The sequence below is a fragment of the Astyanax mexicanus genome, chromosome 3, assembly GCF_023375975.1.
Source record: "Astyanax mexicanus isolate ESR-SI-001 chromosome 3, AstMex3_surface, whole genome shotgun sequence".
NCBI classification, from domain to species: domain Eukaryota; kingdom Metazoa; phylum Chordata; class Actinopteri; order Characiformes; family Acestrorhamphidae; genus Astyanax; species Astyanax mexicanus.
Window position 1 is genome coordinate 20,363,558 of NC_064410.1, and position 120,016 is coordinate 20,483,573.

Below are 120,016 nucleotides of genomic sequence, written 5' to 3' on the forward strand. Positions count from 1 at the left end.
CTCTGGTGAAACTGTGGGGTGAGTAATAAGTCTTTGATTTGTAGTGGAAACACACTGTTTAGTGTTAGTGTCAGGTTATGGGGCATTCTGGGAAAAGCAGGACCGGACTAACAAATTCAGAACTTTGGCGTGAGACAGATCATAATACCACATGCATGGAGAAGCAAGGAAGTAAGAAGAAGCTAGAAAAGTATAAATGTCTTAGTACGCCTCATAAGATATTTAAACAATCTCAAAAGAAAGAGTTCAGTTTCAGAGAAAGTACTTGTTAAGTACTGTACTTAAAGCAGCACTAGGTAGGATTTCCTTGATTTTTGATCTTTTTAAAGAAGTGAAATTACAGCTTGAAACTCACTGCAGCGCTGCATTGAGGTGTAATAGGAGGAATAGCGGTGCTCTTGTGTCTGTGCCGGAGCTCCTCTGAGCTCAAACCAGACTCTGTAAGTTTTCCGAGGCGGCCGCGACCAACGCTCACCAGAACTGCGACCTGCTTTCCGACCTTTAGTTCTAACAGTTCTACAAGGACTACTGGTTCATTCTTTACAATCTAACATACAGACACTCTGGCAGAAGCTGGAAAGAGACCGAATATGTCTGTGAAAGCCAGAAAACGAGAAAGAGAAACTAATCCGCCTGAAACATTTATTACACTCTACAACTGTAGGGGGAGCCCACGAGCACAAAATCTCAATCCTACCTAGTGGAGCTTTAAGTACTGAAATGCTGTGTCTGTCTAATTTTACTCCACCACATATTACCATGAGTTTAATACTTTTACTGCCATACATTTTTAATGTGATGCATCATTACTTCTTACAATTATAAAAATGTTAGGAATCATTCCAAACCCACGCTATTACTGCAGTATCTGAGCAATAGATGCTCTGCACTGTCACTGGGTTTGATGAAGCTTCTCATCACTGAGTGAATCAACCGATCAAGCTAATCTTATAAAAAAATCTTATAATCTTGCCACTGCTTTCTGTAATAACTGTATAAAACAGTACTGTACTTTTACATTCAGTACTTGAGTAATACATTTTAGAAAACACTACTTGCAGTACTTAAGTACAAACAATGTTAAATACTTTAGCACTTCTTAAGTGTGGAGCATAAAGAACACTTTAAAAAGTCACTTTTTTGATAGAGTACTTTATACATGTCTGCTCAGTTGAAAAATACAAGGCTGTGTACTGCAGCTTTTAGACTGGCAAGCTTTTAGACTTTTTTGTAAGTTTTTTTTTTTTTTGCTGGTGTACAAGAAGCTGTCAGTTGCAACTGTTATGCTCCTGGGCTCCTGGGCAGGCTTTTAATGCACTGTGATTTGTGTTAAACAGTGTGAGAGTGAGTATCTGGGTAGAATATCTTGTGTAATGCTTTGTCCAATCAAATTGCTTGGTCAGAACTATAATGTGGTATTAGAAAACACATTACAAAGATGTGCCATGGTCCACATACCCGAGATTACACTGCTAGACACCAGTTTCTTTATATTTTCCACATTGTGTCAGCATGTATTAGGCATCTCTATTTGTATAAATTGCACAGCTTTGGGTCTAATTAGGGGTGGGTATCAAAGGGCATCCCATGATATGATATTTTCACAATGCCCATGATAAAGATGATATCATGATACTGTGTTACTGAAGAGGATAAATATTACTAAATAAGCAAATACCAGGAATTACTTCTTTATTGGTGTTGGTTTTACAGAATTTGACAACCTATATTCTTCACCCCAGGTGTACCCTATTAATTTGATTAGCACCACCATGTTTATGCTACAATAAACATATATATACAGCCCTGGAAAAAATAAGAGACCACTTCAGTTTCTGAATCAGTTTCTTTGATTTTGCTATTTATAGGTATATGTTTGAGTAAAATAAACATTGTTGTTTTATTATATTTTATTTACAGAAAAGGAGAAATGGCTGACATAACAGAAAAAGATGCAGAGCTTTCAGACCTCAAATAATGCAAAGAAGACAGGTTCATATTCAAGATTTAAGAAATCAGAAATCAATATTTGGTGGAATAACCCTGGTTTTATTCACAGTTTTCATGCGTCTTGGCATGTTCTCCTCCACCAGTCTTACACACTGCTTTTGGATAACTTTATGCCTTTACTCCTGGTGCAAAAATGAAAGCAGTTCAGCTTGGTTTGATGGCTTGTGATCATCCATCTTCCTCTTGATTATATTCCAGAGGTTTTCAATTTGGTAAAATCAAAGAAACTCATCATTTTTAAATGGTCTCTTATTTTTTTCCAGTGCTGTATATATAATTTAAAACAGGTTAAAAATACATGCATGGTGTAATGGTGGTTGATTTAAGTTATGTCATTTTAATTTACTGTTGTGTTTTACTGAAAATCAGCATCAAATTGATTTGGTCATATGCACAAGGCCTCATGCTGCAGCTTTCAGACTGGCAAGGCAATTTTTCTTCTATTTTTTCATGGCAGTATACCAGAAGCTGTCGGTTGCAGCTGTTACCCTGCTAGGCTGCAAATAAAGGGCTTTTACACCAAGCAGAATTTTCCTCAGGAATGTTTTGAGAGAGGCTACAGGGCAGAGAGGATTTCCACACTTCTCAAACAGAGCACCTCTTTGATTTTCTCTGTCTCTCTCCAGTTCTTCAAAAAATCTTATGTATTGTCTGCATCAAGGACTGTAGAAAACTGTAGGAAGATGTGGTTGCAATTCCCTTATGTTCTGTAGGAAGGAATCCAAAAAATGTCTGACATGTTGTTAAGGTCAGAGGTGGAATTAGACATGTCTACTCATTTGGTAGGCCCGTCCCTGTTCCTTGAATACAAGCATCTCTGTCTGCCTTTATTGAGTTTACAATACAGAATATAGGACCAGTGAAGTGGAATTTTCCATTGGATACAGACAGACAGACAGACAGACAGACAGACAGATACAGTCATGGCTGAAAGTGTTGGCACCCCTGAAAAAAATGAAAAATGTATTGGAACAACACAAAAAACAGAGGGAAAAAAAAGGCACATTTAACATAATTTTACACAAAACTCCAAAAACTGGTCAGACAAAATGATTGGCACCATTTCAAAACTGAGGGTAAATAACTTTGTTTCAAGCATGTGATGCTCATTCAGACTCACCTGTGATAAGTAACAGGTGTGGGCAACTTAAAAATCACACCTGAAACCAGAAAAAAAGGAGAGAAGTTGACTCAATCTTTCCTCTGTTTTTTTGTGTTGCTCCAATTCACACAAAGGAAATAAACATGTGCATAACAAAACATGTGTAATTGCAATAATTTTCTGGGAGAAATACTTCATTTTCTGGAAAAAAATCAGGGGTGCCAACACTTTCGGCCATGACTGTATATAGATAGATAGATACTTTGATCCCAGAGGGAAATTCTAGACACCCAGCAGATAGCAGGTATACATGGCACACAGCAGTTACAAAAGAAGAATAAGATATAGAATGATACAGATAAAAATACAATAAAAACAAAGTATAAAAGTAGAGTCTTTTTTAGTGCGTGTAATGTAGGTAGTGCAGTTAAACACAGTAAACAACAATGATCACCAGTTGCTGTGCATGTTGAGAAGATAACTGATGTCAGCCATACAGACAATTATATAATAATTTAGCAATGCAAATTTGTAAAGATAAATACTGGACAATAAATAAACTAGTAGTGCAGAATATCATAAACCATAACAAATATTATAATAGGGCATCTCGGAGGGTGTGTCCATGGAGTGACCAGAGTTGCTGGAATGAAAAAATGTCACAGAGTCTGCTGTGTTTGCTTTGCTAAGAGGAGTTGAACAGTCTTACTGCCTTAAATAAAGTTGTGTAATTTATTCCGAAATATTTTACATTTCCATCAATTTAAAGTACTGATGAAGTACAAATCCTACAGAAAGCTTCTGCAGAAAAGGCTGTCAATCACTTTATTCCCAAGTTAACCTCATCTTCTTATGATACACTCTTTTTTTTTGTTTTACTGAATAAAAAAGTTTCTTACATAAGCTAAATGTGTTGTGAGTTTCTTTGTAGAGTGTCTCTTGGAATGCCTTATCCAATCAAATTTTTTGTTCAAAATTGTTGTATAAAAAAATGCAAAATTTCAAAGATGTACCATTGTTAAAATAACTTTGTGTACTTAAACTCTGCTAGACACCAGTTTCTTTATATTCTCCACTACATTAAGCATCTCTCATGGCAGTTACTGCAGAGCATTTGATCCATTTCAGCCAGATGGATAAGCACGCTCCAACTGTTTCCGATGCTGAGATTTTGACCTTGACGTTGCTACTTAACACATCTGTCTAATTTCTGTGGTAATCTTCTCCAGTGGAAATCAGACACGCCTGCCAGACCCCCTCCAGTCTCTCTCTGAGCCACTGCTATGAATAATGTCTACAAGGGCTTCTGCTCTCAGACTGTCTTTGCCGTGACCTTGATGTCTGTACACTGTAAACTGTAGTTTAAAAACCTAGTAACCCAGCTTCCATCAAGAAAATACTTCAGCCAAGAATGAAATCGATATAATTTCTCACACCAAATGCAGTTAATCAGCCGAGATATGAGTACGGCATCTGATGTATACTTTTATATTTTACAATGAAATGCTAAAGTAATGTTGCTAATTAACAATGAACTCAGTTTTAAACAGTTTAGCTAAAGTAGAACTCTATTAATAAGCACTGGGTATTAGAATTAGAAACAAACTTTACAACATTTGCCCAACAGTACAACTGATTTCGGTAACCTGTTGGCAATAATACACTCGACATTCGTGCTATAATGTGTAATATTGGCACTGCTGTGCTGCGGACATTATAGTTATAGCACAAACCTCGAGTTTATTGTTGCAATTATACCAAAGTTCCATTACAGCTGTTTATTAAAAGAGTTTGAGTTAAAAAGGGAGAAAATATGATTTGTCTGGTTATTAAAACTCCGCAAGTTAAAATAGTTCCATTGCTACTCTGTTTGTAGCTGCGCTGTTTGGCTTGTATGCGCTGTCTCGTTGCTTACAAGCAATGTGGCGGAGTAATACACGAAGAGCTTTGGTTACAGTGCATTACCAGCTGATAATGACACTCATAGTATGCCTCTCAGGTAATCACATTGTAGGGTCAGAGCTAACTGTGGTATAATATGGCATTAATCATGGTTACTATTTGGTTGCCATGATTGAACAATATCATCTTTATAGAACCAAGAGATAACTTTGGCAAACCTACTGTATGTCATGTACATACATTTACAAATGTATCTTAAAACTTTCCTGTGCAAAACAGAAGTGTTATGTTAACCATGTCCAGAAATGGCTTAAACTTCTTGGAATCTTCACCTAACGTTTAATAAAATAGCTATTTGTCCACTGCCACACAGCACGTTTACACTGTAGGCACAGGTTTCCAGGGAGATCCCCGTAAACACAACAGTGAGTGGAAATGGAGGAGCTACTGATCGTGATGTCATGTGACCGAGAAAGCCAAAAAACTCACTGGTCCTCCTGTTTTTTAAATTGCAGTTCGGATGCAAGAGTTTTATCACTGAGTAGTAGTGTGAAATATTTTTCACAGATCCTGAGAAACGAATCCCGTCTGGATAAGGCTTAGTTCTTGTTGCGATCACAAGCCTGAGCTATGGTGGCCACAAGTGGTCAAAAAAACAAAATGCCCAAGACAACGACTCACAAAAAATCTCATTCTGGGGGCCGTAATCGGTCCACATGCTGCGAGTTTGAGACTCCTGTGTCAGAGTGAGTAAGGGAGGAAAAATAGAAAAAAAAAACAAAACAACTGAAATACTTTACTGCTTAGAATCCTGAAGCCAAATCTTATTTTTATTGTTGTGAAAAGGAATGTCAACAATACAAATTGTGAATGCTCGTTATTTATTTGTTTTTCAAATGCAGTTTTCAAGAGTGTTTCAGTCTGAGTATTTTTTTTAAACTACTAAACAATATGGACTACGGGCCCTTTAAATGGGCACTCCAATCTGTCTCTCCACACCCTGTTTACTAATCCTGTATTTTTAGTAGGACATGTTTTCTGAAACATTACATCTATTTCATAATTTATCCTCTTCTGCACACAAAGCTATTTCAAGCAACAAACAGTTTGTTGTCTTGATTCATGTTTTAGTAATCAAGAATATAAGCCAACTTTCCTTGTCTCCCTCCCTTAATGGATTCACCCGAAAAGAGCTGCTGTTCGGCTTAAACATGGACTAATTGATAATTAATGAGACTCTAACAATGTGTTTAAATCTTTATGCTGCAGCTTTTTTCCTGAATAAGTTAAAGCAGGACCCTCATGCATTTTAAAGTGGTGGCACTTCCTTGGCCATTATAAATGTTAGTAAGGTAAAATACTAATTTAGGCATTCTGTGATTTATTAGACCTGTATAAATTGTGATGTGCTATCAGATGGATGGTGTGTTTTATATTCTAAAGTTACAGTGCGGGCATTTGACATTCCCCAATCCACAGTGTCACATGTTCTCCAAGAATACATTATAAAAGGCACTGAAGAGTAACCATTTATTATACCTTGGGTGTATTGACAAATATCTTTCAATTATGATTACTTAACTGTAGCATCTATAATTACATAATCATTGTGTGAAACATTGTATTTTATATGCCTTTATATAAAAGATTACATTGTATTTTATATGCATTTATGTAGAAGATTAACCAATACTCACATTGTATTTTATACGCATTTATATAGAAGATTAACCAATAATCACAATATATATTCTTTACACATATAGTTAAACATTGCTTGATCAGGCATGTAACTAACACAGACTCTATTATATGACAAGCTAACCCACACGATACATAAGGCATGTAACTAACACACAGGATCTATTTTATGGCGTACTAACCACGTGTTATTGACATATTAGCATATAACATATGGAATCTATTGTGTGACTTGTTTAGCTCACGCTTAAGGCATCTCGGTCGCTGCATGACCCTAACTAACGGCCATCAATCATCGGCTGGTACACTCTGTATGAATTAAATTGCTACAGAGGAGGCTCTTGGACAGAGCGGACACACACAGATGAGGCCGCAATGTCCAATTCTGGAAGAACACAGTCAAGGCCAAACACTAGTGGTCCGGTCAGACACGTGAAACGGATTACTAACACGTGAAATTATGCATACTAACATGAGATGATTTTAGCAACGCCTCATCAGGAGGTTTCACGTCATTTGGGGTATAAACATGGAGTCAGATCAGAGGGGGGTCAGAACTTTTACTATTTGATGGCTGTTAACTGTCTTGTATGTATTGGTTCTCCTGAATTCAGTATTTTGTAATAAAATGCTTGGTTTGCTTTCAACTCCACTCCACCTGTCTGCGACTCTCTCCATCAAAACGAACACGCAGGGGAATTGTACCCCGGATGGTGGATGGGGGTAACCCATCTTTCATTTTCTTTTTACAACAGCACCAACCACAGCGAACAATACAGCGGGTGCTAATGATTGTGCTAATGACAGACAGCATCTGGCAGATTCTGTGACTTTGGCAGGAATCACACCATCACCACTTTTTTACGTAAAAAGAATACACCATATCCCTACATACACTAGCTCTATAGTTAAGTTCTGACTATATATGTACAGCTCTGGCAAAAAAATAAGAGACCACTTAAAAATTATAAATTTAACCAAATTAAAACTCTGGAATATAATCAAGAGGAAGATGGATGATCTGAAGCTGAATTGCTTGATTAGATTTTTTGCACCAGGAGTGGCATAAAGTTATCCAAAAGCAGTGTGTAAGACTGGTGGAGGAGAACATGCCAAGATGCATGACAACTGTGATTATAAAAACAGGCTTATTTCACCAAATATGGATTTCTGAACTCTTAAAAGTATATATATATATATATATATACTTTTATTTCTTCTTTTATAAAAAGTAAAACTCCTGAATATTTTGTACAGTGTGCATTAAACATGGTAAGTCTTTTTAAAGCAGGGGTGTCCTAACTACGGCCTGCGGACCATTTGCGCAGAAAAACAGGCCAAAGAGTCTAAAAGTGGAGAGAGTGCTCAGTTGTAGCGCAGAAAAGGGGGCCAAAGAGTCTAAAAACAGAGAGAGTGCGCAGTTCTAGCGCAGAAAAACGGACCAAAGAGTCTAAAAGTGGAGAGGGTGCTCAGTTGTAGCGCAGAAAAACAGGACAAAGAGTCTAAAAGCGGAGAGGGTGTTCAGTTGTAGCGCAGAAAAACGGCCCAAAGAGTCTAAAAGCGGAGAGAGTGCGCAGTTGTAGCGCAGAAAAACAGGACAAAGAGTCTAAAAGCAGAGAGAGTGTTCAGTTGTAGCGCAGAAAAATGTGCCAAAGAGTCTAAAAGCAGAGAGAGTGCTCAGTTGTAGCGCAGAAAAAGGGGCCAAAGAGTCTAAAAACAGAGAGAGTGCTCAGTTCTAGCGCAGAAAAACAGACCAAAGAGTCTAAAAGTGGAGAGGGTGCTCAGTTGTAGCGCAGAAAAACAGGACAAAGAGTCTAAAAGCGGAGAGGGTGTTCAGTTGTAGCACAGAAAAACGGCCCAAAGAGTCTAAAAGCGGAGAGATTGCGCAGTTGTAGCGCAGAAAAACAGGACAAAGAGTCTAAAAGCAGAGAGTGCTCAGTTGTAGCGCAGAAAAATGTGCCAAAGAGTCTAAAAGCAGAGAGAGTGTTCAGTTGTAGCTCAGAAAAATGGACCAAAAAGTCCAAAAGCGGAGAGGGTGCACAGTTCTAGCGCAGAAAAACGGGCCAAAGAGTCTAAAAGCGGAGAGAGTGCTCAGTTGTAGCGCAGAAAAAGGGGCCAAAGAGTCTAAAAACGGAGAGAGTGCGCAGTTCTAGCGCAGAAAAACGGACCAAAGAGTCTAAAAGTGGAGAGGGTGCTCAGTTGTAGCGCAGAAAAACAGGACAAAGAGTCTAAAAGCGGAGAGGGTGTTCAGTTGTAGCTCGGAAAAACGGCCCAAAGAGTCTAAAAGCGGAGAGAGTGCGCAGTTGTAGCGCAGAAAAACAGGACAAAGAGTCTAAAAGCAGAGAGAGTGTTCAGTTGTAGCGCAGAAAAATGTGCCAAAGAGTCTAAAAGCAGAGAGAGTGTTCAGTTGTAGCTCAGAAAAATGGACCAAAAAGTCTAAAAGCGGAGAGGGTGCACAGTTCTAGCACAGAAAAACGGGCCAAAGAGTCTAAAAGCGGAGAGAGTGCTCAGTTGTAGCGCAGAAAAAGGGGCCAAAGAGTCTAAAAAGGTAGAGAGTGCGCAGTTCTAGCGCAGAAAAACGGACCAAAGAGTCTAAAAGTGGAGAGGGTGCTCAGTTGTAGCGCAGAAAAACAGGACAAAGAGTCTAAAAGCGGAGAGGGTGTTCAGTTGTAGCGCAGAAAAACGGCCCAAAGAGTCTAAAAGCGGAGAGAGTGCGCAGTTGTAGCGCAGAAAAACAGGACAAAGAGTCTAAAAGCAGAGAGAGTGTTCAGTTGTAGCGCAGAAAAATGTGCCAAAGAGTCTAAAAGCAGAGAGAGTGCTCAGTTGTAGCGCAGAAAAAGGGGCCAAAGAGTCTAAAAACAGAGAGAGTGCTCAGTTCTAGCGCAGAAAAACAGACCAAAGAGTCTAAAAGTGGAGAGGGTGCTCAGTTGTAGCGCAGAAAAACAGGACAAAGAGTCTAAAAGCGGAGAGGGTGTTCAGTTGTAGCACAGAAAAACGGCCCAAAGAGTCTAAAAGCGGAGAGATTGCGCAGTTGTAGCGCAGAAAAACAGGACAAAGAGTCTAAAAGCAGAGAGTGTGTTCAGTTGTAGCGCAGAAAAATGTGCCAAAGAGTCTAAAAGCAGAGAGAGTGTTCAGTTGTAGCTCAGAAAAATGGACCAAAAAGTCTAAAAGCGGAGAGGGTGCACAGTTCTAGCGCAGAAAAACAGACCAAAGAGTCTAAAAGTGGAGAGGGTGCTCAGTTGTAGCGCAGAAAAATGTGCCAAAGAGTCTAAAAGCAGAGAGAGTGCTCAGTTGTAGCGCAGAAAAAGGGGCCAAAGAGTCTAAAAACAGAGAGAGTGCTCAGTTCTAGCGCAGAAAAACAGACCAAAGAGTCTAAAAGTGGAGAGGGTGCTCAGTTGTAGCGCAGAAAAACAGGACAAAGAGTCTAAAAGCGGAGAGGGTGTTCAGTTGTAGCACAGAAAAACGGCCCAAAGAGTCTAAAAGCGGAGAGATTGCGCAGTTGTAGCGCAGAAAAACAGGACAAAGAGTCTAAAAGCAGAGAGTGTGTTCAGTTGTAGCGCAGAAAAATGTGCCAAAGAGTCTAAAAGCAGAGAGAGTGTTCAGTTGTAGCTCAGAAAAATGGACCAAAAAGTCTAAAAGCGGAGAGGGTGCACAGTTCTAGCGCAGAAAAACAGACCAAAGAGTCTAAAAGTGGAGAGGGTGCTCAGTTGTAGCGCAGAAAAACAGGACAAAGAGTCTAAAAGCGGAGAGGGTGTTCAGTTGTAGCACAGAAAAACGGCCCAAAGAGTCTAAAAGCGGAGAGATTGCGCAGTTGTAGCGCAGAAAAACAGGACAAAGAGTCTAAAAGCAGAGAGTGTGTTCAGTTGTAGCGCAGAAAAATGTGCCAAAGAGTCTAAAAGCAGAGAGAGTGTTCAGTTGTAGCTCAGAAAAATGGACCAAAAAGTCCAAAAGCGGAGAGGGTGCACAGTTCTAGCGCAGAAAAACGGGCCAAAGAGTCTAAAAGCGGAGAGAGTGCTCAGTTGTAGCGCAGAAAAAGGGGCCAAAGAGTCTAAAAACGGAGAGAGTGCGCAGTTCTAGCGCAGAAAAACGGACCAAAGAGTCTAAAAGTGGAGAGGGTGCTCAGTTGTAGCGCAGAAAAACAGGACAAAGAGTCTAAAAGCGGAGAGGGTGTTCAGTTGTAGCTCGGAAAAACGGCCCAAAGAGTCTAAAAGCGGAGAGAGTGCGCAGTTGTAGCGCAGAAAAACAGGACAAAGAGTCTAAAAGCAGAGAGAGTGTTCAGTTGTAGCGCAGAAAAATGTGCCAAAGAGTCTAAAAGCAGAGAGAGTGTTCAGTTGTAGCTCAGAAAAATGGACCAAAAAGTCTAAAAGCGGAGAGGGTGCACAGTTCTAGCACAGAAAAACGGGCCAAAGAGTCTAAAAGCGGAGAGAGTGCTCAGTTGTAGCGCAGAAAAAGGGGCCAAAGAGTCTAAAAAGGTAGAGAGTGCGCAGTTCTAGCGCAGAAAAACGGACCAAAGAGTCTAAAAGTGGAGAGGGTGCTCAGTTGTAGCGCAGAAAAACAGGACAAAGAGTCTAAAAGCGGAGAGGGTGTTCAGTTGTAGCGCAGAAAAACGGCCCAAAGAGTCTAAAAGCGGAGAGAGTGCGCAGTTGTAGCGCAGAAAAACAGGACAAAGAGTCTAAAAGCAGAGAGAGTGTTCAGTTGTAGCGCAGAAAAATGTGCCAAAGAGTCTAAAAGCAGAGAGAGTGTTCAGTTGTAGCTCAGAAAAATGGACCAAAAAGTCCAAAAGCGGAGAGGGTGCACAGTTCTAGCGCAGAAAAACGGGCCAAAGAGTCTAAAAGCGGAGAGAGTGCTCAGTTGTAGCGCAGAAAAAGGGGCCAAAGAGTCTAAAAACGGAGAGAGTGCGCAGTTCTAGCGCAGAAAAACGGACCAAAGAGTCTAAAAGTGGAGAGGGTGCTCAGTTGTAGCGCAGAAAAACAGGACAAAGAGTCTAAAAGCGGAGAGAGTGTTCAGTGGTAGCGCAGAAAAACGGGCCAAAGAGTCTAAAAGCGGAGAGAGTGCTCAGTTGTAGCACAGAAAAAGGGGCCAAAGAGTCTAAAAGCGGAGAGAGTGCGCAGTTCTAGCGCAGAAAAACGGACCAAAGAGTCTAAAACTGGAGAGGGTGCTCAGTTGTAGCGCAGAAAAACAGGACAAAGAGTCTAAAAGCGGAGAGGGTGTTCAGTTGTAGCTCGGAAAAACGGCCCAAAGAGTCTAAAAGCGGAGAGAGTGCGCAGTTGTAGCGCAGAAAAACAGGACAAAGAGTCTAAAAGCAGAGAGAGTGTTCAGTTGTAGCGCAGAAAAATGTGCCAAAGAGTCTAAAAGCAGAGAGAGTGTTCAGTTGTAGCTCAGAAAAATGGACCAAAAAGTCTAAAAGCGGAGAGGGTGCACAGTTCTAGCACAGAAAAACGGGCCAAAGAGTCTAAAAGCGGAGAGAGTGCTCAGTTGTAGCGCAGAAAAAGGGGCCAAAGAGTCTAAAAAGGTAGAGAGTGCGCAGTTCTAGCGCAGAAAAACGGACCAAAGAGTCTAAAAGTGGAGAGGGTGCTCAGTTGTAGCGCAGAAAAACAGGACAAAGAGTCTAAAAGCGGAGAGGGTGTTCAGTTGTAGCGCAGAAAAACGGCCCAAAGAGTCTAAAAGCGGAGAGAGTGCGCAGTTGTAGCGCAGAAAAACAGGACAAAGAGTCTAAAAGCAGAGAGAGTGTTCAGTTGTAGCGCAGAAAAATGTGCCAAAGAGTCTAAAAGCAGAGAGAGTGTTCAGTTGTAGCTCAGAAAAATGGACCAAAAAGTCCAAAAGCGGAGAGGGTGCACAGTTCTAGCACAGAAAAACGGGCCAAAGAGTCTAAAAGCGGAGAGAGTGCTCAGTTGTAGCGCAGAAAAAGGGGCCAAAGAGTCTAAAAACGGAGAGAGTGCGCAGTTCTAGCGCAGAAAAACGGACCAAAGAGTCTAAAAGTGGAGAGGGTGCTCAGTTGTAGCGCAGAAAAACAGGACAAAGAGTCTAAAAGCGGAGAGAGTGTTCAGTGGTAGCGCAGAAAAACGGGCCAAAGAGTCTAAAAGCGGAGAGAGTGCTCAGTTGTAGCACAGAAAAAGGGGCCAAAGAGTCTAAAAGCGGAGAGAGTGCGCAGTTCTAGCGCAGAAAAACGGACCAAAGAGTCTAAAACTGGAGAGGGTGCTCAGTTGTAGCGCAGAAAAACAGGACAAAGAGTCTAAAAGCGGAGAGGGTGTTCAGTTGTAGCTCGGAAAAATGTGCCAAAGAGTCTAAAAGCAGAGAGAGTGTTCAGTTGTAGCTCAGAAAAATGGACCAAAAAGTCTAAAAGCGGAGAGGGTGCACAGTTCTAGCACAGAAAAACGGGCCAAAGAGTCTAAAAGCGGAGAGAGTGCTCAGTTGTAGCGCAGAAAAAGGGGCCAAAGAGTCTAAAAAGGTAGAGAGTGCGCAGTTCTAGCGCAGAAAAACGGACCAAAGAGTCTAAAAGTGGAGAGGGTGCTCAGTTGTAGCGCAGAAAAACAGGACAAAGAGTCTAAAAGCGGAGAGGGTGTTCAGTTGTAGCGCAGAAAAACGGCCCAAAGAGTCTAAAAGCGGAGAGAGTGCGCAGTTGTAGCGCAGAAAAACAGGACAAAGAGTCTAAAAGCAGAGAGAGTGTTCAGTTGTAGCGCAGAAAAATGTGCCAAAGAGTCTAAAAGCAGAGAGAGTGTTCAGTTGTAGCTCAGAAAAATGGACCAAAAAGTCCAAAAGCGGAGAGGGTGCACAGTTCTAGCGCAGAAAAACGGGCCAAAGAGTCTAAAAGCGGAGAGAGTGCTCAGTTGTAGCGCAGAAAAAGGGGCCAAAGAGTCTAAAAACGGAGAGAGTGCGCAGTTCTAGCGCAGAAAAACGGACCAAAGAGTCTAAAAGTGGAGAGGGTGCTCAGTTGTAGCGCAGAAAAACAGGACAAAGAGTCTAAAAGCGGAGAGAGTGTTCAGTGGTAGCGCAGAAAAACGGGCCAAAGAGTCTAAAAGCGGAGAGAGTGCTCAGTTGTAGCACAGAAAAAGGGGCCAAAGAGTCTAAAAGCGGAGAGTTTGCGCAGTTGTAGCGCAGAAAAACGGGCCAAAGAGTCTAAAAGTGGTGAGTGTTCAGTTGTAGCGCAGAAAAACGGGCCAAAGATTCTAAAGTTGCCGTAATTGAGGAGTTTATTATCAATACTAAGAGACATCATGAAATACATCAATTTGAAAAATCTTACTTTACACAACACTGTCAAAGATAGATAAAGACAGTAAGTCAAGTAAAATGTTGTGTAAATGAAATTAATCAGGAAAATGTATTATTTAAAGTGGTATATTTCATTATTTGTTTTATTGCAGAGTCTGTGGCCTGTGATTTCAAATATATTTCTCCTTCTGGCCCCCAACAAAAAAAGTTTGGACACCCCTGTTTTAAAGTATCAGTATTGGTATTGTTTTGTTTTTACTGGTTAAGAAAATCACTGGTATCGCTTCTCCAGTAAAACTTTGATTTCTGAGTACACGCCTTTAGCAGCGATGTAGTGAAACAGCATCTGATTGGTCCATCAGTACCGCGCTGAGGAGGCCTGACCAATCCGCGTCGAGCTGCTGAGTTTCGGTTGTGATCGCTCCTGAGTGGAGAGCAGTTTCCGTGTTGTGACTTTCTGCTGGAGTTTTGGGGGTTTGAGTCTAGAGCTCTGAGTGAAGATGGGGGCCTGTATGGCTTTGTGTTCTCTGGCGAGCTGCGTGAGTAGCGTGTTAAACTTTATACACTGTTTGTCTTTGTGTTTACTCGAGTTTTTTTTTTTGTCTGTTTCTGAGTGTAGTAGAGGAGCGGGTATAATGTGAGTTAACTCACCCGCCCCTGTTATTCCGGTTCTGTGTGCTGAAGCTCGTGTGACTGTGCTGCTATTTTATATTATCAGACCCTCTGTTAAGAACTGGACCCACTAAAAAAACTCTAAAAACAGCATTAAATGTTTCAAACCAAGGTTATCAAGCTAGCTAATGTACTGTAGCACTGTAGTTAAGCGCTGTACTGCTTCTGAATTCAGCTCCAGCTTAGTTAACCTAAGTCATGTGACGCAGCAGCAACTTTTACATTTGTAGTTAGCGTTAGCTACCTAGCTAAGAGTTGTAAATAGCACTTTAACACAATAACAAACAAACAAAAACATTTGAGAATGTTATGAAGTAACCAATAAAGTACTATTGGAAATGTTACACAACAATAGGTCATTCAAGTTCAAATATTTTACTGCCTTGTTCCACACTTCATAGAATAATTTATATTTTGGGTTAAAAGACAGACGCTTGTTTTTACGTGCGTTTTAAGAAGGTAGTAAAATAGTTTTCTTGGCTATTAAGGCAGAAAATAAAATAATTTTAGCTGCTACTTTGCTAAATGACTTGTGCAATAGAACATTTGAGAAATATCTCTTTAAATACTTTGTAATTATTTTAGGTCCATTTATATTGTTTATGGAATAGTTATAGTTGTTGGCCTATCTCTTTTTAAGGTCTATTATTTACATTCTTCGGCGAAATAAGTCGGATTTTCTCATATATTGTATAGTTTTGTGGGACAAAACCCTATAACAAACCCTATTCTAGCCAAAGCCTTAATTTAAAGCCTTAATGTTTGATAATATACAGCTCTGGAAAAAAATAAGAGACCACTTCAGTTTCTGAATTAGTTTCTCTGATTTTGCTATTTATATGTATATGTTTGAGTAAAATGAGCATTGTTGTTTTACTCTATAAACTCCAGTCAACATTTCTACCAAAAAGTATTGTCATTTAGAGCATTTATTTGCTGAAAATGAGAAATGCCTGAAATAAAGTTCAGAGTCCAGAAATCAATATCTGGTTTAATAACCCTTGTTTTTAATCATAGTTTTCATGCACTTGGCATATTCTCCACAATTCTTTCACACCGCTTTTGGATAACTTTATGCCACTCCTGGTGCAAACATTTAAGCAGTTCAGCTTGGTTTGATGGCTTGTGATCACCCATGTTCTTCTTGATTATATTCCAGAGGTTTTCAATTTGGTAAAATCAAAGAACCTTTTTTTTTAAGTGGTCTCTTTTTTAGTACTCCCGTGTATGTACTCCTAACAGTACTGTAAATCACAAACCTATATTAAAGCCCAGTCATACAAACATTTGAAATAAAATAATTAAATACTGTTATGTACCATGAAACCGTCAGAATCTTGAAAAAAATACTGTGATATATATATTTTTTGCCACACTGCCCAGCACTACAATACATACAAAATGAGATGTATATAAAATCTGTTATGCTAGGTTATACAATTTACTTGTTGTAACTGGACTGTTATTGTGTGTTGGTCTTGTAGGCATCGTGTCTGTGCGGCTCTGCCCCATGCCTGCTGTCAGGGTGTTGCCCTTCCACCTACAATTCCACTGTAACCCGCCTGGCCTTCTCCTTCTTAATGCTGCTCGGCACTCTGGTGTCCATCATCATGATTATGCCTGGCATGGAGACACAACTGGAGAAGGTACAGTCAGTTTCAAATGTATTTAGTCAAATATGTATTTAATCTTGGTGGGTTTTTTTTCTCATGTATATTACCTTAGTGCGTTTAAGTTGAAACTGTCAAGAAGTGACTGAAATATAAACTTTCAACTGTGTTTCAAATGGTGTAACAAACTTACACTTAAAGGAAGTGACATGCAGGGGATCAAAGAATACATTTCCTCAACATACCCTCCCTATTTTTACAACCGAAAATAATTATAGACATAATTTTTTTAATAATGTATGTATGGGGCTCACTGGCCATCTCTTCTGTGGAGCACTATTCCATCGTAACATTTGACTGAATCTGAGCCGAAAGCGTAACTCTATCTCTGTTTACTTCATAATCCATTCGGCTACATTTATCAGCAATCATAAACAAACAGCAGTGACCCAGTTTCAATGGAAGCTGTACATGCCCATTCCATAACTTAATTTTCTTCTCACTTAATTATTCACAGCAACGGAATGTTTACAAGCAGCTGTTAGTTTTTAGTGTTTTAGTGTTTTTTAGAAAAAAACATGATGCAGTCTACAATTGCAACTAGTATTACAACAACTTCAGATACAAAAATACAAATATGTGTAATATACATAACTGGTTCTCATTATACAAACGATAAACCTTTCCCATGTTATTTACGCTGTAAAAACAAGGAAACAAAAACTGTTTTAATCCAAGTAAGTAAAACTGTCTTTAAAAATCTAGTTAATAAACATCAAATAATATGTAATATATACACATATTGTATACTTTTACCTTTTGCAGAATTAAAACACTCACATGTTAGACCTTCTTTAGGAAGCCTCTTTTTTTTTGGGTTAAGACTCCAAATATATATTTTGTATCAATGCCACATTTAAATTTGATAGACAGTTTAAATGCAGATCATGAACACAACCTTCACTTCAGTATAAAAGAATCTTGTTTCAAAACTGTTTTTTTTTATGTTTATGTTTGACTAATAAAAAAATGTGATCTTTTATTCCATATGTCTTTAGAAGATACAATAAATATTCATTGCAGTATTTAAGCAAATGCTCAATTAAATATCAATTTATCTTTATCTCATGCTTGTGTTTAATTACTCTTGCTATTTATATTTTTCAGATTCCTGGGTTCTGTGAGAAGGGCATGTCCATACCCGGTTTTCAGGGCAAGGTCAACTGTGAGGTCATCGTGGGATATAAGTCAGTGTACAGGATGTGCTTCGCCATGACCTGCTTCTTTTTCCTCTTCTCCCTCATCATGATTCGAGTGCGCAGCAGCAAGGATCCACGAGGCGCCATTCAGAACGGGTATGATTGTGTGGATAGCAGTATTACATTTCTCACCCCTATTGTGGGAAACAGGAAGTTTAATTGTGTTGTATGTAAACATTGTTAAAGTACCTGTTCAGTTCATGTATCAAAACGTTACATGTGTTACGAAAACCATTGTGTTCCATATATTTATTCAGTATTTTAGCTCAACCCATTACTCCTATAGATAAAAGAAGTGTTTGAGGGAGCCCCAGTTATTGACATTGTCAGATAAAGACGTATGGGCATACGCCCATCAAAAATGAGTTTTGTTCTAAACAACACATTACCACATTAAATAGTGTGGTAAAAATAGCAAACCAACATCAGATGTGTTCATTACTGCACAATGTGAAGAATAGTAGGGCTGCGTTACTGACTATTTTATTAGTCGACTAATCTTCTTTTCACTTTTTCAATTGTTTAATTGGTCAAGATTGTCTTTGTCATGCCCTCCATTTGTGCTTCCTATTAATCCAATGCATTGGCCCTAGACAGATTTTGCAGGGCATTTTGATAGTTTGACGTGCCTACACTGACCTAAAAATTACAAAGCAAAATGTAGCTGCAAGCAGCAATTGTCGGGGTCCGAGAACTTTTAAGAAGTCTTAAACAATTTAGATAAACATTGACGTACATACATAGAGGAGTTTCACATTGACAGAGTTGCCAGAGGTTAGGATTAAACCCATGATCTTACAGTTCATAGACAAGTGTTTTATTATTGCTTTTATCAGGATTTTGTGTCATGATGACATTGTGTAAATAGTTTGTCACCTTATACAACTTGCTCTGCCTATTTAATTAATTTGTTATTAAATAGTTGTATTTATGGTTTGTAGATTTTGCTAAATATGGTAGTGGTGATTGTGGGCGGAGCTAAAAACTTCCAATGAGCAATTGATGCAGAAAACTTGCTGAAGGAAGATTCAAAAAAGAATTTTCACTCCAGATATAGTGCCAACATTAGGCCAACTGAGGTAAGTTTTTTGTGACTGAGTAGTGGGTACATTACTGTACCTATATTCAAAATTTTGGATGACTTAAGCCCAATTTATACTTCTGCATCGTCGTACTCAAGCCGTAGCCTACGCGCCACCTTTAACCCTACACCGTAGCTTGATGCACACCTCTCTGTATATGTAACTATGTGTTGTGCGATGCGGACAGCAATCATTTTAGTATTTGTTATTCATTTATTTGTTAGTATTTACTTAGTTTGTAATTTATTAGAAATATTATTTTTGTAATATGTGTTTATCTGCCTCCTAAAAAGCTTTTTTGCAAACTACTCAAAATAAAAATGTACTGTGTGAAAAGGTACTCTCAGTGAACTCTCTCTCTGGTGGAGCTTTTCTCTATCGCTCCAGAGACAGTAGAAGCCACTTAATGTCTGATTTAAACACAACTAAGGAATATGTTTAAATGTATAATAAGCTGATATACAGTGAGTATGGCTGGTGTCTTGTCCCTTATCTGCTCTGTCTATTTTTGGAGACACGGACATCGAGCTGAATGAGTAAGCCAATTACCTTTTTACCGTTTTTCCACATGAGGATACTCACCTTCACACACTTAAGACGTTTTGACAGTGAAAATAAACAAATTTGTATAGTCCACATTGCTGAATATGTTAACTAATCATTGCAGCCACACGCGCCAAGATAATTGAGCTATTAATGTTTGTGGATAGCAGCCATCTACACTTTGCAGTGCAGCCACCGGTGATGCTTCATATTCATTCATTCACTCCATGTTTAAAGTGATGCAAGATTGAAGATTCAAGATTTTTATTGTCACGCCACAGAGTACAGGTGTACATCTGAGTGAAAAACTTGGGTGCAGATTCCCACCAATGTGCAGAGTACAATATTTACAATAAGAATAATAAAATATACTATAAAATAGACATACAGATACATTTACAGTATAAACAATATACACAGTGTACTCAATAACAATACACATAGTTATCTCCCCTTTGCTGATATTCTTACTGTAATCAAAGCCTGTAAATCTTTTAGATTATTTTAATTCTACTACACTGATGCACAGGTGCCTGCAGTGATTATACTTACTACTAGACCAGCTCTCCTTCACACACCATGTGACCTAAGTTGCTCAATCCTTCTGCTTCGCACTGAATAAAATCAGAAAATTTGACCATTTTAAAGCAACAGGCCACCCAACTCTTGATACAAGCAGTGGTCATCTCATGCCTTGATTACTGCAATGCCATACTAACTGGCCTCCCGGCCTGTGTAGTAAAACCACTCCAGATGATCCAGAATGCAGCAGCACGCCTGATCTTCAACCAGCTAAAACGGGCACATGTCACCCCACTGCTCATTGAGCTCCATTGGCTACCAGTTGATGTTCGTATCAAATTTAAAGCTCTTACAATCGCCTACAAGGTGATGACAGAACAGCTCCTTCCTACCTGCACTCACTCTTGAAGGCTTACGCTACCTCCCGGCCGCTGCGCTCCTCCGATGAACGTCGCCTCGCTTTACCAAACAAACATTCACACAAAGCACAAATCCAGACTGATCTCATACAGAGTTCCCCAATGGTGGAACAAACTACCTTCCACTACCAGATCAGGAGAATCTCTCACTATCTTTAATAAACTCCTGAAGACAGAGCTCTTCAAAGAGCGCTTACTCTCCTAACACCTCTAACACACTAACTACTTCTAACCTCATTTCCTTCTTTCCCTCTTTTCCTCCTCTATTCCTCTATTTTTTTTTCTATGTCTTCTGTTAATAAATGTACTTACAATCATTATTGTAAGTCGCTAAAAGCTAAGTTAAGTGTTAAGTCTAGTATTGAAGTAAAAATATTTCTACCGATACTCCATTTCAGGTAAGGGCTTGTTATGACATTAAACAGAGGTTATTTTTTTAAAACAACAAGGTATGTGTTGGTTCAGAATAATTCCCTGGATATCATTTTTATTATTATGTGAAAAAAAATAATTTAATTGAGTGCACACACAAATAGGCCCTTCAGTATAATTGCAAAGCTATTTGTTAGATTAATTGACTAAAAATAATTGTTTTTCTAGTTCGATACATGCCATCAGTTTGTGACTGATTGGGAAGAGAAAATGAGAGGGAGGAGATAGTTAGACAACATTGGGGAGTTCGGGAGCTTCTTTTTGTCTTTAGGAAGCCAGTCAGGAGGGAGAGATAATAGAGTTAATGGATGGATATGTGGTAGTAGATGGTTGTGAAAACTTCACTTACTTTATGATAAGTAAGTAAAGTGTTGGTTATTCATAATAATGTTAGATTGGAAGAGGGAGATGCTTCAGATGTGTTCCTCCAACAAAAACAGTGTTATTTTATAACAATGTTAATCAAGAAAAACAAAAATGTGAAGAGAAGCCCTAATTTCAGGATACGTTTTTAATAGTTTGTTTTTTTTTCCCAATAAGAACATTACATGATATTCAGTAATAACAGTGATCATGTGATATGCCTGGCACAGAGTTCTTGGTCTTCTTGGTTTGAGAAACACTGCTGCTCTCTAGTGGTTAAGTAATGGAAATTGTAGTTTGGGTTTGAATAATGAGGCGGTCACAACCAACACACATGCACACACACTCAGTTTGCTTAGTTTTGGTCACTAAAGATAAATGTATTCATCTGGTCTATTTGTTTAAATGCATCATAACCATCTTTCTGAATATGTGTTTGTTCTCCAGATTCTGGTTCTTCAAGTTCCTGATACTGGTTGGGATAACTGTTGGAGCTTTTTTCATTCCAGATGGGACATTTAACACAGGTACATACTTTCACTGTTCAAACATGATATGGACTTATATTATATGTATATATATTTATTTATTTATTTTTTAACTGAAATCTCTCTCCATCTGTTCTGACTAACAGAACTGAGCAGTGAGATCAGTTTATACAGCAGTCTACTATGTAGAAATTAGATTTGATTCTTTACCTGATCAGATTAGACAAGCTCTTGTCTGCGCTCGGTTATTTCCTGAAGTCTGTGTCTGCATATAAACATTGTTCAGTATTTTTGAAGAATTGTTCATAATTCCCTGCTGTTTTTATCACTGCTGGATCATGTAATCATCTGATCTCAAAGTACAGTTTCGACACAGCCCTATAGGAAATAATGGTTCCAAAATAATTATTTGTGATTATTTGTAAGCAAAGCTATAGAGCAGTGTATTAAATAAAAAAAAATCAGTAATAATGTTTCAGTGCCATATGTATATTTAAGTAGTCTAGTAGTTATAACAACATTTTATGTAGTTTTCATAGTGAGATTGTAACTCAGCAATGTTGGTGCTGTGATGACACAACATTGTCCTAGAAATAATTGTGATAAACATTATTATTGTCATTTTATTCCTTTGGTATAATGGTATTACAATATAGTCAGAGTAAAGCATTTCCAAATCTAGACGGGGATTAAGATTAGTTTCAGTTCCTTTCAGTAGAACATCTCTATTCAAAATGTTTTAGAATATGCACACATTTATGTTGGAATATAAACATTGTGAAATAACCTAAGTAAATACACTGCCTGGCCAAAAAAAAGGTCATACACTGTAATATTTGGTAGGACCGCCTTTAGCTTTGATTGCAGCACACATTCACTGTGGCATTGTTTCAATAAGCTTCTGCAATGTCACAAGATTTATTTCAATCCAGTGTTGCATTAATGTTTCCATTAAGATCTTGCAGCAACATTGATGATGGTAGAGTCTGACCGCTGCACAAAGCCTTCTCCAGCACATCCCAAAGATTCTCAATGGGGTTAAGGTCTGGACTGTGTGGTGAACTCTCTCAATCCATGTGTGAAAATGATGATCTCATGCTCCCTGAATCACTTTTTCACAGTTCCAGCCCCATAAATCCTGGTGTTGTCCTCTTGAAATATGCGCGTATCATCAGAGAATAAAAAATCCATTGATGGAATAATCTGGTCTATATTCAGTATATTCAGGTAGTCAGCTGACCTTGTTCTTTCAGCACATACTGTTGGTGAACCTGAACCTGCAGACCAACTGCAGCATCAACCCCACATCATTTACTTACTTAAAACCAGGTGGACTTTTTTTTGCCAGGCAGTATACAAAATCATAATCAGTGTACAAGTCATATCTATTCATTCATGTTGATAGTATCTTTTAGGTAGGTAAACATAACAGATAATATTAACACCAGGAAACGATTACGTTTACGTTCTTACCTTTTTGTTTTTTAACCTTCTTCCTTAATGAACCAAAACTGATAATAAAAAACCTGCTCCTGTGAACTCTGTACATGTCCTACATTGTGCTGAAGTTTATATCTGGTACTGTTTCAGTATGGTACTACTTTGGCGTGGTGGGCTCCTTCATCTTTATCCTGATTCAGCTGATCCTGCTGGTGGATTTTGCTCACAACTGGAACCAGCGATGGGTGGAGAATGCTGAGAATGGGAGCAGGTGCTGGTATGGAGGTATGATCAGCTGTGGTTATAGATAGAATGATTATTTGATCTATTGAGGTCATGTATCACTTGGCTAATAGAAATGTATTAACATAGTGAAGCAGTTAAAAGTTTTTTTTTTTACTTCAGTGATTTCAGTCTAAAGAAGAAAATGTGACTATTAGGAAACTGTATTAGACATTAGGATGATCTTTTCTCAATAAGTAATCAATGTATGTTTTCTGCAGCCCTGCTGTCCTTCACTATTCTGCACTATGCATGTGCCTTTACTGCGATGGTGCTGTTCTACGTGTACTACACTCAGCCGGATGGCTGCACTGAACACAAAGTCTTCATCAGCCTGAACCTCATCTTCTGCATCATTGTGTCTATTGTCTCTATTCTCCCTAAAGTACAAGTAAGTGTCCCTCTCTCTCTCTCTCTCTCTCTCTCTCTCTCTCTTTCTCTCTTTGTCTTTTAAGCACTGTGGTTGTTACTAGTTACTGATTTAGCTCCTTTTCACAGAAACTGTCCCTGAGTGGAAAAGTGTTCTACTCATTGTATGTATGAGCTTTTCAAAGAACACATTATTAATGTACCAGGTTGTGTGCATTTTCATGTTATAGGAAGCCCAGCCGAGCTCTGGCCTGCTGCAGTCTTCTCTCATCTCCCTCTACACCATGTACCTCACCTGGTCCGCCATGTCCAACAACCCCAGTAAGTCACAAATTGACTCCACAATGAATCGGAGTCCATGTTGTTCTGTTACTATATTATAGTTCTAGTGTCTCATCTCTGTATATACAGTACCAGTCAAAATGTTTACACACCTTCTCATTTATTTTATTTATTTATTTATTTTATGTATTTTTTTGCTATGTTCTCAATTATTACTAAAGTCATCAGGAACACTATGAAGGAACATAAGGAATTATGTAGTAATTTAGTCTTAAACAAACCAAAAATACTCTGGGAAGCATTTAGATGGGGAGCTGTTAACTTGAGGTTTCTGAGGTTAGTGACTCTGATGAACTTTTAATTTGCAACAGAGGTAACTCTTGGTCTTTCTTTCCTGGGAAGGTCCTGATGATAGCCAGTTTCATCATTATGTTTTTGATGGTCTTTAAAACTTAACTTGAGGATAATTTCAAAGTTGTTTAATTTTTTTGGATTGACTGACCTAGTTTTCTCTTCTTTTTTTTCTTCTTCATAGTTTGGATGAGTTTAGTGTTAATCTACAATGCACATAATCAACGTTTTAAATCATTTTAAAATAATAAAATGTAGTGTGAAGCCAAGATATTTAAAATGTGTCAGAAAACTAAATTTTATCTTTTAATATGCATCCGTTTTTTGCATTAAAAAAAGTAAGAAACGAAACAATTTAGGGCAAGTAATGAAATAAAAAAAGGCCAATACAATGCAATGAAATAAAAGGTAAAGGAAGCATTATCATCATGCAAACATTCCAAGCACTTACTCCCTGTCCATTAAAAAGTTACATTTAAATGAGTAGTGTTTAATGAGTTTAATTCAATAAATCGTGACTGCAGAAAAGAGCTTTGAGCTGGAGCACATTGCAGCACCATGTTTAGCTGTGTACCGAGAGCCTGGATCCACTCTGCTGGAGTACTCTGCGCTTGAAAATTGGTTTCGCACTTGGAGTACATGAAATGAAAAGCACACAAAAAAATAACATTCTCTGCCCTCAAAATAGAAGCAAGTACTCTTAATGCAGAGTCTAGCATCCGTTACTAAGCAGGCAATAATGGTTGCTAAGGTCAGAACTGTCTCGGATGTACTGCAACTAGACAGGGAACAAGATGTCTTTTGTTCCATGCAATGGAAAAACAAGCATATATATAGCACGTATACATAATATATATATATATATTATAAAATAAGAAAATACTTAAAAATGATGAGATTCTTTGATTTTAACAAACTAAAAACCTCTGGAATATAATCAAGAGGAAGATGGATGATCACAAGCCATCAAACCAAACTGAACTGCATGAATTTTTGCACCAGGAGTGAGAAGCATAAAGTTATCCAAAAGCAGTGTGTAAGACTGGTGGAGGAGAACATGCCGAGATGCATGAAAACTGTGATTAAAAATCAGGGTTATTCCACCAAATATTGGTTTCTGTTTTCTAAAATGGTGGTGCTCCATCCAGTACTTTTGAGATGAGAAAGGATAAGATGCTTCAGTGTTTTGTAGAATGGTTGTTGTTGTTCCCTAGGGGATTTCCCTAGATGTTTTACTACAATCATATAAAAAACAAATGTTAAGACCATAATTAAAAACAAAATCTGTAAAATAAAACACTTTTATGCTATCAAATAGAGCTATATATATATATATATATTAGGGGTGTGCCATATCGCATCGTACGCGATAATATCGCCAACATTTTTGAATATCGTGAACGATATTATACCCTGAAATATCGTTCCATATCCCCACCCCTGATTATCACATCACACTGTTCTCATTTCCTATTAAATATCTACTGGAGATTATATCTGTCCAGCATCATTTATTTTACTTTAATCCTGGATATATGGAGATATTTGGAGTGCATTATTATTAGTAGTATTATGACAATTCTTGTTTTTTTTAAGTATCTTAGTTAGAGGTGTGCAATATCATAGTGTATTTTTTAATTTTTTTTGTCATATCACCAAAAGTATCGTTATCGTGATAATACCATGAAATATCGTGATATTATTTTATGGCCATATCGCCCACCCCTAAATATCTATATATATATCTATATTTTATCCTTATCATGATATTTATTTCTTCAATATGATTATCGAAGATATTGACACTGGTTAAAGAACACTTACCCAATATACATTTCATTAGAGAGAGTGTAAAAATGTGCTGCAAAAAATCTGTATAAATCACTGCACTATATGCATGAATGTGTATTTGAATAGGATTTTTTAAAAAGAATCTGCCACTGCTGATGCATTTTGGGTCCTAGTCAGAACATGATAAAAATATTGTTTATCATAAGAGTATCTTTATACTGAAATATATTTTGCCATGTTGCCCAACTCTACACCAAAATATTTTCAGCCATATTGTCCAGCACTATCATTATAAAATCTTTGCATTTAGACATTTTAAGTATAAAAACTAATAAACAGAAAATATATACAGTATTGCAAAAAAAATCACAATACTTTAATAAAATACCAATATTTATACACCATTAGTAACTGTTGGAATCCTCTACCATGCTTATATCAGTTACCTAAATGACTATTTTATATTAATTTACATTAAAATATTTTTAGCCATTGGTAGTGGTGGCGGTGATGATGATGATTTATAATAGTGATGATGATGGTTGCACTTTCTCAGTGTTTTCTTGTTCTGTTGTTTTCAGACCGTAAGTGTAACCCGAGCCTGCTGCAACTGGTAAGCAATACCCCCTCTTCCAGTGAACCCAGCCCCACCATTGCCCCAGGACAAGTGCAGTGGTGGGATGCCCAGGGCATTGTGGGTCTTGTCATCTTCCTCTTTTGCACTCTGTATGCCAGGTAAGCATTTAAACATGTGCAATGTTTTATATTTGCACATGTGATTTTTTTTTATGTGTTTGTTTGTTTTGAGTAACAAAAATGCTTTAAATGTATTGTTTCTATTAAGTGATTATCAGTTATTATCCATTAAGAAGTGCAGGCTAGTACAATATAAAGCTTATACGAACACATTTTGTCTTCCATCTTAGCTTGTAAACTAATAATTATAGTAGTTATAATAAGGGGTGTCAATCGATTAAAAAATGTAATCCAATTAATCACAACAAAATTCTGTGATTAACTGCAATTAATCGCATTTGGGTTTTTTTTTCAGACGTAAAGTATTATAGTGAATATTTAAATGTAGATAAAAGAATTAATGTAAAAAATGTAAAATGCAGTTATATGTATATTAGTGGTTTCAATTAAAATAATATATATAAAAATATATATATAAATATATACATTTCTATATATATATATATATATATATATATATATATATATATATATATATATATATATATATATAAATATATAAAATAGTATATACTTGTATGTTTGAGGGGAGATAAAATCAACATAAGGTACTGGAATGACGAATGCATGATAAATTGGATTGTAAAATTGGTTGTGAGGATTTCTAAATTCAAACTTACTTTGATGAGTAAAAAATATCAAAGATGAGGAGCAGTACAGTACTTACGGCAGAAGTAGGGGTCAAACTTAATTAACGCGTTACTGATTCTAAATGAACAGCACGCATTACTGCTTTAACATTGACAGCCCTAGTTATAATATTATATTATTTATAACTAATAAATTAGTATTGTGTTTTGAAAATCGCTGCAATATTGCAAAACGTATTGTGATATTTTGATTTATTGATATATTTTAACACCCCTACTATTGATGTGGCTATTTTTTAAGTTCTCATTATCTAGTGTGTTTTTTTTACTACAGTGCTATCAGTACTGATATATTTAATTGTGAATTTATTTTTGATTGCTCCACTCTACCCAAGCCTATTTAATCCTATGGATTCGATAATTGCTAAACAGTTGTTTCTAGGTTACAGCAGGTTAAACACTTGGCCAGTGTTGGTGCTATGTGCCTCCCAGATTTCTATATCTATTTCATGCTCATTTTTTAGTAACTGTTTTCCACACAGTCACAATTTGTTTGTTTTTTCCTCCCTGCCCAATCTGTATCTGGCAGCATCCGCTCATCCAATAACTCTCAAGTGAATAAGCTGATGCAGACAGAGGAGAGCCAGGGGCTGGCAGCAGACACAGAGGCAATGGCTGGAGAGGATGGAGTGCATCGCGCTGTAGATAACGAGGAGGATGGAGTGACCTACAGCTACTCTTTCTTCCACTTCTGTCTGGTCCTGGCCTCTCTCTACATTATGATGACTCTCACCAACTGGTATCAGTGAGTATCCAGCTGAGGACCACACGGCTTCAGTGAATTATAATTCCAAAGTAAAAACAAAAAAAAGCAATAGTTTAGGAGAACTGTAAAATGCCAATATAATTCAAGGATCACTGGTTTGAATCCAGGATCATGCTGCTAACCATCAGCAGCCAGAGTCTGAGAGAGCACAATTGGCCTTGCTCTCTCTGGCTGGGTAGATAGCGCTCTTTAGTGTATTAATGGTCAGCACAGGCGTCTATTAACTGCTCGGTCGGAGCTGGGGATTTATCGATTTCCTCTAAGCATGTTTGCTGCTTAGCACTGTTGCATAAGTGGCAATTCAAAAAAGGCAGAGTCTGTCTTTACAAGTGTCGCAGGGTGCATGTGCTAGTCTTCACCTACTTTTAGGGGCATTACTAGTGTTTTAGTGTAGTTGATAGAAATTGTAGTTCATAAAGTTGAGTCTAAAATCATCTACTTGGGAGTACTTATGGGTAAGTACATGGGGCTGAAATTTCCTGATAAATTGTTGCTCACTCAAAGACCATACTCCTTATTTATCAGACTGAAATCTGATTGCATAACAATTTCATAAGGCTATCAAAAGAGATCTCGTTTTCTATTGTATATACAGTGTTATGAAAAAGTTTGGGCACCCCTGATATTTTTTATAAATTATAAATCATTGGTCGTTCAGATAAGTAATTTCAGGTAAATATATCATATAGCAGATGGACACAGTGATATTTGAGAAGTGAAATGAAGTTCTTTAAGCAAAACCTGGAAATCTTGTTAAAGTTGAGGGTCTCATGGATTTCAGTCAATATCAGCAGATTCTTGAGAACAGTGTTCAAGAATCAGTGAGAAAGTTGAAGTCGAGACGGGGCTGGATACTTCAACAAGACAACGACCCTAAACACTAAACACTGATTAAAATCTACTAAAGCATTCGTACAGAGGAACAAGTACAACGTTCTGGAATGATCATCTCAGATCATCTCAGTCCCCAGACCTGAATATTATTGTAAATTTGTGGTGTGATTTAAAGCAGGCTGTTCATGATCAGAAACCGTCAAATCTGACTAAACTGGAGATGTTTTATAAAGAAGAATGATCCAAAATACCTTCAACCAGAAGCCAGACTCTCATTGGAAGCTGGAGGAAGAGTTTAGAGGCTGTTATTTCTGCAAAAAGAGGATCTACTAAATATTGATGTATTTTTTCTGTTGAGGTGCCCAAATTGATGCACCTGCTTAAAGAATTATTGCACATTTTCCGTAAAGCCTATGAACTTCATTTCACTTCTCATGTATGCTTTAGAAAATGTATGAGGTCAAGTATTACAATATAGACTATGTAAACTAATCTCTCTCTCTGTCCCTCTCTCTCCCTCCCCTTTCTCTCTTTCTCTTTCTTCATCCATTTGTCTTCTGTTCTTCCATATAAAAGGCCTGATACAGACTACCAGGCCATGCAGAGCACCATGCCAGCCGTGTGGGTGAAGATCAGCTCGAGTTGGCTGGTCTTGGCGTTGTACCTCTGGACTCTTGTGGCTCCTCTGATCCTCTCTAACCGTGACTTTAACTAAACACCCAAAATATCACTCCACTCAGGTTTCAGTCATTTAGCCCCAATCTCTATGTTGGGTTTCTATTCCTAAATATGTTTTAAAAAGCATATCTTCTTAAACCAAATCTATACTTTATATTCTAAACGTGACTTTAGATTCAGCTAAAACATTACGCTGCAGCACAGTTATCAGTGCAGTCCACGCTCTGCTCACAAATGTGTTCTGCTGAGCTACTAATAAACCAAATAAATGCTGGAAAAATTCATCCCCACAAACCCCTCCAACATATTAAGGTTGGAGCTTTAATTCACCTTATTATGTCAGAGTTTCTAGTTTCTTTTGTACGAGGTAGAAAATTTTATATATCAACACGGTAGATTTTAAAATTAAGCAATCAAAATGTGATTGAAGAATAATCCTTCCATTTTCACAGGCAGTGCATGTCCAGGGACTATAGAAATATATAAAAAGTATAAAAATACATATAAAAGTGAAACATTATATAACCAAAAAGCCAAGCATTTGCTTGCTACTCAAGGTTTTTTCCTTTAATTTTGTCTGCACCATGTTTTATAGATGCTGTGGTATTACCCTGTCGTTCTTTAATACTCACGTTTATCTTAGTTTCAGTTGGTTATAGACTTTTATACAATTATTGATTATTGAAAGAAAAAAAATCTGCACTCATCTACTTTACTTACTAAAATGTTTATTGTTACTTACCAATATTGCTGTTATAGCTCCTAAAGTTACTGTCTTAAACTTTTATGTCTTAAAGGGCTGCACAATATATTGTTTCAGCATCGCCATCGCAGTGCACATATGCACCATAGTCAAATTGCAGGACATGTAATATCTGGTAAAATGTCAAATTATATTATGCAATCCTACAACTCCCTATGTTGCTTGATACAAGAGGAAAATAGATACTGTCCTCATTCTCCTTTAGACATTTATCAGTGGCAGATATTATATGTCCAATATTATCATGCTACTCTTATATTGGAAACACAGAGTGCATAAATAATATCATGGCATGTTGGATAATTGATTTTTGGTGAAATTTGGTAGAAAAAAAAAATAAATAAATAAAATAAAAGTCCTGTAATGTTTTTTACATTTCACATTATAAAATGCAGAATGTCACTTTGTCGCAATATATATTTTTTTCTTATTTTGTCCCATAAAGTTACTGTCATAAAGTTACTGTCATAAAGTTACTTTTAAGCCTCCTTAAATTACTATCCTAAAGTTAGGGCTGCCCAATATAGCGTTACCTCTGCAGGATGTGCAATATCTAGGGCAATTTCAAATTATATCATGTTATCCTACATATTTTTAAGCTGCTTGATACAAAAGGAAAATTTACACTATTTTTAACCTCCAATTACGCAATTAGGCAATTGTGTCCATTGACCTTTATTTTAATCCAAGAAAAAGATACACAGATACACAGAGTGGATAATTATTAGCATGGCAATGTTGATATGGTGAATATCCTAAATATCCCATGCCTCTTTTTTTTTTTTTTAACTTGTGCAGCCCTACCTGATGTTACTGCTAAGTTACTGTGCTGAAGTTACTGTCAAGGCTCAATTATACTTCCTTCGTATTGAAAAATGAATGTATCTGTTTGAAATGTTGTTAATGTCACTGCTCACATAGTTTGATGCATCATTTACATTGTCACATAAGGAATACATCCAGTAGAAACATGGTGAAGGAGGTTGCGATAATGTACATAACATTAACAATAATGTACATTATTATCATCCGTAGTTATACTTAACCATGAGTGTAAGCAAGTTATTCCAGCCTCTTAAATTGCATATTAAAAGTTCCAGTAGACCCTAAATATCAATAAACACACTCTGAATCCACAAAAAAACTGGATTCCATATTTCCATAATATGTTTTGCAGTAGTTATGGATCAGGTCACACCTTGTCCGTTGTCCGTCTGGATAGTTTACTTTTAAGCCTGTGAAAATGGGAGGACCATGAAAAAAATATATAGCTGTAGTTTCTAAACGGATAATACAGTTGCAACAAATTTGTAACTCCTGCATTGTATTTTTATATACCCCAAATCTATTTTCCTGTCTTTTCTCTCTTCAACACAAATCAAAAAGAATTTTAGAGCGTATCTAAACACTATATATTCATGTATCGGAGACTCTGTGACAAAGAATTTTATGCAAAAGCTGCAAAATCAAACCTAGCTTGATCATGCAAAATGTACATTTATATTTGCACTACACTCAACAATATAGAGGTGACACATATACCAAGATTATCTTTTTTTATATACATTTTTGTACAAATATAGGACCTATATTACACATGGACCAAAACAAGGTGTCTTTGCATTGTATTGGTTTGAAGGAAAATATATATTTTTTTAATTTCTTTGTACTTTTTTCACACTTTTTTTTCACACTTTCTCTTAAAGACCAATTCGGGCCACTAAAATAAATAAAAAAAAAAAAAAAACATTATTTGGGCTTGTGTGTTTGTGATATGGTTAAGCTGGTTAAATTGTACACTTTGTGTTGGACTAGTGCTCTCTGTTCAGTGTTGCACTGTATAATAATATAAAGTGGAACACACCAAGTTGACAAGTTACACTAATGGCTTGTGATTTTCTTCCGTTCCTAAACATTCTTAGAGTTGTCACATGACCAGCACAGAGTGATGCTGTCACAGGGGACCCTAGCTCACTCATTCACACACACATTCAGACACACACATACACACTTGGCCTGAGCTGTTTTGGGGAATGTGATTTTCTCCCTCACAAGACTGGCATGAGGTGGGGTGAACACAAGACCCACATTCATACTGCTCCTCTGCTACACAGAGAGAGAGAGAGAGAGAGAGAGAGAGGGAGGAGAAACACTGCTGATCTGAGATCAACACGCTCTTATGCACTTGATTCAAGCAGTGGCAGTGAACTGCCAGGCTTTTCAGATACGGTAGCTGTGTAGGAAGCCCAGTTAGTATATACTAATTTTCCAGTACAGCAGTGTGTTTAACAGGGTTAAGTTAGGATCTAACCTTTAGGAAAGTTTATTTCATTCAGATACTTGCGTAAAAAGCTTTGGGGAAAAAAAGATGAACCTAAAAAGCTCTGGAATATAATCAAGAGAAAGATGAATGATCACAAGCCATTAAAACCAAGCTGAACTGCTTGAATTTTTGCACCAGGAGTGGCATAAAGTTATCAAAAAGCAGTGTGTAAGACTGGTGGAGGAGAACATGCCAAGATGCATGAAAACTGCTATTGAAAACCAGGGTTATTTCACCAAATATTGAGGATATTGAGATATTTTGAGGTCTGAAAGCTCTGCATTTTTTTGTTATTTCAGCCATTTCTGCAAATAAATGCTCTAAATGACAATATTTTTATTTGGAATTTGGGAGAAACGTCTGTAGTTTATAGAATGAAAAAAAAAACAATGTTCATTTTACTCAAACATATACCTATAAATAGCAAAATCAGAGAAATCGATTCAAAAACTGAAGTGGTCTAAATGAAACTAAACTAGAAAAAATAAAGATTTTTTAGTTTTGTTTTTTTTTAACAATAAAAGTTAAAACACATTTACTACTGTTCTACTTAAAAAGGCTTAAATAAAAATCAGGTGCAGCACATAATCAACAGATGATTCAAACATCATTAGAGAGGATTTTGGAGGAGACCGTCTTATATAAATCTTAGACATCAGTTTGGTTTGCTCTTGACTGACTTTAAACAAACTTAGTGTGCAAAACAAGCCCAGGAAAAAAGTGTCTCCAATCTGTGATTAATTATTTGGGGTGGTTAATAAGTACTGACTCGGCAGGTCTTTTTAATTTGCACAGGCCCTCTGCTGTAGATGATCAGAACATGTTTGAAAGGATTCATGAGGAGTTTGTCTTATTTGAAGTTTAGACATTGGTTTGATTTAATTGTTGAAGTGAGTAAACCATCATGGCCAGATCCAAAGGGCTCTGAGGCTTTCAGAAAGATGGAACAAGAGTCTGGGAAGGGATGGTTAAACAATTGGGTCAAAGTTTCAGCTGATTAACATTTTGGTGGCAGAGACAACATCACTCCTTCCGAGTTCAATTCCGAGTGAAGTGAATTTTTAGGGGAGCTTTGTGAATGTAATATACACATATCTTATAAAGTGATAACATTAAAGCAGAAGTACAGGGGTTGGACAATGAAAATGAAACACCTGTCATTTTAGTGTGGGAGGTTTCATGGCTAAATTAGCCTGTTGGCCAATCTTCATTAATTGCACATTGCACCAGTAAGAGCAGAGTGTGAAGGTTCAATTAGCAGAGTAAGAGCACAGTTCTGCTCAAAGTATTGCAATGCACACAACATTATGGGTGACATACCAGAGTTGGTGCACGTCTTGCTGGCGCATCTGTGACCAAGACAGCAAGTCTTTGTGATGTATCAAGAGCCACGGTATCCAGGGTAATGTCAGCATACCACCAAGAAGGACCAACCACATCCAACAGGATTAACTGTGGACGCAAGAGGAAGCTGTCTGAAAGGGATGTTCGGGTGCTAACCCGGATTGTATTTAAAAACCATAAAACCACAGCTGCCCAAATCACGGCAGAATTCAATGTGCAACTCAACTCTCCTGTTTCCACCAGAACTTTCTGTCGAGACAATAAATTATTGTGGTCTAAAACCAGGTGTTTCAGTTTCATTGTCCAACCCCTGTATATTGTTGGGGACAACTGTACGGTTAGACAAAGCCTCTAGTACTATTTTAAGCTACCTCTAGCCTGTATACAATATGTAAAATGGCAGCCCAAGGAAATATTGCGAAGTGTCTGGTGGAGACAACCCTTGCTGTGTGTGGTATTATCCTGCTGAAAAATGCCATTTGGACCCCTGCCTTAAGAAGCAACACACGTGGCTGCAGGATCTTCTGAACATAATGCTGAGCTGTTGGAGTTCCTTGTATCACTACTTGGTGTGACTGAGTTTCATATGCAATGGCTCCACAGATCACAGCAGCAGCCAGGTCACTGTGCTTCCATACGCAAACCTGACTGTCGTCGGATCTCAAGCAGAACCTGGATTTGCCTGGATTTACTTGTTCACACCACTGCAAACAAAGATGCAAGTGGCTGGATGATGGATGGCTTAGATAGTGGAAGGTTTGTCGAAACTACCACCCTATGTCTCTCAGGGCGTTTTTTCACACCAGCACGGATGGTCGGGTTAAAGCCTTATCCGGAGGGGATTCGTTTGTCAGTGGGTCCTGGGGTAATATTCTTTTTTATGGGGGGTCCTCTGCGATTTTATTCTCGTCCTGATCGACCATACGTGTGTCTTTCTCAGACGCTCTTTGACAAAATTGCAGGCTGAATTACCTACTATTTTTTTTGCTGAAGTCCTTTTTCCTTTTGTCACCTTGCGTTTAATAAAATAGCTATTTGTCCACTGCCACACACCATTATTACACTTTAGACGTAAATAGAGATCCATGTAAAAACAACAGCGAATGGAAATGGGGGGGTTGCTTAATGTGATGTCATGTGACAGAGAAAGCCAAAGAACTTAAAGTTTAATCATTGAGTAGAAGTGTGAAATATTTTTTCACAGACGTGCGGTTCATTATAAGTGCGGTTCAATTAAGCAGGTGTGAAAACAGCAGTCACACTCGCATGTGGATAAAAAAAAAAAAAAACTGACCAAGACCTGCTAAAGGAGTTGGTCTTGGTCTGGTCCCAAACAAAGTCTGGAACAGTTTGTTTGTGGTTAGAACAGGATCTGGTCTTGAACGACCGCGCTATCAAATATACTCCTTTTTAATTGGGCTAAACTGCTGAGAAGGCGCAGTTTAATCTGATATATAAGCCAGATCATGCTAATTACCACAGCTATTACTACTCGAAGCTGCACAACTCCATTTACCTCCATCTTGAAAACACTGTGAAAGTGCAGTGTTTTAGCATTCCGTGTTAAAGCAGCTAATCTGCACGGATAAATGTGTTTAGGTTTATGCCTGTGTGAAACGCTCCAAGTAAACAAACTCAACTGATTTGGACCATAGAAATGAACTACCCTCAGTTGAATGATATGCCTTTATTATGATATGCATTAAAGTCTGTTAAATGTCCAAACCGTCTTTGAGTGCGTTGGAGAGGCATGTCTATCCACCAACAATCTCTCACCAAGAGGTACACTACCCAAATGTATTCCTTTAAGAGCTTTTTTATAAGGCAGCGGGGGAAACACTTTTATGCCCTCTTGTGGCAGGAGTTTAATCAGTGTTTAATCAGACCACACCTGTAATCATTTACGAATCTGCCTAAGACACAACTGCATTCTAAATTCTGCAGCAATCTAGTGTACTATACATCCCTGCTCCACTACATTGGTGCCTCTGGAAATGTAATCTGATGTTGAAACAAAATGAACCTGTGCTGACAGCTTTTGAGGCTCTGTAAAACACAGGCTAGTGTCGGTAACATTTAGTGGAAACAGATAGTAGTGGCATTGTCCTTTTTCACTCCCCAGATTAAATATCACTGGTCTCTGTGTGCCAGCAGCGCAGACAGGATTCCCCCGATCTGTGGAACTCCCTTGTCTTTCCCCCACACATCACCACGTGGTGGGGATTCACTCATTTCTCTCTCTCTCTCTCTCTCTGTCTCTCTCTCTCTCTCTCTCTCTCTCATATATCACTCTTGATGAGTATGTGTCTGTCGATAGCAGACTCTCCCACCCCCCTACACACACACACAGCAGGAAGCATCAGGCAAATCTAATTCTGTTATATAACCATCGACTGCGCCACAGCCCAGGCCACAGAGTGAGAGGGTGACTTAATGCTTGCATAAGGCTGCCATCATTTCTGTGTTGGGACACTGCGGGATTTTGCAGTATACGGGTACATTCAAACCAGAGGCTTAAAGTGCTCAACTGTGCTTTACTGCTCAAATCTGAATAGGAATGTATTGTGTATCTGACATAATGTAGGCTAATGAACATTATTTATTGTTACTTGTTAATGTAGCATATATCAGACAGTAGCCTGAACAGGCCACTCTCATAAGCTTTCATCCAGATTATGCAGTAAACAAACACAATGCAGACAACACTCACAATCGGTGACCTTAAGCAAATGCTCATGTTTATGTCAGTAGAAGTGTCAGACTAAATGTTTCTGAGCAAAAGTTAAAAACCTATCTTTTCCCCACACAGCTGTCTAAGATTAATATGAGAAATCATGAATTCTGATTTGACTCTTCAGATGTAATTTTACCACATGTTGGGTATGTACAGATTTGACTAGGAATGCATGATATTGGAATCATTTTGATATTGGCATGTAAATGTTTTAATTTAAAATGTACTTCTGTTGAACATATGTTAATATTTCCTATCCCTACAGAAATACCAGTCATATTCTATGTCTTTTGCCATGTCTCATAAGAATTAAAGAACTTCATATGCATGGACAACTCAAACCAGATGTCGGTGGTCACAATCATTAACTCCCACTTTCTACGCTTTCTCCCATAGGTAGAAGCAATCCCATTCATGTGCCACCCACGATCAGATCATGCTCAAATGTGTGGATGTTTTTAAGCCATCCATGAGGTTACACTTTATGATCAATTTAAATTCTGCTCTCCCATGACTTTTGGCATGTCAGTGTAGATATCTTTACTCTATGTAATTTGGCAAGTGCACACTACCCAGAAAAATCTAAAGTGCCTGTAGTGTGAACAAGCACATTTACAGTATATCTAGTCATTGAATTGTGTGAAATCATGCTGATATGTTTTCCTGACAACCTCAGAGGTTTTTAAATATTTGTTTTTTCAGTGAATGTGTCTAGTGTTTACTCACTGGTTTAGTCTGACAGAAAGGTTGCAGCAGGAAGTCTGTAGTGAGAAGAAAATAGTTTTACACAATACATTGAGCATCAGACTATAAAAGAAGAAGACCACATTGGTTCCACTTCTGTTATCCAACAAAAGAAAGTTGAACAGATTATAGGGTCATATTGTATCAGTCAGCACTTAAATGCCATATTTTTATTTAGTTCTTTTTTTTTTTTTGCTGAACATGTGCATCCCTGCATGGCCACAATTTCCCATCTTCTATTGGCAACCATAGCATTATCAAGCTCCATGATGTAGCAAAGGAAAGGTAATCTTAGAAAAAAATCATGAACATCATAATGAGTTCAGTGTCAGAGTTTATTCACTTTTCCAGTCACTGAATCTGAATCCAGTGCAACTCATTAGGGATGTGGGAGAACAGGAAAAGTCGCAGCATGAAAATTCATCTAAAAAAGCCACAGGAATTGCATGACATAATAATATCAACATGGGCCAGAATCGCAAAGTAATTTTTTCCAACATGCTGTTGTCAGAGCAACAGAAGGCCCTACCCACTATGTGTATGGTACATATGCCTTAGTAAAGTGTCTGGCATCATGAGAAAAGCTTCTGCAAACTCAAAAGAAGAATCCAGGCCCAACCTCCTCCACAAACAGTACACTGATTATTATATAGACTCAATCTTCCCTTACTTTAACGCTCAGGAATGGGTTCATGGCAATGCAGGTGGAAAAACACCCATGCAGAAATAACTCGTCTCAGAGGTGTTCATTATGCCTTTTCGTCATTCACTGGAAACCATTTGAGGAGCAACAGAAATGGTTGGCACACTAGGGAGAGAGCCTGAAGGGCCCTCGCCATAAAAAATAGGCTCATCCTAAAAATAGCTTAGCTGGCCAGTTTTAATTTGGCCATTACCAATGGATCATCCTTTGACTGGGAACATACCACAACCCCCAAAGGTCATGCGGCTGAACATGTGGGCCAACAATCTCTTAGAAATGATTGAGTTTGTACATCTGTGTCCAAATGATTGTTTGAAACCTGCTCATCCAACCTTCTGTCTAAAACTGAGAATATTAACAGGGTAACAAGCTCTACTTTCCTGAGAAGGCTTCACACTTGCTGTGAGGATCTGATTGCATTCAGATACACCAGCTTTAGTAAGGCCATGTGCTGACTGATCTTGGATCATAAGTTCTGACTCTCCAACTAATCCCAAAGGTAAAAAATCCAGCTGCATCATTTCAGAGAACACAGTTGCACCTGTTGATGTTATTTACATCCTATTTTATCCACATGGGCCTTTCTATAGAAATTATACAGTAAAATGCCAGAAGTCATGGGATATCATTATGCCATTTGTTTGTGAAGTGTTTTCTCGGGGGATGGCCTGGGAACACCCACACCTGGGAACTGATTTTGTAGAGAGGTAACACAGAGGATAACATGGTAAACATAGCAGAAATTTGACATTATATTATCACTGTCCACTGAAAAACAAGCATCTCCATTTTTGTTGATTTTTAGTTTACTGCACAATCTGATCACACAAACTGTTTCTTACTCTGTGTCAACATTATTGGACCAATAGAAATCCTCCAGAATTATCTGAAATAAACTGTTTTTACATTGATGTCTATTGAAACTTTTAAAATATTAATTTAAGATAGGCTACGTTCACATTACAAGCCACATTGCTCTGAGAGAGAAGCATGTAGCACATGCGTAAAAGCGCATGAATTTTCAATTTCACATTTATGTCAAATGTCCATGGATCGGATACGTATCCGATTTCGAACCACATATGAAAGTGACTCAAATTTGATTTGAAAAAAAATTATGAAAAAATCAGATCTGAGCCACATTGAGCAAAAAATCAGATTTTAGTCACTTCAGCCTGGTAATATGAACATAACCATAATTGCAACATAATTAACAAGCACCTAAACGTGTTTATTTATGTGTTACTTTTGCAAAACTAACAAAAGCTTTATCTTGGAGACGTAAAAATATATTAAACTTCACATAAAACGACTCTGAATGACTTTATTTACATCTCAACCACCAAATGAGGTGGTATTTACTGTCAAAGTGATACTTTCTTCCCGCACACAGTGTAGCCTGAGGGTCAAGTTGTGTTTGTTTGCTAATAGATGGGAGGAGGATGCTAGGTTAGGTAGCTAGTTATGTTGTTTTGAGTCTTCCAGGCCACCCTGTGTGCAGTTTTTCCCGCTCAGCGGCTCAAAACAACACGGCCGGCCCCGGACAGACCACTTTTACCTCAGTGCTCGACCGGCCTGACTGTACATTTCGGGGAAAACCTAAAAGCTTATCGTGAGAGAACAAAGGGCCGCCTATAGTTTATTGGGCTGACTGGAAGCTGGGAAGCGAGGGGGTGGGGGCGTGGCTACCTCGGTCTCGTGCGGGCTGGTGTGGCGTGCGGCGCTCGTGTTCGTGGCGCGGGCAGCTGCGCGAGAACTGCAGCTCCGGCGCGCGCGCCTTTGGAGGGTGGAAGGAGCAGGGGGGCGGGAAGGCAATGTGGACGCCGGTGTGGTCTGCGCGCGGCGTGTGACCTAAGCCAAACACACGGAGAGTAACGTTACGCTGCGGGTGTAGAGGAGGAGAGTCGCGCCGTCAAGGTAACGTTACGTTACGCTACGCTTTAGTCTTCCTTTTAACACGTTACCCCCCCTTATCTGTCTTTTTGGCTGGTCTGCTCTGTCAGCGTCCTTACAGCTAGCGTCCGCGCGCGCGACTCAATAAGGGCCCACAGTAGCCTACCTATTGCAGCAGATAGGCTGCGGGAGCTCGTGAAGCTCGTGCAGGATCGCACGCATGCATGCATCCATCTATCCATCTATCTATACACGCATGCACGAGACTATCTACTCACGCTGCCACCCATGCGTTGACATGCATGGAGCAACAGTGATTGGTGCTAAACCGGTGTAGAACATGAACGATGCGAGCTTGAACATGGCCAGTGTGAGGGAGCGCGAGACTTGAGTTTATCCTTATTGGTTGCACATTTAGGGAGCACAGTGCATCCATCTGACGTTCACCCTGGCTTGGTGAATAAAATGAATGGAGGTGAGCTTATTATAGTGCATTTTGGGGAGAAAAAAATCATGGTTGTACACAAACATGCAGATGAAGTGAATGCATATGCAATTAATTTATTTTAAATTAATTTAATTTATTTTTGAAAGCAGCATTATTTAGTTTTATATGCAATGCAATGTGGACTAGCATTACATCACAGTGAACAGACGTTTAGGGCATTGGGAAAAAAGTGCTTAATTGTACAGTGCATTGGGAAAATAAGGCAGTGATGCAAATGCAATGCTTGTACATGAAGAAGCAGGTGCAGTGAATGTATATGCAATTCATCTGCATGATGCAAATTAGTAAATGCAGCATTTCACCACCCAGTGCAGTGTTTTGTTTTACGGTCCACGAGCGTCAGCTTCTCGACTCACATTTTAGCACTGTGTTATTGACGGTCAGTCAGGCTAAGTGCATGGAAGTATGCTTATAATAAATGCACAGTGCATTGGAAACAAATAAGACAATGATGCAAATTGCAAGGATGTTTATAAAGATGCATTGAATGCAGATACAGTGAATGCATATGTAATGCATCTGAAACATGCAAATAATTCTGTTAGTTCTGCTCTATGCAATGCATCTGGACTACTTACAGTACAGTATGAGCAGGGAGGATGCATAGCATAGCGCCTAGTGAAAAATGGAGGCCAGACTGCTACTTGTTTTGTGCTTGTTTTATAAATAGCCTAAAAAAGCTTGCCAATGCTAGATTTTGCATGCATTTGCATGGTCAGGCTTTAGCTTGCCTCCGCTGCAGGTGTGTGCCTGACTGTGCTGTTCTAACGGGGTTAAGCGTTAGCAGTCGCTCCGGCATTGTTCGCAGCGGGGCTGAAACCATCAATAACATTACATAATCGCGCGCGCCGCACCAGACCGGGTTCAACAAGGGTCGATACGGGAAAAGATGTGCATGGCACCGCATGTGGAAAACATTACATAGTCAGTGCTCGGATGCGCGCGGCTGTTTCTTCGCCTTTGTTTCACTGTGGCAATGCCCTTTCAGCGATAAAACCTGCCTAAAGCAGGGAGGGATGCACACGAGCCGGTGCCTTTTTCCTGCTTTAAGCGTTTGTAGGGCACAGTGTGTTCTCATAGTGTCCAAAATAATCCAATTAGGTGTCTTTTTTTATTGTGGTCGCAATCTTCTCACGTCCCTAGTTTATACAGCTATTTAAGATACCATTTCAGTTTCTGAATCAGTTTCTCTGATTTAGCTATTTATAGGTATAGGTTTGAGTAAAATGAACATTGTTTTTTTAATCTATAAACTATGGACAACATTTCTCCCAAATTACAAATACAAATCTTTTTATTTAGAGCATTTATTTGTAGAAAATAAGTACATATTCCTAAAGTTTTAAGTGTTCCGAAATCAATATTTGTTGGAATATCCCTGGTTTTTAATCACAGTTTTTATGCATCTTGGCATGTTCTCCTCCATCAGTCTTAGACAATGCTTTTGGATTACTTAATGCCACTCCTGGTGCAAAAATTCAACCAGTTCAGCTTGGTTTGATGGCTTCTGATCATCCATCTTCCTTTTTTATTATATTCCAAAGGTTTTCAATTTGGTAAAATCAAAGAAACTCATCATTTTAAGTGGTCTCTTATTTTTTTTTCAGAGCTGTATATTAGAATATATTCATAGTTCATAGCACACACTGTGTAGTGAGTGCATTACTATAATGTATAGGGTATATTCTAAATGCACTAGGTACTGTATTGACTTTATGTATTGTTTATACTGTATGTATTGTATATACATGTTGACACTGATATATGTCCAGGTAGGTGCATCAATAACTCCAGAGTACTTCGATTTTCAATAGCCAGGCTCCTCATCCAGAATGTAACAGAGACGCCATGGCTCAGAGAGGGCGCTTCAGGACAAATACAGCTTATTTCCGAAACCCAACCACAGGTTAATAGTGGGGTTGAATATAGTTGGAATTTCTAGGCGGAACTGTTGCCTATAGCAGGATGTATCATGTTCAGGTGCTTTGGGGAATGTGGCTGCCTAACATGCTGACTTTTTGCTATAATATATTGTACAGAGAAAAATATACCGCTTAAAAATGATCCCAAATTTAAACCTGCTTGAATTTTTTCACCAGGAGTGGAATAAAGTAAAAAAAAAAGTATGCACATAGTGTCAATATTTTGTGTGACAACCAAAATTTCCTGATATAGGCTGCTTCATATCCTGATAACAGTATATCATGATATAGCAAGTGTTTTAAAGATGTGGTAATTTAATTATAAACTAACCACATCACATGAAAGACCTATTTCTCATTGCATATTTAATGACACTCATTTTCTTACTTGATTAACTCTCATTTTATTAAGAAATTATGTCCAAATTGTTAATTAAACATAAAATGAAAAGTAGGAACATACTTTTTACTTTTACTTTTGAACTGAAATTAAATTGTGCACAAACTTTGAGTCCAACAACTTATTACTTATATGTTCAGTCACTTTTTTTGGGCTGTTGTCCAGGCAACAAAACCACTGCTGTATTTTGCTGTGATATAGATGATAAAGAATAACACAAACGATAGATGTTTTTCTATTATCATAACAGATACTTTGTCATATTGTCCACCTCTAGTAGCATCCATTATTTTCAAACACTGCCTTAACTCTCTTGTGCATGGCATTCACTAGAGATTCACAGGTTGCCACTGAAATCCTCTTCCATGACTACATCAGGGAGCAGGTAGATGTTAAGAGACGTTGCGACCCCAAGCCTGTATGAAAAAAAGGCACGCTTGTCTTTGTACTCCTCACCTGGTTGCCACAACACATATGCTTGACACAATCTGAACCAAATAAGTTTATCTTGGTCTCATCAGACCAGAGAACATTGTTCCAGTAATTCATGTCCTTTATCTGCTTGTCTTCTGCAAACTGTTTGTGGGCTTTCTTGTGCATCATCTTTAGAAGAGGCTTTATTCTGGGACATGTGGTGTATGATATGAGCTTTAACATCTGCAACAATGCTAACATCACTCATACGTCTATTTTAAAAAGCCAACCTCTGGATTGAAGCTGATCATGTGCACTTAACTTTTTTGGCCGAGGACTGTTCAACCGAAGTGGAACCTGGCCACTGTGCCAAACTGTGCAATATGTGTGTGGTGCCTCTTGAATTGATTGTGAATAGTTGTATGTTTGCATGAACATTTCTAACCAGATGGCAGCTGGGGTGAATGGCATGGAAAGAACAGTTCAAAGGCAGAACTTAAGCTAGAAAAAGGACATTCTTCAATGAGAAGCAAAGAGAAGCCAGGCTGAAGTTTGCAAAAGATCAAAAGAATTTGACTGTAGAGGACTGGACTAATAACATTTTATCTGAGTCAAATTTTCAGCTTTGCTCAAAACCTGGCCATCAAATATTTAGGTGGAGACCTGGAGAGATCAAGACAGTGTCAGGGTCAGCCAAATCTCCCCATTGAAAACCTACGGAATGTAATCAAGTGGAAGATAAATGGGCAAAAGCCACCAAGCAATTCTGAACTGCTTGAATTTTTTGTGCCAGAAGTGGCATAAGGTCACCCAAAAGCAGTGTGAAAGACTGGTGGAGAGCATGCCAAGATGCATGAAAGCTGTGATAAAAAAATCTGGGTTATTCTGCCAATTTGAGGTTTGAAGCACTGCATCTTTTTTTTTTTGTTATTTTGACAATTTTTCATTTTCTGCAAATAAATGCTCTAAATGACAATATTTTTATTTGGAATTTAGGAGTAATGTCATCAGTAGTTTATAGAACACAACCACAATGTTCATTTTACTTAAACATATACTTATAGACAGTTAAATCAGAGAACCTGTTTATTTTGAAGTGCACTCTTAATTTTTTCTAGAGCTGTATATGTGGATTCTATTGCTTAAAAACGTAAGGGCTTTCATGGAAATGTTTAAGCATAAAAAAATGTGGCATTGATTGGTATGCAAGATTTCAATATTGATATTAGAATAGTCATGCTGTGTCAGTAGTACCTAATACTGTGGACATCATCTGTGGATTGTCTGTGTTTGCAGAAGTGACTCAATACAATGCATCATTTTTGTGAGTGCATTGTGCATCTACATGGGAGCAGACGGACTGCATTGTGGAGATATATGCCCTGCTGGTGTGTGTATATTTTGAAAGTGACACCATTTCCACAGGAGTATGTCACCACAGATGTGCTTTTCAGCTTACTCACTTTTGGCAACAGTTGTGTTAATGTTATTGATTTTCTGATCATTTTACACGACTTTATTGCATCAAGTGCTTTATAGGGTGCTTAGGGCACTATTGAGAATCCCTTAGCATTTGTAACATTAAACATGGCAACTATCATTGGTAATGCCGGTAATATTCAGCTAAAATACAGCCTGAAAGGCACTGGCCAATCAGCGAGCTCCCTGTGCCACCCACAGGGGAGATTCTGTTTTCAGCAGCTCTCAGACCCATTTGATACTGTTATCCAATCCACATGCTCTCACATAAGCACATGCACTTATGAGGTAATTCTCATAAGACAATACAAGACATTCCAGCTTTTATATATAGCTAGCATGTCTGTACACTCTTGCATATAAAGGGGTGTCAAATGGTTCTTTCAGAGGTGCTATAAAAGAACCACTTTTTCTTCAGCGTTTCAAATCAAATAATACAGAGTCTGATCTGATATTAATATTATTGCAAGTAATGCATGATATGATTGCATTGATCTTGTATAAAAGGACGTTACAATATGTATTTTCTGCAATATGTATTGTAATATTATAACGTGCAGGATATTTCACAAGATTTACCCAGAAGTCACAGGAAGTCAATGGTTCAGTATATGACAACATGAATAATGCATTTTGTGTATCCAAGATTGGAGTACAGAAAAAAATGATATTCGTCAGATATAATCTACCTCTGGTAGATATATAATGAAGATTAAGAACAGTTGCATGATGTTATTGATGTAATTTGGCATTGCACCTGACATCCACATCCTCCTCATGTGATCATAGCACATGCATGCATTGTGATGGCAATATCAAACGATGATTGATTGATGATTGATTGAATGATTAATTCGATTAATTCCAATTGCAGTTTTAATGCAATTTTCAAAATGGAATAAGTATATACAGACATACAGAAATTTTATCCTTTTAATCTAAAATATCCGAAAGCGCTACTCATTTCTGAAGTGTTTATCCATCTTACCTTGGTTACCGGCACTTCCCAGAGACCTGCACGTGCATATTTTCTAACTATTCCTCTCAGTCCGAAGACTGAGCTTGTACCAAAAAAGTTCCAGCACTTTTGACACAAACAGCTGGTGGGATAAAGCATATGTTTAGCTAGAAATAAATTCTTCTGCTTTTAAAAACTGCAGTGTCATTGCTCTTCGGTGAGGAATCGTGATTAATTGTGGAACACAATATTAATTTCTCCTTCAGAGTTTCTTTTGTGACTCGTTTAGTGCGTTATTTCTCTTATTTTTCTGCGGCTGTGTGTACATGAGGTCAGTGCTTGATAGTAATGCAAGGGGTTGTAAACATTGTTTTGTATCATTGATTCACTCAATTAATCGACTCAACCGAAAGCGTCTAAAGAATCATTTGCTGCCCTTTTGAGCCCTTGTGTTTGGTATTGTTTAAAAAAGTGAAAGCATTTAGGAACCACAGCAACTCTAGCTACTAAAGATAGCTACATATTTGTAAAATTGTTGTAAAATTGCCAATACTGATTATTATTTTTATTTTTTTTGCATAAATTGTAAAAGCTTAAAAATATGTTGATGCTCCACTGACCTGTAATAGTTAGAATATTGCTTGTATTGTAGCTACCCTGAGCTCACCACAGCAGAAGCTGCACTCTGTAACTTTGGTAAAGCAAGCAGAATAGTGCTCATGAGGACTGCAAATGTCCAGGTAACCCGGCTAATACTCAAGTAAAATTTGTATAATACTATATTAAACTATAGTGTAAACATAATTTACTTCAGATTCTGCTTCTGTGTCTCTCAGTTTACAAAATGCATGTGAGAATTGTACCCTTTAGGCTTTATTCACATTACCAGGCTGAAGTGATTCAAATCTGTTTTTTTGGCTCAATGTGGCTTAGGTCTGATTTTTTCACGGCTGTATGAACGTGCCAAATCCATTTTTTTTCAAATCAGATTTGAGTCTTTTTCATATGTGGTCCTAAAACGGATACGTATCCAATCCATGGACATGCGACATGAATGTAAACGGTTAAGATGGAATTCATGCGTCTTTTTGCTTTTGCTTTTGCGCTACGTGCTTCTTTCTCGTACCCACACTGCATCTCTTGGTGCAGCTGTGCAGCTATAGCTGCAAAAACAGCAAAAGCAAACTGCCTGACCTTTTTTCATCTCCTCGACCTGAGCATGTACTTGAGACCAGCTGTTTGCTGTTTCTCCACTCCAGAAAAAGATGCTCCACATATGAGCTGTTAACACATCCATTTCCCTTTATAAAGCTACGAGTCATCTGTCAAATATGATGTTTTTTGTTGTTGGTGAAGAAGAAGATGTTTATACACGTATCAATGTGGGCACGTGAGGCGTTTCAGGGACAGATACGTTCACATTACACACAGATACAGATCACTTACATTTGTGAATATGAGCTGTTAAGATCCGAACTGAGAAAATGTGGCTTGTACTTTGATTGTAGCCTTAGTTGTGACTCAAAGCACAAATTCTACTTGTAGACTGTAGGAGGAGCTCAGAAGCAACAACTATGTATTTTCGCACACTGCTGCTTTAAACTCACAGCTTATTTTGTATGTACCAGCTTTAAAAAGCCTTGTCACTCATATATTATGTGCTGCTAGTTTAACTGCCTCATACTCTTTCATTTTAAATACTACAGTAAAGTGGCTGTTGGGCTCTTTCCACTTTCCACTGTAAAATGTTCCACACTGCAGACATTCAAACAATTTGGTAATCTCCAAAAATGAACTTCACTGCTGCAGGTTGCTGATTTATAACACTAGAATGGAAACTTCCACTGTTCTGAGACCACCCCTGACTGCCATTAATCTTAATGAGTGGATCATTTGTTTTAAGATCATTCCCCTGGCTGCCATTTGTCCTAATAACTGCACCATTTGTTCTGAGACTAACTTCCCTAACCGCCACTGGTCCTAATAACTGGATCATTTAGTTTGAGACCACACTCTAAGTGCTACTGGTCCTAATAACTGGACTATTTAATCTGAGACTAACTTCCCTGATTAACAATGGTCTTGAAAACTGCACCATTTGTTCTACGACTAACTTTCATGACTGCCACTGGTCCTAATCACTGGATTTGTTTTGAGACCACACCTGACTGTCATTGGTCCTAATCACTGGATCATTTAGTTTAAGACCACCCTGTGATTGCTACTGGTCTTGAAAACCTCACCAATTGTTATATATATATATATATATATATATATATATATATATATATATATATATATATATATATATATATATATATATATATATATATATATATATATATATATATATATATATATAGAAACAATCAAATGAATACAGTAAACCTGCGGTAAAAAATATTGGTTGAATGAATCCCCAGAGGAACCAATACGACTTTAGAAAACATAGGAAACTATGAAACACTAGAAAACCCAGATAGGGACTTGAACCCAGGACCTCAGTGCTGTGAGACGAATGTGCTAAACAATAAGTGAAATTGACTCAAATAAATCCATAACTCCTGGTATTTTATTAGATTGTATGTATTTTATCCTCTTCAGTAACACAGAGGCACTGACGTATCGTAGATAATTTCCTTGTGATATATCGTATGTCGCAGAGTCACAGTGACATTATATCTTTATCATTGGCAAAGCATCATAAGAATATAGTTTTGTGATTCCCACCATTAAGTCCTAATCATCAGGTCTTAGATTTGTCTTGAAACTAACCCCCCTACAGGCATTAGATCTCAGGACCACTGGTTGTTCTGGGATTTAACCCCCTCCAGCCATTGGTCCTTATCTGTGGATCATTTGTTTTGAGACCACTCCCTAACTGCCAGTGGTCCTAACTGTGGGATCATTTGTTTTGGGACTAAGCCCCCCTACTGCCATTGGTCCTAATCTATGGATCATTTGTTCTGAGACCACTCCCTAACTGCCAATGGTCCTAACTGTGGTATTATTTGTTCTGAGACTAATCCCTCTTCTGCCATGGGTCCTAATATGTGGATAATTTGTTCTGAGACCGCTTTCTGACCCCACTGGTCCTAACTATGTGATCATTCCTTAACAGCCAATGGTCCTCCCTATGAGATCATTTGTTCTGGGACTAAGCCCACTAATGCAAATGGTCCCAGTCTGTGGATCATTTGTTCTGAGACCACTCCCTATCTGCCAATGGTTCTAACTGTGGGATCATTTGTTCTGGGACTAAGCCCACTACTGCCATTGGTCTTAATCTGTGGATCATTTGTTCTGAGACCACTCCCTAACTGCCAATGGCCCTAACTGTGGGATCATTTGTTCAGAGACCACTCTCTGACTGCCACTATTGAATCAATGTTCTGGGACTAGGCTCCATCCTGGCATTGGTCCTAATCTGTGGACCATTTGTTCTGAGACCACTGCCTAAGTGCTATCAGTCTTAATCATTAGAACATTTGTTTTCAGAACTAACCCTCCTACTGGCACTCTTTGGTTCTGATCACTGGATCTTTTGCTCTGTGATCACCCACTGACCCCTATTGTTCCACCTGATTTGCTGCATCTCTGCAGGGAACAAGCCTCCAGCTGTGCTAAGTGAGATGTGTTAGTACTTTTTTAACAGTGTGTTCAGCAGAAGATACATTTTATTAGGTCATTTGTTGTTTAAAGTACACTACTCTCTTGTAGAGATAATACTGAGAAATAAAAGTATCTCATATAAATACCCGGGACATCACTATTTACAAAGCCAACCCTTGCCCTTGTTTAGCACTGCAGAGAGAAGGCCCGCATCCCCTCCTCCCTCAACACAGTGCAGTGAGCAGTGGGACTTTTCCAGAATCACTGCATCTGTTTGATGGGCCTTGTCTGCACAGGGAATCTCCCCAGTGGCTCCCAGGACAGCCAATGGCCATATTTGTCTGGGGCTGTTTTGTCAGAGACATCCCCAGAGAACTTCAGTGTACTTGCATTGCTCAAGGATGACCAGAATCTTGCCTCATCCAGCCTACTTTCCTGCTTAAGGCAGTATCTTTGCTTTGTGTTCACTTTAGTATTCATGCTATATGTAGGACTGTGTTAAAGATAATAATAAAAAAAAACCTACACAGCAATATATTGTGAATAAACTCTTCTAAGTGCATACAGCTCTGTAAGTGCAGTTTAAACATTTGGAATCTGTAGATTTAAGAATAGAAATCAAGTTTGTTTTTGAAGATGGCCTGGCCTTCACTCACACACCGTTTAAACAATTCGTGCCCGAGCACACTTGGGTCATTTCTCACTGCTCAGTGGGCTTGCCTGTATTGTGCCGAATTCAGCACCCCCTCCATACAAAGCACCCTCTCTCGGGAGCACATCTTGTTAAAAGCGGAGATAATCCGCTTTCACTTGCCTAGAAATACACACCAAAAGTCACAGTTATCTCAGTCACAGTTACATACATAGCGACATAGTGTGCGCTCCCGAGAGGCACAAAACGCCATGTTGGTTAATAACAGGAACGTCGCATCGCTAACGTCATCTTGTCCAAGTGAACCATTCACACAACTGTTTGGAGCATTCACACTAGTCAATCGAGCGGTGCTTTGGGAGGTAACCATGCCCTGGCATGCCCAGGATTGCCTAGTGTCAGTACACCCTTAGTGTCATATAATTATTACAAAATGTAGAATGCAGGATGTAATTTGATCATGAAGTGTTAGTTCATGAATTAGTTCACTGCCTAGGAACAACCTTACCTGTATATGTTGTGAGGTGTTATCTTGTGAGTGAGTCTGATGACTAGCAGACATGACCATGGCAAAGCAATGCGAACGCCAGATGGGTGGGAGCTTCAATGTCTGCAGTTGGGAGAGTATATTAAATGTCTCGATTCACAGTATCAGGTGTGTTTTAGGTATTTGTCATAAAAGGCATAACCACCCACAGTGGACAGCACACTAATTTAGTTCCTGTTCCCTTAAATTTGGTATGCCAGTTTGAAATATAGAATTAAACATAAAGCAGTAGTGTTTAGTGTCCAATCGATGCATTTATAGACTTGCAGGGCCTATATATGACACTTTTCTTGTATCTTCCTATGTAAGATTATATGCAAATGATAAAAGGTTCTATGATCTACATTATTTGTGTTGAATGGTGCACTTTTGTCTGCAAGCAATTGTAGAGTATATAGGTATGCACCTTCTTTTTAATCCTATTTCTGATTCAATTCTGAGATTTCTGATGTCATACAATTAAGTTAGGTAAGAAGAGCTGCCTATAAATAAAGAAGTAAAATAATCTTTATCATTATATAAATGTTAAATCTGGATCAAATGGGATCCTTTTTTTTAAATGATCATTTTGTAATGTGTTTAATATCTTGTAATATGAATATCCTCTCTTTTAGTTCATCTCATTTAGTTAAACCTTTTGTCATATTGTCACATCACTCCCAAAACAGTATCAATATCTGTCTGCATCTTCAGAACAGTACAGAATGAGTATAGAAGAACAATGGCATATATCCAAGTCTTCATCATGATCACAATTGAACTGTCTTTCATTATATAACCCAAAACCAGCACTGCACTGTTTAAAAGCACTGACTAATCATCCCAAATATTACCTTAAACCCAAGCCTGATTCTTAACTAGCTTTCCCGTAACTCTTAGTGAAACTGAACGCTACTCTTTGTTAAGAGTGTTCTGCCAGGATAAGATTTAACTTACAGTGCCTCCTCGCTCTGTGGTTACTTAAGACAATCCATCTGTAATCACCCTTAAAGTCTTTGCCGTTAGTCCAGGGGAATAAAGCCTCGATTGTGAAACTGATAGGCCCAGAGCCCAAATGGCACTCTGAGCGAGTGTCATCAGAGCCAAAATGGAGTTTGATTTCTCTGCATTTGATACGAGTACAATTCAGAAGGAATTAAACCCATTCCACACCGATAAATAAGAGTGTTTTAACTTTCAAGAGCAGATTTGCAGGTTCCTTTAGCACATTTTAGAATGGTACGTGAGCTCTGAGATCATGACACATCACGAAAGCACCTTGGTGAATCACCCATGACTGTGCACAAGCTTAGAACTTTCTTTCCAAATTTCACAGCTGCTTGGTTTTTGATTTCCAATCCCGCTTTAATGCACTTCAAGAGAGGTTAACCAGAGGCTCAGCTGATAACAGTAACTGAATAGTAGTGAAATAAAAGTTGTTGAATTGAACTGTTGTAATAACAACAGCTTATTTATAAATGTCAAAACTTCTATAATTGACATTCATTTTATGAAAGGCTTAATGAACACTTGTAGGACTGGTATCACCACTGATTTACAGAATCGATTTGATTCCAATTCACAAGGTCCCAAATTCAATTCAGTTATAAATATTTCATTTATAATTACAAGTTCATATTTGTTCAGATATAAAAGACAACTAATGTTGACAGCTTCAGACAAGTACTGTTCTAATTGTACAGGGAACACTTAACCTACCATTATTAAAAATATTACTGTTTACGTGTAGAATAAACCTAAGACTATACTAACTTAAACTAATGTTTTTATATTAAATATTGTTTAATATGTCCATAAAACAGAAACAGAGTACATGTAATGTAACCATACACTTGGCTGTAATTCTTACACAAAAGAAAAACGCTTAAAAATGTATTGTAAAAAATGTTTGGATTGATTTTCTTTTACTGTGTATGTAATTGCAGCTGCATTTAAGGTGAAATAGAAACTTGGGGAAACTTGTTGAACTACTTTAGCAGACTTTAGTAACACTGAGTGAGAGAAGCAGTTTTTTCGCTAATGTTAGCTTCTCTAGCTACAGAAACTCAGAGAAATGTTGATGCTAAGATGTAAAGTTACGAAAAATGAGACTCATCTTGTTTAACTATCCCAACAGGTTTTAGTAACATTAAGCAACAATATCACAAAATAATACTTACCAGAAATAAAAATCATTTATTTTACTCTAATCTTAGATACACTAGATACACAAAGTGTGTTATTAATATCATTACCTGCTGTATCAGTGACTTCAGGTCGTTGGTTTGTATTGTCTTCAGGCATGTAGTGTTCTGGCATCCAGTGAACCCAGATTTGTACTTCAGACAGCCAGGCAGTGCCAGTGTTTAGTGGTCCCGTTCTGTAAGCTTGTGCCCAGTGCTGCCCACTGACCCACTGCTTCACATCTCAGCTGCTGTCTTAAATATTTCCATACACAATGATGTACAGTTGACTATGGCAGCTTAAGCATGACAGAAATTCAGTAAACTCACATGTTGAAAGTGTGTCATGCTTCCACAACCGTTCTACTGCCAGTGTTTTTATTGAGATTGCTTGTTCTTATGTGTTATACACTAAAATGCAAGTGTTATGTCCCATGAGTTTTGCCATGTCCCATGGAGGCTAAAGAACACTGTACTGATCTGTGGGATATGTGTGTGGTCTCTGGCATTGAGTGTGGATGTAATTTCTTCCAATCATTCAGAAATCAGATGATGTATATGATGTATATCCAGAACATATGTGACACTGAATTGAGGTATGTTAAATACCCCCACAACTTTAGAAAAAAAACATGTAATATCTTATCTAGAGTTGAGCAAGATAACAGTAATACAATATACCAACTTAATGTTATGCAGTTATCTTGCTAACTAAGAATTTATGGTCTCAGAATGGTCTCAGAATTTATGGTCTCGAGTTTTTATCATCAGTTACCATATTTTACGAACTATAAGGCACACTGGATTATAAGGTGCATTTTACAATAGTAAGAAACAAGGATCTTGCCGTTTTCCCTTCTGATTCAGCAGATCTCGCCGCTGGGGCCCCTAAGTAAATAAAACTGTAATTCTCAAAAAAACAAAAACAAAAAAAAAATGTTTATCTACACAGATTTCTCTCCTGAAAACTTTTATTTGGTGAGTAAAGTGCTTCCATTTATTTACACTAGGCTTAGATTTCCAGTATTTTTCCGTGGTTAGTAGCAGGGCCTGCCACAGTTAGCAGCATTGCTCGCCGTGGTTAGCAGAAGCGCTAGTCGTGGTTAGCAGCACTTAGCGCTAATAAATGCTGCGCGACAGCCCTACACTGAGGAACACTGAGTGTTCCAGTAATCTACCAGCTATCAGCTAGCGGTACGTCCCATGTAGTTCTACATTTTGTCCGTCCAGCAACTCTATTTTTCTCATCTAAACATTTAGAAGTGGAGTTTTAGTCAGACTTGAGACTTTAGTCAGATTTGAGTGTGTTCTGTGGTTTACAGAATGTTAGCTCTTATGCTAAGTTAGATGAGTGAAGTCCTCTGATTAGCTGTGCTAAACATTTTTTAATTGTCAGACTGATGGTTGAACATTTCCTGTATTACTTTCTCAAATATGTGTGCAGTGTTCACCTAGTCTGTAAACAAACTGAACTTTGTATTTGATAATTTGAGTTTAAAATAACTGAGAATTTGATGGTATTGTAGGCTAATACCACCCAACATTAGTCCATCCGTCTGGCACCTTCTATCAGGCTGAGTTTGGACTTCATCTTACCAATAAATGAATGGATGATAATCCTTAGTCTTTGTGACTTAAAGCATGACAGATGTTAAAAATATTTAATACTGCATTATTTAAAAACCCTTCAAAGAGCAGCTAGATCTACAAGTCTTTCATGAACAATATGCTGCTTTCAGGTGCATTATGTAGAGATTTTTTTTTTACTTTGTATGTACTTTGATCTGTCATAAATGTTCAGGTTCAGCCAAGATATTCAAGCTTCACTCACTTATGGATGTTCTGTCAGTAACCTCGTACCTTAGCTGTCAGTCAGGGCGGTGTCCTTCAGTGCAAGTGACATTGGCGCACCTGAGTATAGGGGCATAGTGGTGCAGCAGGGCTGAAACAGTGTCTGATAATAAAGGCAGTTCAATACTGAACTCCAGGAGAACGTTAATATCTCATGTATTATTCTTCACAGCTAATAATATAGCTCCACTCAGGGCCGTAATGCAGAGAACAAGCTACAGGAAATGGCAAATGATAATGGATCAGTGTATCAAGAAGGAAATTATCTTCCAGGCTCATTAATCTACAGGAGGACCAAATCCTATGCTTCCGTTTTTCAGTGTGTAGGCTGCGCTCTTTGTAAGAATCTGTTGTACAGACTCTAGATTTTTTTGTTTGTATTTTGGCAAAATCAAATAATCATAAATCTAGTTAAAATAGTTCAGAATAACTAGGGCTGTGGATATGTACCATAAAATAAGAAAAAATAAGAGACCCCTTAAAAATAATGAGTTTCTTTGAATTTACCAAATTGAAAACCTCTGGAATATAATCAAGAGGAAGATGGATTACCACAAGCCATCAAACCAAGCTGAACTGCTTGAATTTTTGCACCAGGAGTGAGATAAAGTTATCCAAAAGCAGTGTGTAAGACTGGTGGAGCAGAACATGCCAAGATGCATGAAAACTGTGATTAAAAACCAGGGTTATTTCACAAAATATTTATTTCTGAACTCTTAAAACTTTATGAATATGAACTTGTATTCTTTGCATTATTTAAAGTCTGAAGGTCTGCATCTTTTTTTTTTTATTATTTCAGCCTTTTCTCATTTTCTGCAAATAAATGTTCTAAACGACAATATTTTTATTTGGAATATAAGAGAACTGTTGTCCGTAGTTTGTAGAATAAAACAACAATGTTCAATATTACTCAAACATATACCTATAATTAGCAAAATCAGTAAAACTGATTCAGAAACTGAAGTGGTCTGTTATTTTTTTCCAGAGCTGTATATACATAGTGGTACTGTGAGCAAGGTAAAGTATTATGATTGTTTAAATCAAATTTTAGAAACACTTGCACAATTATATTGATAAAATCTCAATAGAATTGTGATTAGGTTATAAACACGTTAAAAAATATTAATAAAAAAGATGCTATGTTTTTAAATATTGAAAGCCCTATTTGGACGGGATTCATTTTACATGTAAACCTTTAAGAAGATGGGGTTTGTAATGTAAATTCTATATTGAAGATTCAAGAGTTTATTGTCCCCTTGTGCACAGTAAACAGGCAGTACAATTGTACAATTCTCAGTTTTCTAATCCTCTGTTAACAGTAGAAAAACTATATAGAAAAAAGGACATTAGAAAAACTGTATAGCATAAGTTGCTAAATACATGGCTGTATAAGCAGGGTATCTGCAAAGTCTTTAAAAAAAGTCTTAAATTCATTAATCTAAAAAGGTCCTAAAAGTGCAGCAATCAACTGTTGGTTTTGTTTCACACATAGCCTTTCCTAGTTTCCTAATGTGACCGGCAAGTTAGCTTACTGATTAATCGACAGACTAAACTAAGCAGAACCAGTTGCTTTATTTATGGGTTGAAGGAGTACTACTTTTATGCTCATTTCTAAACTAAATGCAGGTGATGTGATCATACAGTACCACCGTTTTATTCACATGAATGGGATTTTTCTGTTTAACACTGGTTCAGCCTCTTACCAGAAGCTATGAAGGAATGCATTAGTGGGTGCAGTGTGGATAAATCAGCTGATCATGAATGAAAGGGACTTTCCTTTGACAGAGCGGTGGCATCATAAATGTCAAACTGCCCCCCCACAACGTGAACAGATTTCATCACCCACTGGCTTAAGATGGCATGAACGGATATAGGCTCTTTTTTTTATTAATGAGAAAGGGAAGAGGTGTGAGTGAGTGAGTGTGGTGGCTTTCTGACCTCAACGTATGGACACGGCAAGCTCTCTCTCTCTCTCCCTCTCTCTCTTTCTCTCTCTCTCTCTCCCCCCCCACTCCCCCTTTCCCGTGGAGAGAGCAGCCTGTTAGACAGAAGGAAGGACAGCAGAAGGGCTCTTTCTGTAGTCACCTGCAGACTCACACACACACATACTCACACAAGGTCTTGTTGTCCAAGTCTCCTTCCAGTAATGGTATGTGTGTTTGTTCTTCATTTCATGGTGTAGGTTATCTTGCTTAATATGCATATCGATTACATTTAAAGTTAAATTAAATATTGATTTATTTAGGCTCAGCTTACAGTCTTTTACAATGTGGTACATAAAAAAAAAACTTTGAATTCATGCCTACAGGCAAACTCTTGTAGAAACTAACCCCATCGTACGGCGGCTGTTCTTTAGCCTAACTAGCTCTCACTGTCACCTTCTGGTGGCCAGCTGCAGTATAACTTTTGGCCCTCGTCCAATTCAATGCAGTTATCAAATAAAAAGAATATAGTACTGCAATAGTTAAATGAGCCTTAAACCAGTCACATAATGTGTCAAATAAAACAAAAAAAGCCAGTCACATGATTGATCTATCAGTTCTTATTTCAATGAATGTTCCAATTACAATGTTTTGTTTCTGTTATATGGCTAAGTGGCAATGTACTTCAAATTGAATCAAATTAAATGTATTTATATAGTGATTATACAGTGAAATCTGGTGCTAGACAGAGAATCAGACACAACATCTAGCATAGAACATAGAACTCCCAGTGAGAGACAGTGGCAAGAACAAAACTCCCTCAGTGATTGGGAGGAAACAATGCTCATATGTAAGAGGGGACCCATCCTTCTCTGGTCAGACTACTTAAAAATTAATGCTCAAAAGTCACTTTACATCCATGTCTATTGTATTCAGTCGAATAGCCACAACAACAGTGGATGCAATTAGAAAATTGCTAATTAGAGTTCATAAAATTTATATGTAGGTAGTGAAGGGTGGGCAACTAATCCAAGGTGAGCAGCTGATCTGTTTGGGGTAACGGGGAAACCTGACCTCTGAAAACTTCCATCAGTGTCTGGCTGGACTGGTGGGCAGTCAATAATTTGGAGGAATGAAGAGAGATAGAACATACAGTACAGGCCTAAGGTTTGGACACACCTTTTCTTTTTCAATGCATTTTCTTTATTTTCATGACTATTTACATTATAGATTCTCACTGAAAGCATCTACACTATGAATGAACATGTGGAGTTATGTACTTAACAAAAAATGTGAAATAATTGAAAACATGTTTTATATTCTAGTTTCTTCAAAATAGCCACCCTTTGCTCTGATTACTGCTTTGCACACTCTTGGCATTCTCTCAATGAGCTTCAAGAAGTGGTCACCTGAAATGGTTTTCCAGTAGTCTTGAAGGAGTTCCCAGAGGTGTTTAGCACTTGTTGGCCCCTTTGCCTTTATTCTGCGTTCCAGCTCACCCCCAAACTGTCTGGATTGGGTTCCATTCTGGTGACTGTGGAGGCCAGGTCACTTTTTGTTAAAATACATAAAACTCCACATGTGTTCATTCACAGTTTTGATGCCTTCAGTGAGAATCTACAATATATATAGTCATAAAAATAAAGAAAACACATTGAATGAGAAGGTGTGTCCAAACTATTGGCCTGTACTGTATATTTTAAGTAGTCAAAATTAGGGCTGCACAATATATTGCTTCAGCATCGCCACCACAATATGAGTGTGTGCAGTGTCCTGTAAGCTGAATTATATCAAACATATCACACTACAACCTGATACAGAAGGAAGATTCAAGATGTCCTTATTTTACATGACATATCCACCAAAGGCAAACTATGTATCCACAATATTATTTATTATTCTCCAGTCTTTGATATACTGAGTGCATTAATAACATCATGCTGGTTCTGGAAAAATGCAGTGAAAATTCCTGTTCCATTTTTGTTTTATATCATAATATGTGTCGCAGAACAACAAAAAAATTGCAATGAATTGCACCCCCTCCTCTTCACACCTCTCATCTAGGAGCTGGGAGTGCTCCAGATTTCAGGGCTGGAGGTTTCTGGCAGAGCGCCCTATCCTATCGGTTGATTCAGTGTGGGTGAAATAAGAGAACGTATGTCTGGTCCCCCTCTGCATTACATCACCTCGCTATCAGAGCAACTTGTCTGCTATTACAGTGGTCTTGGAAAAGGCCCAGAAAAACCTCTTCGATTCCAGAAGCTCTCACTGGACATCAATTTTGCTCTGGCTCAGAGCGAGAACAGTAGTTGTTCTTCTGCTGTAGTGCCTACAGAGTTCTACTGTGACCCAAATAATGCTGATAGGGCTGATAGGAGAGTCCTGGACATTTGAAATAGTCCAAAAGTGCCCAACCTTTGTGATTGTTTGAATGGAAAAGATGATTAAAATCAATGTTCTAATCCTGAATTGCACAGAGCACAGAAAACACTACATCATGCTTAGCCTTAGCTTAGAGCTAATGTATCCTACTTAACACTGTTAGCATCGATCCAGTCAACGATTTGGTTACATCACATCTGCAGGGCTCTGTAGTGAGTGCCTATCGTGCTCTATTGATGGCTATTGGCTTATAGGCTCAGTGTTCAGGGAGTGTACTTTTGTGCTTAGGTCAAAGGTTTTCAGACTGTTCCTGGTAGCCCGTTGCTTCTTACGATCATGTCAGTACTGACCTCCCATCAAAGCCCAGCACTTTAAATAGATATCCATGTTTGTAGCTCATCAATACATACCAGGTGTGGGACATATCAGTTGACAGTTAAGATCATTAGATCTGCGTAGGGTGGTTTGGGCCTGTGGGATGTATACCTCACCAGTCCTATCGCTTGTATGAGTACGGGACCAAACCCAGAAGAAAATAGCCTGAAATATGACAGATTTGCTATGATGTGTTTTTTTTTTTTTAGAAATGACACTTTGTGCATACTATAAATGTATCTATAATTTCCTTTAATTATTTGTTTTGCTTGAAAGCTTTGTTTCATAGAGCTTTGTTTTCACATATTTCACATAATTCCCTCTTGGAGAGAAAATGTATAAAATTACATAAAGAAGACAATACTAATATATATATATATATATACATTATAATATATAATAATATAATAATATATACAATACAAAAATAATAAATTTATAAAATATAGTTGAAGAAAAGGCTTTATAACAGATGCAAAAGAGTACCACTTTGCTTATAAGGACCGTTTACAGGTAAACCCTTGAGTTACATAGTATTGCATAGTGCTTCGTTTATTATATCCTATATATTTGTAGGTATTTCAAGGTGCTAGTTTCACCAATAGGGAAGGTTAATATTTCCATTTACCACAATCACTTTTTTAAAACACCCATGCTTAATTGCATACACAAACGTACATCTTTCCATTGCATACATTTCATAGTTTTTTTTTTTTTTTTTTTGGAGGGTCGGTTCTGATGAGAATCAGTTTTATCATAATATTTTTGATGGTCTTTGTGACTGCACTTGAGGATACCCTAGTTCTTTAAATTCTTCAGATTGACTGACTTAGTCATTTATTAGTCATTTTTTTCTTTACTTAGTTGAGCAGTTCCTGCCATAATACAGATTAGAACATAAATCAAATAGAGCTATTCACTGTATATCAACTCTACCTCTTCACAACTTTACAACTGATGCTTTCAAACACTTTCAACTAATTAACTCTTAACAAGGGACAGCTGTTAACTAAAAGCCATTCCAGGTGTTTCTACCTCATAAATGTCAAGTTGTGCAAAGCTGTTATCTAAGGAAGGGGTGCCTAGTTTAAAAAACATAAAAACACTTTTTGTTTTCTACGTTCCATATGTTTCTTCATAGCTTAAATAATGAAAAACCACTCAATTTAAGGTGTGTCCGAACGTTTGACTGGTGTAGTATTTCATTGGAATATTGTTTTGATTAATATTTAATAGCACAAACAACTAGCCTGTTGCTAATGTAAGTAAATGCTCTAAACTAAAAAAAATGTATTTAAAACAAACAGGTTGACGATGAGTGCTCTAATTTTCATGTCCTTAAAGCACTCACTCACTATGAAAGGATGTATCTTCTTAAGTTGTTTAAGTAAAATGTTTAACTCTCCACAAATAGCAATAAAGTAGTTTACAAATACACTCCTTGTGTGAGATAACTTTGTTATTTGGAGGTGCTTTGGATTTTAGGTAGCTGTTGCAAAGCTTAGTAAAATCAGCTAGCTGAGCTAACTTAGCTTTAGCTGTGTTTGTTTGCCAAAAGACTGTGACAGTTTTAAGTGAGCTAACCTAGTTATCTACATTGGACTATAGCAGTCCTGCTGTGGTAAATTTATGATTAAAACATACTGCTGAGGTAAATTTTATAACGTAAATAGCATTGTTGAAGAAATTACATGAAATGTGTGACTAATAGAATCACCGTTTTACCCTTTTTGCTATAGCTATTGTAACTACCATTGACAGACTAAACAGACTAAAGACTGTTTATTACTGTTTTACTAAAACGATTAAAGTATCAATTTAAAGTCTAAAATATAGATTTAAAAATGTATCCATCAGTATCATTGTTGCAAAGCTACGTAATAAGGCTAACTTAGCCTTAGCTAGCATGTTTGTTTACCAAATGACTGACTGCATTTCTCTATGACTTAGTTAGCTACAATTTATTAGAGCAGTAGGGCTGTGGTAACTGAATGATTAGAATATACTGCTGGGGTAAATTTCAAATATCACTGTTTAAACATTTTGTGAAATGCGTGCCTAGAATATAACCCCCCTATTAAACTCTGTTAGCTATAGCTATTTTTTCTACCATTGAAAATAGACTAAAGGCTATTTATTTATTTATTTCACTAATACTAATAAAGTATCAATTTAAAGTCTAAAATATTCATCAGTGTTGTTGCAAGGATAAGTAATTCCAGTTAACTGAGCTAACTTAGCTTTCGCTAGCATGTGTTTGTTTACCAAAAGACTGACTGCGTTTCTCTATGATAGTTTTAAGTCAGTTAACCTAGTTAGCTACATTGGACTAGAGTAGTACTGCTGTGGTAAATTTATGATTAGAATATACTGCTGAGGTAAAGTCTGACCGAAATAGTACTGTTGAAGAAAGTACGTGAAAGGTTATAATTGCTTTGTTACGCTTTTCTATTACCAATATGTCAGTGGCATTTACTGGTCTTAAAAAGACAATAATATTGTTTTTTTTTTGCAATCATTTCTGGGATGATATATCATCCACAAAACAATCTTATTGTGTCAAGCCGATATAGGAGTTTTCAGTCTGCTAAAATCAGTAATAAAAACATATGTTTTACAGTAGTTAAGATGTACTTCTTAGGTGTAATTTTTCCACACAATAGCCTCTCCAGCACAGTAGTGAGGAGTGTTCCTTATTCACTGTCTCTGATCCAGAATGAAAACATGTACTCTTTTCCCCTCTTTACTTTGCTTTAAACCGCCTCCGGTTCTTACTCCACTGGTGCTTACTCATTTCCGCGACGGTCAAAATGGATGTCTCATTTGTCGTTCAGAGCTTGATTTTAAAACACTAACACAAACATATGAAGAACTTTCTGGTAAGATAATCAGGGTTTTTCCTGTAAGCTCAGTGCGCACGCAGTAAGCTTGTGCGCGGTCATTAACAGAGAAACAAGATCGTCAGCCTTCTCCTCTACTTTTACTGGAAAGAAAATGACTCACACATTATGAAAGCTCGTTAAGAACCCGGTTCAAGTTTTCTTTAACGACGGGTTCCATGTGCTCGGCTCCTCGGCTCCTCCACTTTGTGAGTGGTGGAATTTTGGTCAGAGCCAGACACACGGGCCCGCTTGTGGTCACCTCCAGCGAGAAGTGTCACAATAATAACAGACCCGGCCTGCTGCTTTTTAGACCTGAAGATAGAAACTAACGTAATATTTTGTTACTACTGAACAAACACTGCCTGTATTATTTACTGCGTAAATATGATCTTGTTTGAGCAGTTAATAACAGGTTTACCAGAAAAACCCTCCCCACAGGGTCTGTGTGTGTCAGGGACCCTTTACTCACCCCTATTCACACGCCCAGATGGGAGTTTCTCAGAACAGAGTTTTATTTGGAGGAGTGGTCAAGTTGGTTTTCCTGTTGCAATACATAGGGTCAATATGGTCATCTTTATGGCTGTGCTTTTTGGGTGTACTGTGTTTGTTTTTAGGTAAAACATATATAAACCAGAAAAAAACATGGCTAACGCACAATATAAAATATAAAGAGTCTATACGGCTGTGAAATGCTTTTTTCCAGTATGTCTGTGTTTCTTTTTTGGAAGTAAAATGGTAAAACCATTTATTTTAGTTTTCTTTCATGCACAAAAATTGCCCAGTTGGGTTGTTTGACTTATACAGAGTGAAAATACAGACTGTACACAAAATACAGAACTAAAAAGCATGTACTGATGATACTGTGTAAAAATAGACTTGAGCTTGTATGAAATGAAGAGCCTTGTTTTAGAACCTTTCCCATTCGTAAATTGGAAATTTGAAAAGTTTGGCACAATTCCGCCAAAGAAACTGATGTATGATCGGTTCCACTAACACAGAACAGAGGTTCTATTAAGCCTGAATAGAACCAGTTTAAGATCCAGAGATATTTTAATCAAAAAACAGTAAGGACCCTATTTTAGCCCGCTATAGGTGAGCCAACAACTGTGCAGCATGCAGCTTGATTTAGGTTTATTAGGTGTCATTGTGTCTTTGCTATCATAACGACAGGAAAAGTACTCCTTGCGCAGTTCGATATGTGCAAAAGTCATGTACTAAGTCTTGTAATTCTTGTAATCATGTGGGTTTTGGGCGTAACGTGAAGTAAACCAATTAGCCTGTCACTTGCCATTCCTTTTAAGAGCCTCTCTGCAGAGAAAACTGACCTGCTCGTTCACGCTGTGAAGGTGCCTATGTGTATGCCTTGAGCACAATGCATACGCCTGAAGATTTACTCTTGCCTTGTCAGTCAGTGGTGCACCTGTGTTTTCTATTGCCAAGATAGCAATACGCCAAATTTTCCATAATTTTCCTCATTTCCAGACTACCATGCCCATCGGTGTAGAAATATTAAGAAAGCATCTTTGCTATTTAAACAATGCAGGAGGACGGTTTGACAATAGAGTGTTGGTGCTGTTTAAGATAGCAATGAACATCACGACATGCCTTGCGCAGGGTGTAAAATAGGGCCCTAACAGTCTCTTACATAAATAATCTTTAATAATCAAAGTTTGATTCTAGTCACGAAATTCTTAAATGATTAACAGCTGTTGTTAAAAACATTTTACAAAAAAAAAAAAAAAAACATTTAATTAGATGTTTTAGTTTGCCAGTGGTGTCAGTAGATAAAAAAATTAATTGGCTTAATCACAGCAACATTCTGTGATTGATCATGATTAATCACCCTTTCCTACTTGTTAAGACTTATGTTTTTAATAGTGGATGTTTAAATGTCAATAAAATAATGAATGTAAGACTGGTATGATTGAATCATATTTGTTATATATTTTAGTGGTCATGTTCAGACAGTCTGCATGGTGTTATAATGCTGTTAGATGTGCTGCTGATGTGCATTTGCTCTGTGCTGTACTGTCTCTGAGACTGACTGTCTCTCTCTCTCTCTCTCTTTTCAGGCAGAAAGCGTCATCCTTTAGCACAGAGAACAGCGGGACGTCCCAGGAGAGCTCTCTGGAGGACACGGGGTAAGAGCTGTGTATCCAGTGTGTGACGTCTGAGTGGAAAATGACGCAGTAAACAGAGATGGTTTAATGTGCTGTGTGGCAAGGACAACCAGAGGGTTTCTAGGATATTGACTGATAGTGGCTGTGTGTGTGTGTGTGTGTGTTTATGTGTGTGTTTGTGTGTGTGTGTGTGTGTGTGTGTGTGTGTGTGTGTGTGTGTGTGTGTGTGTGTGTGTGTGTGTGTGTGTGTGTGTGTGTGTGTTTACCATCTGTGAAAGGATTGTGTTCTCCAAGGACACTTGTATCACCTAAGAATGTTTTGTACCTCCATTCACACTGAAGCTGCATCTATTGCTGCAAAAACACTTTGTAACACTCCAGCGCTCAAGGTGGAAAACCACTGTTTGGGAACATACTAACAACACTAATAATAGATATAATAGCAGATTTTTAAAAAAGACAACTGTACATTAATATTTTACTATTTTACACTTTTACACAATACCATTATTAGCTTCAATCTAATAAAATTCAGCCTAATCTACATTTGCTTGTACCTCAGGAATGACAAAGACAGATTTAATATAATGGTGATCACCAATTTAAAAAAATATATTAAAACCAACCCCCTGTATATTGCCTTATCGATGCACCAGCATATTACTTAAATGTCTCATTACACTGTTTTTTCATTCATTTTAAAATAGTCTAGTTGTGGTCTCTAGTATGAATGAATGCCATGTGAGCCTTTTTTGTACTCTTTTGAGTATTTTTCTTTTCTGTACTGCAGACAATAGAGGTTGAAGAACAGTTTCATATGCAGCATGCATAAACAACTCACAGAGACCTATTGTATTTCAAAAACATCAAGAAAAAGTTAATTTTTAAATATTAAAATAATGTATAGTACTACTGAAATTCAGTATTTTCCGAATCTGAGTGAATAACAATTTTCTGAATCAGAGGTTCCTATTAAAATAGCGTGATATCACACCAACATGTATTAAAAATGATCAAATATGCCCAGCCAGAACCTTTTGACTAATTTCTATACGATAATAAAAAACTAACAAAATCCTTTAAGAATTCTAGGAGGTTTTTGTTTGGACAATATATTCTTCCACAATTAGTTACGATAAACAATATGATCGTCATTTTAAGATTGATAGGATAATAGCATAACAATGCAATTGCTTTGTCTATAAAATTCTTCTTAAAAACAATTACCTTTTAAATTGAATTAGAATACACTAATAAAATAAATCCACAGTTTTAAACAAAGTTAACATTCATGTTAGTGTGCTCTTCTTGCAAAGAAAACACAATTGGTAGTACTGAAGTCAGCAAAAATGGTTAAAGTTATGTCCATATTTTGTATGAGAAATCAATAATAGAAGTGTTGTGATAGGCCTGCCTCTAATTTACATTATTGATACGATTTCTTTTTTTTTCTGCTGACATTTATTCAAATGACAATTACATATATTTGACCATTCACGGCTACTTTTTCCATCTTGTTACAGTTAAATTTCAAAAAAATGTATTTAAATAATTTTTGTGTATTTGGCACGATGATATTTGAGATGCAGATGAAAGAGATTTAAACATTGCTGCACATAGCTGTTCAGTTGCACACAGACACACACACACACACACACACACACAGAATTGCTCCCCCTTGAAAAGAACTGGCAAGAATAGGATTCTCTGGAGCAGCTGTACATGAGCCTAAGGACACTGTGTCCAATGCCAAGCATTAGCTCTAAGGGTATATCACTCCTATATTAACTGCATTCTCTGGAGTGATGGGGCTTCATTGAATAAAAATGTTGATTACATTTTTTTTTTTTTTAAATAACAAACATCCAGCCGATCTTGTTTCAGACTTCAGATGTTGAGAAAAAATTTGAGGTTTTATTCACACATTCACTGGATAATTGCTGTATCTAGAACCACACACTTCTGTATGTTACTTAAATTAATACATTAATGATCGCACTTCCGATGGTGATGCACTGTTAAAAGTGAACATATTGTACCTAATTTTACGCTTTTAGGTTAGAATAGGTGTATGTAATGAAGTTCTTTGCACAAAATCACTCTCACATGAAGAAATCTCGCCAGCTCTCTCCCTGCCAGTTTCTGTCAGTTTCAGAATGAGCCATTTAAGGGCTTTGTCACTTTTATGCAAATAAGCAGTGCTAACATGTTAGTGTTAGCTTGTGCTAAATGGCAAAACACAAACAAGCTAGTTCATACTGCGATAGAAAACATAAAACTCGTTATTTGAAATAACGCACATCTCCATCATCTGCTGACTTGCCACAGACCCATCATGACTTGTCACAGATCCCTCCCTCAAATAAAGTCTGCTGGCTAATTCATCTATGTGCTATCTGATGTTCTTAATGAGTATGCAAAAAGTGAATTTTGCATAATATGTCACTATTTAATGTGGTAATGTGTGGTTTGGGTGACAGCTCCTGTTTTTAGTTTTTATAATCAGTGACGTCAACAATAGTCAGCAGTTACAATAAAATGAGGAGAAATCCTGCTCGGTCTTGAGTTTTTAAACAAAGTATTAATCTGTAGCCAGGTAAGATTTAATATATTTAGTATATTAAGTGTTTTAGTATATTTGTGTTTTATGTTTTATTAATTTCTGTGTATTTAACAATAAACCATGAGCAAAATAAGTATTTGAATACCCTGTAACTTTGCAAGTTCTCCCACTTAGAAATCATGGAGGGGTCTGAAATTTTTTATCTTTGGTGCATGTCCACTGTGAGAGACATAATCTAAAAAAAAAAAATCTGGAAATCACAATGTATGATTTTTTAAATAATTTAGTATGTGTGTGTTACTGCTGCAAAAAAGTATTTGAACACCTGTGAAAAACAATATTTATATATTTAATAAATTGGCCTTTGTTTGCAGTTACAGAGGTCAACTGTTTCCTGTAGTTTTTCACCAGGATTGCACCCAAAACAGCAGGGATTTTGGCCCATTCATCCACACAGATCTTCTCTAGATCAGCCAGGTTTCTGTGCTGTTTTTTTTATAGGGTTTAGGTCTGGAGATTGGGCTAGGCCACTCTAGAACCTTGATATTCTTCTTACGGATCCACTCTTTGGTTATTCTAGCTGTGTACTTTGGGTCATTGTCATGTTGGAAGACCCAGCTACGACCCATCTTCAGTGCTTTAACTGAGAGAAGGAGGTTGTTCCCTAAAATCTCACAATACATGGCTCCGGTCATCCTCTCCTTAATACAGTGATTGACAGGATTCAAATACTTATTAGCAGCATTAACACACAAATACATTCTTTAAAATATCATACATTGTGAGTTCCAGATCTGTTTTTTTAGACTATGTCTCTTACCGTGTACATGCACCAAAGATAAAAATTTCAGACCCCTCCATGATTTCTAAGTGGGAGAACTTGCAAAGTCGCAGAGTGTTCAAATACTTATTTTGCTCACTTACATGTTTACTATGATACAGTTACTTTTGGTCACTAGTAGGAAACTGCTATTCAGTTCTAAGTTTAGTTGTATATAGTACATATGTAACTCCTCCTATCTGTCCTGATTTGTCCCATTTTGATAAAAAACAAACTGAAGAGAAAGATAGACTACTGCACTTCTGCTAACTCAGTATCCTACCAAACATCACCCGTTCATTTCCTTCTGTAATGAACATTTAGAAGCTTTTGCTTTGCATCTGTTACATAGTGCATATTAGGGGTGTGACATATCATATTGTACGTAATAATATCGCCAACATTTTTGAATATCGTGAATAATATTATACCCTGAAATATCGTTCCATATCACCCACCCCTAATCATCACATCGAATACTACTTTTTTTTTTGGCTGTTTTTAGCAAAAAAAAAAAAAAATACACTGTTCTCATTTCCCATTATACTGTATATCTACTAGAGACTATAGAGATTATATCTGTCCAGTATTATCATTTATTTTACTTTAATCCTGGATATAGATAGATAGATAGATAGATAGATACTTTATTGATCCCGAAGGAAATTTAGCAGCCAGTAGCAATTACACAACACAGTAGAAACAAACAATAAGTATTATAAAATAAAATAAAAGAGCACAGTGAGGAATATAAGACTCTAAACTATAAAATTATAAACTGAGACTTAAAAATATATACATAAATATATAAATACAAAAAAACTATACAAAGTGTGAAAGTAATCAGTCATAGATATGAGGTAGTGCAGTAAAATAATAATTTAAGTATAGAAGGTATCAGCAGATATGACAATATTAAACATAAACCTGTGCAAGTATTGTATTTAAGTAAGGTGCGTAGTGTAGTGTCCAGGAGTGCAAAAGTACAGGATGTACAGTAAAGTGACAAAGTGTCCAGGGGTGCAAATGTACAAGATGTACAGTAAAGTGTGGAGATATTTGGAGCGCATTATTAATATTATTAGTATCATAACATTCTGTATCATTGACTTCTGTTACAAAACTGATACAATTCTTGTATATATATATATTTTTTTTATCTCAGTTAGGGGTATGCCGTATCACATTGTATGCAATAATAAAATTAAATTACCGTTTAAGTCAGTGTTTTGTCATATCGCTAAGAGTATCGTTATCGCAAAAATACCATGAAATATCGTGATATTATTTTAGGGCCATATCGCCCACCCCTAGTGAATATTCACCCAAAACTGCAACTTTTCACTTAAATCAAAATAAAAATCCTTTGCTCCCCTGCTTCCATCAGACAGTGTCTGTAAATTCATTCCTCTCTACAGAAGTTCTTCACTCTTTACCCTTAAGCTGAGAGTGAGAAATAATGAATCACATTATGCTATGCTTATGTAATCACTGGCGATAACTCTGACTTTAGATGTCTAAAGGCTGCCCTCGCTGATTCCCCCTGCTCCCCCCGCCCAGGCCCTGCACACGTCCGCAGCCTCGTTTGAAAAGCTGTGGATGGGAAAAAATGAGGCGAGTGATGTCAGAGAGCAAAGTAGCTTCAGTGTGTCTGGGGAACCGGGCAGAGAAGTGTGGACGTTCTCCAGAGCCACTCTCTGACCGGAGCCCCCCCTTTTTTTTCCACCTGCGACCTGATTCTTTCCATCCTGCCACTAACCAAGAACTGATGGCTCTGTTAGCTGGACTGAGAGAGATGAGAGAGAACCTAAATATACATTTCTGGAAAAGAATTAAAAGACCACTAAAAAGGGTGAGTTTCTTTGATTTTACAAAAAAAAAAAACTCTGGAATATAATCAAGAGAAAGATGGATTATCACAACCCATCAAACCAAGCTGAACTGCTTGAATTTTTGCACCAGGAGTGGCGTAAAGTTATCCAAAAGCAGTGTGTAAGACTGGTGGAGGAGAACATGCCAATATGCATGAAGACTGTAATTAAAACCAGGGTTATTCCACCAAATATTTAATTCTGAACTCTTAAAATATGCATGTTGTGCATTATTTGATGTCTGAAAGCTCTGCCTTTTTGTATGTTATTTCAACCATTTCTCATTTTCTGCATATAAATGCTCTAAATGACAATATTTTTATTTGGAATTTGGGCGAAATGTTGTTTGTAGTTTATAGAATAAAACAACAATGTTCATTTTACTCAAAAATATACCTATAAATAGCAAAATCAGAGAAACTGATTCAGAAACTGAAGGTGTCTTTTAACTTTTACCAGAACTTTTTGTGAAACGTTTTTAAAATAATTAGAAGCACACAAAATTACATATTTAATGTTGATCCCAATTAGGGTTGGGCGGTATGACGGTATTTCGGTATACCACGGTATTTAAATATGGTGACGGTATTGTAAAATAGTGACGGTATATTAACCACGTGATGTGCCAAACCTGAACTTTGAAAAACGGACGTTTAAGACATTCTGCACATCCACAATGAAAGAACAGTAGGAGGGGTAAGCAGTTGGAGCTCCCTGATTGGTTATGGGGTGGGGATTCTCACTGAGGAGATCATACAGCAAAAACTCAATAATCTCTACAGGTTTCACTAATTTTGACCAAAATTATCGCCACAAATAGACACATTTGTGCTGAAGTGACAATAAATCCCTAACAACTAACCAACCACCGAAATGATCAGATTTATCAGTTTATCCTGCAGCATGGGGTGTTCAGAGTGAGTTACTCAAAGTTACAGCTGTTTCCTTATATATATCCTATTTCTCTACAAAACAGTTTTTTTATGTCACTCACGCTCATATTCTAATACCGTACAGAATTCTGCAGTTTCCTCAGAGTTTTCTGTCATTATTTCGCAGCTAGCTGGAGCGCTGTAAATATAAGCAATTCCGCGGACCGCGAGGCGCTGCGCGACATCTGAACCCCGGCTCCCCTTCGCGAGCAGAAACGGCACAACACCACCCGCTGTTAAGCTGCTGTAGTGGATACAGCGCTTATAAATAAATTAACAAACACAAAAATTAGGGTATTCAATCTGTAATTTCAGTTCGTTTTATTTTTTTCTTTTAATTACCGTTTTTATTAGTTTCAGTTAAGGGGAACTTTCACTTTCAGTTTTCGTTATTTCGTTCGTTTTCGTTAACAGTAATACTTTGTTATATGGTGATTATCAGGCCGTAGCTTTATATAAAATAAAAATAGTATTAAAAAACAGATGACTATTTCCTGGAGCCTGGACTGACCCGAGATTTTCCATTACATTCCTCGGGCCGGGTCTCGTCTGGGCTGAAAAATAAAAATCAAAGTATCCTGCTATTTAAAAGAATGGGAAATTAATAACAATAATAATGTAGTTCTGCATACTAGAGTTTAGATTGTCTGCCTGAACCCGAGCGTGAACCCGAGACTGAACCCGAGACTGAACCCGAGACTGAACCCGAGACTGAACCCGAGACTGAACCCGAGCGTGAACCCGAGACTGAACCCGAGACTGAACCCGAGACTGAACCCGAGACTGAACCCGAGACTGAACCCGAGACTGAACCCGAGCGTGAACCCGAGACTGAACCCGAGCGTGAACGCGAGACTGAACGCGAGCTCATCCGCGCGTTTAAAGCTCCGCAGCATTTAATAAAAACAGATTAATAGATATAAAATAGGAAAATAACTAACTGAACTTAGTTCAAAATGGTAAAAGAAATATAATCTAACGAATTCTAAAATAACAAAAAAGAAATAGTCTACACACAGGTACAAAAATAAAATAATATACATAAAAAAAGTCATCGGCGCGTATAAAGCTCTGCAGCATTTAATAAAAACAGTAAAATAGATATGAAATAGCTCAAAATGCTAAAGGAAATATAATCTAATGAATTCTAAAATATCAAAACACACAGGTACAAAAATAAAATAATATTTTATATATTTTAATAATACCCCCCCCCCCCCCCACCGCCGGTAATACCGTATACCGCCATATAATCTGACGACGGTATGACGGTATGAAAAACTTCAATACCGCCCAACCCTAATCCATTCTGGAGGAAAGAAGTGTCTCGTGTATGTCATCACATCATCACCACATGTGATTTTTGTGAAAAAATGTCTTGTGCGATTCTGCTGGTGAAAGATCTTGTAATATCTGACCTTGTACCATGATAAGTACCACAACTACTTAAAGATTCTGGTAACAAGACCAGACCAGACCAGAATATGACCATTCTGCACATAGTTTAAAGTGTTGATTGCATTAAACGACATGTATCTGCATATGCTTAAAATGTGATTTATTAAAGTAAACTGACACATTTGTGTATCTTAAATTTTCTTTTACCACAAAGGTAAAAAAGGTAGCATTTAAAATTTTGTTTTATTTTTGTGCATTACATTTTGCAATTTTCTAATTTGTTAAGCAAGATAGTGGACTGTTCGGAGAAAAGCGCAGCGACTCGATTTCGATACTTCAGCTTACAGACACCTTGTGCTGATCAACATCACCCTAGGAGTGATGAGGGGAAATCGCGCCATCTACCCACCCAGTGAGAGCAAGGCCAATTGTTCTCTCTCAGGGCTACGGCAGCTGATGGCAAGCTACATGACTAGGATTCGAACCAGCGATCTCCCAATCATAGTGGCAGTGCTTTAGACCACTCGGTGCCCCTTTAGCTACGTTAATTACTTTAATTTATTTGACTGTGCCACCAGTTGAACAATTTCTTTGTACATATCACTGAACATTTTAATTTTTGAAATTGTTTTCAGGGCTTGTCACTTGCAGTAAACTGCAGATATTTGCATGATAATGTATTACTTGGCTCATGCAAGCACAGGCAATGACAATTCCATGAATTGCTACCAAATCATTTTGTGCAGCCTGTAATGTAATATATTTAAATAGAACACTTGGATGAGGAGAACATTATCTGTTCAACATTATTATTTTGTTACATTATGTGAGTGATGGATGGAGAGGTGAGCCATCTTACCGATTATTCTCTATTCGACTTCTTGCAACAAATGGCTGTGGCATCACCCAGAATTGAACCTGTGATCTCTCAGCCCTTAAGGCCAACGATTACACAGTTGCTGCACTCCGGAGCTCACAAGCTTTTACTGCCCATTGTAAAGTAGCCCTACACTTAACATTTAAAACCCCATTGTTACCTTCTAAAAACGAGCCTCACTGTTGTAGGCTGTGTCTCCTGTCAGTTTAAGGCTGGAGTATAAATAGAGGGCAAAATGCAGACTGGTTATTTGCTCTTCACCTGGAGCTGACACTTTGTAGACACATGTTCTTAGAAAGTTCACCATATTTAAATAATAAAACCATGACATACTACCAGTCAGATGTTTTAGAAATCCATTTTTTTTTTTACAATAAAGTAGATTAATCATAGTACCTTAAACTTAAAATTCTGTGACCACAAAGGCCATGAAATTAGTCAGTATACAACCAGGCCATTTAAGGAAAATATTTTTTTTTCTGTAAATATTGTGTGAAAAAATAGTTTTCAAACCTTTTGTGTTGACTGTGGACTCTGAAACATACAGTACCAGTAAAACGTTTGGACACACCTTTTTATTGTATGTTTTTATTTTTATTTTTTTCTACATTGTAAATGAATACTGAAGTCATCCAGACTATGAAGGAACACATAAGGAATCATGTAGTAACTTAAAATACTCTGTGAAGCATTTAGGTGGCTCTTATCTGGGGTGCTGGTGATACTTGCTGGTGAAACTTGCAGTTTCTGAGGCTGGAAACTCTGATGAAACTTATTTTGTGTAAAAGAGGAAACTCTTGATCTTCCTTTTCTGGTTCCGTCCTGATGAGAGCCAGTTTCATCATAACGTTTTTTTGTGGTCTTTTCAACTGCACTTATTTAATAATTTTAAAGCTCTTGAATTATTTTGTATTGACTTAACAACTAATGTTCTCAAACTACATAGTTTTTACTAAATAATTTTATAATAGTTTGTTTTTCTTCATAGTTTGGATGACTTTAGTATGAATCTACAGTGCAGAACATTGAATAATAATTGTAAACAAAAATTGGAATTGTGATATTGAAAAAACACAGAATTTTGAATGGTATTGTGTACAGACTGTATGTTCAGATCATATTGTTTAACAAAGACTTTTGCTACGACCAATGAAACCTAAAGAATGTCTCACTGACCAGCAGCACATGTGTTTGTGTGTGGCGTCTCCTGCATTGTTTCTGAATGTGATTTCTGCCAGAATTTTTTTCTTTGTGTGTTTGCATGGGCAATTCAAGCCAAAACTCAATGTCCTGTCCACTATGGGTGGTAATGTCTATAATATTAGGCATTGATGAGGCGAGTGATGTCAGCTAGCTGAGTAGCTTCAGTGTGACTGGAGACCAGGAGTGAAGTGTGGAAGTCTTCCGAGCCGTTCTGACTGGAGTAACCCTCTTTTTCCCCACCAACGACCTGATTCTTACCATCCTACCACTAACTGAGAACTTTGAAAAAAAAAATGGAAGCAGTTTACAAAATCTTTCTCTGTATAATAGTGTTGGAACTGAGTTTCTCCAGTACAGTATTTAGACATTGCATATTTAGATATACCAAATACCAAATACTAAACAAACTCACTGACATGCCAAATGTCATGGGATAGGAACTGGTCGATAGTATTATGACTTTTGTGTAGATATATGTGTGGGCCATCTTGCCTTGAATGTGGATGCGATTTGCTTGTCTGTCCGTGTGGACGATTCCAACCAAATGCCACCGGTCATGATCATTACTGTACAGTCACTGCACTGTCCAATAAGGGTGGTAAGGCCTTCAGTGACACATTTCAGATTCAAACGTGACACTGTGGATTGAGAAATGTTAAATTCCAGCACAACTTCAGAATCGGCTTGCTGTATGCTTCTGCAGAATTCCTTGTGCAATGGTCTATGCTTCTGCAAATGTTCATTTTTGTATAATCTGAAAATATTGACGTGATTCATAAAGGTATTCAGCCCCCTTTACTCTGAATCCCTAAATAAAATCCAGTGTAAATGAATTGCCTTAAGATGTCACTTAATTGGCTAATAGAGTACAGCTGTCTGTAATTTAATCTCAGTATAAAAATAAACTTAGTGGTCTTAGTGGTTTGTTGGAGAACACTAGTGAACAAACAGCATAATGACGACCAAGTGCTTCAACAGACAGGTGAATTATCCCAAGCCTCGAGCATCCCAAGGAGCACTGTTCAATCCATCATCCAAAAATGGAAAAAGTATTCTACAACTGCAGGTTTACCAAAATATTTCCGTCCATCCAAACTGACAGAGCAAGAAGAGCATCAGCCAGCGAAGCAGCCAAAAGACCCATTGTCACTTTGGAGGTGCTGCAGAAATCCACAGCTTAGGTGGGAGAATCTGTCAGCAGGACTAACTATAAGTCAGGCAAAAAGAAAACCATGGTTGAAAAAGTCAAAAGAAGTGCTGTTTGCAGTTTGACACAAGCCGTGCAGTGTCAAAATAAACACATGTAGGAAGGTGCTGTGTTTTTTTTTTTTTTTTTTTTTTTTTTATAATTTTATTTCTAATTTTTTCCCATTTTCTCCCCAATTTACACGGCCAATTACCCAACCCATTCATTAGGACTCCCCCTATCACTAGTGATACCTCAACACACCAGGAGGGTGAAGACTAGCACATGCTTCCTCCGATACATGTGAAGTCAGCCACCGCTTCTTTTCGAGCTGCTGCTGATGCAGCATTACCGAGCAGCCAGCGCGCTTGGAGGAAAGCGCAGCGGCTCGGCTCCAGTACATCAGCTCACAGACGCCCTGTGCTGCAGACATCCCCGTAGGAGTGATGTGGGGAGAGAGCGCCATCTACCCACCCAGAGGGAGCAGGGCCAATTTTGCTCCCTCTGACGCCGGCAGCTTGATGGCAAAGCTGCATGAGCTGGGGTTCGAACCGGCGACCTCCTGCTCATAGTGGCAGCGCTTTAGACCGCTGGACCACTCGGCGCCCAGAAGGTGCTGTGTTTAATATAGATCACAGTTTACCTTTTTGACCTAAATGCAAAGTGCAATGTGTAGCAGAAATATCCAGCTTATTTCCCTGAACACAGTAATCGCCCACTGTGAAACATGGTGGTGGCAGCATTATGCAGCGGGGATGCTTTTATTTAGTAGGAACAGGGAAGCTGGTCGATGAGTTGATGGGAAGATGGGTGGAACTAAATACAGGGCAATCTTGGAAGAGAAACTGTTGGAGGCTGCAAAAGACTTGAGATTGGGAAGGAGATTCACCTTCCAGCAAGACAATGACCCTAAGAATACAGCCAGAGCTACAGTGCAGTGGAATGATTTAGATCAAAGAATATTTATGTGTTTGAATGGCCCAATGAAAGTCCTGACATAAATCCCATTGAGTTCTATGGCAAGACATGAAAATTGCTGTTCACAGACGCTCTCCATCCAATCAATGACTGACCTTAGGCTGTTTTGCCAAGAAACAAAAAAAAAAATCTCAGTCACTAGACTACAAAACCATGTATCAATTTCATTCCGTTTCACAGCTTTCTGCTACTTTCTGTTGATTGAACGCTTAAAATCTCAGCAAAATACATTTAAGTTTGTGCTTGTAAAGTGACCAAATGTGAAAAACCTCAAGGAGTAGGAATTCTTTTTACGAGCCATTGTATGTGTAGGCGAGAAGGACCAATCACAGCTGCTGCTGTCTGCATTGCTGTGATGCATAGTTAAATCTCTGGGAAGGTGAACGCCAGGCATCGCCGTAGGGCATACAGCTACATAAAGGGTGCGCGTAGGCTATGGCGTAGATTTGACGTAGAAGCATAAATTGGGCTTCACAACATAAAACTGCATTACCCAACATAACCCCTCAGCTCCTACACAGGTGTGGGCGTTCCCAAGCCTTCGCCTTAGGCAACACTTCTTTATGATCAATCGAAAAAATGCTGCACCTTGTCATTGTTGTAAAATCTATCGAGGAAAGAGGGATAGGGAATATGGAACAGGGGCGAGCTGAGAGGAGAAGAACCTGTTCATAAATGGCAGCGTACCCCGTCGTCACCTGTGAGCTCACTGTACACGGATAGAAACCTCGCCTCCCCTCCGCCTCACAGTCACTGCACTAGCTCATTCATACATTTTCTCACTCTCTCCCTCTCTACCTCAGCGTCTCCCTCTCTCTATCTATCTATCTCTCTTTTACACTCACTCTCCCTTTCTCTCCTTCTGTGACTCATTCGCTCTCAAGCTCACTCAAAGCCTGACCGATCTCAGATATTAGAGGAGAGGAGACCCGCTGTTCTCAGGTAAAGCCATTGATTTTATTACATTCAGTGCCTTGTTTGCCAGGCTTCTTTTCATTTTTGTCGCACCTGGTTCCACCTGGTGAAGCCAGACGCTTCTGAGACAGATCCAGTGGCGGCTAGCTGGCTGGCGTTTCTGCGCACCGTTGCTCGTTATGAATGAACCGACTGCTTGCACTGTAAAGATATTGTGCTCGTTTGTGCTGCTGCTTCTGCTCGCGAGTCATGATAGGCTTTGTGTCGGTGGCGGTACAGCGTGTACCCGCAAAGGCTGTGATTTTTCTGCCTGCGTGGCGCAGAGCGAGCAGTACCCGCCGGACGCTCGCTCGGAGAGGGAGCTGACAGGAAAACGATGAATGGGCTGACTGTCCACTCGGCTTGTTGTACGCTCCATGCATGCTCTCCTCCACGCTACAGCTCTGTGAATGAAACCCGGGGTGGATCGATGCGGGCAGTGGCAGCGGGCTGAGGGGGGGGGGGGGTGGAGGTGGAGGGAGAAGGTGGGGGGGTGGTTGGGGTGGTTAGGGGATTGTCCATTGCGCGCGTGATGTGCGTATGCGCCTGCTGTTTAATGTCAGCACTGGGGTTTCACATCCCAGGAGATGGCCACCGGCACACTGCTGATGAAGCTATACCTAAACGAGTCAATGCCTTGTTAATGCTGCATCCATGATCAGCTAGCGGAGCAGGAGGGGAACAGAGAAAGAGAGAACGAGAGAAAGAGAAAGAAAGAGTGAGGCTGTCTGCAGTGCAGGACACTCAGTGCTCTTTCTTTCTTGTTGGGAATGACATCAGGGGAAACTTACAACTGCCCTTTCAAGAGCCATTTGCTCAGAGTAAAATTTTATATTAGTAATAATAAAAAATAGGTTATAGATGTAATAGGTGCAGATCATTGATGTTCATTTTTATTTATCATTTGACAAATTGTTTTGGGAATGATATCAATGAAAGTGTACAAGTGTCCTCACAAGAGCCACTTGCTTTAAATGGAATTTTATAAAATCTTTTCACCACATTGTCGCTGTTTTTGTTCATTTTTGACGATTTTTAGTTTATTACATAATTTGAACACCCAAACTGTCTTGTAAACTGTGTCAAAATGACCTGAAATAAGCTATTTTACATTGACTTCCGTTGAAAGTCAAGTAGGTCTTATCTCGAGTTGCTGTTTTAGAGATACTTGTTTTTCAGTGGAATACGCTGATATGTTGTAGCTGAAAATTTTAATCATTACTAGTTCATGCTGTGCCCTTTTTTATTTTTGGGGACAAGAGATGAGGGAAGGTTTACAAGTGGAGCTAAAGACATTTGCTTATAATGGAATTTTATAAAAAGGATGTATGGTGTTTTAAACTGCTCTTGGAGATGACATCAGGGGAAGTATATAAGTGCCTTTGGAGGCATTTGCTTAGAGCTGAATTTTATTAAAAATATGCATTTTGCCAATCCATACTTAAACGTGCCCTTAGAGCCATTTGATTAGAGTGGAATTGAATATAAAAATGTATGTTGTAGATTATTTCTTTTTTTGCAAATTGTTTTTGATGATGATATCAAGGGAAGCTTAAAATTGTCCTTAGAGACTTTTACTTAATGTATTTTTTTTTTTTGGCAAATTGACTTGAGTGATGACATCGAGGGAACCATACTCTTTAGAGCCATTTGCTTATAGTGTAATTTGGTGGGAAAAGATGTATGTATGTATGTTGTAAGTCTGAAAGTGCCTTTTGAGACTTTTGGTTAGAGCAGAATTTTAAAACACATATGTATGTCGTAAAATGTTGATGTAATTTAATTGAAAAACAAAATTAAGTTTTGCAAATTGTTTTTGCAAATATATATATATATGTTGTAGTTCGAAAATAGTAATAAATATTTGGCTAATTGTTTATAAGGGATGACATCAGAGAGAATTGAAAGTGCCCTTACAATAACCATTGGTTTAAACTAATATTATAAAACTTTGTTCTATGTCATAGACTATTTTCTTTAATAAAATGTTATTGGGGATGACGTCACTTGAAACTTACAAGTGTTGTAGCTCAAAAATTTGGCTAATTGTATTTGGGGATGACATTAAGAGAAGCCATTAAGAGTGCCCTTAGTACAATTGGCTTAGAGCAGAATCTTATAAGAATTATGTTTTTTTTTTTTGGAAATTGCATCAAAGGAACTTTACAGCCATTTGCTTTGAGTGGAATAAAAAAAAAACTATGTATGCTGTAAATCAAAAAAAATATAATTTTGGTTATATTTTTTTAGCAGTGGTATCATTGGAAACTCATCATTTTCCCTGTATGTTGTAGCTCAAAAATAATTTTTGAGGGGGCAAATTGTTTTTGGGAATGACATTACGGAAAGCCTCCAAGTGCCATTAGAACAATTAGCTTAGAGTGAATTTTATAGTAATTATGAACATACTGTTCGTTTTGGAAAAAGACATCAAGGGAAGGCTACATAGGCACTTACAGCCATTTGATTAGAATGGAATTTTTAAAAATGGTGTTGTAGCTCAAAAATGAATTATTTAGTTATTTAATTAATTTCTATGTGATTGTTTGTTTTTGGGTTTGGCAGTGACATTAGTTTGGATTAGTTTATTCGATTAGTTTAATTTAGCAAATAATGCATTTTGTACCTTAAAAATGTTGTGATTTAGTTTTCAACACTAGTTGAGAAATAAATCCTTTTAAAGTCAGTGTAGGTGTTATGTCCAATACTGAAAATAGTACTTTGCAACCCATAATTCACATCTGTGTCTATGAATTCAGGCTAATGTTATTTCCACAAAGCTTTTTATCAGCTAAAACTGAGCTGTAAAAATGTGATAGTTGTTTCTGTGTTTTTTCTGCCCTGGTTTTTACTCAGAGCTTCCACCTCTCAGTTTTCCTCCAGGTATGAGCAGCGTTTTGGAGGAAGAATGAAAGATGTGTATTGATTTTTGTCTGTCCGTCATTTTCTGTCCGGGAAGATGAGGACTGAGGGAGTGCGGGATTGAGGGGGCGCGAGTGTGTGTTTAGGGGGGGTACACTCTCACTCTCTCTCTCGCTCTCTCTCTCTCTCTGTAGTCGGTGAGGATACTGGGAGATAAATTTAGCCCTCCAGCTCCGCTTCCATCTGCCGCCGCATGGTTTAGGGCCGTTGCCATAGGAACAACCACTGGGTGCCCATTAGTGAAAGAGAGAGGGAGATTGACGAGATTTCTGAAAAGCATTTAAACAACAGATTTTGGATTTTCAACTGGATGAAAGACAATTTCTTTATGTAATTTTTCCATTTTTAATTAAAGCTAATTATTTTCTATTAATACTTGCAGCCAAACATTTCACACCGCAGTTCTGATCAGTCCCTCTCTGTATAAATGGAGATGAGGTAAACATTGACCTTGACCTTGTTAGAAAATGCACACAGGTGCCTCAGCTCAGATACTGCTGACTGACTGCAGGAAGGCCCCGGATCCTTAACACCTCTAAAATCTAACAAATTTATTATAATAATATCAGTTATAATACAAATAAAATAAATAATTTAAATAAAAAATATATAATAAAAAGACAGTTATTTATCTTAAAATGTCTTGAATTAATTTGTCTTTAAAAATAAGCATTAACTCATCTTATAATGTCTTAAAATGGTTTATAAAAAAAAAAACTTAACTCATCTTTAACAGTCTTGATTTGCTCTATGTTTAAAAAAATATCCTTAACTCATCCTAAACAGTATTAAATTGAATTATCTTTAAAAATAAGCCTTAGTTCATCTTATAATGTCTTAAATTGGTTTATCTTTTAATAAGCCTTTACTCATCTTAAAATGTCTGAAATGGCTTAATCTTTAAAAAAATCCTTAACTAATCTTAAACTATATTTCATTGGTTTATCTATATAAAAAGGTTTTAACACATCTACGGCTATCTTAAAAAAAAAGCCCTAACTCATCTTAAAATGTCTTAAATTGCTTTCTCTTAAACAAAAAACCTTAACTCATCTTAAAATATGTTACATTGGTTTATCAACATTTTTTTAACAAATCTTAAAATGTCTTTAATTAGTTTATCTTTTAAAAATACCTTAACTCATCTTAAAATATATTACATTGGTTTATTTAATAAGTAAAGTTATCTTTAAATGTATTAAATTAATTTATTCATAAAGGCCTTAATTTATCTTTAGGTATTTTCTATTCTTTTATTTAACAAAGGCCTTAATTTACACTTTAATTTATCTTTAAAAAAACAGCAGTAATTTATGAAAGTATGTATCAAATGAAAGTAAATACAATAAGTGTTTTTATTTTTACAAATTATATTTTGCAATTTCCAGATGTACTTTGCAAGTTTTTGATTTACTGGCAGACCGAACTAAATGAAAAAAAAAACCTCATTTAAGGCTCTGATGGGTGTTATTAGCTGCTTGCTTTAGCTAGAAGCTATACAGCAGTTTTAACAAAAAATGGTTTGAAATCCCCATTTTTGCTTTGTAGTTAAAAAGGGATTGTTGTAGTTGCAGATACAGATTTAGCATATTATGTTTTTGTGCTGCATACAGACTTTCCATAGCATCTTAAACAGTATAGACTGCTATTTAAAGGGTTAAAACTGTCTTTAATTTATCTGTTAGCTGTTTTTCTCTTATGGCTCCTCACACTAAATCAGTTCCCTCAATCATTGTTATGACGGTTATAAAAACTTCTGAGTTCATAAAAATGAAGTATGAGCGTGAAACCTCCCTGAACAATCAGATATTTAGCCTGAACGCTTTGCGCTGAGCTGGTTACCTGTGGAGATTTTCATATGCTCTCCACCACAAGACTTCTTAACACGTTTAGAGTCAGGTGATATTTCAGTCTCCTAATCAAGAACATGTGTGAAGAACAGTCTCACCTTCTGTTCTGCTTCCAACATTCCACCTGTGCAAATATAGCGTCTCTTAAATACACATCAATCTCTCTTTAGCAGTGCAATTCAAATACTGTACTGTACTGCAAGCACACATGAAGCTGGGCATTTTCTACACCGTCACAGAGCTTCAAAAATCTGCTCACAGTCTAGCTACCATTATTTTATATATATATATATATATATATTTTTTTTTTATAATTTTCCTTTTGGACAGATTATTCTTGAGAGTATTATTTACTATAAAATAATATTATTGAAGACATGGTTAACAATTTTTAATGCATTTGTCACAATACAATGTATTATTGTTTTCAGAATAAAAAATATTTCCCTTATCAGTTAAAAAAAAAAGTATTTTGTACATATTTTCCAGAATGTATAATCATTTATATACAATGGCATCACCCCTGGTTAGCCAAAGTCATAATAATATGCCCTTTATATTTGTGATATTTTATACTTTCAAAATAATAAGAAGAGCTAAAAACAGCAAAGTGTAGACCCTACATAATCAGTACTTAATAACACCACTTTTAGCAAGTATAACAGTTTTTTCATGCTTTTAGTGGCTATTAATGCTATGTACACAGTTCCCTGTTGTACCCTTCACACTACACAACTTGAACTTGTGGTTATGGTTTTTACCCTACACAATTTATCAGTGTCACAAAACCACAAAACATTATTTTCTTCCAATATACAGGGATGCGTAAAAGTGTTCGAGTCCTTTTTTGCATTTTCCTCACTCTTAAATGTTTCAGATTATCAAACAAATGTAAATATTAGTCAAAGACAACATAAGTAAACACAAAATGCAGCTTTTAAATTAGGGTTATTATCAAGTGCAAAAAAAATACAAACCTACATGGCCCTGTGTGAAAATGTGTTTGCCACTCCAGTTAAAACATAACTAAACTGTGGTTTTATGTGTGGTTTCTCTAACCACACCCAGGCCTGATTACTGTCACACCTGTTCTCAATCAAGAAATCACTTAAATAAGACCTGCCTGACAAAGCGAAGTCCACCAAAAGATACTCAAAAGCTAGAAATCATGTAAATATCCAAAGAAATTCAGGAACAAATGAGAAAGAAGGTAATTGAGATCTATCAGTCTGGAAAAGGTTATAAAGCCATTTCTAAAATTTTGAGACTCCATAGAACCACAGTGAGAGCCATTATCCACAAATGGTGAAAACGTGGACCAGTGGTGAACCTTCCCAGAATTGTCTGGCTGACCAAAATTGCCCCAAGAGTGCAGCAACGACTTATCCAAGAGGTCACAAAAGACCCCACAACAACATCCTAAGAACTGCAGGCCTCACTTGCCTCAGTTAAGATCAGGGTTTATGACTCCACCATCAGAAAGAGACTGGGCAAAAATGGCCTACATGGCAGCGTTCCTAGATGAAAACCACTGCTGAGCAAAAAGAACATAAAGACTCGTCTTAATTTTGCCAGAAAACACCTTGATGATCCCCAAGACTTATGAGAAAATAATCTGTGCACGGACAAGACAAAAATTAAACATTTTGGAAGGTGTGTGTCCCATTACATCTGGTGTAAAGGTAACACCACATTTCAGAAACAGAACATCATATCTACAGTAAAACATGGTGGTGGTAGTGTGATGAGCTGGGGCTGTTTCGCTGCTTCAGGACCTATAAGACTTGTGAAAAATTCAACCATTAATGCTGCTCTTTACAAAAAAGAGTTTTTTTTGTTGTTGTTGCTGTCTTCTAATAGCTTTCTCCTGTCTTGTATAGGTGCGTCATATCGTATAGCACGCAATAATATTGCCAAAGTTCTTTAATATCATGAATGATACTACACCCTGAAATATCAGCCACCCCTATTTATCACGAGAGTACTACTTTTTTCTATTTTTAAGAACGGGGAATTCACACTGTTCTCATTTCCCATTATATATATCTACTAGAGACAGATTATATCTGTCCAGTATCACTTACTTTACTTTAATCCTGGATATATTGAGATATTTAAAGTGCATTATAAGTATCATGACATTCTGGATCATTGACTTCTTTTACAATCTGTGTTTTTTAATATCTCAATTAGGGATGTGCCATATTATATTATATGCAATAATATAATTACATTTTTATTTTGTTGTAGTAGTGTATTCTTAAAATATAATTTAATTTATTTAATATTTTGTCATATCGGCAAGAGTAGCAACAATACCATGAAATATCATGATACCCCTACTGCCTTGTGGGAATCCGTTTGCAAAGTAAGGGGCAGGTGTTTAGGGAAATTGTTGCTACTAATTGTTGGGATGAGATTTGAGGAGTCAAAGTTTTTATGAAGCTTTAAAATCTGCATTGAATCACAAAGTCTTAGGAATTTTTGACATTTGATGGGGTGCCCAAACTTTTGCATTGCTCTCCCTTCATTTTTGTTGTTCAGTGTAAAATCATAAAGAAATTATACATTTTTTCTTGCCAAAATATGTCATTTGGAGATCAGTGTATCTTCTTAACATATTTAACTATTCACAGTAACAAAAGAAACACTGACATGTTGTGCTCAAACCTTTGTATCCCACTTCCTCAAAAATGCGGAAACTGAAAATATCTCTCTCATAGAGTATATGTAAAATAAAATAATTGCAGTTACCTTTATTTCATTATTTATTTAGTAATGATAGTGTACTGTAAATGTCTAATGTAAATATATCATATTTAGTTCTGTCTAGTTTGTAGGGCTGCTAACACCATGAATAATCAGTCAAATCCAAACTCACAGTATAACTGGTCTGGAATGCACTGTTGGCAAGGACTTGGCTTGCCAGCAGGATCTCATATGGTCCCACACCTATCCACCCCCTACAGCAAAGCGTGGGCGCCAGTGCCAGCTGGTTAGTGAGTGGGAAGCCTGGTTCCTATGTGTGTTGAAATGAAAATAGTGAGGAATTATTTATTTTCTTAAGTATTGGCACTTAAACATTTTCTCCTACTTATCTTTGAAGGGCATCACATTTTTTTTAAATGTAAATATTGCTGTGTGTAGAAAATTTAGCTACTTATATTGATGTACAATGCAGAAGTAGCATATTTTCCCATACTGTAAATCATTAAAAGCAAACTCAATGGACTTTAAATAAAAAAAAAAAAAAGCTGCAATCGTGTTTTTTCACATTTTCACTTTTACATATTATTGAGGGAATTTTAGACTGAAATTCAGGGAAAAATTAGTTGATATCTTTAAAAAAGACTGATGTTCCAGGACAGTATTTGTTAATACAAGTATTAATTTTGTACATGGTATATGCTACAGTTCATGAATATGAATACCATTGAGCTTTCAGTGACTCCTTTACACTGTTCTTTTTTCTGGTTTAGAAAAAGTGTACAACATCTTTAGTAAAAAGAAAAATATAATAATCATTATAACTGGGTCAAAACTTTTCATACAGTGTCAAAAATATACACTCAGATTCTTAAATAATTATTGCTGAAAGTTCCAAATACACAGACCAAGGCCTATAAAATTCCTCCTAGTGATTATGATTGACTACAGTTGATAGATTCTCTGTGGCCACAAAAAGAAACTGATTGAAAAAAATATAAATTGACCGTAACACACAATACAGTCAGAAGGACCAAGGTGATGTGACTTATGGGAGTTTGAGCAATGCCTGGTGGTGGATGCAAAAGGATGAGACGATCTGTCTCCCAAGTTTTGAGGCCATTTAACACTCCTCAATCCACAATATGCATCCACATGTGTAATATGGCAATATGTCATAGAAGACATTATCACTCACAGTGGACAGTGCAGTGGGTTGCAAAGATTATTAATCAGAGGCATCTAGCTAGAATTGTCACATCCACATTCAGTGCAGGAGTCCCCACACATACACACACACACATACACACCAGTTCTTAGGGGTTCTCTATTGGATATGACAGAAGTCATGGGACACAATACTAGTTCCTGTTCAGGACAAGTTAATGGGAAGTGTAGCCTCTTTGGCAAAGTGTGGAACACACCAAACTGTCATTCTCAGCTTAGAAGAGATTGGTTTGGATGGTCAGGTACAACCGAAGAACCAGCAAGGCACAAGCCTTCCATTAACTGGAAGCTGCTGGGACACCAGTCTCACTGTCTGCAGTCTAGCAGGATTTTTGTTGAAATAGACTGAGATGCTTCCATCCAGGAAAGAATCCCTGCTCCATAAAAAGTTACCTCCAGTCTTAAACAAAGTTTGCAGCTTTTTTTTTTTTTTAAGATAAAAAATAATTTTAGAGGAACAATTTAAGCTCAGCTGAGACCGAAATAAGTTATTTATTGAAGTTGGCAAGATTTAGTTATTTTTTATTTAAGTGAGCATGTGGCCAATGACATGAAACAACAATGTGTAGTATTATAAATGTACTGAATATGTATTGTGTGTATATATGTGTTGAAATATGTACACTAAATTTACATGGCAGAAATAATACAACAGTTTGAAATAATAGGCATGGTTTGTTGTAACATTATAATTTTGTGCAACCAAGAAGAAGGAGTGTGTGATGAGTGTCTCTGTGTGGGGGGGGTGGTTCTAGATAATGTGCTGGTTTGAAGAAAACTGTAGCACCTGTTGGCAGTTTAAAAGAGATATTGCTCAAAGCGAAAGTAAAAATGAAGAGCCGACCACCACCAGTTATCAAATTAAATCATATAAAATTTATTTATATATAAATGTATTATTTAAATGTATTATTTTACTACTGATGTTTTCACAAAGCAGCTTTACAGAACAAAGAATCCGATAAAACACTGAACATATAATACAGAACCCCAGTGAGACAAGGAAAAACTCCAAGTTAGATACTTGGACACACATTAAAGGTGGTTTTAGAATTTATAAACAGACTAACATTAAACTTTTGGACTGGACTTCCTGAGTCCTGACCTCAGCCTAATCAAAATATGTGCACTGTGCTAAAAAGTTAGGCTCTGTGCCATAAAATAGACAAATGTAATTAATTTTTTGTTGGAAGAGTGTTTAAATATCCAAGCAAATTTTTTTCATAAAAAAGGTGTGCGATATGACCCTAAAATAATGTTATTTTAGGGTATTTTTGCAAGAATTAAATTAATGGTGATATGGCAAAACATTGAAAATTTCTTACATTTTGAGAAAATACTTTTTTTCAACAAAATTAATGTTAGTATAGTATAACAACTGCAAAAGTTTAGTAAAAAACAAAATATTCTGTAAACTTTTGTCTATTTTTTGATAATTGCAACTTACCAGGACTTTTTAATGTACCATATTTTGTATAAAATATCAGTAATGTAACACAATAAACCGTGTAACTAAAATAATGTAACAGAAAAAAACTACCACAATACTAAAGTACTATTTAGTGCATGCATAAATAAGCAAAAAATATATGCTTGAAGCTTCACCAAATACAAAATAAACTGCTTTCAATAAACAGTAGAATACAACTATATACTAATGGATTTTTCTTCTTGTTTTGAAAATGATGCTGATATTATTGCAGACAAGTTAGATGCTTGTTGATGGCTGAAAAAATTGTGTAGTGTTCTAAAGGACATTTAACAAAAATATGTTGTATGTATATTTATTACCCTATATTCGTAGTTTTAACTAATAGAGTAAGAAACACTATTTTCTCTTTTACCAGAAAAAGGTGTGATTAACAAGTGTTCCTATATCCAGCCTGCTCAAACATTCATATTCATGCAGTCAAAACTGGGCTGTGGGAGATGTGTACACATGCTGATGTTTGTACTTGTTTTATGTGTTTATTAGCACACCTCATGATCAAAGACTGATCACATTTATTTATTTATCTTTGGTATATTGCAGAGCTTCAGAAGTTTTGCACCCACTGAACTGAGAAGTCGGCTACTAACCCAACCCAGAGGACCTGAGAACCAAAGAAGGAAGGAAGATCTTTGTGAAGGAAAATGAACAGCTCATAAGAATGGGCCTTCTTCACATATGACCGAACATAGAGAATTGCAACTTGGAAAGTAGTGACTGAAACCTACAACCCATTAATCAGTTTCTCACAGCTTGTTTCATCTCATCATCAAATAATGTTTGCTGAGCATTCAAAATTTACACATTCAATCGGTGCTCACATTTTACAGAAAACTGCTGTTTTGACTTGAATCGAATGAATCTACTTCATTTAATACTTTTGTGGTACTCAATAACCCTAAATCTCAGGCGTGTTATATATCAAGAGACTTTCCATATTTTATGGAGGTTTCAGATGCCCAACTGAGCACTGGGGAGTCTGGAGGACCAGAACACCCTCAACATGAGTCTTCTCATGACAGTCCCCAGCCAACATCTTCAATCTCACAACAACAACAAGCATCCCACCCCAAGCAGACAAAGCGACTTCGCCATGAGAGAAAACGATTCAGGCTACAGAAAAAGAATGTCCAGGAAATGGAAACTCTTGAGGTGGACAAGTCAACATGGGTGTCTGGAACTTCTGAAGACAACAAAGGAGTTTCCAGTGAAAAGAGCAGTGAAGTCCCGACTTCATCCGTGTCAGCACAATCTTTCTCCGTGGAGACCCAGGAAAGCACCCCAAAACAGAAACGTGAGCGTAAACCACAGAAGCCAGGGAAGTATGTCTGCACCTACTGTGGTCGTGCCTGTGCCAAGCCCAGTGTGCTACAGAAACACATACGATCTCATACTGGAGAGCGACCTTATCCTTGCGCACCATGTGGTTTTTCCTTCAAGACCAAGAGCAATCTGTACAAGCACCGAAAGTCCCACACCCACAGGGTAAAAGCTGGCCTGACCTCAGGCAGGGAGGTCACAGAAGGTAGCTGTCATGAGGAGCCCGCTACAGAATCGGATGAGGACACTGGTCAGCCATCTTCATCTTTTCATCATAAAAATCAAGGTATGCTATCCACTCATTCAGAAATACCCCTTCCTGAAGGGCAGTCCCAAGCAGTGGAAGACTCTCACGCTGTAAAAAAGAGATTAGCTATGAGACTTAGCAGAGGAAGACGTACGCCTCAGGGCTCATCCGATGAGACGTCATCATTTGGGCTAGGAAGCAAGGGCAGCACAGAGTCAGGCTATTTCTCCCGCTCTGAAAGTACAGAGATCCCTCAAGATAGTCCACCAAACACAAGTGGCAAAAGCTACGCTGAGGTCATTCTTGGCAAATTTGGCCGCCTTGGGAATTTACAGAGAACTGCCCGTCAACAACATGAACAATCTGCAGGACAAGAAGGGAGAAGCATCCCCTTCACCGTGCCAAAAAAGCAGGTTATTGACCACATCACTAAACTCATCACCATCAATGAAGCGGTTGTAGACACAAGCAAGATCGACAGTGTCAAGCCCAGAAGGTTTTCCCTCTCCAGAAGAAGCAGCACTGAGTCGAAGGCATCTCTTTCCAAAGAAACGCTTCTTCATAGTGCAAAGGACATTAGTTCAAAAAGTAGTGGGTCCATCACTCTTGGTGTTCCATGTGAGAAGTTCCAGCACCAGTCCCTCGGTGTCAGCCAGCCTGTCGACCCTTCGTCCACTGCCCCTCTTATGCGTAGTCACTCATTACCATCGGATGCAACTGCTCCACCCACTGCTCCCTCATGTAGACTTCGACTCAGCCAGTCATTTGAAGAACAACAACCAGCTCACAATAGGCGTCATGGTATGCTTAAACGCCAGCCTGCCATTGAGTTACCCATAGGTGCTGAAATAACCACAGAGGAACAGCCCAGTTCCAGCTCATCATTTCACCTCTCAATCCCTACTGTGCCTGAATGCAAGCAGAAGCAGCTTGAACCATTTGAGTGTGAAGCGTGCGGAGTTGCTTGCAACAACTGGGAAACCTATAAGACGCACAAGCACCACCATTGCTTAAGCCGTCTATCTCACCAACCTGAAATTCCCATTTGTCAAGCAGAGGAACATGGAACACTTTATAAAACTCGTCCTCGTGCTTTAGCGGTACGTAAAAGGAGAAAGGAAGATAGTCTTGAACTTGATGATCATGCCTTACCAACAGTTGCCTTGCCATCTACTTTTACACCATCACAAGGATATAGTGCAACATGTGAAAAGCCCATCACAGAGTGCTTTGTGTCATCGCAAACAAATGAGGAGAGTTCTTTAAAAGGAGTGTCTGTGATACAGCATACTAGTTCATTTGACAAACAGGAACCTGCTGCAAGAAGTCAGTGCCCATACGACGCTTCTAAAGACAAAACTCTCTCTCCTGATGCCCACTACACATTCATTTCCTCTCAATCAAAGGAACAGACATCCAGACCAACCTTTCGTAAGCTTGTACGTCAACACAATGTACAAGTGCCAGAGATTCTGGTCACAGAAGACACAGACACCAACATGCCAGTATCGCCCCCTCCAAATGTTTCTGAAACTAAAGAGACTGAAAAAGTTGGAGATTTCCAGTGGCCTCAAAGAAGCCCAACATTGGCCCAGCTGCCCATTGAGAAACTCCCGCCTAAAAAGAAAAGGCTTCGTCTTGCAGAGGCAGCGCAATCGTCTGGAGACTCCAGTTTTGAATCGCTATCTCTGCCTCATAGTCCAAGTCAGGATAGTTCCTTGTCTTACACATCGAGTCATTCCACTTCACTTGAGGAATCTGCTAAAAGTGATGTTGACATGTTGTCGTCAAGAAGGTCAAGAGCTCCCCACACATTGGCAATCCCCACAGGTCCACATCACCTGCACAGAGAGATGCGACGGTCTGCATCTGAGCAAGCACCTCATATGCCTCAACAGATAAACCCTATTGTAGAAGCCAGAAGCAAGTCCTTTGATTATAGCTGTCTCTCCCCTGATCGTACACCTGCAGGCTGGAGGGAAAGGCGCAAATGCCTCCTGATGAGGCATTCTGCTGTAAAGGAGCCGGAGGAAGATGATACACCCCCGAAACCCGCACCCAGTGCAAGCTCCTCCCCTCCGAGTGCAGCAATTTCCCCTAAACACAGTCCTGGCAGTCAATCCCCAGGGCCGTCTACATCTCAGAATGTGTCTTTAAGCAATATAGCACACCCCTCATTCTCTCACAAACATGCCACTCAGTGGCAATTAAATCAGCCCCCTGGAGTGTCAGAGAATGTCATGACAATACAAACGGTCCCACATAATATATTGCAGTTAACCCCTGTGACTACCACTGATCAGCATGCTGTCATGGAAGGTGCACAGTGTCCAACAGGAGCTGCAAGAGCTCATTACTCCTCAGTGTCCACAGGTCTGAAGCTTGAGATTCCCATAGAAGATGACATGAAGCAGTCAAATGCAAGTGTTCACCCAACTCACCCTTCCCATTATCACCATTACCAGCATCCCGGTCTTGCTATTACACCAAGCCAAGAGCTGCTGAATCCTCTTGGAACGCATCAAATACCAGTTCGCCTTCATTCCGACTTACCGTTGCATGGCAGTGCTGTTTACACGACTCTGTCACAGACTATGGTTGCAGGATCTCAGAATCCCAGCTGTTCTGATGTACAGCTAAATTCTATTGCATCAAAGTTTGAAGTAAGGGAGCAACAGTCTGTGGCTGAGGGATCCAAATCCTCCAGCTCTGGAGGGAATAAGCGAGTTCTGTCACCTACCAGCAGTGTGGAGCTCAGCCCCGGTAGTCAACAACAGAAGCGGGTGAAGGAAGAGGAAGACAAAGACAATGAACCAGATAATACTAAAATTTTGATAACCAGCAAAAAGGAACATCTGTTGTGTTCCCAAAGCACTAATGCCCCCATACCCAACAAAGACCCTTCATTTCCTTCGCTTCACACGAACCTAACTTTCAGCTGGTGCTATCTCAACTACATTAAGCCCAATCCATCGACCCAAAGTGACCACCAGACTTCAGTCTATTCTTCTTGGTCCGTTAGTTCTCGGAATCCAAATCCTCCAGGCCTAACCAGCAAGGAAGTACTTTCCTTGTTGTACTGCAAGCAGAGACATACTCCTTTCACCTACACCATGGCAGCCATGCCATCTTCTTCCACCGTGGCAAAGCCAGAGATCCCTGATCCCGGGAAACCCACTGAGCCTGAGGTAAATGTAAAAGCACTGGGATCGATGCTATTGTTCATGAGTTACAATAAGTGCATGTACAGTATATTATGTATGCATGACATAATCAAATATTTGTTCATTCTGTTTAAATTTAGGGGCTTGTTGAAAGAGAACACCAACAACATATCATCGTAGTATAGCGTTTTACTAAAGAGACAATACCTTTAATCATAGCAATTTGCCCATTAGTCAACAAATGTGTCAGAAAATATGGCATTTCCTTCCTCCGAGTCTTTCAACTCACCTCTGAATCATTAGAGCTCAGACAATAATTGGCTTTTAATGCTTTCTTCAAAATGTTGAATGTGAATTCCCCCATCTCTGTCTCCCTGGGCACCCGGAGCAGGGTTGGTGAACTTGCCCATGTCTCTCTCGAGTATAGGTACATGCCACTCAGTCCACAGACCCCACCGAGGTCCAGCCAGCTGAGCTAACAGAGAAAGAAGAAACACCAAAAGAAGAGGGAGAGGTGGAAGCACAGTCTACCTCCAAATGCAATGAAATCCCCAGAGTACAGATCTGTGAAGGAGGGTAAGTTTTCTCGTTTTATTTTCAGGCAGATTTAAACTAATTGATAAAGCAATACAAAACAGGATATGAATAGTTTTAAAGTTGGATAGATTATTTAATTTGGCTTATTTAATGGGCTGTCACAGTTAAATTTTATAACACCGCAGAGATTGTCTGCCTCACCTCCTCCTCCTCAGAAGCGAAACTCATGTGGGTTGTGTACGCAAATAGGCCAGATTCAAGAACTTTTGCAAAGGCAACATATAATCACATCCAATGCTAAACTGGACCAATATAGGGTCAAACTTTTATTTTCTGTCATATATTTTTGTTGCACTGGTAGGGCTAAAAATATATATATAATTTCAGCATTGTAATCACCATTTACACATGGATAATGGTTACATTGCATGTCATTTAATGGTTTTGCAATGTTGCATGACTTTTTTTAAAGCTTTTTTTTTTGCTTCCAAAAATATACAATGTTCATATTTTACAAAATATCTACCAGATTACAGAAAATATATTCCAAATGCTACTTATTTTACTCTAATTATTGATACACAGATTGCGTTATTAATATGATGACATGTTGGACCTCTGATCTCATGCCAAATATGGTTTTAATTTCTGTATTTTTACGCACTTACCAACTTAGATTACCAGTTAATTACCAGTGATAAATTACCTAGCTAAGGTTATCTAACCTCTGCTGAAAATGAGCCAGCTCAGCATCTGTCTTGTAGTCTTTCTGGGATCTAGGCTGTTATCTGGATAGTACCGTAATCTAAAATGAATAGGAATATACAGCCTTACAGCAAAAATTGAGAGACCACTTCAGTTTGATTTTGCTATTTATAGATACATGTTTGAGTAAAATGAACATTGAAAACAAGTTCTTATTCATAAAGTTTTAAGAGTTCAGAAATATATATTTGGTGGAGTAACCCTGGTTTGTATTGCTCTTTTCATGGATCTTGGCAGGTTCTCCTCCACCAGTCTTACACACTGCTTGTGGATAACTTTATGCCACACCTGGTGCAAAAATTCAAGCAGTTTAGCTTGGTTAGATGGCTTGTGATCATCCATCTTCCTCTTGATTATATTCCAGAGGTTTTCAATTTGGTAAAATTTTCCAGAGCTGTATTTGAACACAACAGTTTGTACAGAATATTGCAGAAGGTAATCTTATTTTGTTGAAAATCCTTATATGTCCTTGACCTTACTACATATTGTTCCTTTAAAAAAATAATAATTATACCACCAAATGCAAAGAAATGTGTCCATTATTCTGGCTAATCTGTGAGCAGCACAGCTCAGTGAGATTTTAGTGCCGTTGTTGCTTTCCTGAGAGCTTCTGTCTACCCACTGGAGAGGTTTTCCATAAACTGCACTGTGCTTGTTGCTCATGTGTGGTAGTGTTCTGTCACCAGTGTGTCAGTGTGCTGTACTGTGTTGCTCTTGCCCCTGCTGCAGGAGATTGCTTGGCTGTCAGAGCCAACACAGGCCTTCTGTTATATGGCTTGAGCCAGGAAACTACCTAGCCTGGCGTTCACTTCCTCTCTCCTGCAAACCCTGCAGAGCCCTGTTTATGCCAAAATGCATCAATGATTTTTGTCATTCAGCTCGAGAAGGGGAGAGAGCGTGGCGGCAGGCAGCAGCTGTATTTTTAGATGAATGAAAAAAAAAAAACAGCATTCACATTTTGTCCTCATTTCATTTTTGGGTTTCACACCACTGATGTATTGTTTTTGAGTATCTTTGCTGAGAAAAGGATAGATATAGCTGTATCATTCAGTCTAGCTATTCCCCTTTTGTTAAGTCCTCTTTTGTTGCTCAAGGTTATGTGTTCCCTGATAAAAGTAGTCGTGACTGCATCGTTAAATTCAACCAGTTCTACAGACACGACGTCGTGTCTGAGCATGGAGGCAGCCATCTGTGTTATTCTCGCTCGTCGAGCGATCGTGCAAACCATCCTCACTCATGATTTGATCTCGCAGTCATTACAGCCACTTTCAGACTGACTCATCAATCAGCCGAGCAACAGTCTGCTCAACATGTGCTTTAGGTTTATTAGCAGAGCTGATCCAACATTTCTAACTTTCTTAATGTATTAGAAAACATGTAACAGATTACAGGTCAGTACATTTACTGCAACGGTACCTTCTTGAATGTAATTAAATCATAGGCCTTTTGTATTAATTAAGTTTTCCTTTAATACAGTATCCAACTTATTTTAACATTTTATTACATTAAGATTGTATGAAATGAGATGAAATGTATGTATAAATTTTTACTCCACTTACTAGAAAAGAAGGATTTTACTTCACTTAATCACTAATCATTATTTATCACTACACTTATAGGACTTACCTATATACTTACTCTTACTACAAAAAGTGACTAAATGCTTAGACACTTTAAATGAAAAAAAAAAAAAAAAAACATGGCCAGCCTTTATGGTAATGCAAACTCACCTTGAATGTTCTTTGGTTAAATTCACACTAGGAAATGCATGCCACTGTTTCTCTGTCTCTGAACTTCAACAAAAGCTTCTTGTCTTTTTTCAGTGTGTTTTTACATTGGGATCAGATTTTCGGGCTATATATATTTTTCAGTTCATATATGCAAGTTTTATCTAGGGTAAAACAGAGGCTCCTGTGCTATGGATTAACCAGGACACTCCAGGACAGAACTGCCTAAAATGTGTTGCAGTGCCTGTAGCTTAAAAAACTTTGGTGACAAGTACTATCCCAGTCTAACCAAAAGCCAGAATCATTATAATGCTAATACTGCTGGGGAACTAAACTGGCTAGACTACCTATACTGTAGCTTATTTGTACTCTAAGGTGTTTGCCTGGTATTTTCTGTTTTACTACACTGTAAACACCAACAAGCTTTTCAGTGCTTAAGCCACCAGGTAAACAGCTGGACAACATAAAGCTAAAAATGTTTGCAGAGTTTGCACACTGTTATCAGTGTTATTAATAAGAACGTGTAAGCCTCGGTTTCTCGTCCAGTGATTGGAGATGTTTTTTCCAAGCAGCTGGTCTGAGCCAGGGTTTCCCTCCCTCTCAGCTGTTTGTGTTGGCAGAGAAACGCAGGCCGTGGGCATCGGGCGACAGTGCCGGCACCCCAGGTTTGAGCTGGGAGGTGGGGGTGGTGAAGGGGTTGGAATGAGGGGGGCCCAGGTTCTTGACATTATAAATGGCTCTCTGTTTGAGGTAAAGTGGAGGCCCCGTTTTGGGACTCTCTGAACACACCCAGGGTGGACACCCAGCCAGTGTGTGTGAGTGTGTGTATGCGTTTAGAAACAGGGCCTTGGCCAAACATTCCGGGTGGTTTTTAAAAGCAGTTTTAAAAGCAGACTGTGCAGGTGCTATAGATCTGGAGTTAGATCCCCCTCTGAAAGTGTGAGACCTACAGTGTGTACTGTACATATACGCTTTCCTGTGCAATCCATTACTTTCTAGGTGGGTACATTGGCAGTGCTTTTTATATTCCAAATAATTGGGAAAATTGGAATTGGCAATGGCAAAAAAAAAAATAGGGGAACACTTAAAAAAAAAAACTGTCTGTAAAAATGCTTATTTTATTTGAATGTTTTAGAAAAATGTTTTAATTGAATCAGTAGGAAAAATTAAACCAAGAGTCAAAAAGAAATAAATGTAAGAACCCCTTGATGTGTCTGTGTGTGTGTGTATTTATATACCTACAGTGACTTGCAGAAATATTCATACCCCTTGAACTTTTTCACATTTTGTCACCTTACAACCACAAACCTTCGAAGTGGGATTTTAAGTGATAGGCCAACACAAAGTAGCACATAAATGTGAAGTAGAACGAAATTGATACATGGTTTTTAAAATTTTAATCAAATAAAAATCTGAAAACTGTGACGTGCAAAAGTATTTAAACCCCTTTATTCTGAACCCCCTAAAAAATCCAGTGCAGTCAATTGCTTTGAGAAGGCATTTAATTAATTAACATAGTTAATTAATTGAGACTTAATACAATACAAATACACCTGTTCTGGTTTGAACAATAGTGAACAAACAGCATCATAAAGACCAAGGAACTCACTAGAAAGGTCAGAGATAAATTTAAAGTTTAAAGCAGAACCTACCAAGACATATCTATCCACCCAAACTGACAGATCCACAGGGAGAGCACTGGTAAAAAAAAAAAAAAAAAAACAGCCATTGTTTTTTAATTGCTGCATTAAATGACTTACCGCTAATGTAATTTCTGAATGTGTGTGTACAGCTACAGATCGAATGAGGAGTATGTGTACGTGCGGGGACGTGGGAGAGGGCGCTACGTGTGCGAGGAATGCGGGATCCGCTGTAAGAAGCCCAGCATGCTGCGGAAGCACATCAGGCTGCACACCGATGCTCGGCCCTACGTCTGCCAGCACTGCAACTTTGCCTTCAAAACCAAAGGCAAGCAGCTTAACTCTGCTAATCCACAATTTTCATAAAAGAAGATTTTATTCCAAGTGATTTTGGACCATTTCTGTTGGGCCATCCACAAATGTTCACACACTATATAAAGCAACAGACATTTTCAGATTACCCCCAAGAAAGTTTAGGTTACGTTGAATATTTTTCTCTGACTCAAATTTGACATTCAAAATACACTATTATACAGAGTAACATTATTTCATTTCTGTATTTTGACACAAAACTCTAGATCTGTCTTCCTTGTGTCCCTAACCAACATTGTTTTTCTTGTGCATTTTATAGGCAATCTTACCAAACACATGAAGTCGAAGGCTCATGGTAAGCGTTGTCCCGAGGGGACCACACCAGGTCCTGTGCTGTGTGAGCCAGAGACTGAAGAAGGAGGTAGGACTGGCCATTTTCTTTTTTGCTACAGTGGCCTGTAATGAGGAGAATAGAGTATATTTTTGCTAGTATTTTTACAGCACTACACTCTAAAATCCAGAGGTACGATATAAGTACTTTTTGGTACACAAAGGTACACTCTTTATAATTGTACTCTCAAAGGTATAATATTGTCTTTACAGGGTCAGTTGTGTTCCCTTTGAAGTACTAAGTCATTTCAAACAGCAATATGTACAGATTTGTACCATTTAACCAGACAAAAGATACATTCTGTATTCTGTATTACTGCACTAATAAACAATATATATTTTAATTGCAAATTTTTCATTTGAAAGCCAGATAATTTTGGATCATCAAGTTCTTGACACATATTCAGTTGATGATAATGTTTCTAATCTTTCTAATCTTTACTGGCACAAAAAACAGGGGTACAAAAAAGGACTTTCACTGAAAGGTACTTTTTTTGTACCTCAGTATAAGGTACAGCCCCGGCGACAAGCTTTGTACAGAACAGAGAATAGAACACTAGCCAATCAACATTGGGCTGTGTAGGATTGGAAGAACATTTTTTCAGAGTCATGAGGAACTAGAGCCATAACTAAACCTCCATCATAATATGAATGCAGTCAAGTACCACAATTTTAAAAAGAAGAAGATGCTATTAATACCATTGATTTAAAAAAAAAAATAAACAAATTATATAAAAATGATGATGTTATATGTTGTTGGTATTTTCCTGCAGATGGTGATGAGCACTGTGCTTTACCAGAGGCCTCAGAGGAACACCAGTTCTCTGATGCTGAGGACACAGATGAGGAAGAGGATGAGGAGAATGAGGAAGGCGACGAGGAGGCATCTCACTCTTCTGCCTCCTCTGTGAGCAGATCTCTGTCTAATGAAGATCCAGGCACTCAGATTGTGTCCAGTCCCTCACCGTTGGCTAAACGTGATGAACCCAGAGAGCCATCCAGCACGAGTCCAGTGAGGCCGAGAAACCCCGCTGGAGCAGTTTCTCCTAACACACCTCAGTATGTAGAGACCGCTGTTGTTGGGGTGCCTTCTTCCCCTCTGTACAGTTTCTCTCCTGGCATGCATTTGTCCCCGGCTCTTCCCCGATCCCCAGGACGGGACGTGTCCCCACAACAGCGCCTCTCGCCCAGGCTGAGCCTCTCTCCATCCCCTTGCCAGTTCTCTCTGTCCCCGTCTAGCCGCCCGGTTTCTCCGTTGTCAGCAAGACATCTGTCTCCGGTTCGAGCCCTATCACCTATCCGGCCGGTGTCTCCCAGCGGTCCTCTTAGCTCCATTGTCGGGGCCAGTGTGACCATCCAGCAGAGGCCGTACAGACGCAGAGATCCAATGAAGTCCTCACCCAACAGGTTCAGCCCAAAGACCAAGCTGGTAAGCCCTCAACATTATCACAGATTTCTTCTCACTTTCAAAGGAAACACCTTAACTTCCAAATAATATTTGCTAATGAAAACTGCTTTACTCAGAGCAAAAGGTGCAAAATAATACAAATTTATAAGAACAAATCTTTAAAAATAGTTGTTCTTATTGTTGTCAGTTGATTTTACTAGAACTGAATAAATGTTCTGTTTTAACTTAAATATATAGAAAAGAAAGATATATTGAACAATGTTTTGTGTTTAGTGATTTCATAAACAGCACCAGTCAAAGGGTTGGACACACCTTTTTTTCACCTCATTCAATGTGTTTGCTTTCTTTTTTTTTTTTTTTTTTTACATTGTAGACATTAAGGTTATACAAATAAAAAAGTGTTAAACGAACCAAAATCTGTTTTATACTTTTATACTTTAAATTCTTTTAAGTACCACATTTATCTTTGAGGACAGATCTGCACACTCTTGGTTATTTTAATCTCAGTGTCTTCATGAGGGAGAGTCACCTGGAATAGTTTTCTCAGCATCTTAAAGGAGTTCCTGGAGGTGCTGAACAATGGTTGCTGCTTTTTCTTCATGACATGAAGCTTCAGCTCATCCCAAATAACCATCTCAGTTGGGTTTACATCAGAGGATTGTGGTGGAGAAACACTTTTTAATTACTACGTAATTTGCGTCCCTCAATTGTTTTTAATATTAATCTACAATGCAGAAAATAAGTCAAATAAAGAAAAACACTGAATGAGAAGATGTGTTCAAACTTTTGACTGGTACTGTAATTGTATTTTACAGAAAAAAACAAGCACAGCTTTTCAGAAACATATGACCACATAAAAACTCAAATAATTTCGCCTGAATTTGTGAGATAAAAAAATAATCGAAACTGACATCCAAAAATGTCAGTGGTTATTCTGGCCCATGTCAGTTTTTTTTTTATTCTGTTAATACTTACACCACTGTGTGTGTTCCATTAAAACATATTACCATATTCATGGTCACAATACTTTGCCTACTCCCATCTGCAACCTGAAACACTGTTTTTTTTATTATTGATGTAAAATTGATTTTAGATCATAACTCAGAAAACTATCACTGAGTTTAGTATGTTACAAACGGGAAAATGTTTAAATACTAAATAGAGAAGAGCTTACCAGCTTTTTAAACATGCATGAATATGGAGCAGGCCTGGTTAAAATATCGTTTCAAGATAGTGTTTGTCCATATCAACATAATACTTTCAATATAATTATAACTGCTGGCTAAAGTCACCTTTAGCCACAAGATGTCCTTTTCATTATTAGAGTGGAGATAAACTAGTTTATGTACACATGTTTGGCTCCTTTTTTGTTTTTCAAATATTGCAATATTTATAGAAAACATATCACAAGATGACTTTTACTTGCCATTTATACGGCATTTAGCTTGTTTGTCTGTATGTGAAACCTCCTTTTTTTAAATAGTATACTTGGCTAAAATAACCAATACAATTAGCAATACTTGGCTCAGTACAGGGGATCCACTGTGGCCAACAGGTCCTGATAGCTAAAAGTCATGCCCATGTTGCTTTCTTTGTCTACGTTTATTTAACTCCATATATAGCAGGACGGTTTTTATTTGCACACACAAAGCAATTGCTGTGAAGGGGATACACAGCCAAATCTTTCTAAAGTAAACATTCCAAAACAAATATACTGATACCAAAAGTACACAGGCTGTTATTTCTGAGACCGTTATTAGAAAAAAAAAATAGAAAAAAGGAAGCTAGACTCATCGCTCTTTACATATAATTAACACCAAACCAAAAGATAGCACTCAGAATAGTTCTGCAGCCTTAATATACACCCGTGTGTTTATGTTGTTGTGTCACCGCTACAAATTTGGATTAGACCAGGGCTATACTTACGTCTCTAAGATTACATCCCTGGCGTTACCTCATAAATCCATCCGGTTATAAATAACACCTTTTACCTGAAATAAAGATGGCAGCTGTTCTCAGCGCTCGCACAAACAACAGCAGTGCGGCTGTGCTCAAGGAGACTTACTACTACTGACCAATGTCCTTTCTGTCTGCCCTCAAGGAGAAGACGTGCAGTCCTCAGAGAAGAATATATCAGCTCTCTCCTACCCGTGGGCTCCTCACCAGGCATGGGCCGGCCAAGGAAGGCCAACGCGTGCTCAGCCACCTGCCCTTGCATTCGCAGCCGCTGGGCCCGAGCTCCAGCCTCAGCCTCATGATCCCCATAGGGGGCATCCAGATGGTCCAGTCTCGTTCAGGTCTTCACACCCAACGACCAGGACCTAACTCGGACCAGAAGACCAAAAGCGTGCCGGTTAAGCCGAGGGAGGTGAAGAAAGGAAGTCCTGGGAACGAGGAGCAGCGACGCGGGCCTTCCCGTGGAGGGCAAAACCAAGAACAACAGGACAAAAAGAGGGATGCGAGGGATGCTCCCAGCATTCCCCTGACCACATGGAAGTGCATATCCCAACGAAAAGAGAGGAAGCGCATTGACAGGGCATCGGCATGTCGCACCAGCCCTCTCCTGCATTTCCACAAAAGCACTTTGATCGACCATAATGCGCAGACGCCAACAGACAGTGTAGCAATGCCTAAGAGCACTTGGAGCGAACGGGCCTCCTCTATCTCGGGCTCCCGAGAGAACGCCATCAGAGAAAGGAGCCTGGTCTCAGTGCCCGGGGCAAATACAGCCAAGGTGAACAGAATACCCTAGCACAGGGATATTCGATTTCGGTCCTGGAAGAGATGGAGCCCAGCACAAATTGAGCATTTTCCTACGTATACCTAACACATCTATTGATTGGTTAATCAGTAGATCATCCAGGTTATGTTCAGACATCAAGTGCAAGTGGCCCAAATCTGATTTTCTTACCAATCTGATGTTGATTTCAGGCTGTTTACACTATCTTGCCTGAACAGTGTAGTATAACACCGTAACTGATGTGGAAGCAAAACAGCATTGCTTCACGTGAAGTTTCAGTTTCATTCTTTCTAGAATCACAGGTGCTTACAAAGCTTATCACTGAGCATTTACAGTACATGCATCAGTTATGTGTTTGGCCATTTCATAAGAAACACAAGCCTTTTAATATTATTACAACCAAGACATCATCACCCCAAGTATTTATGGTGTATCTCAACAATGAAAATCAGTCGCTGCTGTCGTCCATTTCCCTATTTGCTCACAGCCTTTTTTTTTTTGTAAATCTTCTTGATGTAAAATAATGGGAATTCTGATCTGGCTGTGCAGACACAGTTTTATTGCTGCAACTCAGAAATGTATTTTATTTCAGTACCACATATTGAAGTGGCCCATACCGGAAATAAAAATGTCAGATTCTATGTGTTTTTTTGCCATTTACCCTGCTAAGTCATCTGTTTATCATGTTCAAACTACAGGAAATCAGATTTGTTTCTCACATCAGATCCATTGAGATGACTGCACTTCTGTCACTCTGGATTTAAAAGGGTGTATGTTTCTCACATTGTGACTGATGCAAAAACCACATTGAAATCTGATTTAAGCGGCCAGACCGTCCAGACTGAGATGCATCTGTACAAATTAGATTCTAATCTTACTTCAAAGCACTTCCAAATTTGCAAAAATCATAATGTTTTAATCTGGATACAGCCTGTGTCAGATCAGACTTAGGCTGTTCTTACCAGCTGTGTGAACATAACCTTAGTAGGACAGGAAACCATGCTGATCTCTGACTCTTCAGGAACGAAATTGAATACCCCCTGTTCTAAAAGAGCATAACCATAACACAGCAATCCGTACCCCAACTGAGCACTTGGGATTTATTCCCCTTTGGTGTAATTATGTAAAAATGTAGATGCATCATATATATGTATGTATATTGTTCTTTATCTGTATTCTATTAGCATAATCTATAATATATACTGTAAAAAATGTATGGTTTATATCCATTTCTATATGACATTGTATGCCATTGCAGTTTGTACTGTATGTGTTTGTATCGTTACTGTATGCAAATTCTCACTCGAATATGAAGCAGTTAACCTTTTTTTATATACACAAACATTTTCAGTACACACAAAAGTTCTCAAATATCCAGAACCACAAGACTTGCAACTGATTTATTTATTCTGATTTTTATGTTATTGTTGTTTGTTTCTTTTATATATATATTATAGCTGGTTTAAATATGGAAAAAAGAAGAGTGTATAATATTTTCCTCTCTTTTTTTGTTCTTGTATTTTGTTCTTTACTGTATACAGTATAAAGTTATGTTACTCGTTTGTGAAACGCCAACATGAACGGAAGTTTTTAACAACATAAAGTGGGCTATTACACTGTATGCATCTACTGTAAATATTACAAAGTTAATAACAAGGAGTTTATTGTCATATTTAACAGCTACAGTGGCGTGAAAAAGCATTTGCCCCATACAGATTTCTTTTGTTTTTGCTTTTTTTGTCATACTGATATTATCAACAAACTTTAATATCAGACAAATATATCCTGAGTAAATATAAAAAACACTTTTTAAATGATAATTTTATTTATTGAAGAAATAAAATATCCAAACCAATCCTGCCCTGTGTGTAAAATGTTTGCCCCTAAACCTAATAACTTGGTTGTGCAATCAAGCTTTACCGATAACTCCACTCTGTGGAGGAATTTTAGTCCGCTATTCTCTACAGAACTGTTTTAATCCAGATACATTGGAGGATTTACGAGCATGAACAGCCTGTTTAAGATCATGCCACAGCATCTCAATCAGACTTTGACTAGGCCCCTCCAAAACCTTAATTTATTTTTCATTCAGAGGTGAACTTGTTTGTGTGCTTTGGATCATTGTCCTGCTGCAGAACCCAAGTACACCTGAGCTTGAGGTCATGAACAGATGACCAGATATTCTCCTTCAGTATTGTCTGGTAAACAGCAGAATTCCTGGTTCCGTCTAATACAGCAAGTTGCCATTCCCTGAAGCAACAAAGCAGCCCCAGTTTTACGTCCAGTATGATGTCATTTTTCTGAAATGGTGTGTTAGTTTTACGCCAGACACACACCTTTCAAAAAGTTCTACTTTTGTTACGTCGGTCCAAAGAATATTACCCCAAAGTCCTGGGGGATAATAAAAAAGTGCTTTTTATATTTACACAGGTTATTTTTGTCTAATAATAAAGTTTGTTTAATAATCTGAAAAGTGTATATATGAAAAAATGCAAAAAATAAAAGAAATCTATAAGGGGTCAAACACTTTTTCATGCCACTGTATTTTGTCTTTCTTCTTCTTCTTTTTTTTTTTTTTTTTTTTTTTTTTACATATGATTGGGAAAAATAGGCAGATGATAATGATTTCTATCACCTGTGTCTTATTATTATCATTATTATTATTATTATTATTATTATTATTATTATTATTATTGGCAGAGCTATGATTGTATTTCACAGAGAGATATACTGTATACAACTTTAAAATACTGTATATGACTTTAATCCCTTTAGGATCCCCATGTTATTCTGATTGAACTTTATGAAGTCCCTGAATGATATTACTACCTACAGTAGGTCTGTCACTATAACTGTTTTTGTTTGGTCAATATATTGTCCTAGAAATAAACAATATTACTGTAATTTTAAGACCATTTTATGGAACTTAAATAACTGATATAACACAACCCCTAATTAGAAAAAGTTGGGACAGTATGGAAAATGCTTACAAAATAAAAATGTGGTGTTTCACTGCAGACAATATTAACCAATAGTATTTCATGTTTTATTGATTTAAATACATTATTTAAAACGTATAAATATTGTGTTCATATTGTCTGATTGTTAAAAAAAGTAAAGTAAATGTTAGAAGCACTGCATTTTTATTTTTAAGCTTTTTTTTTTTTAGCTTTTTCTAATTTGGGGTTTTATCATAAATAATTAATACTTTCTAAGTGCCATACAATGGTCTTTTTAATGACAATACTATCCTTTACTATTACATTTTCTGATTTAAGGTTGCAGCATAATATTGCAATTACACTCTTTTCTAAGAGAAGGGAATTTTCAATTACAATTTTTAGACCTTGAATTTAAAATAAAAAAAGGACAAAATATCGTAAAGAAATAAAGCATAAATAAAATAAAAGAATTGCTTTTTTAACAAAGTCAGCATCCCGGCTTCATTCACATTAACCCATCACAGCCCAAACCCATTTTTGAATATTGATGTCAAAGTCAAAATTGAATCAGAGCAATAGAGTTAGCAGCTCATTCATGTTTTTTTTTAATTATTGTGGGTACATGACTGTAAATTTTTGAATATTATAAGCTTAAAATCCTGATGTAATATAACTGACACAACATGTAACATGTTCTAGAAATCCGGTCAGAACTAGTTACCATATTTTTCACACTATAAGGTTTTTTTTATAAGGATTATAAGGTGCACTATGAATGAACATCTATTTTCTGGTCTATGTTTTACACATAAGGCCCACTGGATAATAAGGTGCATATTGCCCCACTAGTAAGGAACAGGGGTGTCGCCATGTTTTTCTTCTTAATTCAGCAGGTCTCGCCACTCCGTGGTGGTGGAAGGGGTAACTAAAGTAAAGCTAAACTAAGTAAACAAAACTCTTAAAAAACATTTTCTTTTAAAGCTCACCTTCCGCGAAAATCCGATTTTTCTTGTTTTTTGTGGAATACAGTAGGTCTCTCCGAGTTGAATGTGTACACCTGCACATTAAACTGTTTTGCAGCCCCCATTGTCTGCAGGAGCTAAGCAAAGAAATCCCCCCCTCCCCCCCTCCGAAAAACTCAGAAACTCACAGACCAGCCCACCTTGGCTCGAGAAACTCCCAGAGGCGGAGCTGAAGCGACGCAACATCACCGCTCATCAGTTAGGAGGTGGTAGGCAGTGAGCGGCGGAGGGGCGTCGCAGTGCTCCTAGCCAATCAGAGGATAGATATTTGCATGCTGTTTGCATGTATGAATATTCATGAGCAAAGCTGGAATCCGGTCATTTTAGACACACCCCTAAAACAGTCCATTAAAAAAGAGCTATACAGAGACACCTGAGCACTTTTTTTTTACAAAAACGGCTCACATGTCATTCATTCATACTAGAGACCACAACTAGACATTTTAAAATGAAAGAAAAAACGATGGAAGGTGAGCTTTAAAGTCAAACAAGTGCTGGATGTTAATCTACACAGATTTCTTTCCTGAAAACTGTTTATTTTGGTGAGTAAAGCGCTTCCGTTTATTTACATTAAGCTTAGATTTCCACTTAGGCTGGGTGCAGCAGCTTTAGCATTAGCGGCTAACCGCTAGCTGTAGTTAGCACTTGTGAATGCCGCTTGACAGCGCTACACTGAGGAACTCTGAGTGTTCCGGTAGGCCAGGGTGATATTAGCTAGAGGTTCGTCCCACATAGCTTGTTTTAACACAGTAAATGTGCAGGCTAGTGCTTAACATGGTTAGTGGCTAATGCTAATGCTGCTCCAGCAGTGCTAACCGGAGCAGCAGGCTACAGCCTGATAATACTCAACTCTGAACGAGAAAGGACTAGTGCTTAGCGCGGTTAGTGGCTAATGCTAATAATACTACTCCAGTCTCGAGTCTGAAGAGACGTCCCTAAAACTCCTGTATAACACTGCACTTCAGAGTGGCTTTACTGTTCCTAAGTACCTGATAAAATTTTATACATAAGGCACACTGGATTATAAGGCGCCTTATAGTGTGGAAAATTCGGTATATGGAACTTAAAACATTTTGTTAAAGTATTTGAATTGTTGAAATAGACCAGTAGAAGCGAAAATAAAAAAGCTCAATTTTTAAATGGAGCTAGTTTATCTCCAGCATTAATCCATCATACCTACATTCTGTACAGAAATATGGTGAGATGAACTAACACAGATTTTCACACTGTCCTGTAGTAATGCTCTCAGGATAAAAGCGCTGTAAGGAATGTGCTGTAAGGAATTTTCCACCTCTTTTAAAGGGTCTGTGATGCATAGGTACGACATCATGAGTTCTTTTGTGTTAATGGGATGTCTTTTGCTATGTAAACACATTGGGTAATATTCAGGTTAGCACAATATATAGATGATAACAGAATTATTGATTATTGTGACAGACCTAGAAATAGACAGTAGATTTCGGTGCTTACTACACAGTTACTTTTAAGGCATCTGTTTTAAAAGTACTTGTACCTCACTCCTCACTATTGTATCAGATTTGTTTTTTTTGTAATAGCAATAGCACCTTCAGAACTGTTGTTTTATAAAACTTGATTTGACAAGAGAAACAAACAGAAATAACACATGCATGTTTTAAAGCCAGTCTGGGAGTTAGGTCCCCTGTGTTTTTGTTGTACTCCATTTTTAGAGTCAGGTACACAGTGTTCTTACAGTCCCTGGCTACCTGCGTTTGGAACAGAATTAAAATCTGTACATGAATGTGAGAACTGGACTCATGAATCTCATTCAACTCTTTGAAAAGACGTCTCAATTTCTATACAAAATCTATCATCATGTAGCTCCACGATTCTGATGTAATATTGGGTGCCTAGAAACAAGGGCATTACTGACAAAACTGAAGCATCTGACACAAGCAATAAAGTCATCTCCAACCAGTAACATTTGTTTTGCCAAGCGATTGATGCAATTTGGTAACTGAAATATTCTGAAATGTTCGATATTTGATTATGACACAAATTAAATAAAAAGAAAAGTAATATGATAATGAGCAGAGTGTGGATGTTGTTTTTCCCGGTCTTGACCTCTAGATGACAGCATTGAGCTGGTTCTGAGAGACTAGAGCACTAGGTGTGAAAAGTTTTGATGTTCATTATTCAGGAAGAAGTCCAGGTATGAACTTAAGCTTTTTACTCAAATAAAAGTTTAGCAATACTGATTTCAAAACTACTTAAAGTATAAAAGTAATGTAAGTTGTCCTATAGTGCCTATAGCGCATATAAACCAATTAGGGGTTCAGTATGATATACAGCTCAGGAAAGAAATAAGAGACCACTTCAGTTTCTGGATCAGTTTCTGATTTTGCTATTTATAGGTATATGTTTGAGTAAAATGAACATTGTTGTTTTATTCTATAAACTACAGACAACATTTCTCCCAAATACCAAATAAAAATATATTGTCATTTAGAGCATTTATTTGCAAAAAAAATTAGAAATGGCTGAAATAACAAAAATGCAGAGCTTTCAGACCTCAAATAATACAAAGAAAGCAAGTTCATATTAATAAAGTTTTAGGAGTTCAGAAATCAATATTTGGTGGAATAACCCTGGTTTTTATTTACATTTTTCATGTATCTTGGCATGTTCTCCTCCACCAGTCTTACACACTGCTTTTGGATAACTTTATTCCACTCCTGGTGCAAAAAATTCAAGCAGTTCAGTTTGGTTTGATGGCTTGTAATCATCCATCTTTCTCTTGATTATATTCCAGAAACTCATAATTTTTAAGTGGTCTATTGTTTTATTTTTTTTTTTATGAAAAGCTGAAATGATGCAAGGAATAGAAAGTACAGATAATTGGATGAATATGTAAGCATTAGATATAAAAAGTAATCTGAAAAATACTGAAGTAAAGATCACAAAAATTTCTACCTAAGTAAGGTAATGAAGTATTTGTACTTTGTTACTTGACACCTGAATATCTGTTCCTCATCTGTATAGAATTTGGGCTTAAGTTATCCAGGTTGCCTGAAAGATTCTGCTTAGTGAAATATACCCTTTTTTCTCGTTTCATTTAAAGAGACCATGGAAATGATAAAATAATAATAGGAAAATGTTTAATCTAGCATGTAAACACTGACATAGTTTTAAAGTACACTATTTACTCCCCAAACTTGGAAACTAAGCTTAAAAAAGTAATACTACAGCTGATGACATGTTCCTCTTTTCAAGTTGTTGAATGTGGAATATGGAGCTACACTAGTGTTTATTTTACCCATTAAAACTGTCAGTTAAACTCTATTGTAGTTTGAAAAGCATGAAAACTTCCCTAAGATATTATAATAAAGTAAAACAACTATAAAAAAAAAAAAAAAACACTGAGATATCATTATACTGTAAAACTACCTTGAGATATTAAAATACAGTAAAATAATTCTGAGAAATTATAATGCAGTAAAGAAAAATATAGTCTGCCAGGTGTAAATATCACACTACACCATTATTGCTGCCCCTTCCCAAAAATACAGTTAAATGCCAGCATTTTAAAAAAATTATTCATGATTTTATCCATGATTTAGTCACAGAATGTTGTTTTTACTGTTTACTTTTTAAGGGATTGGCACCAATAATGCAATAAAAGTGTTTTAACACTGATTATTTTATTTACATTTAAATAATACCCTTTATCAAAAGTTTAGTAGAAGAAGAAAATAATTCTATTGAGAAACTTTAAGTTTTTTAATTGACTGACATCACCTCCAAAAATATAACAGCATATAAATAACACAGCCAGTTATTTTTTTCTTCGATTTTCCATGGTAGACAAGTTGTTTATCTACTATTTTAAACTCTTGACACTCAGCAAGAATGAGCGTGTTCTTTTTATTATCCTTTTGCATGACCTCCACCTTTCCACCCCTCCTTCCACGCAAAGTACACATTTCAGAGTACACACACACTGAATACATACAGGCACTCATCACACCCAGACCATGTCTGCTGTTTTGTATTCCAGTAAATGCAGTATGTTGATCAAACACAGAACACAGGAATGTTACATGATTCCAGACAGTATAGTTTATTCATTTATTCAGTGAGTTTCCGAGTTTCTAAGGCGAGACACGACAGTTTGTGACAAAAACTGTGTTCACTGTCTCACTGAGTCCCATTACCCATGAGGTTCTTATTAGTCATCAAAATGAATAACACAAGCTGCTAAGCAATGTACCAGACAGGCCTATATTTGGCTAATCAGGCTGTTGAGCTGAAGATGACTATGATTCTGTACTTTATGAAAGGAATAACAGACCCTAAACCAAATTATATCTTATTTAAATATGAAAAATGGAACTTTAGCATTCATAGCGTTGTCAGATCTAATGTACAGCTGTCTAATTATCATGTTAACAAAGCAAAACTATGAGTGCACTCTAATAAAATCAATAGTGGTAATCCTGAACTATTAGGTTTACTACAAGTTTAAGGAAAACATTAAGTATATAGTATTTACTGCAGGTTTAATGTTAAGTTAAGTCTAAGATATTTACCTCAGGTTTAATGTTGAGTTTACACTGTAGCATTAACTGCAGGTTTAATGTTGAGTTAAATCTATAGCATTTACTGCAGGTTTATTGTTGAGTTAAACCTATAGCTTTTATTGGAGGTTTAATGTTGAGTTAAACCTATAGCTTTTATTGGAGGTTTAACGTTGAGTTAAGTCTATAAAACATACTGCAGTTCATGTTAAATTATATTTATATAATTTATTTGGAGTTTGTTGTTTAAATTACGCAATACTGTTTACTTTAGGTTTAATGCTCTTTTATGTCTATAGGTTTAACTGCAAGTTTCGTCCGTTACTTAATCAGTGCAGGTTTAGAGGTTAATTAAACCTAAATAGTGTTTAGTAAGGTCAATAGTACATTGTAGACAAAAAATAAGAGACCACTTAAAAATGATGAGTTTCTTTGATTTTAGCAAACTAAAAACCTGAATATAATCAAAAGGAAGATGGATGATCACAAGCCATCAAACCAAGCTGAACTGCCTGACGTTTTTCTACCAGGAGTGGCATAAAGTTATCCAAAAGCAGTGTGTAAGACTGGTGGAGGTGAACATGCCAAGATGCATGAAAACTGTGATTAGAAACCAAATATTGATTTAATGAATGAATAAATATGAACTTGTTTTTCTTGCATTATTTGAGGTCTTAAAGCTCTGCATCTTTTTTTGTTATTTTAGCCATTTCTCATTTTCTGCAAATAAATGCTCTTAATGACAATCTTTTTATTTGGGAGAAATGTTGTTCGTAGTTTAAAGAATAAAACATATAACTATAAATATCAAAATCTGAGAAACTGATTCAGAAACGTTAGTGGTCCAGAGCTGTATGTATACAGCTGTTTTTTGTTGTTGCAAAAATCACAATATTATGATTGTAAAGCATGCGTATGCAAATTTACTAATTCTCTTAAAGTACCTGTTAGTAATGTTTTGGGAACTCCCCATGAGTCAGAAACTACACTGTACATTTTTCCAGTGAGAATATTTTTGGCCCCACCTGCATGGATGTATTGTTTTCAAATAAAAACTGGATCCTAGACTCCATTGAAAGTAAAAAGATACACTGAAAAGTGTCCCTGGTTACATTCCAGTGCCGGGGTAGGCTGGGCAGTCACGTAGCATAGTCACCTTACTGGGGCAACACCAACAAAAGCAAACATAGCTTGTGTTTTTCACGTATTAACTTTTACCTAGGAAATTCATTCAAAAGAAAGCTGTGTATTCAGATTCTGATCTCCACCCTTCCCTTAATCCCCTGCAGGCACAAGATTTAACATTGTTTTCATAGATATTGGAACTATGGGACTGTAAAGAATGGAAAAGGCAAGTCATCTCTACACAAATAGCATTCCTAAAAATAGTATATACTATACAGTGGTATGAAAAATTTGGGCACCCCTGCTAATTTTCATGATTTTCCTTTATAAATCATTGATTGTTCAGATCAGCAATTTCAGTTAAACATATCATATAGCAGAAGAACCCAGTGATATTTGAGAAGTGAAATGAATTTATTAGATATTCTCCTTTTGCAAAAACAAACAATTGCTTCTAAACTCTTCCTATAGCTTCCAATGAGAGTCTGGCTTCAGGTTGAAGGTATTTTGGATCATTCTTCTTTATAAAACATCTCCAGTTCAGTCAGGTTTGATGGTTTCTGATCATGAACAGCCCGCTTTAAATCACACCACAGATTTACAATAATATTCAGGTCTGGGGACTGAGATGATCATTCCAGAACTTTGTACTTGTTCCTCTGCTTCAGTAGATTTTGAGCAGTGTTTAGGGTCCTTGTCTTGTTGAAGTATCCATTTTTGTCTCTGATTCTTGAACATTGTTCTCAAAAACATCTGCTGATATTGACTGAAATCCATCCTTGGCAATAACAAGATTCCCAGTAACTGCACTGATCACACAACCCCACAACATTTTCTTGAAATGGTGTGTTCTTTTTCCACCATGCATACCGTCCTCCAAATAACTCAATTTTAGATTCATCAGTTCACAGCACCTTATTGCACAATAAAGCTGGCTTGTTCAAATGTGCTTAAGCATACTTTAAGCGACTCTGTTTGTGGCGTGTGCACAGAAAACAATTCTTCTGCATTTCTCTCCCATACAGCCTCTCCTTATGTAAAGTGCACTGAAAACAATGCACAGTGACTCCATCTGCAGCAAGATGATGATGTAGGTCATAGGTCGGCAATAGGCGGCCCGCGGGCCAGATGCGGCCCGCAAGCAAGAAACATCTGGCCCGGGAGGTTGAACTATAATGAAAAAAAAAAATCAGACAGTCCGTCTCAAAAATGCTCTTTATTTAGAAACTTAATTTTCCAAAACAGAAAAATTTATTAAAGATTTTTTGACACGGGCTGTTAGATAACTGCTAGCTTCTTTATTCTGTTATTTTTTTTTTTATTCGTTTGTTTTTTTTTATTTAACAAACAGGTATATCATTAATAGCGCCCCCAATGGTCAGTCCACAGATTTCACCCACATCAGCCCACTTGAATGTCAGCCCCCCCCCCCCCCCCCCCCCGCCAAGTGCTTGTGGCCCGCCATGTAATGGCTTGGAATAAATCTGGCCCGCGGCCAAACTTAATTGCCGACCCCTGATGTAGGTATTTGGAGCTGCTCTGTGGGTTGACTATAATTTTCAATCATGGACAAGATTGGCATTGCTGCTGACCATGGTCCATGAATGAGCATGCAGGAACTGCATGAATATTTTAGTTGCATTGGATGGTCACAATTAAGAACCTCTACAACCTCTACACTGCACTCCTACACTTCCTTCTGTGTGCAGTATACTTTTGTGTATATATCAATAAAAGAGACGACTCATCTCCCTAGAATTATCACTGCATGAATTCCCCAGAATGTGCCTCTATTTATTGTCATTTTACACTCATTCACAAGAATAGTGCCTTCTCTATCATCTCAGTCACTACTAATCAAATCTTAGGGCTCTATTTTAGCAATACATAGGCAAGCCTTCAACTGTGCAATGTGCAGCTTGATTTAGGGCTTGTCCATGTGTCTTTGCTATCATAACGACGGGAAAAGTACAACTTGTGCAGCTTGAAACGCGCAAAAGTCACATACTAATTCTCAATTAATCATGGGTGTGTTTTGGAGCTTGTCAATCAGCCCTTATTTTTAAGAGCCATGTGCGCTCTGTCTTTGGCGGTTTGTTATTTTAACAGCCCAGCGCTTCTGCACTTCTCAGCAGAGAAACTGATCTGCTTGTTAACACTGTGAAGGTGTGTGAGCAACTCATTTACCTAAAAGTTGGGTTTATGCCCTTCTGCATGTCTGTGGGCCCTATTTTAGTGATCTATAGTGCACAGTTCAATTGCTCATCACACAGCTTGATGTAGGGCTTGTCGGAGCGCCAAAAAAAAAACGCCTTGCACACCTCGAACCATGCAAAAGGCATGTTCTAAGTCTCTTAATTAATCATTCGTGTGTTTTGGGTGTAACGTGAAATAAACTAATAAGTGTGCAAGGTGTCATTCCTTTTTTTTTTTAATTTATTTAAAAAATTTTGCATCACATTTTCTCCCCAATTTACACAGCCAATTACCCAATCCACTCATTAGGACTCCCCCTATTACTAGTGATGCCCCAACACCAGGATGGAGAAGACTAGCACATGCCTCCTCCGATACATGTGAATTCAGCCACTGCCTCTCTGTAGCATTGCCAAGTAGAATCACAGCGCGCTCGGAGGAAAGCGCTGCGACTCGGTTCTGATACATCAGCTGAAAATGCTGGATTTGCATTCTGCCGCACACCAGATATTTACATGAATACACATCCCTTTCAGACCACCACGCCAATCAGTGTAGATTTATTCCTAAACTTCTATGCTATTTTAACAGTGCAAGTTATGAAAATAGACTGTTGACAGGGTGTAAGATAGCAAAGAGCATCGCGACGCACCTTGCGTAGGGTGTACGCAAGGGCCCCTTGTGTGTGCATAACAAATAGGGGTGTATGTGTATGAGCATGTTGCCAAGATAGCAATGAACGTCTGACGGTTGACTGTTGTCTAGGTTTGTTTTAGTGTTTTCCATTACCAAGATAACAATATGCCAGAAATTTACCAAAATTTAACACACCTTACTCCCAGACCACCATGCCATTGATGTAAATATATTTGTAATATCAATCTCTATTTAAATGATTCAGGCATAAGGAGTAAAATAGACTCTTGGTGGGGTGTAAGGTAGCAATGAGCATCATGATGTGCATTGCTCAGGGTTTATGAACAAGTAACAGCTTACTCTGCTGAGAGTGTGAATAGAACAAATCTATTTCATATTTTTTGTTTGGTTTGATATAATTCGATATCTTGAAATATTTCGGTATTGTGATATTTATATGTTCAGTTTATATAATATACAGTTTATATAATATGTTCTAGTTTATATAAATTAATGATTTATTTGAAATAATTTGTTTAGGTAAACATCATGTTTTTTTTTTGAGAAGATCCAAAAAATATTTTCACATTGAGAAAATGTTAACTTGTAAATGGTATTTGAAAGTTTTACGAGGAATAAAAATAGCTGAAAAAAATACCAGGATTTGAAGTGATACTGAATAGGAAAACTAATTCTTTCTAAAAACAGAGTGGTCTGGTAGGTTTTCCAGGAAGTTTTTCTGGCCACAACAGTTTTTGCTGGTTACCTGAGCAACCGTGTCGGTGCTAATGGTGCTGATACAAGAGCAACTGCAAACATGGAGATACCAGAATGGAAAACACAGTTTAATGCATTATTATTTTGATTGGAGGGGCCACATCTAGTCTACCGGGTAAAAAACGTGTGCTACACTTGTTCCTGTGAAATTACTTGTAGGTGCTACTTGGAAGTTTTAGTCATTGGTGGCACGTGGTCTAAAACTTTGAGAAACACTGTTTTAAAGGAAATGAAAAACAGAAGAATCGTATCTTTTTCACCGATTATCTATGTCAGGAACTGAGTTGATACTGAAGAGGGAAACTGCTCACATTTAGCTGAAATGAGTGGGCTTTCATTTGAAAAACAGTGAAACAGTAAAGGGCAGGACCAGAGAAACTGATCCCTCCGTTACTACAGCAGTGGCTGTTCCAAACCCCCACTAAGGTAACCATGAAAAGCAGGTGTTGTCCTGATACTCTGAGTCAGAGTTAAAAACACAAAAACACAAAGATACAGAAGAAGAGAAAGTCAGAAGGGATTGTTATTTTCCTCTTTGTATCAGGCTTTCAATTCTATAATCTGACCACCCACAGTGCACACTCCCAGAGACTCTTTCTCTGACTGACTCTCTCTATCTCTCTCTCTCTATCTCTCTCTGTCTCTCTCTCTCTCTCAAATCTAAATGAGGTATTTAGAAGAATCTTAAGTATAAAACGTATTGTGGTTTGTTTAACACTTTTTGTTTACAGAATAATTTTGCACATGTTCCTGTACAGCTGTAACATCTTCAATATTATATTCACAATGAAAAAATCATAAATAGAAAGAAAATTTGGTGGATTGGATGAGAAGAAGTGTAAGGTTTTGAAACATTCTGGTAATGTCACTCCAACACTGCATCACGTGTGTCAATGTTTTAATTTTTAGTTTTACGAATGTCACTTTTTTATCATTTCCAAAATGTTAAGGAGAGTTGAGGTGCACATTGAATTCTGCCGTGATTGGAGCAGCCGTGGTTTTATGTTTTTGAATACAATCCAGGTTATCACCTGAAAATCCCTTTCAGACAGCTTCCTCTTGAGTCCACAGTTAATCCTGTTGGATGTGGTTGGTCCTTCTTGGTGGTATGCTAACATTACCCTGGATACCGTGGCTCTTGATACATCACAAAGACTTGCTGTCTTGGTCACAGGTGCGCCAGCAAGACGTGCTCCAACAATTTGTCCTCTTTTGAACTCTGGTATGTCACCCATAATGTTGTGTGCATCACAATTTTTGAGCAAAACTGTGGTCTTACCCTGCTAATTAAATCTTTACACTCTGCCCTTACTGGTGCAATGTGCAATTAATGAAGATTGGACACCAGGCTGGTCTAATAATACAATTTTCTTCTCATTTTACTTCTTGAGTTTTGATTATGAGGACTTTTGAATTGAAAAATAGAGAATAAAAACAGTATCAGTCATCTTCAATCATCAATGTGTTTTCTTACTTTTTACACAGTAAATTTAATATCATTATGATGAATTTATTCATGCAATGTGATGTGGATGATAATAAAGTCTCACAGGCCAGACACTTGCAGATACGAATCACAAAGTTTATTAACAAAGGGGCTAAACTTACAAGAATTGTGAGGGACAGGCAGGGTTAGTAACCAAATGGCAGCAAATATAAACAACATACTATAGATGGTAGGCAGGCAAGCGGGGGGTCATACACAAAATATCCAACAAGACAGAGGGGTCAACAATAGGTTGGTAACAAAGAGATAAATACAAAGAAAACACATAGCAGAGAAGCTAGAAAACTAAGAAGAGAACAAACAGAGGGGTATATATACAGGGGTGGACAGGTGGAATCAATCAGTACCACATTTATCTTTGAGGACAGATCTGCACACTTTTGGTATTTTAATCTCAGTATCTTCATGAGGTAAAAAGTTTTCTCAGCGTCTTAAAGGAGTTTCTGGAGGTGCTGAACAATAGTTGCTGTTTTTACTTCATGCTGTGAAGCTCTAGTTCATCCCAAATCTCCATCTCAGTTCATCAGGTTTAGAGCATGGGATTGTGGAGGACAATTTTATTTGTTTGTTTGTTTTAATTGTTTTCATGGTTTTAATAATAATATTTAATGTAGAAAATAAATAAAGGAATGAAGAACAGTAAAAAACAACTGTGAGAATTAATGTTCCTCTCTTTATCTGTCCCTAGATGTCAATATTGTTCCACAGCTGTAGCTAAAACATACAACTGCAGAGTGCTCCCAGTGAATACCGACATATATAAGCCATGTGTGCCTACAGCAAGCTAGATATCCAAACCTCCAAATTCTTTAATTTGATGCGTTTAGATTTACGGTATAAACAGTGTATTTTAGTTCTGCTTTTTTGTTTAGAGTGATTTTATACACTGAAGAACACTGAAGTGGTCAAGGACAACAGGTTTCATTATTTTTAATTATTTAAAAGTGTTGGATCAAAGTAAGTATTATTTTGACCAACTTTCAACTTTGCCACCAACAAATTTTTTGTAATGTGGATGACTTTAATGTTAATCTACAATGACTATTAAAAAGGTAATGAGAAAAAAAAAATATTTTTGTCCAATTCTATGAAGAATTGTATATTTTTGTAATATATACAGCTCTGGAAAACAATTAAGAGACCACTTTAATCAGTTTCTCTAATTTTGCTATTTATAGGTATATGTTTGAGTAAAATGAACATTGTTGTTTTATTCTATAAACTACAGACAACATTTCTCCCAAATTCCAAATATTAATTTGCAGAAAAAGGGAAATAACAAAAACGGTGCAGAGCTTTCAGACCTTAAACAATGCAAAGAAAACAAGTTAATGTTGGTGAAATAACCATGTTTTTTAATTACAGTTTACTGCATCTTGGCATGTTCTCCTCCACCAGTCTTACACACTGCTTTTGGATAACTTTATGCCACTCCTGGTGCAAAAATTCAAGCAGTTCAGCTTGGTTTGATGGCTTGTGATCATCCATCTTCCTTTTGATTATATTCCAGAGGTTTTCAATTTGGTAAAATCAAATAAACTCATAATTTTTAAGTGTTGTCTTTATTTTCAGAGCTGTATAATATACTGTAGATTTTTATATGTAATGTTTGCATATTTCCTAGTGCTTCTTTGGTTCTGTTGTCTGTGCTGCTGTAACACTGTAAATTTCCCTGCTGTGGGATTAATAGGATTATCTTAGTTTATCCCATCTTAGTCTTTGTTTGATTAATATGTGGATTTAAAATACTGTATGTTTTTGGAATGCTTTAGTTGAAACACAGTTCTTTTGCTTGGCTAGCTCTTTCTGTATTCATTGTATATATACACAACAAAGCACTGAATATAATAAACAGTTCTATAATTGAGAAATTGCTGCCGGTTAATTACAGTCATTTTACAGTGCAGTAAATTCATCATAGTGATTGAACATGGAGAAAGCAGGGTTGCTACATTTTCCAGACATAATTATTTGCTCATTCCGTGACAAAACAATCCGTGACAAAAGAGTCTGTTACTCATCCACTAAGGTGCACCAAACTCTGACTGACAGACAGCTGCGAGGCTTACTTCATCATCAGAATGAACAGCATGAGCTGTTAACACATCATCTCAGACTCGCAAACTTCCATTTATCCGAATGAATGACTGTATCTTTAAACTTAGGTCTGGCTTGTTATTCAGTAACTACATGAAAAATGGTGCAAAATGTTGAGTTGTTCATAAACTACAGAAGTGAGGAATGAACATCTGGAGCCACTAATTGGTCTTTGAATTTTAATTTATATATTTGAAGTCCTGATTAAATGATTAATAATGATTGAATGGTTAATAATAAGCAGCTTACCCAATTTAAAGAACTGCATGAGATGATGCATTAAAATTTTCCCTTTGACACCATCCCCACCCCATCTGCATTACCCAACACAGACCCCACCCCATGCCCACATGCTTCACGATCATCCGCACCCTGACTTAACATTACCCAATGTAGTCCCAACCCCATGCCCACATGCTTCATCACTGTCCCCACAGCTTATCTATATTACACATTACAGAACCCAATCATCTCAGTGTTACCCAACACTTTCCCCCACCTCGTGCCAACATACTTCAACACCAGTACCAGCATTACCCGTTACAGTGCCGACCCCATGTCATCATTACCCAACACCATTCACACCCAATGATCCACATGCTTCAATAGCATAACTACATTATGCCATGTTCCCATATTGTCTCTACAATTTGTAATTGAGGCATTATCAGAATAGTGTTTACAATTTAAAGGGTGCACTTATCTTGATATTAATATAAGGCTGTCATTCACATAAATTAAAAAATACATTTCTGTGACACACTCAAAGCCATTAAAGAAGATCTATAGAGGTGGTCAACTATACACCTACAGGGGTTGGACAATTAAACTGGTTTCATGACTAAATTGGAGCAGCCTGGTGTCCAATCTTCATTAATTGCACATTGCACCAGTAAGAGCAGAGTGTGAAGGTTCAATTAGCAGAGTAAGAGCACAGTTTTGCTCTAAATATTGCAATGCACATTATGGGTGACATACCAGAGTTCAAAAGAGGACAAATTGTTGGTCAAATTGTGCATCTGTGACCAAGACAGCAAGTCTTTGTGATGTATCAAGAACCACGGTATCCAGGGTAATGTCAGCATACCACCAAGAAGGACGAGCCACATCCAACAGGATTAACTGTGGATGCAAGAGGAAGCAGTCTGGTAAAGAGATGTTTGGGTGCTAACCCGGATTGTATCCAAAAAACATAAAACCACAACTGCTCAAATCACGACAGAATTCAATGTGCACCTCAACTCTCTTGTTTCCACCAGAACTGTCTCACCCTATCAGCGAACAGAGAGCCCAGAAAATTTGTAGACTATCACTTCCAAATTATATAATTCCAGTTACATTTAACTTGGTGAAGAATTGAGGCTGCATTAGTGAAACCACATCATCTTCAGGTCTTTTTCATTTTTAGCCAAGAAACACAGAGCATTTTCCATAAAATATGATCCTATTATCAGCTTTTTAATTTTTTTTCTTCCCTATAATCAATCTTGATCCAATATAATTATGTGTATTATTTTTCTATCTATTAGATGACCAGGTGTTGGGAAAAGCTGAAAATTGTACTCATCGGAGAAGATGACCTTATTCTACTACTCTGATCCAATATTTATGGTCTTTTCAAACTTCAGGCTGGCTCTTCTTTTCTTCTCTATCTTTACATGACTTGAACTCTGACTCTAGGAGCCTGTTTCCATTTGCCTTTCTTTTTGTAGGTCACTTGATGTCACCCTGCAGTTGCTGACTGACA

At 37.7% G+C, this 120,016-nt stretch overlaps 2 protein-coding genes across 3 annotated transcripts; both read left to right on the forward strand.

Moving 5' to 3' along the window:
- The first annotated feature begins 14,327 nt into the window (after window positions 1-14,327).
- On the forward strand, window positions 14,328-31,262 carry serinc2 (serine incorporator 2). Its single transcript, XM_007233586.4, has 10 exons — window positions 14,328-14,466; window positions 16,084-16,245; window positions 17,377-17,564; window positions 21,277-21,356; window positions 22,908-23,042; window positions 23,261-23,430; window positions 23,639-23,729; window positions 26,414-26,567; window positions 27,768-27,983; window positions 29,415-31,262. The coding sequence occupies exons 1-10, from the start codon at window positions 14,428-14,430 to the stop codon at window positions 29,551-29,553; spliced, it is 1,374 nt and encodes a 457-aa protein (XP_007233648.3). The 5' UTR covers window positions 14,328-14,427; the 3' UTR covers window positions 29,554-31,262.
- An 8,610-nt stretch (window positions 31,263-39,872) lies between these two features.
- On the forward strand, window positions 39,873-105,349 carry hivep3a (HIVEP zinc finger 3a). Of its 2 annotated transcripts, XM_007233587.4 has the most exons (8): window positions 39,873-40,044; window positions 64,159-64,227; window positions 87,726-91,937; window positions 92,341-92,489; window positions 96,735-96,910; window positions 97,214-97,315; window positions 98,058-98,713; window positions 100,794-105,349. In XM_007233587.4, exons 3-8 carry the CDS (start codon window positions 88,125-88,127, stop codon window positions 101,442-101,444), a joined length of 5,547 nt encoding a protein of 1,848 aa, XP_007233649.3. In that variant the 5' UTR covers window positions 39,873-40,044; window positions 64,159-64,227; window positions 87,726-88,124; the 3' UTR covers window positions 101,445-105,349. The 2 variants fall into 2 exon arrangements, with proteins under 2 accessions (XP_007233649.3, XP_007233650.3); XM_007233588.3 differs by lacking the exons at window positions 39,873-40,044; window positions 64,159-64,227 and adding an exon at window positions 76,748-76,976.
- The last annotated feature ends 14,667 nt before the right edge of the window (window positions 105,350-120,016 follow it).

Excerpts from the sequence above, each read along its gene's own strand:
- serinc2 (XM_007233586.4), top strand. The coding sequence starts at position 14,428 with ATGGGGGCCTGTATGGCTTTGTGTTCTCTGGCGAGCTGC. Across the intron at positions 16,246-17,376 it reads TGGAGACACAACTGGAGAAG|ATTCCTGGGTTCTGTGAGAA; the intron begins GTACAGTCAGTT and ends TATATTTTTCAG. Across the intron at positions 26,568-27,767 it reads TTTTGCACTCTGTATGCCAG|CATCCGCTCATCCAATAACT; the intron begins GTAAGCATTTAA and ends TGTATCTGGCAG.
- hivep3a (XM_007233587.4), top strand. The coding sequence starts at position 88,125 with ATGGAGGTTTCAGATGCCCAACTGAGCACTGGGGAGTCTGGAGGACCA. Across the intron at positions 92,490-96,734 it reads GTACAGATCTGTGAAGGAGG|CTACAGATCGAATGAGGAGT; the intron begins GTAAGTTTTCTC and ends GTGTGTGTACAG. Across the intron at positions 98,714-100,793 it reads TCAGCCCAAAGACCAAGCTG|GAGAAGACGTGCAGTCCTCA; the intron begins GTAAGCCCTCAA and ends TCTGCCCTCAAG.